The 133,429-nt window shown below is 37.0% G+C and overlaps 4 protein-coding genes and 1 long non-coding RNA gene across 8 annotated transcripts; 2 read left to right on the top strand and 3 right to left on the bottom strand.

The window, feature by feature from the left end:
* Positions 1–50,359: 50,359 nt before the first annotated feature.
* Positions 50,360–54,166, top strand: LOC308697320 (four and a half LIM domains protein 3-like; the record flags this gene model as incomplete). The annotated part of the gene is made up of 3 exons (XM_081376503.1): positions 50,360–50,365; positions 52,004–52,190; positions 53,902–54,166. The coding sequence occupies 3 exons, from the start codon at positions 50,360–50,362 to the stop codon at positions 54,048–54,050; spliced, it is 342 nt and encodes a 113-aa protein (XP_081232629.1). The 3' UTR covers positions 54,051–54,166.
* A 2,233-nt stretch (positions 54,167–56,399) lies between these two features.
* Positions 56,400–64,418, bottom strand: LOC308697441 (E3 ubiquitin-protein ligase TRIM39-like). Of its 3 annotated transcripts, none has more exons than XM_081376675.1 (8): positions 64,271–64,418; positions 63,466–63,552; positions 61,309–61,880; positions 61,102–61,197; positions 60,565–60,798; positions 60,335–60,473; positions 59,602–59,637; positions 56,400–59,452 (listed from the first exon to the last, which is right to left on the bottom strand). In XM_081376675.1, the coding sequence occupies exons 2-8, from the start codon at positions 63,530–63,532 to the stop codon at positions 58,905–58,907; spliced, it is 1,692 nt and encodes a 563-aa protein (XP_081232801.1). In that variant the 5' UTR covers positions 63,533–63,552; positions 64,271–64,418; the 3' UTR covers positions 56,400–58,904. The 3 variants fall into 3 exon arrangements, with proteins under 3 accessions (XP_081232801.1, XP_081232800.1, XP_081232802.1); XM_081376674.1 differs by having other exon boundaries at positions 63,466–63,544; positions 64,271–64,409; XM_081376676.1 differs by lacking the exon at positions 63,466–63,552 and having other exon boundaries at positions 64,271–64,402.
* Positions 64,419–68,121: 3,703 nt separating this feature from the next.
* Positions 68,122–73,350, top strand: LOC308697319 (four and a half LIM domains protein 3-like; the record flags this gene model as incomplete). The annotated part of the gene is made up of 4 exons (XM_081376502.1): positions 68,122–68,199; positions 69,764–69,847; positions 70,629–70,815; positions 72,410–73,350. The coding sequence occupies 4 exons, from the start codon at positions 68,122–68,124 to the stop codon at positions 72,556–72,558; spliced, it is 498 nt and encodes a 165-aa protein (XP_081232628.1). The 3' UTR covers positions 72,559–73,350.
* A 2,966-nt stretch (positions 73,351–76,316) lies between these two features.
* LOC308697447 lies at positions 76,317–78,067 on the bottom strand. The gene is made up of 5 exons (XR_014030942.1): positions 77,968–78,067; positions 77,396–77,457; positions 77,083–77,156; positions 76,714–76,762; positions 76,317–76,430 (listed from the first exon to the last, which is right to left on the bottom strand). It is a non-coding gene; the product is annotated as an uncharacterized lncRNA (long non-coding RNA).
* A 4,174-nt stretch (positions 78,068–82,241) lies between these two features.
* LOC308697438 (E3 ubiquitin-protein ligase TRIM39-like) lies at positions 82,242–122,408 on the bottom strand. 2 transcript variants are annotated; one of them, XM_081376669.1, is made up of 8 exons: positions 122,272–122,408; positions 121,471–121,549; positions 119,425–120,014; positions 119,209–119,304; positions 118,664–118,897; positions 118,434–118,572; positions 83,246–83,281; positions 82,242–83,096 (listed from the first exon to the last, which is right to left on the bottom strand). In XM_081376669.1, the coding sequence occupies exons 2-8, from the start codon at positions 121,535–121,537 to the stop codon at positions 82,549–82,551; spliced, it is 1,710 nt and encodes a 569-aa protein (XP_081232795.1). In that variant the 5' UTR covers positions 121,538–121,549; positions 122,272–122,408; the 3' UTR covers positions 82,242–82,548. The 2 variants fall into 2 exon arrangements, with proteins under 2 accessions (XP_081232795.1, XP_081232794.1); XM_081376668.1 differs by lacking the exons at positions 82,242–83,096; positions 83,246–83,281 and adding exons at positions 116,712–117,421; positions 117,577–117,603.
* Positions 122,409–133,429: the final 11,021 nt, after the last annotated feature.

The raw sequence follows: 133,429 nt of genomic DNA, 5'->3' as shown, positions 1-133,429 counted from the left end.
TGTCCTCCGGTGTCTGAAAAGTGTCGGGCTTCGATCAGGGACACAGCCAGAGCCAGGGAATCCTCACGCCTCACCGTCTGAGCCCTCAGCCAAGATGGCCGCCGCCTCGCCGCCAGAGCCCTCAGCTAAGAAGGCCATCGCCTCACCGTCTGAGCCCTCAGCCAAGATGGCCTCCGCCTTGCCGCCAGAGCCCTCAGCTAAGAAGGCCATCGCCTCACCGTCTGAGCCCTCAGCCAAGATGGCCGCCGCCTCACCGCCTGAGCCCTCAGCCAAGATGGCCGCCGCCTCGCCGCCTGAGCCCTCAGCCAAGAAGGCCATCACCTCACCGTCTGAGCCCTCAGCCAAGATGGCCGCCGCCTCGCCGCCTGAGCCCTCAGCCAAGAAGGCCATCACCTCACCGTCTGAGCCCTCAGCCAAGATGGCCGCCGCCTCACCGCCTGAGCCCTCAGCCAAGATGGCCGCCGCCTCGCCGCCTGAGCCCTCAGCCAAGAAGGCCATCACCTCACCGTCTGAGCCCTCAGCCAAGATGGCCGCCGCCTCGCCGTCTGAACCCTAAGCCAAGAAGGCCACCGCCTCACCATCTGAGCCCTCAGCCAAGATGGCTGCGGCCACGCCCAGTCCAGAGTTTCATCCCTCCGAGACCACCCGTCTAGAGTCTCGTCCCGCCGAGACCGCCCTTCCTGGATCTAGTCTAACCGAGACCGCCCTTCCAGAGGCCAGTCCTGCCAAGCCTGAGAATCTTCACGTCATGCCTGGCCAGCCTGATCTTCACGTCGTGCCCGCCGAGCCAGAGACGCTTCACGTCAGTCCGGTTGAGTCTGAATCTTCTGTCCCCGAGCCTGAATCTGAATTCCCACCCAGCCTCCCTCTCCCACCTCCTCCCATCTGCCTCCTCTCAACCCTTCTTCCACCACTGCCAGTCAGCCCTTCTGCTCCTCTAACAACCTTCGGGGAGGTGGAGTCGCTGTGGGTCTCCCACTCCATCTATGCTAAAAGTGGTACCGCCAGACCCGGAGTTCGGCTGAATGGATTCAAAAACGATAAAACTCAACTGTTTAACTCTGGGGGAGTTGTAAAATTAGCCTACTTCCAAAAAAGTGGAGTATCCCTTTAAATTACAATAGCTTATGATCAGTGATTTGTCATCACCGCAACAAACTGTCATTACCAGAACTGCAGTGTCATCACCATCACCATACATATTTTTGCCAATAAATTATGTATAAATTACAAAAACATCCTAAAATGATATATTTCTGACAATGTTGGACAGTCTAAATGATCACTGTATTAAAAAGTTTTGATATATGGCATTCACTTAAAATAAGCTTATATTCCAAGCCAGGGTAGATTGATGAATCAGAAATTTAGATACTTAAATGACTATAATTCATCTTACAAGTAAAAATCAACAATCCCATTAAGTTCAAGATAAAATAGATTGTTATGTGAAAGCACAAAATGTTTTAAAAGCACTGATTTATCATTTAAGTTTTATTTTTTACATATATTCGATGATGTGATGGTAATGACACATTTACTTGACATAGTTAAGAAAATGGCAAAAAATCATAAATTCCCTTATCTTATGGTCTCAACCAACCTCATAACGTCGCTCCTGACTTAAGGACTGATAATTTGATGTATACCAATTAGTCAAATTTGGAATTTTAATTTTCAAAATTGCAGCAACCCAATTTGGCCCTTAATCTGAGAAATGCCCATTTATTTGTGTTGAACTATGTTGTATAGCTGTGTTTTCATGTGTTCGTAGTCAAAACTCAAAAATGAGTTTCTATTTAATTATTAAAAATTGCCATTATTTTATATGAAAAAGTTTTTTAATTGTATTTTATTTAGAAAATATTTTAGTTTGTTTTGTATATTTTTTTTATTAGATCAGATAACATTTTAAGCTGTCATATGTTATGTTACAATGTGCCCCACACATGTTACAGTGTACCCCACCTATGGGGCATGTTGTCACATTTCACTTCCATTCTTTCGGGGTATATCAAGAAAAAAGTCTATACTGTATTAATAAAACAAAAACACATAATTATACTAGACATGTGGGAAATTAATGTGGGAAAAAATAAATACTCTGAACCATAAGTAGATTTACACAAACTGAGAAAGTCAAAAAGCGTTAGGTTGTGCCCCGCTCTCCCCTATTTGTGACAAAATGACAAAAACGCCAATCTTTGTATCACAACCAATCAAATGGCATATTTAAATACAATTCTGATACCATTTCAGTGCAGTAAACTATGGAGTTAGAATCATGCCAAAACCTCACACACACACAAAACGTGTTTTACTCACACCCAACGATTCACAAACAAACTCAGTGTGGTTTGCAAATATAAAACATCACTCACAAACTAATGCATTTTGTTCTGCAAATAAAAAACATACCTATCAAACAAATACAGTATGTTTTACATATACAAAGAAACGTATTTCTTCAATGACAAAAATATCCTCCAAGTACAAACTCAAATCTTTCAAGTACAAAAAAAAAAAATCCTTCAAGTAAAAAAAAAAACCTTCAAGTACAAAACAAAATCCTTCAAGTACAAAACAAAATTCTACAAGTACAAAACAAAATTCTACAAGTACGAAAAACTGTCACGTGACTTTTGGCACTAATTTTCTGCCTTGCTGATCCACACACAAATGCCTTCAGATCCACACGCATGCTAGTAAACGGTCATGTAATTCGCACTCCACAACAGCAGGTGGCGCTGTTACCGACTTGCTTTAGCGCCGCCACGGACATGGAAAGAGAAGAGAAGAAGAAACGCTAGCGTGGGGGACGTATTGAACATGATAGCTGTGTTCCAACGTGAAGGCTGCATATGGCGAGTGAATAATGCCACGGATAACTTACCGAAGTCTACAGTCGTGTACTTTTACGTGACAGAAGGGGTACGCCGCACCACAGACGGGTGAAACCAACGCGTGACTCCAACGTCGCATCACAGCACAGCACGTCGCACCACTATGGAACGCCGTTGGGGACAATACTTATTATATGCAACGCGTGAAATTTGGACGCATTAACACGCACAGTTTGTACGCGTAAATACGAAGTATATGTTCGGGTGTCGCGTCAGACCGCACAACAGCCAATAGCGTTGCTCTATTTAGGATTTCATTTGCATTTGTGATGCGATGGCACGTTGCTGTATACATACATAAACATCAGACGACATTTCATTTGTTCGTGAATGAGATCGTAATTTTACGTTGGCATGTACATAGGCAAGCGTAAAACTTTAGAGTCAATGATGCATTTATACGTTGGTTGTGATGTCAGTGCTGTGTCATGCTGTGGCATCTCATCCCGTTTGTACTCATGCAGGTTTTTTGTCTCCGGTAACGTGGAAAAGTGGATTGCTGATGGAGTTTTCGGTTCCTTGCCACTGTTGCCTTTGGCTTGCTCAGTTGGGGATATTTTGGGAATATTTAATTTAATTTTATCAATCAATAAATTTACACTAGAAACAAACCTTGTTGTGTTATTTTGGTTTATGCTGTGAAGCTGCTTTGATGCAATCTGTATTGTGAAAAGCGCTATATAAAAATACTTGACTTGACTTGATGGCTCTTAGAATTTTTTTATTAAACTGTCAAAGAACTTTTACAGACTGCGTTCAGTTGGCATCCTCTTATAACAGGCTATATAACATATGTTAACATATACAACATACAACACTGGATACGGCCATAGCCAGGGTTTAATAATTAGTGAGGTCCACGGTGGGGTGTCAATAATTATACATAATAGAGCCAATAAATGCCATAAATCATTCAACTTTAATAAATACAATGAATAATAAAGTTAGCAAAGGCTAATACTAAATACTGTGGCTATTGTTTTTTCAAAATGACTGGAGTAATCTCCGAGTGGGCCAGCATCAATCTGGTATGAGAGACTCTGGAATGCTCCTTGAAGTCGGGATGTCAGTTTGACTGGAAATAATTAATACACATATACTGTATGTATACTGTATATGTCAGATAAAAATCTAATAACAATATATTGTAACAATCACAAATTTAACAATTATATTATAACAATAAGGCAAATACAAAAGCAGAAAACAAAGCACCAGTAGCCTATGACAATTTACAAATCTTTATTCAACATTTAAACACAGACACAATCATATGACACATAAACATTACAGAATCACTACAGCAGGCGGACCACGTAAACTGTGGGGCAGCCAGTCCAAGTCCAAGTGTAAATAGCAACAGTTGTGGATTCAGTAGACATTTAGATGCTATTTACTTATAAATAGTGACAGATAACGTTACTATTTGCTCATCAGTATTGTTGTGCATTAAACATCCTGCAATATAACTGACAGTAGATCATTAGATTTATAAAACAATATTAAAATCATGGCAACTTATTGAGATATTAAAGACCTAGAGCTACCCCGAACCTTACCCTAAATGTAACTTTTATGAATTAAAATGAATTTTAATTCAAATCATTTTTATTGAAAACAAATGCGTTTAATAACTGTAAAGTTATATATAAAAAAAGCACTGTCAGTGGGAATAGAACCCCGGTCTCCCTTTACACGTTACGCCACAACCGCTGACTAAAGAGGTGACTTTTTCCACATATAGGGTAGACTGGCCTAGTGTAATTAGTTCTGCCAACAAGTAGGCTATTTGCAGTGGTCCAAATAGACACCTCGAATGTATTAACCAGAAGGGAAATATGGTCGTTTACTTTACCTACAGGACAAATTCCTTTAACGTTACAAAATAATATAATGTTAATTCATGCAGTCATTGAATGTATTTAATCATTGACTCTAAATTATCACCAGTTTAACTAAAACAGAAAAAATTGTATGTGGGTGGGAGACATGACATGCAATTCTACCCGTCCATGATGTCATAACCTATTAAAAATGGGTATTTGTTAAAAATATATATCTTCATGTTGTTCCTCTGACAAGATATTATTACAGCATACCATAGCTGTAGTAGGTGTATAAAGACCTCTACTTCAAAATTTTATCTAAACATCAAAATTGTCATGTGGTGTGACTGTCCGAGATATGTGTGACCTTACTAATATGACAATATATATCAGCAAAGTATAAATAATTGATAGATTTACAGTTTAAGTAACAGAATTAGGCCATTTCAACAGACACAGAAAGTGTTGATGTCTGTGTATGATTTTAAAGCAAGTTCTGGACAAATACATTTTGTCCGTAAAATAGGCGTCAAATGGTGTGACACTGCAATCTATATTTTTAACGGGCAATAATTTGGACATCATTATGATGAAGAGGTCCACACTCAACCAGGAAGTTGCAGTGCCATCTCTGGAGTGGTTTGCAAGGTCAAGAGTTGAGTTCTGGCTTTTTAATTTTTAATTAAAAAGCTCTGTATCTGATATGCTCACTAGTGGTCAATGTTTTGTGTCTTATGGTGTGACATTATTTACATAAAAATTAAACACTTTTATACAAATTTAACTTATTAATTCTTAAAAATCATTCCTGCCATGTGGCAAATTACATGCTAAGTATAAGCTAGCTGTTTTTAGTTAACCAAGAGATTAGCTTAACTGAACAAAACGTCAGATGGTGTGACACTGTATCATACGGTGTGAGTGTTTTTCTAAGTCACACCATATGATATATTTGTCACACAATATTACATACACCTTTTTTAATGATAAATAAATAACTATTCAAAACATATTCAATAATAATAGTGAATGTTTAATAGTGAACATTAAATTACCTATACAATTAATGTATTTCTTTTAAATTTTATACTTAATTTAATGTTCTTGAAGTGAGATGGTGTTTGATTTACTCATTTTTATGAGTTTATTATAATTTTAAAAGTTTTAAAACAATGTTAGTATGTTTTTTTGATTAATGTTAACTGAATTGAATTAATTGAATGATGAATGCAAATAAAAAACAGGTTTTTTACATTGACAAATCGTGGAGTGTTGCAGTTCATCATATAGTGTGACACTATATAATTTGGTGTGACATTCAGAATTGTGCCAGTAAAAATACTTTCTTAATCATAAATCATAAAAAAGTCAACGGAACACAAGAGAAATAGTATCAGCAAGATTCACAAGCATTTTCATAGATTTATAACCGGGTTTAACATAATTAATCTAAAATATCTGGAAAGGCTGAGGAGAGATTACTTACTTTGCATGATGATTTAGAAAAACAATACAAAATCTAATTAATCTGCACAAAAGAAATGTTAAATCTTAAGATAGTAATGAAAAAAATGTATGTTGAAGTTAGTTACTTAGGGAGAGTATATCCCATTTTCATTTTATATAGAATAACGTTTATGTCACACCATATGACAATTTTAGGCACGAATGCAACAAATTGGTGAATAAATCCAATTTCAAATACAAAATCTAAAAGACCACATATATTGTGGGAAATGCAAGAGTCAGTACAACACAACTCAATATTTTTTATGCCTAATATTTGAAGTAAAAAATAAAAACTTTTTTCAGGCGTCTCCCACCCATGTCGCACATCAAATAAGACTCAGAAATATTACACGTTCAAAAATGTCATGTTTACACGACGAAAACGTTCGTCTAGAAACACGTAACAAAAAAATACACGGCCATAAATGTTGCGTTAAGGCGATACAAACGATCGTGTCTTTAAATAACATGACAAAAAACTTCGCGTTTAGACGTACAAAACGTTCGCGTTTACACGGACCAAAAAGACGCGTACAAACTGTGCGTGTTAATGCGTCCAAATTTCACGCGTTGCATATAATAGGTATTGTCCCCAACGGCGTTCCATACACCACTGACGCGTGACTCCAACGTCTCACCACAGCACGTCGCATCACAGACGAGTGACACCAACGTCTCACCACAGCATGACTCCAACGTCGCATCACAATAAAATAATATCTATTTTCCCCCCCTAGCTTTTCTTATCTTTCCTTTGTTATCTTTCTAATCAATCATTCTTTTCTTGTATTCTGATGACATTGAAAATATCATTGATACAAATTTTGTATTGTATACAAAGTTGTGTATGTCATTAATGTCATCTCTGAATGGTTTACGAACATAGTTTTTTTTTTTTTTTTTTTTTATAATTCACTCACTTTCTACTGGATATGAGGGCTATGCAAATTATACACCATCAAAGTCACAACTTTTTGCACAATTATTAACAACAACTTTAAAGTTGAACAGATAAATTCGTTAATTGTAATCTATAAACATAATATTCTGGAATGTGTCAGTCTGAGTTTTTACTTTTGAAGGTGGTAATAATTTTAATTTACACAGTTGACCATAATGGGCGAATACACAAAATGAAACTATTCACGATATTGCTTACAGGAGAAGGTGACAAGAAAGTATTTTAATAGCCTATTATTTTCAAGAAATCAACAATGAAAAAATATAAGACAGGGAAATAGTCGTTTAGTCACAAAATGCAAAACAATGTAGGTTCATGGTCAAATGTTCAAGACTAGGGCTGTCAGTGTCGACTATTTATTTAGGCTATATATTTTTTGGTCATAAAGATAGATCTGAAGTGAACAATAGCCTTTAGTATGACTTAAATACATAATTACAAATGAGGCAATATAATTGGTTCAAATAAAGTAGGGTATTAAAAGTAATTAATTATTTTATTTTATTTAACAACACTATTAAAATACATGAAGAAATATATAAACAATGAACATATGTATATTATGTACAAATGCCAACAGAGGGCGCAAGAGGATAACTGACGATAATTGTTACACTTTACATCAAGAGCAGTACTACGGTGACGCATAGCTGCTGCCACATACATATTATTGTTTCCCCTCAATTATGTTGTAATAACGAGATCTTATGTCGTTTTAACGTCATCTTTTCTCGTAATAACGTGATCTTATGTCGTTAAAACGACATATTTTTCTCGTAATAATGAGATGTCACGACATCTTTTTTTTTTTTGCCTTTATAATCCACATAAAATTGACAGCCTATCCTTTTTCACACTTCTACGTTCAAAAAGCTTATGCAAATAGTAACAGCCCCCAATCAGGCAAAATGAATCAATGAGGCCCTTTTTAAAAATATATTTTATATAGGCCTATAAGTTTTTTTTATATAATATATTAATTATATATAGCCTAGCCTAAGATTTATTTTTGTTAATAGGCTATATCTTCATTACCTAGAGATAATTAAACAAAAAGTAGTCAAAACACATCTAACAGAACATAGGCTAAGTTGTTTATTTTTTACAACATTGTGTTCTTATTTTGTTTAATTAACGAAATGTCAATCTTCATCTTTATAACAGAAGATACAATACAAAAATCTTCAAGATACAGCCATATACAATCTTCACATAACGGATTGTCACCTTATAAACAGTCCTTTGTGTGGTGGAATAAGCAATGCTATATAGAAATGTTACTGGTATAATTTAAACTTTATTTTATTATTTTATTTGTTCATGAACTAATTATGCTAACTCAACTAATTTAATGTAAAGAGCTTGATAAAATTACTAATTAAATAATGTCAAATATTAAATGTAGGCTATTGATTAGAGTTGCCATAGACTAAAGGATTTTTCTAGACTAGTAGTAATTTATTTAAGCAATTAGGACTAATCACACCACGTTTATATTCAATCCTGGGTGTATATATGGCTATTCCGCGCTCAAGCGCATAAAACTTGCTGCAAAGCACCGGCAAAAGTAGGCTAATGAATGCGCCTTTCATACGGACAGGATCACATAATCAGATGGTAGCCTACCGTATTTGCTTTCGATTGGATTTTTTTTCGTTGGTGGACATTTTTATTTTATTTATAAACTTTATATAGATAGTTATATTTCTCATGTCTGTGAGGCTAACTGTTTTTCGGTTCATTTTTAGATGCGCTCCAATTCACAGAGATCAAGAAAGCGCGTTCGTTTTCTTTTCTTTTACAAAAGCACAACGTTTTCTTGTTGTTGAGAGTTTACACAAATAAAGTTGCGACTGATGTATTATTCTTTTCTGTATGACCAGAAATGGAGTATTTAAGTTGTTTCCACTGTTGATAGGAAAATGCGAGTGATGGCACCGGCGCGTCCATGTGTGCCATGCAGTGCGCGCTCCACACTCCGCACAAACACTCGGATATGCGCTTAATAATAGCGAACATTTATCTAGGTTAACGTTAGAGCGAGCGGCCATGCCAGACTGATAAGTCCTTCATGTTTAACAAATCAAATTCTGTTGCATTTTATTGCGCCAGTTTGAAAAGGGCGGCTGAAACACTCTACAGATAAACGCCCAATGCTGTTTTTTTTTCTTTAAACAAATTCGTTTAGTCTTTAAAATAAATATTGTTTGTGGGCTAATTAATGCCACAATAATTTGTTTATTTTATTGGCTACTTTTATTTTTCATTTTTGTTTTGCATTGAATACCATTTAAAGGATTTGCTGTGCACCGCAATGCCATCCTCCCATAGAAAGAAACGTTAAGAGCCACCTTTATTTTCTTTATAATAAAGGGTTTCTATCGGAAAACGCTTAACGTGTAATTAAATGCATTGCGTTCATATTCTGGGCTCATCTGCTTTTCTGTAGGATAGTATGGTTTATTAATAAGGTGTGTACAGCATTTGATCTTTATCACTGAAGTAGCCTATTAAGCCACATTAAGCTTTTTCTTTATGCTTAGCCTAATATGCAATTAAACCTATTTTTTACAGTCTATGAATTAAACACAATGTTCGTATTCTGGGCTCATCTGCTATTAATAAGGTGTGTACAGAATTTGATCTTTTAACATGAATGTCCGTTGGGGGCTGCTATTTCTTCAGCTTTTTGAACGTATGATAAAGACATGATTGGCTATCAATTTTATGTGGATAAAGGCATATTTTGTACATGACTACACACGTCCTTATAAGGCCAAGAAATGTGTCGTTTTAATGAAATAAGATCTCGTTATTACGAGAAAAATATGTCGTTAAAACGACATAAGATCTCGTTATTATGACATAATTGAGTGGAAAAAATTATATGTATGTGGCAGCAATGCGTCACCGTAGTTTTTCATAAACTTCGATTTAAGAATAAAGAATTTTCCAAGCAAAATGATTAAGTCGACTATATATTGTACAGAGAAATTTGAGTCAGAAAAGTAAAAGAAGATATCAAAATTAGATAAATGTAGGCTATGTTTGAGCCAAGTTGTTGAAACATTGTTGTTGCCATTAATGAAACATTGTAGGCTATATCATTCCACAGAGAAGAGCTATGTGAGCAATTATAGAATAAATGGTCTAACGTTTCCGTTTCCATAAAGCAAAAGCTGCATTTTTCGTCTACGGTAGGCTATAAATTTAGAGATAATCTTGTTACAGGGGTAATAAATTATATTTCTTTTAATTTGTTTGTAATTAAAAATGTATGTGGGTTACTCCATGCTCTATTCCAATTAATATTTTCATACAAGGGGGACCATTTGTAGGCTCTCTGGAGGCAGGGATAGATTTTGCAAATAAAAGATTTTTATTACTTTGTTGTTAACTTTTCTGTCTAGAAAAGATAGACCATTTATTGAAACACTGCTGTAGAAAGACCAACAAGTTAGAGCCTGTTTATGGAATATTCGCTTCTTTTTTTTATTAAATCCAAGCAATTGGGTGATGACAAATTTAAAATTAAGAGGCTTTAATATTAAACAAAAATTCACTTTAAAGAAAAGCTTCCTACAAAACAAAACAAAAATCATGTCTCCCGATATAGCCTATTGCAAATCCAATCTTACTCATGCTATTCACTTTTCGTTATCAACATCGGAAAAATAACATTAGATTGGGACGACGTGTGTATCAGGCGTCTTATTAGGCGACGTACTGAGGGACGACGTGTGTATCAGGCGTCTTATTAGGCGACGTACTGAGGGACGACGTGTGTATCAGGCGTCTTATTAGGCGACGTACTGAGGGACGACGTGTGTATCAGGCGTCTTATTAGGCGACGTGCCTGGTTCAGACGTTATGATTTTTTATACATTTCTCACGTACGCCGTCGCCACGTCGCCGTAAGGTATACGTTACTACTGTGACGCCGCCGTGACGTCGCCGCCGGTCTGTCGTCTGACGTCTCTATCAATCCCATTCAAAAATAGACACGGACTGACGGCGACGGAAGGGTAGACTGCTCCTTCGCCTTCTTCAGGGTAGACTTAGAAAAGGCATTATCCGCTCGCCATAGGCTGCATTCTTCGAAGGACTGAAGACTTCAAGGATGCAGCCTATGCGTCCTTCGAAGGACGCACCATGTAGACTTCGTAGGATTTCCTAATTGCGCAACCAGGTGTTTCTGATCACCGCTCCAGGTGCCAAGCAGCGGTGCGAGAGGACAGCTGTGAACCTGATAATTCATTTGATAGCCCAATTGAGTAAACAGCTATGGAGCCAGAATTGGCTTTTGTATTTTTTATGTTTTATATTTTACTGGAGGACAGGATGTTTCAGCCCCGGCGCTGCCAGGTCATGTATTTTCGGTTTAGCCCGGTTTGAATATAAAACCCAACTGAATATAAAAAAGTCCAGTATTTCTCGCGCTCGTCACCGGCAGCTGTCACAGTTGCCAGGAGACAAGAACAATCCTCCGTAGGCTAGACCGGTCCGAGCGCGTCAGATGCGCCCTTTGTATAGGACGCTGTTGTTAGCAACAATTTGTTAATATTGTGACAATAGACCTACATTTTGTTTCTTTAATTTTCGGAACTGCATATTTCGTTAAGTATTCACGTACAAATGTGAAGTAACCTACTGAAGTACTTTTTTCCCCACACATGATTTTAAATTAAACTAAACAATAATGTAACAACCTTGAAAATATTCAGAAGTAAAATGCAGTAGTAGCATAATATAAATACAAAACTATAATAAAAACCCTGACAAGGAGTTTTTTCCCCTGCAGAAAACACCTCTAGTTTTACTCTTGATACCTTAAGTACATTAGCAAGATAATTTTGCTTAACTAAGGTTTTAGTAGGTTTCCCCCAATGCAGTATTAGTAGTTATTAAAAGTACTTTTTTCAGAAATATACTCTTTGAAAAAAGAAAAGAAAAAAAACCTCAGTGACATGGGAGCCGTCGATAGACAACTTAGTGGATAGTGGAAATATGCACTCAAACACTCTGGAGACCATCCCAGATGATGTCCCACCAGCAGAGGCCTTACCAGGGGCAGCCCATCCCGGTCCAGCAGCTCCAGTGTCTCCCTGCTCAGCTCAATAGAAGTCTACATCATTTTTTTCTTATTTTATGTTTTATATTTTATCTTATTTTATTTTATGTTGTTCATAGTTGGAAAAAGTACTTTAATGTAGCGTGTGGAACAAATGATTTTCATTTACCAATTGTATTTGAAAAAAAAAGTATAGAAGAATTTGTTTCATGTAGAAATTATTACTGTCATTACAAAAATAAACAATGACCAGAACAATTCATTCTCTTTTATTTACACATTTAAAGTTGCATAAAAACACAGAATTTTTCTTTCCTTTTAAAAAATAAAAGTGAAAAAAGTTAAACAAGAATAAAAAATATATATTTTTCAATCATTCTCTCAAGAAGAGAAAACAGCCTGTCCATCCTCTCCCTACTCTCCAGTGCTCTCCTCGCCTCTGCCTCCCTTTGTAGTTGCCCTCTGTCTCGCTGCCTTCATGCTGCTGGTGCTGCTGCCTCACCGTGGGCACCCACTGCTGAATTCGGCCCTGGTGTGTCCTCAGGGATTGAGGCAATGAGGACAGGGGTTGGTGCAATGCCTCTGTCCCAACACCTCATCCATGAGGACAAACCAGGGCCAAGTTTCAGCAGTGGGTTTTCCCACTCACACCCTCTCCTGTCCCAGGACACGTGCAATCCTAAGAGCAGAGCAAATGAACCATGGCTTGTTAACAACAACAGCACAATACATTTCAGCAAAGACGTGTATTAACTTTCTTACTTTGTTTTTTTTTTTTTCCTGAATTGCTCTAAAAAAGCAAAAAGGGTACTTAACACAGGGGTGCAATCTTAAGTGCATTGTTAACACTGCAAAATATGACATCAAGACATGCAAAATACTTATGAAATCATATTTCTAAATACTCAAATTTGGTTAAAACCACATAGCCTAGATTTCATGACAGCACTACAAAAACACATAAAAGTGAAACCCCATTCCCTTATCAACTACTTTTCCTATTGTTGTGGGCTTTATAGGGTGAAAAAAAAAAATGTTATTTGAATACTATGAATTTGCAGTTTGTAATTAACTAGCTAAACTACATGATCCAAAGTACTTAACTACTGAAAAAGCTACAGAGATTTAAATGCACTGCAGTATAACGACAACCAACTACTGTAAACTGTAGATTAACTGGTAATTGAACTATATGCATCATAAACAAATAAAATGGCCAGACATATTTTTTACCAGTCTTTCTATTGTTATCATCATCTCATAACTTCGCCACTTCACATTAACTTGGAAAGGTAATAAAAAAAAAAACTTCCTAAAGTGTCACAATAAATGGGAAAAACGAGTCCAAAAAGACGTATAATAGGTAGATCTGGCAACACGGAGGTTTCACCCGCGCCCTCACTCACAACACGCTCTCAAGCCCCGTTCACTGTTCTAACGTTACCTTCTCGCAGCGACATGAATTGCAAACACTCATATGAAAGTGAAAGTGAAAGTGACACGTGACGGCCAAGTATGGTAACCCATACTTGGAATTTGACCTCTGCATTTAACCCATCCAAGTTAATGCACACACATTAGGAGCAGAGTAGTGAGTAGTTAACACACACACACACTGCAAACGTGGATACACACCCAGAGCAGCGGGCAGCCTTTGTGTGGCGCCCGGGGAGCGATTAGGGGTTAGGTGCCTTGCTCAAGGGCACCTCAGTCATTTCCCACCAGTTCTGGAATCGAACCAGCAACCGAAATTTGCTTGAAATTTTTTGAATATACATTTTTTTACCGAGGTCCGGACCTCGGTGACCTCATAGCTGGCTACGGCCATTCACCCTACCCACGACAGACATTTCATGAGTTTGATATTTACTAACTAAATATACTAACATTTCTAACATTTGACTTTTCACCAGCAACGACTGCAAACTCACCTGTTGGCCGCTCATCTTGTTCAAAATATGTCCCCCACGCTAGCGTTTCTTCTTCTCTTCTCTTTCCATGTCCGTGGCGGCGCTAAAGCAAGTCGGTAACAGCGCCACCTGCTGTTGTGGAGTGCGAATTACATGACCGTTTACTAGCATGCGTGTGGATCTGAAGGCATTTTTTTTACTTGAAGGATTTTTGTTGTACTTGAAAGATTTGAGTTTGTACTTGGAGGATATTTTTGTCATTGAAGAAATACGTTTCTTTGTATATGTAAAACATACTGTATTTGTTTGATAGGTATGTTTTTTATTTGCAGAACAAAATGCATTAGTTTGTGAGTGATGTTTTATATTTGCAAACCACACTGAGTTTGTTTGTGAATCGTTGGGTGTGAGTAAAACACGTTTTGTGTGTGTGTGAGGTTTTGGCATGATTCTAACTCCATAGTATGCAACTAAAATAGTTAAGTATTTGACATGCTTAAACCTGGTTCTGTTCAACTTAACGTTATTCCAGTTCGACATAAACCAGATCACTTCCATTAGAAACCTGTTCAGCACAATCTCTCTTATATTTCTATCTCTTACCTGTGAGGATCAGATGTGTCCACAAGACTCTTTGAACGGATCAATAAATATTCTGTAGTTTAAAGAGGTTGACCGTTTCAGGCGTCCATATTGTTGTTGATCAAGTTAGTTTCACTTTCTCTGAATCTCTCTCTGAACTACAGTGACGTCAGAGCTCCGAGTTCCCCAGAGTTGGGCGGGTCGACACATTAAGGCCGCCCACACCCGATTTTATTGGATTATAGACCCTTTTACAGTTGGTAAACATGGTGACGTATTTGTGTGGGCGGGGCTTAGCTGGAGGCAGAAAGATTCTTCTGGCCGCTTCACTAACGTTAGTTTGCAAGTTTTGTTAGCTTGTTTTTTAACAATGACTGGAGAAAATCCGATTTTGTCTTAATGTGCAAGGTCACTCACTGTCCAGGACCGCGATTGTTATTTGCAAAAGTTAATTTTAACCGACGGAACCAGATGACCGTACACGCTCAGTCAATGGACGAACTGACAGGTATGGAAGGCCAAAAGGGCCAAAACGTGTGAAACTGTCGTGTAAACACGTAATTACGTGTTAACACGTAAATTGCGTGTTAACACATAAATTATTAGACATTAGCACCACCTACTGGTTTGGTGCTCTTGCTCAAACACACAGAACCTAATTAGATTAAGGTTGTAAAAAGACGTTTTTAATGTGAACATACATGTTGAACAATGTCTTTTCAGAATATAGGATACAACTACATATAATAATTATTTTAAATGGGCCTATTTAGACAGTTAAGTTAACTATAACTAATCAAGCCCTGAAAGGCATGACCATTTTCATAATCACAATAGAAATTGTGTAAGGATAATTACACATTTCTCCAAACAGTATTTTCATGTACACTTATACCATATTTCTAAAGCATCTTTTTATAATTTAACCTCTATGCATTTGTTAGAGAGCCCCTTCTGATAACACCATTAAGCCTTATGAATCTGAGATAGTGCATTGTTTTGCTGTGTTTTTCGAAGTTAATATATATATATAACAAAGTTATTTATATTACAACACACACACTACACTTTATGCATTGTATTACATTACACACACAAACACATATATATTACAAAGTTATTTATATTACAACACGCACACTACACTTTACAAATTATACTACATTACACACACCACACACGTGATTTGCGTGCTGGCACATTGGAAACCATGGAACTTTACTGGCTGGTATGGCTATCTTGCACAAGCACAAATAACAAACAAATCCTGTAAATTTGCGCAACTGCATAATCAAGGTCAGTGAGAGAGATTGTTTCTGCTTCTGTATCAAGTCTTCATGTCAGGTCCAGCCGGAGGACTTTGTCCACATCACAGACAATAGGCCTAATCTCTGCAGGCAAAGGGAAAATCCAGATCCAGCCTTGACAACATTCTCCACACCTCCGAGAGAGAGAGAGAGAGAGAGAGAGAGAGAGAGAGCCCGCCCGGCGCGCGCACTCTCACCCTCACCGCACTGTCGACCACAGAAGACCAATTTATTATTATTTTTCTATAGTAAAACTGTTAGCCTATATTCGTAAGGGTCTGTCTGTCATCTATCTATCTTTACTTATTTATTGTGTTATTCAGTTTATAATGACGTTTATAATAACTGCATCCAATTTCTAATTTTTGTCATTTTGTCATTTGATTAGTTGTGCCAGTTGTGCTCATATTTTTATTTTAAGGACTTAAATTATTTTTTTACATAATTGATATCGATTATTTAATTATATGCTACCAAATGTCATCTCTGGGGGGAAAAAAAAGAGAGAAATGGGTTAGGCTACGGACATTCACTTAGCCAACTCTCTGTTAATAGACATGGGGGGATAATTCGAAGTCGAAGATAAATAATTCATAACTCTGAAACAACATCAAATCGTATTGATTCCAAATGCAACGGTATTTTGATTGCATATAATGGCAGACTGTCGCGCTAATCGCGAAGCAACTCATGACAAACTTAAATAAAGTAAAAAAATAACTATTTTCAACGTATACAACCCACCGTAATATGTTTAACAGTGTTTATTAAAACCGAAAGTAGCTATGTTTTGTGCTGTTTGTTTTCACGTCTCTGTATTTACTATACGATGCGCATCACGGGCGTGCACCAAACTGAAGATGCCAGGTGACGTAGGCTCAACGTATCCATTAGGTAAGAGCTCGTTCACAATCTCATGAATAAATACAATACAATGAAGGTGTGCATCATCACATTAATAGTCATGAGAATGATTACAAACAGTTACGACAGGCAGTGTCAACGTGACACAACACCTTTATTTCATTTGAATTATTCATGATAGAGTGACGCAAGCACAACGCTGAGCATACCTCATCAGCCATCATAAGCCAACGACACTGACGGAAGGGTATAACTTGCAGGAAACTGAATAGATAGATCACGAGTGTAATCTCCAAATCTATCCAAACATTGGCGAGAATATAGCATAATCTCTTGTTCTGTGTAGTAATATTAGGCTACAATTTATTTTAATAATTGTTGGTCTTATATTCACAGATTTCACATTTGAATATCCATTGTAAAATGTCATTTTATGGCAGGAATTCTGTCTCATTTCAATTATTAATAATTCAAGCCACTCTTGTCTTAGATTATTATTATGACATACGCATGTGTGTATAATATAAATAATATAAATAAGGGGGGGGGGGGTGTAATGTAGTATAATTTGTAAAGTGTAGTGTGCGTGTTGTAATATAAATAACTTTGTAAAATATATGTGTTTGTGTGTGTAATGTAATATAATGTGCAAAGTGTAGTGTGTGTGTTGTAATATAAATAACTTTGTTATATATATATATATATATATATATTAACTTCGAAAAACACAGCAAAACAATGCACTATCTCAGATTCATAAGGCTTAATGGTGTTATCAGAAGGGGCTCTCTAACAAATGCATAGAGGTTTCAAAAAGATGCTTTAGAAATATGGTATAAGTGTACATGAAAATACTGTTTGGAGAAATGTGTAATTATCCTTACACAATTTCTATTGTGATTGTGAAAATGGTCATGCCTTTCAGGGCTTGATTAGTTATAGTTAACTTAACTGTCTAAATAGGCCCATTTAAAATAATTATTATATGTAGTTGTATCCTATATTCTGAAAAGACATTGTTCAACATGTATTTTCACATTAAAAACGTCTTTTTACAACCTTAATCTAATTAGGTTCTGTGTGTTTGAGCAAGAGCACCAAACCAGTAGGTGGTGCTAATGTCTAATAATTTACATGTTAACACGCAATTTACGTGTTAACACGTCATTTACGCGTAATTTGCGTGTTAACACGTAATTACGTGTTTACACGACAGTTTCACACGTTTTGGCCCTTTTGGCCTTCCATAGACAGGATTAACGTTAACGCTACCTCCGGTTGAGTGGCCTGACTTCTACACCTACCCGATAGAGAAACCGAGGGTAAAGAGAAACTGAGGACATATATATATATATATTTAGATGCCTATAATATAACTATGTGCTGAACGGTCATGTAAAGACTTGTGTGGGACGATCCGCAGTTCTGCCTAGCCAGCGCCAAGACGACAATGTAAAGAGTGACATATTACTGTGCAATTTTAAAGATGTGGATATTTTCTAGAAATAAAAATTAGATACAGATACAGCATACTCATTTTTCATCGATTCTTGCACCCAACAACACAACAAGATGACATTTAATAATAAAAATAATAATTTAAGCTCCTTATTATGTAGCCGAATCTGTGCTGGTTTGTATTGGCCGCCTCCAGTTTTCCGTTTGTTTTGCCTCCAGCTAGCGCCGTGACGTAACTGTGACGTCGGCGCAAATACAGCAATCTTATTGGCGTAAGGCACGTAGGCTTGAGGCACGAGCATGCGCATTCCTTTATGTACGAATTTATGAATTATCTTCTATGCTGTTTAGCCGTAGGCTAGCGTACTACAGAAATGAAACGATTTCAGTAACGATCAATTGGATAATGTTTTGATGAATTTACATGAATCAAGTTAGATTAAATTACTATCAAAATGTATTCGTAAAGCGCTCATTTCACATCGTTTCAAAGCAGCTTTACAAAAAGTCAAATTGTAAGCTTTAATATTGAGCAGTTTTAGGGTTGCCAACTTATGGAAAGGAAAAGGGGACAATCGTGGTTCTTTATAGGAAAATAAGGGACGGAATAAGGGACACTCAAAATATTTGTACTGTACCACACAGTGCATGTCATTTCAGAATTTGCAGGTAAATATCTGTACAAAAGATGTATAAAAGGTTCACAGACAAACACATTTGGGTAATTTCATGGAAAAAGCAACCACATTTCAGAAACTTTCCCAGCTCAAATTTTTTATTTTGTTAAAAAAAAATATTTCGAAGAAAGACAAACATAAGAAGAAGAAAGCCAAAATATTTCACAAATATTTCATATTTCACAAAAGCCACAATTTTCACCTGAGATTTGGAGTCAGATTACAGGGGGGTTAAAATGACTTAAGAACCTCATCATTATTTTACTTTTACACAGAGATTGTTAGGTCTATTTAGCTAAATCGGTTGACTTTAGCCATCTTTGTTTCATTATAGCTATGCCAACGGTGACATTTTTAAAATGGGAAAAAAAACACTACTTTTTGTTTTTTGCCCGAAATGTGCATGCCTGCAATTCATTTTAAAAATATCTTAATATCCTTTTAGATTCTAATTCTTAACAAACTTTTATTTTGGTTTCTTACTTTTTAAGGCCGAATATGGTTCATTTTAAGTCCCAATTTATAGGGATGTTAATGTGGTTCCATTAGTAAATTAGTACACATTTTCAATGGTCGCACATTTTCTGAAGAACAAATAACGTTGAAACTAGAAATGTATCTTGTTCTTTTTTTCTATCACAATTGAACATTACTGAGTGCCATAAATAGTATATTTCCATAGTTTGTGTGCCTGTAACTCTAAAAGTAACAAAGATATCTTAATATCCTTCTCTCATTCTTAATAAAATTTTCTTTTGTAATCTTCATTTTAGAGGCCCTGATGTATTGTTCAATCCCATAGATATAATGTGGCTCCATGTTCAAATTGTTGAATTTTTCCCCATTTTCAATATATAGCTACACCAACGGATGATTTTACTGTATCATCAACCTCTATTCAAAACGATAAACATAAAAGTTTTTTTTTTTTGTCAGGAAGATAGACCTCCATAGATGGCATAAAATTAAGCACAATAACTGAACGTCTTTGAAATTATGAAATTACAGAAAAAGAAAAGAAAAAAAACTAGGCCTAAATGTTTTTTCAACCATGTAGGCTATAAATAAATGAAAAGAGCATACTTTCCAGATAAAGAGAACTTAGATGATTAGTTTGGGCTGCTTTTGGTGCTTGAGATTGTATTGGTTATTTTGGGTTTCAATAACAAGGTCCAACCAAGTAGAATATGGTACAAGTTTACTTTAATGTAAAATGTTTTTCTCTATTTAACATTAAATTACAATAGTGAAATATTTTTGATTACATCTTCCATCTGGTAGTGGAAAGAAAACATCCAAAATACACTTTTAATTGTAGACTACTTTATTTACATCTCTAGATTTCAATTACAATACATATCTTTAAAGTTTGCTTTTTTAAAATGAGTTTTTTCTCCAGTTCAGCATCACTTACACCATATTTTATTTATATCTATATTCTGAAGGTTTTTACTGAGAGGTTTGTTCATATATCACATGCCTAATATTATAAAATTTATTCCTAAAAACATTGTGAAAACTTATTTGTTGACAGTATTTGCTGATTTATGGAGTGATAAAAAGAGAAATCCTAAATCCCCTCTCTAAACCTTTAATTCTAATGTGTCAACAAAATGAAACAAGAATTTTGCACCTGACTTCATCCAATATTCAGATTGTTGTTTTGGAGTTTATGCAAATGAGTGAATAGCTAATTAGATAATGCCTCATTTACATATTTATTTAAACATAATTTTCTGAAAACGTACAAAAATGTTAATGTATTCCATCAACACAGGAAGGAAAGTGATATTTATTATAGTTAATTTTTTACCCTATTTATGTGTCTTGCCTTCAAAATTGTTCACTGAAAAGAGAGAGGTTATAGTGCAGCATATGTCACTTTGAGTGATTTATGACCCTTAAGCCCCGCCCCCTTTTTGACGTGGGAATTTTCCCACGCTTGCCCCGCCCCTTTTCCAGCAGGGGATTTTTTCCCACGCTTACTCCGCCCCTTTTGACCGGTGGCTTTTTTTCCCACGCTTGCTCCTCCCGTATGGGCGTGAACAGAACCAGGGAAATATTATAAAATAAATTATATATTAAATTATATATTTAATATATAAAACGTTGTATAAAGTTAAAATACACATATCTTTAGTGTTCTCACACTTTTGTAAAACACATTAGTTGCACATTAAAAACTTTAAAATGTCAATGAAAAACATCTAAAACAACATTTTATGTTAAAACATAAACCGTGGGAAATTTTCCCTCGATCCACATTAAAACATCTAAAACAACATGTATTAAAATTATACCGAGCAAATAGTTCTATTTTCTAATACATTTGAAGAAAAGTTGTACATTCACAATTACAAGAAAAAGCTGTACTTTCACAATTGCATTGTGTTTAAAGGTGTATAAAACATTGTTTAAAGTTTAAATGATATTTTCTTAAAGATATCAAAATGTGTTAGTATTAAAACATCTAAAAAAACATTTTAAAGATGTTAAAAGTTTAAATTATATTTTCGTAAAGATATCAAAATGTGTTAGTATTAAAACATCTAAAACAACATTTTAAAGATGTTAAAACATTAATGAAAAAAGTTTAAATTATATTTTCTTAAAGATATCAAAATGTGTTAGTATTAAAACATCTAAAACAACATTTTATGTTAAAACATAAACCGTGGGAAATTTTCCCACGATCCACATTAAAACATCTAAAACAACATGTATTCAAATTATACCGAGCAAATAGATCTATTTTCTAATACATTTGAAGAAAAGTTGTACATTCACAATTACATAGTGTTTAAAGGTGTATAAAACATTGTTTAAAGTTTAAATTATATTTTCTTAAAGATATCTAAATGTGTTAGTATTAAAACATCTAAAACAACATTTTATGTTAAAACATAAATGTTAAAACATTGAAAATCAATGTTCAGTCATTTACAGAAGAGTATAACGAGTTAAGAGAGTTTTTCATTACAAAAAGATCATTTTTAAAAATGTTGAACCATAATCATTTAACTTTCACACATTATTTATAAAACGTTACATTTTACATAAAGTATGTTTAAAAGTGTATATTTTCTTAAAGATATAAAAAATGCGTTAGCATTAAAACGCCTAAAACAACATTTTAAAGATGTTAAAACATTAATGAAAAAGTTTAAATTATATTTTCTTAAAGATATCAAAATGTGATAGTATTAAAACATCTAAAACAACATTTTATGTTAAAACATAAATGTTAAAACACTGAAAAAGCAATATTCACCTCCGGACCGTGGGAATTTCCCATGGTCCCCTTCCCTACAAACATCCCCACCCCTCCCCACTTCTGTATTGTTTAACAGATAACATTATGACAATGTATATTAAAACTTTTTTTAAGAAATGTACAATAAAGACATAATCAGAGATGAGATCAGTGTTTTTTTTTTATTTATTAAAAGAAGACAGATGTCATTTCATTTCATTCATGTGTCCATCACTTTTAAAACATTAATGAAATAAGTTAAAATTGCATTTTTCTCTAAAAGAGTTATTAAAAATGAGTTAGCGTTATTTTAAGATGTTAAAAATCAATAATTTACAGAAAAGTAAATGTATCCATCTGCACAGTATTTGTAAAACTGTTACATAAAACACAAACTAGTTTAAAAACATTGTTAAAAAGCCTTACGTTTCACATACCATTTGTTGAAAGAGAGCCAAAAGGTATATCCAAAGGTATATTCCACATCAAATGTATATCCAAAGGTATATTCCACATCAAATGTATATCCGAAATGTATATCCAAAAGGTATATCCAAGACCAAAGGTTTATCCAACAACAAGGATATATTCATGATCAGAGGTATATCCAAATATATATCCAAAAGGTATATCCAAGACCAAAGGTTTTATCCAACATTAAGGGTATATCCGGATCCATAGGTTTATAGATTTTATTTCCAAAAGTTGCAAAGTCTCGTGAGGAGCTCAATGAAACACGTCCACATGGTTGCATCCCAAAAGTTAGACTGACCTCTGTGACATCTGCCCTGTAGCCACAGGTAGACCACTCCCACCCTAGACCCCTCCCACCCCTAGATACCTCCCACCCCTAGACCCCTCCCACACCATGACCCCTCCTACATCAAGATCCCTCCCAAGCCAACTATGTATTGGTACCAGATCAGTGAGTTGTTTTTAATTAAAGAAGAGTTTTGTTTTCCACATTAATTTAAAACTCTTTAAAAACAATATATGTATGAAGTTAAAATGCAATGGTTCAGTATTCGTACATTTTACGACGTTATCTGAAAAAAGTTAGAATGTGGCCCTTCACATTCAGATTTAGAAAACCGTTCAAAACAACATCAACAAAAAATAATGTGCAATCATTTTAAAACAAGTTCCATATGATACATCACTCATCGTAGGTAGACACATGAATGAGTATAGATCATGTGTAAACCCGAGTCTCAGACCCCCCCTAACACTAAATAACATTTATAAAAAATAATAGTTGTTTAAAGTTTAAAGTTAATTCATGTTTTAGTTAAGTTATATTCACTAACTTACTGATTTATTCACTCTTTGATAAGATAATCCACCTCACCCAATGGAGAAATCGATCATTGTTTGAGAATGCGTTTTGATGTAAAAAATAATGAATCTGTTCAAAACTATCTGCTTTTAACTTTAAAACCGTGAAACATAAGCGGTAGGCAAACATTTTCCACACACACATGTAACACTTTCACATACAACTTTAATAATAAAATAACTTTAACTTGTAAAATGACACAGACCTTTAAAATACAGTGGTGTATAGGCTAGTATTTAAAACTCCAGGCCTATCAGAAAAATGTAAACAAGCTAGAATGTCTTTTTACGTATACAGATTTTAAAACACGTAAAAAAAATTTTTTTTAAAAAAAGGTCACCGTTAAATAATTTAAAACAAGTTATAGGGTAGAATGAATTTCACAAATGAGTTTTAAAGATACCGGAAAAAGAAATGGTAAATTATATTTTTAAACAATGTTTCAAACGTGAGCATTTAACATATCGAACAACATCAGTTAAAAAATACGTAAAACGAATAGTTTTTAAGCAAAGCTTTTTAACATTACAATTCACTATAAACTTTTGTTTAGTTCTTAGCTAAAATATATCCTTCACTATCCACAAAGCATCCATGCGCACGGAAAGCATAACATGAATGTGAAATCCGGTCTGTGAAGCCAAGTCTACGTTGGTAAAAAATACTTAATCAAAACAATGTTTTAAATTTTGTACGTTTTATTTAATATAGTTATTAATTCAGTATTAGATCTTTTTACTTATGTCTCATTGGAGGCCTCCGGATGACACAGATGTGACGTGACATCACAGTGTTTTCATTAAAGAAGACATATGTGCATTAATTACACTCATTACATATTAAACGTTAAAACAACAGTGAAATAAGTTAAAATTGCATTTTCTCTAAAAGAGTTATTAAAAAATTAGTTAGTGTTATTTTAAGATGTTAAAACATTAAAAATACAACATTCAGTCATATACAGAAAAGTAAAAACAACTTAAGAGAGTTTTTTTTTTCATTTACAAAAAAAAAAAAAGATCTAACGTCCATACAGTATTTGTTAAACTTTTACATAAAACACAAACTAGTTTAAAAAGCCTTAAGTTTTTACATAACCAATTGTTAAAGACTCAGAGTTTAAAAGATATAAAAGTGTTTCCTTGTGCTGGAGCAGAGTAAAAGAATGTCCACTCTCTCCAGAGATTTGCCAGGACTGACACTCTGTGAGGGCTGCACAGAGACCCACGCAAACCCCGCCCCTACCACCTCCCACAACAGGTGGCCCGTGGGAAAACCCAACAGCCCCTTTTCACCTCCCAAACAGAAAACACGACTGGTCACTTCAGAGTCCAAGTTGGAAATGACTACTGAAAGACGGGGCAGTGGGTCAAACAGACTCCGCCCCCTAACACACCCCTCTCAAAGCTGAGAGGCCAACAAAAAAAACTCTCAGTTAGGTTATTTATTTTTCTCATATAGTTATTTCTTTTTTTTTTATTCTCTATTTTTACAGACCTAAAATCATGATGCTTCAAAGTATGGATTGGAAGTAAATTACCAAAGACACAAACGACTTCAAACATTTATACAGTAGTGTGTTGCAAAAGCAGAATTCTTCTTTAAATAAAGATTCGCCTTTATTCATGCTTTAATTTCTTTAAAACAGTCTGATGACATGCAATATTTCTGTGGTTAATTGATTAGTAATGTTGCGAGAGGTTTCCTCATACGAGTAAAAACGCTTTAGATGTGTTTGTGACAAAACATTGTACTCACTTAGACCTATTGAAAAACATTAATACAACTCTTGCTTTACAAAAACTGGTATTACACTAAAACAAGACACAAAATTGTATATTTCATTTACCCCTACAGTTTTTTCTCAGTTAGGCATATAGTTATTTCTTTTTTTTTATAAAATTTTCTAAAATCATGATGCTTCAAAGTATGGATTGGAAGTAAATTACCAAAGACACAAACGACTTCAAACATTTATACAGTAGTGTGTTGCAAAAGCAGAACTCGATCTACTATATGCGTTGGGATAATCCAGACATAGCTTTACTAAAAGAAAATATTATGGAAGTCATTTTCAAACTGTGAGTAGGCTATGCTTCAACATGTAATTATATCATATTTTATATATTAATATCATGGTTCCATGTTGTTTTAATGTTTGTTTGTTTGTTTGTTATTAACTAATACCTTTTTTAACTAACACTTCAACATCCTGCACAAATTAAAGAAACGTATGAGCTAAGGATGACTCTGACCCCCAAATAAACAGGCAATGGAGTGTTCACAATCTACAATATACAGTTAGATATTCTCCTACTTCGTATGTGTGTAAATAGTTGTGCTAAATTCTTTGGGTGTATTTTTTACACATCAACATATTTGTCACACCGTAGCGATGCATCACGGTCTTGTAAAGCCGGACTAACTTTAAAACATCATCTGTGTCACTAAACAACATAAGCTAATGAATTACAGTTGATACGTGGTATTTTTACGTGAAAGGAGGGAAAGGAATATTTAACATATAAAAATAAAAATATTTTAACCTATCGTCAATTTCAATTGTTAGATAAATCATCTAACAATCAACAGTTATATGTGAAACAATTAGAGTTGGTGTAAATTTGCACATCCAAAAACTGTTGTTACTTGGATGATAAATATCTTCACTTTATAATAGGAAAGTATGGACAGCGCCTTTGACCAATCCTCTACATATGGGGCACTTGCGCAGAGAAGGTGCACATTCTTTGCACACAACTAGGTGACCACAGGGGATGAAGACAATGTTCACTTCCTTATCCATGCAAACTTTGCATGTGCGCTCCTCTTGAAGTCTTCTTAACTGTTCCTCCATAGGCAAGTCTGAAAGATCTTGACTCGGTGATGCAGCTTCATTTGTCTGGGCCATCAGTTCTCTCAGCAGGCAGATGTAACAGGTGTCTAAGAATTTAACAGTTAATTAATTAAATGAATTGCTGTTGGTGCAAATAGATTTATCAGAAGATTATAAAATTCGTAAAGGAGGTAGCGGGTTGTGATGAGAAACAACAGACAACACAAGTTAGATACGAACTGGTATGTAATTTGATTTACAGTGAAAATAATAAACAGAATTACAATATCAGGCAATAATACAAATCTCAAGCATGAAAATCTCCCCTTGAGAGTGCACTCTTCTTTTACCCCAAAAACATACACAGACAGGTGATTGAAATGACAAAAAGAAATAAAATAAAATGCAAATAATGGAGTGGTTTCTTTCTTTCTAGTAAAAACGTGTTTTTTCTCAACACGTCACAATTATCAATGGTTTAATCAAGCAAGGATCTCAATAATCAAATTTGGTTATGGGTAACCATACACCATAAAGAGTGTTCAGTGCTCTTCAAAAAAAACACGGATCAGTTTCCTATCAGTCCCTGTATTTGTCAGTCAAAATCGACAGGGAACTTAATAGTCTCTAAATAGTAGTTGTCTTGCTTAACAAGCAAGACTGGAGAATGAAAGAAAGGATATTGTCCTCTTCTTTATGAATCGTCCTTTCTCTGTAGCAGATTCGGGTGGCTCGCCATCAAACGTGAAATTTCAAGGGATGTCGCAGAAGATCACAATCCGTGGAACCAAGGAAAAAAATAGAAATACAGGGAAGAAGAAAAAACCTGGCCTGTTCACAGACCAGAGCACTCATTTAGTGATTTCAGAAATAATTTCACATCAAAGATCGAAACAATCAAAACAAACAATTAAACATACAAATATCATTTTTTCAAGAAATGATAAATTACACTAATTTACCTCTAGAACAATCGCATTTGATCTTTCTCACGCAGGCGCATGTGACCAATAATGGCGCCGGTGAACTGAAATGGAGGAATAACCACGCGGTTCACTATGACCACACTTATAGTAATTTAGAATGAAATGGTAAAATTAAACAATAGAACATAGCAATATTGTTTCCACAAGAACTTTTACTCCTATATTAATCATTTACCTCTATATTTATCGTCTTTTGCTTTCAACCAGGCGCGTCTCACAGGCACGCACGGTCAGCAATGGCGTCAGTGAACGAGGAACACCCACGCGGTTCACTATACCCACAGACGGTTGAAATGCGACATGAAAATGGAATTAAGCATTGTTTGATCGAACAAATTAATATTTTTTCATCGTGTTATTAAGTTTATACATGAACTTTTTCCATTTATATGGTTATGCTGACTCACCGGAGTAAAATGTGACTCAATAACATTCACTCAGCTTCTCCATACACTTCACGATATGAAATGAATCAAATTAACGGGTGTTTCTACTTTTCTCTTAACTATATAATGTTATCTTCGATCACGGAGATCAACTCACGTCTTCTCTCCTCTACATTCAGTTCTCTCTTTTCTCGTTACACAGGCGCGCGCGCGTACACACACACAGCGCGTGGTGACGGAGCATTTCATTGGTCAATAACAATTCAACTAATAATAATTTAAAACTTCAACAGTTTTACCTAAATCGCTTTTACACATCACTTTTAAACCTTTATTAAGGAAATTAGATGTTAATAAATTGTGAATAAATTACACTTGATCTCCTTTATTTAACCTGGGTTACATTCTCCCCTCCTGAATTCATGCAAGTCTCTTTGCATGTTCTACTCGGCTGACTGGTGACCACACCATGTAAACCATTAGGCAGCAAGGGAAGGACATTCAGATTTTCATCTCCACCAAGAGATTTAACAAAAGCCGAATTCAGACCTTGGAACAAAGATTGGACCACATATATTAATGGGTTTCCTGGCTGAAAATAAGTAAGTCGCTCTGGTTTCTCTCTCTGTCTGACTGAACGCCTCGGTATGGTGTCTATATCTTCTTCTAACTGTTGTTCTGCTCTTTCAGGAACATCTGAACTTTCGACAACACTGGTTACTTCAACTTCATCAACGGAATTACCCATTACAGCTTCAACTTGGCCCTTATCAGGTAAGTTACTTTGCTCAAGGGCACCGGGAACATTAAGAGGTAAGTGTTCACCAGGTTTATCGATCGGTAAGGCTTCAATAAGTAAATTATCACTCTGGTCGCCCTGCAGGATTATGCCGGTGGGGGAAGTTTGTTCAGCCGAGTTATCAGCAAAATCAGCATTTAATGTCTCTCCTTCCGTACCGATATCATGAACTGTAGAGAAACGTACTGTCTCTGTCTTTGGAGTATGACTGTACTCGCAATACGAATTTCCTTCTTCGGAATCAGAAAGAGAAGTGTCATCAGTTAACGGAACCTTAGTATTCTGTCGCGTTCGAGGCCTTGAGATGGATTTGTTTAGAGTGGATGGTTCAACTTCGGTAGATGGTAAAAACCCACATGGGAGCAACAGGTCTCTGTGAAGAGTACGCAGAGGACCGTCCTTTCTCTCTGGACGAACAGTGTAAACTGGCAATTCAGCTGCCTGACTCACCACAACATACACCTCAGACTCCCACTTGTCTGCTAACTTGTGCTTCCCGCGTAACCTAACGTTCCTCACCAAAACTCTGTCACCAATCTCCAAAGAGCAATGAGTTATGGATTTGTCAAACCTAGCTTTGTTTCTGTCTGCACTTTTTGACATACCATGTGACGCAAGTAGATAACTCTCCTTCAGATTGGATTTCAGATGCTTAACGTACTCGGAATGAGACTGCCACGGACCATCTTGATACGGCAACCCAAAAGCAAGGTCAACGGGTAACCTGGGTTGACGTCCAAACATCAATTCATAGGGAGTGAACCCAGTGACCTCATGTTTCGTGCAGTTGTACGCATGAGCTAAGGGTTTTACGAAATCTCTCCAACGAACCTTGTCTTTTTCCTCTAAGGTACCCAACATACTGAGCAGTGTCCTATTAAAACGTTCGACAGGATTTCCCCTGGGATGATAAGGGGTTGTCCGGGTTTTCTTAACCCCTGCCATTTCACAGAGCTCTTTGATGGTGCTTGATTCAAAATCTCGGCCCTGGTCGCTATGAAGACGCTCGGGGAACCCATAGTGCACAACAAAATTTTCCCAAAGACATTTCGCTACCGTTCTTGCCTTTTGGTTGGGTGTGGGGACTGCCACAGCATATTTGGTAAAGAAGTCAGTGATTACCAAGATGTCTCTCGTATTACTTTTGTCTGGCTCTAATGAGAGAAAATCCATACAGACCAACTCTAAAGGTCTTGTGGCCTGGATATTAACTAACGGTGCAGCTTTTTGAGGCAATGATTTCCTCCTCACACAACGACCGCATGTCCTGATCTTTTGTTCTATCTCCGCAGCCATCTTCGGCCAGTAGAACCGAGACCTTACCAAATCTAGAGTTCTCTCCACCCCCATATGACCCATACTGTCATGCAAACTGGTCAATACAGAGGGCCTCAGTTTCTCAGGTAACACGAGTTGGTAAGTAACTAATTCCTCTACCTGCCGTTTCCGATAAAGCACACCGTTTTTTAACTCAAGACGGTTCCACTCTCTTAGAAAGAAAGGAAGATCTGGGAGTTCCCTCCTGACTGTTGGTGGAGGCTTTTCTCCCGACTCTAGGCAAGATACTACTTCCCGAATGACTGGATCTGCCCTTTGCTCATCACCGAGGTTCCCTGACAGGTAAGATACAACAGGTAACCCCTCAAAATCACCTTCTTGTTCATAACTAACAGGTACAGCATCAGGGTAAAGTGCAAGAGATTCAACAAGCGCAGCACCACACCCAACGTCCGTTGGCTGTCTGACCAGATGCTTCTCACATATAGCCTGAACTACGTCGCTTGCGGTGTCACAAGAATCTGCAGCTTCCATGAGATGATTCTGCATAAACTGTTGAATTCGTTCATACTCTTTTTGAGATACAGGATTTTCGGGCAACTGTTCCTGTGGTCGCCTTGATAAACCATCAGCATCTGCATTTAGCTTGCCTGCTCTGTACTGTAACTTAAAAGAAAAAGTGGAAAGGGCAGCAAGCCACCGGTAGCTAGTCGCATCTAGTCTCGCCGTGGTTAGAACATAAGTTAGAGGGTTGCTGTCGGTAATGACGGTGAATTGGCTACCATACAGATAGTCTCTAAACTTTTCAGTTACTGCCCATTTAAGGGCAAGAAACTCAAGCTTGTGCGCCGGGTAATTGGACTCACTGCGGGACAACCCTCTACTTGCATATGCAATGACTCGCATCCTCCCTTCCTGTTCCTGATACAGGGCTGCTCCTAAACCCTTGGTGCTGGCATCTGTATGTAGGAAGTAGGTAAGTTTAGGGTTAGCAAAACCCAACACAGGCGCAGTAGTTAATTTGTCGATAACAGACCGAAACGCTTCCTCACAAAGCGGCGTCCAACGGTTCCCGAACGACTCTTTAGGGTTATGGTATGGACCCTTACTCTCACTCCTTTTGCCACTTTTCCTAGTCGGCGGATACCCTACAGTCAAGTCGGTGAGTGGTTTCACAACCCTAGAATAATCTTTAATAAATCGGCGGTAATACCCCGAAAAGCCCAAAAACGACCTTAACTCTTTAAGATTTGTGGGACTCGGCCAGGTTTTTAAGGTTTGTACTTTCTCTGGATCGGTCTCTACTCCACACTCTGACACTATGTGCCCTAAATAACGTACAGACGTCTGAAAAAACTTGCACTTTTCAGGGGCGAGTTTTAGCCCATACTCTCTGAGCCGAGAAAGAACTTTTAACAGCCGTCTTTCATGCTCTTCCAACGTTTCCGAAAATATGATCAGATCGTCCAGGAAGACAAGTACTTCCCTGAGATTGATATCCTCCATACACTTCTCCATCAATCTCTGAAAAGTACTTGGGGCGTTAGTGACCCCCTGAGGCATTCGGTTAAATTCCCAAAACCCCAGGGGACAGACAAAGGCAGTTTTAGGTTTGTCTACTTCTTCCACCTCTATCTGGTAATACCCAGATTTCAGATCGAGTACAGAAAACCATTTTGACCCAGTTAAGGCGGAAAACGTCTCCTCGAGATTGGGTAATGCATAGGCGTCTTTCACGGTCTGGAGATTTAACTTCCTGTAGTCTATGCACAACCGTACATCTCCGTTTTTCTTTCGCACCACTACAATAGGCGAAGAAAAAGGGGATTCAGACTCACGAATAACGTTGCTTGCGAGAAGATCGCGCAGATGTCTGCGGACGGCTTCCAGATCTTGCGGATGGATCGGTCGGGCCCTATGTTTAAAGGGAGTTTCATCGTGCAGATGTATACGATGTTTCACCTTTTGCGTATTCCCAAAATCTAAATCGTGTTGGCTGAAAACATCAGGCATTTCTTTGAGTTTTGCTGAAATGCGGTCCCGCCATTCTTGTGGCAATGGGGACTCCCCGAAATTTAACGCAAAATTGGACTAGGTAAATGCTCACTAATAGGCGAAACACTCGGCTGGGGGAGCACGGACTCCACTGCATGCAGCTCTGCTATTATGCATCTTGGGGGAATGGCTATGTCATGCTCGGTTTCGTTTTTTAGTACCACAGGTAACCAGACAGACTGACTAGAAGGAGTAAGTAAGCAACGCTTCACCAACACACCACCAGGTAAGGAGGAATCAGACGGGTGTTCTACCACTACACACTTATCTATCCCACCGGGTACCACAAGAGAGCCTTTCACCACGACAGTTTGACCAGCGGACATGACCTCCGGTATGTTGCCTCTTAATCTCACCTGATTTAGAACGCCACTCGTGTTCTGCTTTCGCCTCGTCTCAAGAGTTTTCAAAACCACTCTATACCCAAATAGAGATGGCTGGTGCTTCGGGGATACTGCCACTAACTGCTGCTCATAGAGGATGTCGAGAGTGTTTGTACCTATTAAGATCAAAGGCTGAGTGTGAGACTTTACATCTGGAACGACTAAAGCTACCGTGGCCACTTCAATAGTCGCACCCAAAAACTCCTCAGGGAAAGTGATGTCTACCTTTACGTAACCTTCGTACGGAACGGAAAAACCATTGGCGCCTTCTACTTCCAAAATATCGTCAAGAGGGTTAATCGGGTGCTCTGAGAGGTGTCGTTCATAAAAAGACTTAGGCACAGTTGTGACCTGCGATCCAGTGTCGAGTAGACAATGACATTTCTTACCAGCTATGCTGACTTCGGCGACACATCTAGCTCCGACTAAGCCCTTAGGTAGGTTTGCGCTCCGCGTTCTAGGAGTTTGGCATTTCTTGAAGACACGATTTACAATGGGACCACTCGATTTAAGCTCAGTTCCTGTATGTCCCGCGACAGGAACTGCCTCTAGTTTAAATCTGAGCTAGTAGAGGGATTCTGTGACTCCCACTGTAACTGTTTCTCCCTTAACAGCCTACGTTTAGTAGCGACAAGCTCGGGGTTTGGCTCAGAACTACAGGACGATGCAATGTGGCCATCCTCACCACATGTGAAACAGTACCACGGCCTAGGTCTATCAGTTGGCTTCTTATTGACCGGAACTACACTCGCAGCAGCCCCTGACTTCCTTTGGTCAGGTGGTGCAGGCCTTTTGACTACCTCTCGCGACGGAGTTCTCTTTGGATGTTTTGGTCGGACTGCAAGATTAGCTAACTGACTCTGCAACTTGACAATCTGCTTCTTTAACTCGCGCGTTTCAGTTTCAAGAGGACTCACTCTAGGAGCTTCATCTTGCTCTAACTCAGCAGAAATCCACGCTTTCTGAGAGTGCATAAACGCTCTCTGCTTAGAAGACCCAAGGTGTTGCTTCATTCGAGTTGCTTTCGCAGTATGTCTATCCTCCTCTGTACGAAGCATAAGGAGAAGCTGTGCAAAGGAAGGAGGATTGTTTCGCTTTTGCTCTAGTCGTAGTTCGGCAATTAAGTCATTATCCCAGCAGCCCCTGCAAAACTGCTTTAGGAGATGCCTATCTGCCTCTGCTGGGACAATACCATCTCTTTTGACAGTTGCACTTAAAGCTGATTGTAACCTGTACAGATAAGTAGATGGCCTTTCACCCGCATCCTGCAACGTGTTCATGAATTTGGCTAACAATTCGTCCCCGTCCTCCACAGCCCCGAAAGCGGAGTCCAACAACTGGAGGTAAGCGGAAGGAGGAGATTCGGGATTCAGATGCTTTATAACATCTGCCGCAGGCGGCAAAAGACTGTCTAGTATTCGCCTAGACGCATGCAAATCGGACAAAGAGGGATCTTTCAAAATGAATTCGACACTAGAACGCCAAATGTCGTAATCTACCTCGTTTCCAGGCCTGGGGCATTTTCCTGAAAACACTCTGAGCCTGGGCTGCACCTGCCCTTGAGCAACCACTTCACTGCTCCGCACAACATGCTCAACTACTAGTCTTTGGACCTCAGGCGGGTTGAGAAATTTGGACGACGTGCGAAGGGTCGGCTCAATCAAATTGATAGGAGTAGGTTGGGACGGTACGTCATCTATCTGACTCGGCGGATTACGAATTGGGTTGAAATTCCCATCCGGAGATGCCCAATACGGTTTCTCACAGGTATTGTCACCAGTACTACCAGAAACAGCAGGCTCTGGTGGGAGGTCAGCACTCATTTGCGACAGCATTTCACTCAGTATAGACTCGAAGTTGTTTCCGCTCAGTTCTGCTATTTCTTTTAATCTGTCCAGGTAGGATTTTGTTATGCTACTACCCAGTTGCTGTGTAAACACACTGGCTAACGCTCTCACGTCGCACTTAACACCGGGTTCTCTTGACAGCTGGTGAGTATACGGCAATTTTGGTTCAAGTGTTTGCAACGCTTGATTACTGTTGTACTCAACAATCACGTTTTGGTAGAACTCGGATTCTTTGTCGTCGATCCGCACGGTTTTGGCAAACGACCCACACTGTAAAAAAAAACTGTAAATTTACAGGAAACGGTCTGTATTTTTTAACAGAATTTTGTCGTTTTGTCATTATACAGTGAATACCTGTTATTTTACAGATATTTGTTGTAATTTAAAGGTCCACTATTAAATTTACAGGTAATTGCTTTTATTTTGGTTTTACATTAATTTTACGTTTTTGAAAGGAAATTCTCTGTAATTTTATAGGGTTATGTGTAATTTTACATAAAAAATTAAGTAATATTTTACAGATTATTTCTGTGGAATTAGAAAACAAAGAAAATAAGGTATAACTGCAGAAATCAGCAGTCACTAAACATGTTTTCCTTAAAGATTATTAAGCATGTGGGGGTTAAAGTGAGTTTTAAGATTTGTACACACATTAGGCAAGCCTATTTAATTATTTATAGTCTTTTAATTTTGTCTTGCAAATAGATGTTCATTTTGATCATCATTTGTAGGCTATTTGCCCGAAAATTTCATTTAGGCCTATATTTTATGTCTTTTATGAATCGTTTTTCCAAATCTGCGTGGCTTTGTGTGCGTTTGTATGTATGTGTGTGTGTGTGTGTGTGTGTGTGTGCCCGCGCGCGCGCGCAGATTCAAATTATCCGCCATTACGTTTCGTTGCTGCTAGTCCCGCCCACAACAGTTAGCTACAGATCTGTCTCTGTCGTCGATCTGTGTCAAGGGCAAGCGGGAGATTTGAAGTTTCAGTCTACGCTCGTGAAGTAGTCGTGGATTGTGATCACAGTGGTTCAAAGCTATAATCGTATTCGACAGAAGCAGCCAGCCGTGAGCAGGAGCGCTGAACACATATTAGTTGTTTGTAGTCTGTCAGTCAGTCCAGAAATAATGCGCCCTTTTTCAGTGAGCCTGGTTCGTCGTCACAGCGGACCTCATCCCGACCGATCAACGGCTGAGGTAAGAGTCTCATACTACATGTGTGTACGATATTTTATATTACATTTGTGTTAAGTGGTTAGACAGTTTCCATGCTAACGGGTCAGGGTATATTCTGGCAAACCGTTTGCCAATCACGTCTAGCAATCGGCAAAGCAAACTGTGGCACACGCCATTTACCAACAAGCGATGGGTAATTCGCAAAGCACAATGTTATTTTCTGTTTCCCCAGCACGATACCATAGAACGGCATAAAGTAAGCGGTTTTAGAAGTAAGAGGCGGGGCACCAGTTAAAAAATTTCAAAGTTAAAGTTCACGCAAACAGGTATTAATAGACAAGGTTTAGTCAAATATTGATTGTTTATAGCTGAATTAGTAGAACGCAATTATATTTGGAACATAGATAGAATATAGCCTAGGGGAGCGCGGGGCACAACCTAACGCGGGGCTAGTTGTAACACGCTTGTTTTAAATACTTCCGCACATGCTTGAATGACGAAACTTTGTGTATTTTTTTTTTTTTTTTTGAAAGATATCCATAGACATTTATTAAACCATAGCAAAAGTAAATTTCTTACTTAAATTAATTTTTCATCTCTATTTTTTTGTGTTTATTTAAAATAAGACAAATCTGATATTATTTTAATCTCTAAAATGTTATTTAACAGTTGAGATAGTTCTTTAATGCTTCGCTAACTAGCAGAAGACACTAGCAGGGTTTAAATCCCAGTTGTGCAGGCGAGGGCATGTTGTAACACTGCGTTACAATGTGCCCCTATTAGAAATATGCTATTATATTCTATACTTTTATTAATTTTATTGAGAAAACTGAGAAAAGGGTGAATACTGACTGAGAGTCAATGTTCAGAAATTACTAATTATTTGTTTTGAACTATGTATAGCTGTGTTTTCATGTGTTCGTAGTCAAAACTCAAAAATGAGTTTATATTTAATTATTAAAAAATGCCATTATTTTATATGAAAACGTTTTTTAATTGTATTTTATTTATAAAATATTTTAGTTTGTTTTGTATATTTTTTTTATTAGATCAGATAACATTTTAAGCTGTCATATGGTCATGTTACAATGTGCCCCACACATGTTACAATGTACCCCACCTATGGGGCATGTTGTCACATTTCACTTCCATTCTTTCGGGGTATATCAAGAAAAAAGTATATACTGTATTAATAAAACAAAACCACATAATTGTACTAGACATGTGGTAAATTAATATGGGGGAAAAAAATACCATAAGTAGATTTACACAAACTGAGAAAGTCAAAAATCGTTACTTTGTGCCCCGCTCTCCCCTATAATCCAATAAAGAATCCAACGATATAAGATATTGGCATGAGCAACCCCATTCTTATGTAATATCTTAATAAAATATCGAATTTAATATCTAAGTTCACACCTCCATTTTGTAATATAATTGTAAAGTCCGTTAACACAGATTTTAGCCTAATAGTGGTTCTCAAACTGGTGGCCATTCTGTAAAGCTTCCAGATGGTACAGGGTAGCCTAGCCACACTTAAGACGTTTTATGAACTATAGAAATTTTCAGAAATTCAGTGTAGCCAATCATCAGAGAAATAAGACTTCCAACCAACATAATTTATTAAATCATTGCATAACGCATTCTAGGCTATTATTTCATGTATGTATGGTAAGTTTTAGGCTAAATGGTTTTGTGTCATTCATTTTCTGTGGAAAAAAAATCATCTAAAGCTTAATCGTTTAATAGATGCGCGGAACATATTAAACGTCACCCGAATCGGCTGCTTCTAATTAATAATGCACCGCCACCCACCCGCAACATAATTTTCTCTGATTTATAGATATCCGCACCCGATCGCCACATTACAATTATTTTAAGGCCGGTTTCATACAGCACGCCTGAGTGGCGCGTCGGAAGAGCGTTTGCTGCGCGTGCGTGCCCATTGTGCTTTCACACCGGCTGCAAACAAACGCTTGGTGACGGCACCGATGATTTTAAAACCTGACACATAGGCCCTACGACTGTGACATAAAAAATCCAATTATTTATTTATCTACCCCCGCATTGTGTGTTCATGTTTTAATCTGCGTGTAATGTATATAAAAATGGTTTCAAATATTAACACTTACATATAGCTAGCTGCATAACCATAAAAAACACAGCTGTAAATCTGTGCAATTAGCCTATAATATAATAAAATAATACAATACCCAGCAGAGAAGTGATAACATGTAGGCCTATTGCTTAAATACGCTCTTGAGCACGTTTAGCCTATAGGCTACATAATAATATTTGCTAAAGATCGACATAATATCTGTTTTAGTAAAAAAAAAATATATATTTATTTATTTATTTATTTTCACATTTTAGCACTGCGCGGTTTTTATTCCCGTTGTACGCACAAAACCCAATGGCCATGCAGGGCTTGTGTTCTATTTGGGGGGTGGTAATATCATCCTACTATGATATTAGACTACATAGCCCATAATAAAATGAATTTTCAAACCTGAACCAAACATATTTTTATTCAAAGATCAACAGTCTGTCATTAATATTTAGTCTGCCACAAAAAAACAATATTTAAATCATGAACTCAAATGTCATTGTGATCAAAAAAAAAAAAAAAAAGACTGTTGTAACAGTTGTAAATCAGACATTTCAGGCTATAAGTCTAACGCTAATAAGCCTTATGCCAAAATTATTATTATGACGAAATTGTCGGTCATTAAATAGCCTAAGAAAACGAAATAATTGTGTAGATGATTTGCTTTGTGTAACCCAACATCAGACATTAGGCCGAAGTTTTTTTTTTGCACACAGTGCCGCGACCAATCAATCACTCCTTTACTGGCTGCCTGCACATTCACTGTACTTGCGGCTGCGGCAACTCGCGCTCGCTTATCAATGCATTTTAATTCGCGCCTACGGTATCTTTGTTGAACTTCAAAAAAAGAAAAAGAAAAAGATGCTGCAGCCAATAAGCAGCCGGCAGGGGCTGGCTGCAGGACGACTCAACATCCACGGACAGTTTTTAATGTTTTATCAGACAATATAAGAATTTGCTTTAGTATAATTTTCGGGACAATTAGGGCCGGATTCGGGATTCGGGACAACAGCTTAGATTTCGGGACTGTCCCGAATTTTTCGGGACGTCTGGTCACCCTAAACTTGATTCGTAAGTTAATCAAAACATTATCCAATTGATTGTTACTGAAATCGTTATCACTTAATATTTCTGTAGTACGGCCAAACAGCGTCATAGATCATTCATAAACTCGTACCAGACGTGTAGCCTACATGCGTAGGATTGCTGTAGGCTGTAAACCAATAAAATCGGTTGTGTATAATTGTATATAGCCTAATTCAGCCTAATTTATAACTAATTCAGCTATAAACAATCAATATTTGACTAAACCTGGTCTATTAATAGGCTACCAGTTTGCGTGAACTTTAAGTCTTTTAAAGCAGCAGAGTCATACAGCTTTAACTTTGAAATTTTTTAACTGGTGCCCCGCCTCTTACTTCTCAAACCTCTTACTTTATGCCGTTCTATGGTATCGTGCTGGGGAAACAGAAAATATCATTGTCCTTTGCGAATTACCCATCGCTTGTTGGTAAATGGCGTGTGCCACAGTTTGCTTTGCCGATTGCCAGACGTGATTGGCAAACGGTTTGCCAGAATATACCCTGACCCTAACGTTAGCATTCTTAAATGATGTTCAGTTATAACTGGGTCAGGGCAAAACACTGAAAATGCAGCATGCGTTTTTAATTATCGATCTGTGTTAAGAAAGATCAGTTGAACCCAACCCACATCTCTACTTATTAACTTAAAGACCTAAAACAATCTTTAGTAGACTTGTTATTCATATTAAAGTCCATAATTGTGTATAAAATCTTCGTTATGATAGTCAGTAACATTAAATCAATAAATGGCGGGATATTTTGAAACACTGTCTGGAAGCTGAAAACTTTTCTCTTAAAAAAATACTTTATTTTATTATAATAAAATTGTAGTAAACACGTTTTTAGCTGATTTTTTACCATTGTAATAGCCACAGTTTTACTAAAAATAGGCCTTCCGTGTTTCTTTTGTTTATTTCGTAATAGTTAACATGACTAACTTTATTAAGACCGTTAAGAAATCAAAATACTGTAACTTAAGGTACTTGTTGATGATACAGGAAAGCCTAGAACAGGAATACTAGAATATGAATACAACATGATGAACCCCTAGGACCTAGGTGTGCAGCTAGGTCACAGTAAATCATATTCATTTAACTTTACTTTCTATAAATGTAACTTAGCTAAAATCACATGGCAGCTCAAAATATTACTGTTAGCCTTTCCAGCTCAGCTTCAAGATCATAGTCATTTGAGTTTTTGCATTGTCCCAATGGAACATATTCTGACATGTGTAAATCTAATACTGAGTTTTAAAATAACTTGTGTGTGTGTGTGTGTGTGTGTGTGTGTGTGTGTGTGTGTGTGTGTGTGTGTGTGTGTGTGTGTGTGTGTGATTTCAGGTCACGTGGAAAGCAGATGATCATGGCAAACAAGGTATGGGAAGAATTCATTAAAACATAAAAATCATAACGGTTCTGATTCCATATGTTCATAACAGTCTTCTGATTCCATATGATTGCACTAAAAGTATGCACAAGGTTTGGATTTGCTACAGCAAGATTACGATTGTGTTAGATTCCACCCATCTTTCTTTATTTTTTTATTATTTTTTTAACTACCCACTAAGCAAAATTATGTCCGAAAGACTTCTTTTCAATGTCTTTGTTACAAAAATCAGACGTTGAAATGCCGTCCACTGAGGAGCCAGAATGAAAGTTATGACGTCTTTTTTTGACGTGTTCTGCACGTCCGATATAGACGTTCATCGAACCTTCGTACAAGGTTAAAACTAGTTCAGATGTGGCCATTGTGGACATATTTCAACATCATTTATGGTCTCATTTAGACATAATTACTTTGACTATTGCTGTCAGATGATCTTAGTGAGAATTAACAGAGGTTTAGATGTTGATATTAGTTTAATTTGAAGTGTCACCATTGTGGCGATCCGTGTTTGCTTTAGTTGGGCTCTTGGTCCCCGTTCCTTTTATTTGAGCTTTTCTTTGGCTGCTGTAACAGTGTGTTTGTGTAACACAATTGTTGTGGCAGGGAAAGCCTAGAAAAAGTATGAGGTGTTATCAGTTCAATGTTGATGATGACATAATTATCACAAAATGAGCCTTTAATATTGTGTTTAAAGTTTTGTGTTTATATTTGCCGTTAATAACCACCAACCTTTTGGAACTGCATTATTGGTGAAGGTGTATTTATTTGAAGGTGTGTAAAAAGCATGTGCACATTATGTTTTGAGCAAGAGTATCATACAGTCACACACAGACATCAAGATTTTGGATATGAATCACAACAACGGTGACAACCAAAAAAAGCTTGGGAATTAAGGATGAGTTTTGTACTATGAAAGCTACCCATCATGCATTGCAGCATGAAGCTTTTTTTTTAATTGTCACCATTGTTGGAAATCATATGCACAATCTTGATGTCTGTGTGTGACTGTATGATACTCTTGCTCAAAACATCATGTGCACATGCTTTTTACACACCTTCAAATAAATACACCTTCACCAATAATGCAGTTCCACAAGGTTGTTGGTTATTAATGGCAAATATAAACACAAAACTTTAAACACAATATTAAAGGCCCATTTTTGTGATAATTATGTCATCATCAACATTGAACTGATAACACCTCAAACTTTTTCTAGGCTTTCTCTGCCACAACAATTGTGTTACACAAACACACTGTTACAGCAGCCAAAGAAAAGTTAAAGTAAAAGGAACGGGGACCAAGAGCCCAACTAAAGCAAACACGGATCGCCACAATGGTGACACTTCAAATTAAACGAATATCAACATCTAAACCTCTGTTAATTCTCACTAAGATCATCTGACAGCAATAGTCAAAGTAATTATGTCTAAATGAGACCATAAATGATGTTGAAATATGTCCACAATGGCCACATTTTAACTAGTTTTAACCTTGTACGAAGGTTCGATGAACGTCTATATCGGACGTGCAGAACACGTCAAAAAAAGACTTCATAACTTTCATTCTGGCTCCTCAGTGGACGGCATTTCAACCTTTGATTTTTGTAACAAAGACATTGAAAAGACGTCTTTCGGACATCATTTTGCTTAGTGGGGCTCTGTCATTTAGAAACATGACTTTTCCTATCACTACTATCTTAATGACACATATCTTTTAATCCAGCTAGATGATCTGACGGTTGCTGCTCGCATCTCAGCCTACCTGATGGAAAATTCTTGCTGGATGAATGACCTTCACCTTTAAATCAGCCTTGCCAAGACAGAACTGCTTATGGTTCAGCTTTCAGCCAAAACATACTTGCTGTGATCCTGCTGATTTGCCTTATCATTAGGAGGATCAGGCCCTTCCTATCGGAGCTACACAACTCTCTTGTTCTATCCAGACTGGGCTATTGTAATGCCCTCCTGGCAGCTCTTCCAGTGTCAGTCAAACCTCTGCAACTGATCCAGATGCTGCAGCAAGAGTTGTCTTTAAAGGTAGCCCTATGCCTAAACTCACTACTTCAGATCTGTGTGTCTCCAGAAGCATGTGCTCTGCAAGTGAATGGCGCCTTGTGGTGCCATCATCCCAAAGAGACACAAAACCACTTTCACTGACATTTACCTGGACTGTTTCCTGGTGGTGGAATGACCGGCGCAACGCAACACATTTTCAAGAAACTGCTAAAGATCCATCTTTTTCATAAACACTTCACCCAATAATACTTAATCTTTGTTACAAAAAAAAAAAAAAAACCACCTTTCTATGTGTACTGTACTAGACTAACTGGGACTTGTCACTGCACTTGTTGCTTTTTATTATCTTTAATTATTATCTTAATTGGTTAGTCACTTTGGATAAAATGTAATTGTAAATGTTAAAATAAGTTATACTGTAAAGGTATACGGTAATTGCTTTTTATTGTGGATATTTTTACATGTTCTAAATTATATACTAAGCTTCTATTTCCTATCAATCACTTATCTTGATGTTTAGTGTTTGTTCAATTACTAATACTTTAAATATGCAGGTAATTTGTACTCATACATTTAGTTAATTTAAAAGAAATTGACTGTACATTTGCTATTATTAAGAACGTAATTAGAGATGTTGTGAAATTGGATCTGTACAAATAAAAAATAAAACTGTAAATTTACAAACATTTGTATTTGAATTTATGTACTTGTGTGCATTTTTTATACATAATTTCATTGTTATTTTACACATAAAAACTATATTAAAAGAAAATTACTGTAGATAGACAGCATTATTATATAAAATAATTTTATAAAACCTTAAATTTACAGTATTTAATTGTTTTAAAGGTGTATATGACTTTTTAAAACATTAAAAATCCCAGTAATTACATAAGATTTAATGTAATATTAAAGATATAATCTGTTATTTAATTATGGAAAATTACTGTATTTTAACGTGATTGTTTTTTGCCGTTATTTTACGGTAATTTTCTGGCGCCCCAGCTGCCGGAATAATACCGTTTTTTTACAGGTTTTTTTTTTACAGTGCATGTTGTTTCAGAGCATCAAACAATTCGTCATCGCTCTCAGTGTCGGTTAAACCACTGACTATTACGGCGTTTGGGATAATAATCCCTTCAGCTTCAATAATCTCCATTATCGGTGCTTGTTTGAGAGCAAAAGAAAAGAACCTAAAATATTCCTGTTTAATGTGCAGCTGTTAGTTCTCAGCAACAGCGCCACCTCCTGGCTGGCTCGCCAAAGTTTATGTAACAGGTGTCTAAGAATTTAACAGTTAATTAATTAAATGAATTGCTGTTGGTGCAAATAGATTTATCAGAAGATTATAAAATTCGTAAAGGAGGTAGCGGGTTGTGATGAGAAACAACAGACAACACAAGTTAGATACGAACTGGTATGTAATTTGATTTACAGTGAAAATAATAAACAGAATTACAATATCAGGCAATAATACAAATCTCAAGCATGAAAATCTCCCCTTGAGAGTGCACTCTTCTTTTACCCCAAAAACATACACAGACAGGTGATTGAAATGACAAAAAGAAATAAAATAAAATGCAAATAATGGAGTGGTTTCTTTCTTTCTAGTAAAAACGTGTTTTTTCTCAACACGTCACAATTATCAATGGTTTAATCAAGCAAGGATCTCAATAATCAAATTTGGTTATGGGTAACCATACACCATAAAGAGTGTTCAGTGCTCTTCAAAAAAAACACGGATCAGTTTCCTATCAGTCCCTGTATTTGTCAGTCAAAGGTTACACAGACATCATTCTTCTTGATCCAGTTGCGGAAGACCTCTGCTGCCACATTTCCTTTCGACAGGACTAACTCAATGAGCTGCCCTGTCTGCTGCTTGACTGTAGTGCAGTTACGAATAATGCCATACTCTTTCTGTGAGATGATGTTCTCCTCTAGAAGATGGTCCATTAAGCTCTGCACGCTTTTTAGCTGCTGTGACATGACATGATGATGTTTCTTAAGAAAAGTAAAACCATCTGATGCCATTTCCTCAGCAAGAAGCTCTCGCTCCTCCTCTCTCTTCTCATCTTCTGCACTTAGTAAATCAGACACCAACTCTTGAACGGTTTTGTAATTTTCTCCACTTGCGAGAATTTTGCTTTGAACGGTTTGCTTCACCAGGCCACACTCAAATCCCATCTCTAAAGCAGACTTCACCACAGGATTATCTGGATTCAGGATTATTATATTCTCTGATTACAGTAAAATTCTGTAAATTAAATTACAGAAACACTACTGTAAAAAATACAGTAATTGGCTGGCAACCCTGCTGCCAGTATTTTACTGTAAAATTTACAGGTAATTTTTAACAGCACTGTAAATGATTTCTGTTGTTTTCACAGCATTATACTGTTTTTCTCAACAGTTTATTGCTGTATAACCTATGTACAGTATATTACTGTAGATTTAGTTGCTTTCACAGTATTATTTTGTATTTTCAACAGTTATGTACTGTGCACTCAGTTGACAGTATGTTACTGTAGATTTTCAATGCATTTTGGGAAATTATTAGTTACTGTAAATCTAAATACAGCAGTGCAAATTGACCGCGAAAAACACCACACACAATTCCACAGGACTACTAACATTATCCTTACAAAAAACATTTCCAGGACTGGGTACTACAGTCTAACAGTCTTAATTTCTGTCAGTGGGGGTGCAGGAGAGCGCGTTTACTTTGAAAGAGTTTTTCTGTTGTGACTCAGTGCATCGTCACGTCTTTTCTGCCGACCTGGAACTTCGTCATATGGTAAGTAATAAATCTTAATATGTGTATGTGTTCGAACTTCTAGCTAATAACTTTAAAGTTTTTTAGAGAATAGCTGACCACGATTTCGATGTTTAATTTATTCTCAACATTTTACTATAAGCTGTCTACAGTATGATAGGCTACTCTATGTTTCAATGTAGTTTGGGACATGTTAACCTACTGTAAATTTAAATAGAGTAGTATGAAATGACCGCGAAAAATAACCACAAGCTGCCATTTTATGAAGAAATCTTTAGTTCCCTGAGTAGCCTAACTTTGAGAGCGCAGGCCTTTGCATCGCGTCGCTGTGTCTGTCGGCGAAGTTTTCGCCATAAATATCTGGTTAGTGATGAATCTTTATTATTATTTTTTTTATGCAAACTAAATAGTAGCAGGTTAACGTTTAGTTTAGAAGAAGAACTGCCCGCGGCTTATGTTCTACGCCTCGTTTAAGTCAGAAGCGTATTTCCTTCTTGTTGATAGCTAGCCTACTTGATTAATAAATGTGATTTTATTAACATAAATTGCATATGTAGCCTCTTATAAGGTCAGAATGATCTAATAATTTTGTTATTTACCATTTTAAGTCGGTGGAAGTGCCCGCGCGTTCATTATTTTATATCATACGGTTTATATCAAATCGATCAATATATCCTGAAATCGGATACCCAAGGTTAGGATTCGGATTCTTGTTATAAAATTAAATTTTCGATTCCTCTTATTGATTTATTCGCGCTTATTTTCGTCTAAATCAGAATTTTCTTTTACACGCCTGTGAGGACCTGACCTGGCGATCTGCCAGGACCTTGTGCAGTTGACTCAGTCAGTGTTCATTCATACACTTTTGTTACAAATTGATTTCTATTAGTAACACACTAACACCAATGGGTTTTTATTTTGCACAAGTAATGGTTTAGAGCTTATCCCCTATTGTGATGTGACTTATTACAGATTATGCTATATTGTGATCACTCTTGATTCAGTAAAATATTTTTTATTTTTTTGTAGGTTTCTTGTCAGGATAAATCCTGAAAATTCGAAATGCACATCACAGTTCCAGGTGAGCAGAAAGAGTGGGAAGGTTGTTCGGAGGAAGACCATGGCCTTGAATCCACACGTTGCATCTTACATCAGGGACTTTGCAGAATATGATTGGCAAAATCATTAAGGTAAGAGTAATATTAGGGATGTGCAGTGGAGTCCATATCTGTAGAAATGATTTGTGTCTGAATCTGTATTTAGAAAAAATCCAAAAAGGGTGGAAATGACTTAAACCATACATTTTTCAAATTGATAGTCTGTTTTAAAATGTAATTATGTTCCCTTTACAGTTTCCATTTAACAAATATGCCTTGTATAAGTCAAAGAATTCATATTTTTATATTATAATTGTAACATCTCTTTAAATAAGTTTTAATTAAAATATGAAATGGTAAAAATAGGGTTGAGTGATATGGTAAAAAATCATCTTGATAAAATGTTTCATATCAGTCAGTGTTGATAATTATCACAATCAATGTCAAATATTTATTTCTTTTAAGTTTTAAATGTTCTCAAACATACATTAAATAATGAAGACAACAGGTAAAGTTGTCCTGAAATGTATATGTATATTCATATAATGAAATGTAATAGGGGTGGGAATCTTTTTGATTCTACGATTCGATTCAAATCTATTCTTGGGGTCACGATTTGATTCAAAAGAGGCAGTACTTTTGAAATTGGGAATTCTCTTTTGAATCAAATTTCAATTTGATATATGGTATGCATAGAATAGAATTAAAATATATGATCAAATCTAAAATCAAATCTATGCATATCTTAATGAAATTTGATTCAAAATCGAGAATCGAACAGCAGAGAAATGAACAGCAGCTACTGTTAGTCCTAATCAAGTGGGAGTTATTTAGTTTAAATTAGACACACCTCATATCTGCGTTAATTTAATCTAACCCGCTGCCGCTCAGCGTTCACATTAGCCTCTCACGGCGTGAGCTCACGCACGTCTTTTTCATCATTAAAATGAGTAAGAATCAAATCGACAGACATGACTATGAAAGGAACTGACTATAGTAAGCATCGTAAGCCTAAATTGATCGTAGAGACCATTGGTGGTAATTGTTCTATAATCAATTTAAGGTTACAATACTTTGGGGAAACGCAGCCCTGATCAGTGACCGATTGTTTGGAGTCAGAGATATAGAATATGGGCCATTGCCTTCTCAATATTTATTACTTTAGCTTCTGATACAGGACATGTTCATTCTCTTTTACAGAGTATTTGTTCGTTACCACAGAAAACCGCTTGCGTATCCATGTTGAACGTGTTTCTTGTATGTAAAAACTAAAGTAGCCTACCTAAGCTATTTTCTGTGAATGTGCGAGACTTCCGGTTCATTACCCACTATATGGAAATAACGAGATGAATAACAAAGTGCTGTAAATGATAAAAATATTTGTGCTATACTGTTGACAATTATGACAAATTCAATACATCAAAATATCAAGAAGCATAACAAGCTTTTTTGTACTGCTAGAAATAACTGTAAGCAGATGACACCGGAAGCCAGACACATTTCATTTACAAATGGCCATGCCCACTGTAAAAATAAGGTGGATACCATAGACAAAAAAAAATCTCCTAAAAAGGTGTTGATAATGTGAGTTAGTTTTTTTTGATTATTAATTGTATGTTTTGCCTCTGATTGATTTGTGCTTATCATTCCTTGCAGGATTATCAGAAGTGTTGTCGCTCTTCTTCCACTTGACACCATCACTACCCTCCTCACCTGGCCTTCATCCTCACCTGTCTTGCTTTCTTTCTAAGTTTCTTTTTTACCTGTTCAGGATCATTTTTGCATGAATTGAAATACATGAATTGTTCACTGATTTTAATTATTAATTATATATTGTTCATTAGTCTTATTTTAAAGCAGATTTTTATTGTTGTGTTATATTACATTATTATTACTAATGTATTGTTTAAAAATACACAATAAACCTTGTTGTGCAGTTAAAGCTTCAATTGTTCTTTTTTCTATTTCCCATTAACAGTTAAAATAATATTCCTATATTAAAATAATATTCCTATAATAAAATATTAAAATAATAATAGCACTATAAAAGTCATAAAATAACATTTCATAACTGTATAATAGTATACAGTATTATTACAAATCAACGGTGTAATACTGTGTTTTAACATGGTAAAAAAATACAGTAAAATAATGTATTTAATTTTACAGAATGCTTAACAGTACTGTATTTAGTGTTACAGTAATATTACTGTTGAATGAAATACAGCAACTACTGGATAATTGTTGCCAGTAAGTTACTGTTGATTTGACAATAAATTTTTTACAGTGAGTGTAAAATGGAGTATACAATATATTTTCCTGATTTTTGAGTATTAATGACTGGCAGCTGAATTTTAAATGTAAATTATTTATCAACTACATAAGCTTTAAACAATTGTTTTTAAATACATAAAGTGTTGTATAATGCACAACTTAATTCCCCTATTACTTCACAAAACAAAAAAAATAATTCAACATACTTATCTTGAAAAACAGGTAAAAATGTATAACTTTAAAATCTGCATGAAAAAAAAGTCATAAACAGTGTATTTTGTATTATTTTGATTTCATTTTTATTTACAAAATTGTATTTATTTACAAAATTGTGAAATTAAATATTTTTAAATTTACTTGAAACAAATTAGCCGTCATGGCCCTTTACACAAAGAAGAAATATGCAAACAACATACATTTAAAACCACAAGTTGACCAACATGATCATAATAATAAAACAAAAAGAGACGGGTGAATTTTCACCACTTCATTACCAGACAAACATGTCCAAACAACAAGGCCCCAAGTCAGTCCAACAAACTTCTGGTCAAAAATGGAGAACAATTCAGCTCCAGAATGCTGTTCCATCACAGGATGCAAAGAGTGGCTAGAAACATTGAAAAGAAAAAAGAGGACAATATATATTAGATATATTACAAAACATAATGATACAGTCAAAGACAGATACAGGGATGACAGATACAGTTAAGCCCCTTTCACACAGAGATTCCGGAAAAGTGACCCGGGATTTGATCCAGGTTCATTTGATTTGGTTCATTTACACTGCCAGTGATTTTCCGGAATCAGAGAGTGCATTCACACACAACACGTAAAGACACGTGACATCGATGTGACTTGTAATGTCTCAGCAGCGTCTTAAGTTTGCTTATGAGCTGCGATCTCTCTCTCTCTCTCAAGAAACCACGCTTGTGCATTTTTTTCTCTGATTCAATCATAAACTTGCGCATTACGTACCGTTTCACAGCTGGCGAACAATCCCGGCTTCAGCGTCTTCACTACAACACGGCATTATTACGGCTTTTGTTCACATAGCGCACGTTCCGGGACTGAACACGGCAATGTTACTAGGTCCCCAACCCGGCATCGATCCCGGCATCAGTCCCAGGTCGTGTTTGCGTTCACACAGAAGGCATTCTGGCAATTTCCCGGGAACATCGCACTGTGTGAAAAGGGCTTTAGAGACAGATAGAGAATATTAAAAGGTTACAATTAAAGGGAAAATAGATCTGTGTGTGTGTGTACTACTTACATTTCAGAAATTCCACTGTTAATCCATCACTTTGCTGGGCAGAGTGGCAACATGTGGGTTCACTGCAACCTGTTTCTTCTGTACCATTTGCCCTGTTGTTTTAGATGGCAATTTTTCTCTTGATTTCTTTGTTCCTCTTTCCGGATTAATACATACAAAGCGCCTAAAGGGTCAGGAAACAGACAATATGTAATTAAGATTGGTTTTAAGTTTTTGAGGCTTGTAATCATGTTTTTGAAATTGGACCATAGAGCAGTGTTTCTCAACTCCAGTCATGAGGACCTCCCAGGAAGGAAGTTTTATATGTCCACTAATTAAAACACCTGATTTAACTCATTAGCTTGCTAAATTGATAAAGATGGAGACATCTAAATCATTCGCCCTAAAAATTCTCTCTTCTCGAGTTGAGAAACATTGTGTTAAAGGGATAGTTCGGCCAAAATTGATATTAAACCCATGATTTACTCACCCTCAAGCCGTTCAAGATGCATATGTCAATAATTTTTCAGACTAACACATTTTCAGTTATTTTAGAAAATGTCTTAGATCTTTCAGTGGTTATAATGTCAAGTTATGGGATCCACCTCCTTCAAGTCCCAAAAATGTGCATGCATCCTTCACAAAAGTAACCCATCCGGCTCCAGGGGGATAAACGAAGGCCTTCTGAGGGTAATCCGTGCGGTTTTGTCGTAAAAATATACATATTTAAAACTTTATAAATGAAAATAACTGGCTTGAAGGAGTGGACCCCATAACTTCACATTATAACCACTGAAAGATCTAAGACATTTTCTAAAATAACTGAAAATGTGTTCGTCTGAAAAATGATTGACATATGCATCTCGAACGGCTTGAGGGTGAGTAAATCATGGGTTTAATATAATTTTTGGCCGAACTATCCCTTTAAAGGCCTCAACAGAAAAGGCAAGTTCTGATATTGAATAAATGTGTAAAATGCAGGTACTGAGGTTGTTAAGAATTCAATCATTACCTTTGAATGAACTCCAAGGTACTGCCTCCTCCTGATTGAATATGTAATATGCTGTGAACAGTATGGGAAGGCCAGACAGGAAGCTGGGCTGAAAGCCCTCCTCACACACACAACTTGGCCTTCCAGTGCCCACTTGTGTGTGTCTCCTAAAACAATACAACATGTGACAATAGTTATTTTAACTATACCATTTTTATTTTTCGTTTTTTTACATTTAAACTATAATTTAGTATTCAGAATGCAGGAACTCTGTCTTTTAAATAAAGTTAAAAACGGCATTACAAACAAACAATAAGCAAATTTCACACACAGAGTAGGCTACAGCTAAAAAACACATTTCGTACTGAAATGTAAGCCAACTATGGATTTTTACACCGGCATATTAAACGTGCAACAAACCTGGTAACTTATTACAGCATCATTTATAATTTATATGACACGCATCCTCCGTGAGTCTGACGCAAGGCTTTAGCAACGGCGTTTTCATTTCGGCGCCCATTTTAACAGATGACTTGATTTTGATTTGATTTACACCATAACATAATCACGACGAAGTGTGCTAATCAACACGAAGCTCGTGTGAATACCGACAGTTGTCATTAAAGCATGTAATTCTTAACACAGGAGCCCATAGATTTTCTGCCCATAGCCGCTGTAGCGCCGGGGTGAGATGTGTAAAATACTACCGCGTCCGCGCTGCTGAAGCCCGGCGCAAGTCTCCTTCGCGCCCCACGGTCGGAGGATGTGTGATCCGGGGTTACCAATATGAACCGCGAATATAACATTACCTTCATAGTCTACGAGTTACCAAACATTGAAAATAAGAAACTGAAATAATAAGTCACTTACCACAGAGTTGTGAAGCACTCCTCTTGCGCTACCCGAAAGTCGACGACACGACCGTTGAAGATCACAAATGCCTCAGAAGATTTGAAATTTACAGCAATATTCTGTATTTTGAATTAAACCGCCTAGCGACCCCAGAATGCATTGCAGTTTACAGCAATATGCTGTATTATTAGAAAACAGCCAGCTGCTGTAAAATAATGCTGTAATTTTTACAGCAATTCATTACAGTGTATGTTTTAACATAAAATGTTGTTTTAGATGTTTTTCATTGACATTTTAAAGTTTTTAATGTGCAACTAATGTGTTTTACAAAAGTGTGAGAACACTAAAGATATGTGTATTTTAACTTTATACAACGTTTTATATATTAAATATATAATTTAATATATTATTTATTTTATAATATTTCCCTGGTTCTGTTCACGCCCATACGGGAGGAGCAAGCGTGGGAAAAAAAGCCACCGGTCAAAAGGGGCGGAGCAAGCGTGGGAAAAAATCCCCTGCTGGAAAAGGGGCGGGGCAAGCGTGGGAAAATTCCCACGTCAAAAGGGGGCGGGGCTTAAGGGTCATAAATCACTCAAAGTGACATATGCTGCACTATAACCTCTCTCTCAAGTTTCTTTGGCAAAGTTTTTTTCCCTTTGGAAACTTTATTTTTAAGAGTATAAACTACACATATCTGAAGATCAATCTAAATACTGAGTATTTTTTACTTTTATTTCATTGAATGACAGTGTGTTTGGTCTCGTCTCTTCCAGATCTTGGTTCAGGGTGGCGTTACGTACAGAGACGAGCCCTGGCATAAAGAATGTTTCTTGTGTTCGGGTTGTAAAGTCCAGCTGGCCGGACAGCCTTTCACAACGCAGGGTGAAGATCCGTTCTGTGTGAAGTGCTTCAGTAACCTGTACGCCCAAAAATGTGCCGCCTGCGACAAACCCATCACAGGTCAGTGTGTGTTAATGTGTCCTTATAACAAGAGCGCTCTTCATTAGCAGTTCCTTCAGCTGAGAACAGAAACACTGTCAGAAACAAGAGACAGTTGTCACATAAACAGGGTCGTGTGTTTGGAGGCTGTTGAGTGTGTTTGAATAAACTTCTGCTTGTTCATCGGGGACTCGAGAGTCTCTCATCCACCGGGTCATGACCTATGAGAATATAATATCTGACTCAAATATCAGTATCAAATATCTCACTGTTTATATGTTTTAACCCTATAAAGCCTAGTGTATCATATTTGATATGCACATTTCTAAAACATTATCAAAACTTTGCTGAAAACTTGTATACAATATTCTACATGCCATCTATTGTATGAATGATAGTTTATACATTTTAGTAAGTAAAAGGCCTTAAAGTGTAAATTTAACTAAAACGTCCCCCTTCAGGTCATGGTTCACGTGTCTTTTTGCTGTGAAATCTTGATTTTTTTTAAGTAAATGTAAGAATAACTTTTATATTGTTATTAATATTTCAAAATGAACACTTATTGGACTGAAACAACTTTTATTTGTTACATGTATTTGTTCATCTCTCAGTCATAATTGTTTTACATTATACGTTTTGCCTCCCACAATAAAAACTACGGAGATTTGATCATAAAACTAAGCATTTAAATATCATCTAACTAAGACATTATTGGGAGATATTGAGTGACAACTGATTTTTACATGCATTTCATGCAGTCCGCTATACTGTTATAAAGATCTCAATGATTTACAAACAATCAGAATTTCATCAATTTATGGGGCATATAAATATCAGCAACAACAAATTGCATGTTTTTTCTCAGTTTGGACCTTTGAATAAAATTGAGGTGTTTTTTTTTTCCTCCAACTATGAGCTTCATATTCTCACTAATCATACTATTAGCCATAAAATTGTGTCGAATATGACATTCAACAAAAAAAGCACATATCCAAAAAAATAAAGATTTTAAATTATAAAAAATCATCCATTTAAAAAATGTATACATAGATTTATTTTGATTTTCTCATCCTCATGTCGGTCCAAACCCCAATGACTTCTTCTATGGAAAACAAAAGAAGATATTACTCAGAAAGTCCATGCTGCTCTTTTCCATTGAATGAAAGTGAATGGAGACTGGAGCTGTCGAGCTCTAAAAGTGACACATAAAAAAATTACAAAAGTAGTCAAGCAAAACATGACTTAAACATACAACATACAAGTTGCATAAACCATGTTGGGTTTTTCTGTCATTTAAATAAAGCTCAACAGCCCCAGTCTCCATTCACTTTCATTATGTCTAGAAGAACTTCTTTTGTTGCACAGAAGTAAGCAATATAAGTTTGGAACAACATTGAGTAAAATCATGTTTAGCAGAACAACACTGTAAAAAAATCCATAAAAAAACAGAAAAGTTCTGTTTTACAGTTAAGTTTACAGACTTTTCTATTAACCATAAATCACACAATGCAATGCAGAATTCAAAATACGGGTAAAACGCCTGTGAAACATCAATACGGAAAATTCCTTCATTTACACATTGTTCCATATTTTTACAGACTTTTCTTAGAGTGTGTCTTTATCAATGTTTATAAACAATTTAAATAATGTTCATATGAAATGATGATAATGTGGTTATAGAGATTTTAGAAACGGCTGCTCAAAATGAAACTCCTCTCAATGTTTTTGTCAGGTTTTGGAGAAGGGAAGTACGTGTCGTTTGAGGATCGTCAGTGGCATCAGTCGTGTTTTAAGTGTTCTGAGTGTTCGGTGTCTCTGGTCGGCGCTGGATTCTTCCCCGACGGGACAAAGATTCTCTGCAAAAACTGCAATGCCAAATAATTCAAAACTGCTTCTGTAGATGTGCTGAAGAACAGAGCGCTGTGTGATAGACACACATTTATGAAACATTTGACATCATTTATACATGTATGATACATGAAAGTTTATGTGTTACATTCTCCCAAATCTGTATGTTAAGAAATATCTCAACTAGAACGACACATTTGATTGGATAAATGCATTTTATAGTTTAAATGATAAACTCAAATCATTTGAACTCAATGTGTGTTTCATGCCAAAGTGACTCAAAATGATTTTATTGTTCTCATCATTGCTGTACTTTTGCATAGTTTTGATTTTACGTTTGAGTAATTTTCCATGTGTTTGCATTAACATCAGGCCTTTAAATTCCCTCAACATCAACATTCCTCAATGAAACTTACATCTGAACAAAACACACACTGAGTGTAAATATGTGAGGTGTGTGTTCAGCGAGACAGGATTGAATCATGTAATGATGCATTAGAATGTGGACAGAAAATGTTGTTTGTATTAAACAGTGAATTTTACAGTGTACTATTATAATGCACATGAATTAGTGTTTTATCCATTCATTTTAATAATTTTCACATGAAATATTCACATATTAATGATTTAACAGGTGGCTTCCTATTTGTGTTGCTTTCAAAAGAATACTTTAACTTTGTTTTTAAATGTTTGATGTATTTTTACATATGAATGGATTCAGTAAAACTGATCCTGCTGTTGTTTCCTTTCGTAAAATATTTGTTACATACATAAAACAACAACTTTCAAATATAATTTCAGGTTAAGTCAAATTATGTTTTCACTTTAAAAACAAATAAAAGATAAGATATCTGATAAGATATTATGTCTTGTTTTTTGGGGATATAAATCAAAATTAAGTGTTTTGTTGTTTAAAAAAAGCAACATTATCTACCAGTGGAGTAAGAACAATAATCTGAATTCAGACAGAAACAAGATTATTTTTCATACCCCATTGGCAGATAATGTTAGCCTGACTACGTCAGACTTCCTACTTCCGCTAATTTAATTTCGCTCCTGTAGTCAGTCTGAGATAGCAGCGTATCTTTCAGTTTTCCACCGGCCTGAAAACAGCCGGGCCAATCAACGAACAGAGGGCGGGCTGAGAGCCGTGACGTAGACGCTGATTGTACCGTGGTGGATGCGTACTTGCGTAGATTTACTTCACATAATCTGCAAAAGTCGTTCACAGCCATGTTCACTCCGGTATTTCGCTCGATGGTTTAGTTTTTGCATCATACATGTGTTTACAGTGGAAGTTAGATGCGGCTGAGCATGCGCATAACACACGCCATAACCAAACGTTATGTGATTGGCTTACGGGTAACCAATGATTTTAAACTTCAGACAAGCGCCCCCCCGCGAGAGAGAAAACACTTCTCTATTATGCTATTCCAGACTCTCTCTACGAAGCAAAGTGAAGTAGCAGAGTCTGGTATTACCAGGCTAAGATAATATTGCTTGTTTTAAGAATTACTACAGGTTTCTCACTGCAGACTTTGTGGAAAAGATGGACTGATGGAGACACTGAGTTCCCTAAAAGTTAAGGTCTGTGATATTGAGGTTTAATGCTGATAATGCAGCTTATTGGTTTGATATCTTTATCAATGATGATCATATAAATTTAAAGTACAAATAGACCTACTTTACATAAAAAGGTCCAGAACAAAAATATGAGGATTAAAAACATCACAAAGCAGAAATAATCTTTCCAAATCTTTATATCTGTAACTATTGTTTTACAGTTTTTTACAATCGCTATGACAATTTTTTCAATACTTTTAACAAGTTTCCTAAACTCTTAACGCACCAACACACCTAAAACACACAATTGGCAAAACGGTTAATTTCATGTTTAAAATCACACATTGTAAACTAAACTCCAAAACTAATTTTCAAAATACAATAATACACTAACACAATACACTATGTCTACCAAAACACTGCAAACATGTTTCAAAATCAAATAATTATTCATAACACTAACACATGTTCTCTTCCAACAGGAACATTTAGTCAATCATAACACAATGACAAAAAAAACACAGCTGAAATTACAGAAACTGCATTATTTTATATGTGTCAGGTCTGCCCTTATACAATAGACAGTATATTGTATTGATCATAGATTGTGTTTTGCACTGCAGTTTTTTTTTGTTTTGTTTTTGAAGTCTCTCTACATTTTTGTTTTGTTTGTAATGTAAATGCATGCATTTTGTTGTTGTTGTTGTTTTTGTTTTTTGCAGCAGAAATTCAATACAACAAAATAAATGACCCTTCTTAGAGTAGCTTTATAGAATGTATGGTTTATGAAAAAAAGAAGACAGAGACAGAATTGCTGCAGTAACGGCTTTATTTGCAACAGGACATTTCTGCAATATAACAAAAAAAATAGGCAATATAGCTGCCATTTACAGTATTACGTGAAAATACAAATATACAAACAGAAAAGGCCATCTTCTAATCTGCCCGGTCTTCTACATTTGTCCACGTTCACATCCACATCACACCTGATATCTTCCCTGGCAAGGCATCTTGGGAAGAATCTTTTACAGTAACATGCCTTATCCTGGTAGTGTTCAGCTGTGATGTCTTGGTATACAGCATCTTTTGCATACAGGAGGGACATTTGGTCCTGTGGACTATGGTCAAAAACCTTTCATCTCCAGGATGAGAAAACTCCTCAATGGGGTTGAGGAAAGGGAAGTAAGGGGCAAGGAAAATGGACATCATCCTCTGATGGGCGTCACCTGTGACTGCACGGGAATGGTGGAATGCCACATTGTCCCATATTTGCATAACTTCAATCAGCTGTTTCTCACTAGCAATGGAATAATGTGAAAATACAAAATATACGAACAGAAAAAGCACCAGAAGAATAAGAAAAAAAAAAAAAAAAAAGTCATCTTCTAATTATTTGCATAATTCAATCAGCTGTTTCTCAGTAAGAATAGAATAAAATACAGGGGATATATTTGTGTTTCAGTTCACAATATAAGCAGCTGTTTACCTTGACTTCAGCCTGTAAGGTTAGGTTTAGAACATGGTGTTATCTGTTCTGACATACAGTGTTAAAGCATTGGTAAATTTGGCAGTAAAAATCCATTGTTTTGGTCTTGTTTGAGCTTGTGTGTAAAAGAAGTTCAAGCATTTCAAATTTGTGTTAATTGTATGCATTTTGTGTTAAAGCAACAAGAAATGTGTTAATAGTATAGCTTACACAGACGGATGTAGTGCTAACTGTGTTAAGAGTTTTGGAAAATTGTTAAAAGTATTGAAAAATCTGTCATAACAATCGTAAAAAACTGTAAGAAATTCTCATGACTCTTCTGTTAGATGCAGTTGACTCTGTTTATGGAAATATGAAAATTGTGTCTTTGTCCCAGGAGAGACTCCGGGTCCCATTAAAGCCGTTCTCTGGGGTCTTTGGTTTCATCTTGTGTCCTAAACCTCAGTGGACAGAACATTTGTCCTGCCGTCTCTGTTAAAACCATCAGAACTAAACAATCACTCGATCCATCATGTGTTAAATACTGCAACACACACTCAATACACAAACAGAGCATTAAAATGTGGATCCAATATATTCATCCATTAATGAGTGGTGCAGGCATCATTATTAATCATTATCAGGACTAAAGATGCACAATCAAAATATTTTACCAGACATAGCACTCACAAAGAACAATTTTTCACCAAGTAAACTAGAAACAATTCACTAAACAAATTAAATTGAACATTTTTAAATAACATGATATTTCCAGGTTTTCCATGACTGTGTGAACCTCATTGTTTGTGTCTGTATTTTCTGATTTGAAACTATATAGCGCCACCTAGTGAACATTACCTACAGTAATGCTGTAGCACAGAGACCTCAGAGAATCTTAAAGGGATAGTTCACACAAAAAATGAAAATTCATAATTTACTCGCTCCAAACCGGTATGAGTTTCTTTACTGGTTTACTTTAAAGAGATCAAGTTTTCTACTCTTTCTCTCAGGACAGAATATGTGACTAGCTTTCTATAATTTTATATTTTCACTATCTGTAAAAAATCAGATGCTCAATTTGCATACAGATCAAAATACATGAAACATAAATAGCTATATATCTATAATAGAATCTTTAATAGAATAATCTCTACTTTGTCCTGAAAGAAGGAAAATGTTTTTTTTTATAAGGTTTCATTTTATAAGATACTCTTTTATAAGGTTTTATATTTGTATCTCTACTTCATATCAGCGCCATCAGATATCATCAGCGCCATTCTTCTCCCATGATATATTACCATGATCATACACTCTAAAAAATGTTGTTTGGGTCAAATATGGAGAAACCCAACCATTGGTTTCATTTTTTTAATTGAACTTTTAACCCAAAGGTCGGGTTTGTCCATATTTGAAATAACCCAGCATTTTTTAGAGTCATGGTGTTTTTAGGTATACTTTGAAGACCCATTAGTGTTGTGTATGAATATGGTAATCATACAGTTCTATGATATATATTGAGGTATTAACATCTGATTTACCACAGTATTATCACAGATCATTTTGTAATTGAAATGGTATCATTTTTTCATAGTTTAGTTTATTTTGATGTAAAAAAAAAAAAAAAAGGCACTTTCACTTTGTCAGGTTGAGATGGGAGAAAACAATGGCATGAATAATTATGAAAAGATGAAAATAAAATTGTTAAACGATCATTATATTTTTAATTATAATTTGCAATTATAGCTATAAATTATTGATTTTAATAATGAAAAACAAATGATGAAAAAATAGCAAAACATGTTTAGATTTTTCATTATATAAATAATTTTCACTGTGTATTTCATATTATGGCTGTAAATTCATTTATTGTGTTTGACAGGAGTGATGATCAGTGGAGTTGAGTTTTTACCTCCATCATTAAGGCACGGGCTAAACAATGGATAGAGTTTCCCAGTGAAAGACTGATCAGTGAAAGAGTAGAGATGAGAGCTGGACTCCACATCATAAAAGGAGACCAGACCCTCCTCATAATCCACAAACACACCGACCCGCTGCGGCTTCACTCTCACACACAGAGAGACACGAGGATCAGCACAGGCTTTATATTCATTCCCATTCCTCAACCACACAGTCCAGTGTCCATTACTGGGACTCAGTGTGATCTTTCCCTTCCTGTTAATGGATTCTCTGGCCACTCCTAAATCCCATTCAGTCTTTCCCTTCACCTGCACCTCAAAATAAAATCTCCCTGAGGAGAATCCCTCCTTTCCCAGGACACATCCACATGTATCAAATCTCTCTGGTTTGTCTGGGAGTTTCTGTATAATGTCTCCACATCTCACTTGTTTTCCATCATCAGACAGAATGAGATATGGACTAGCTGTATCAGGATCCAGAGTCACATCCACTGAGAAAACAGAGAATATAAATCACAACTTATGGATATTCAGTGATGATGTGTGTAATATGTAATCAGTGTTTAATCATACTGTGGGTCAGTGATGAAGCTGTGAGTATCTGAATGTAATCTAGTGTAGTGCAGACAGCACACTGTACCTGCATACTGCTGTCTCCTCTTCAGTTCTGTAGAGACTAATGACAATAAAACACCATCAGATCTTTGACATGTTTATGTGTGAATTATAGACAAGATTTAAGGTTATATTTAAAGAATTGTGTACAACATCATGTTTTATCTGATCAATGTCTCTCTGCTGATATTTAGAGAATCAATATGTTATTTTTGTGTCTAATATTATTAATCTCAATTTTTCATCATACTGTATGTTTGGAGTGCAAACAAGCACAAAAAAAAGGGATTTAAGAAGAAAAACGTACGAGTATAAAGTATAAGCTTTAGGCCTGATATAATAAAGAATAAAAATGTAGCTCTTAAACCCATAATGCCTATTAATTAGATTTTCTTAGAAATGTTTAAAAATCATGATTAAATCATTTGATCTGATGTGCATTAAAAAATTGTTGACACATAGATAATAAATAATTAATGTTAGATGTTTTTCATCTAAAAGTGTTCACAGATTTACTAAAGCCTCAAGGTTCTGGTTACAGTGATGAAGCTTCTAGTACAAGATGAATTTACTGCATGTTTTCTGAAATTAGAGATGAATATGACCTGCTCTCTTCAAGAAGAACTGTGATGATAATGAGACACAAACACATGATCACACACTTCTCTTATTTCAGCTTTAACAGACTCATTCTTCATTACTGATATTAAAAGATGATAAATATATGTATCTGTACAGTGTATTTGATATTGCTGTACCAGTTAGCGTGAGTTTCTCCTGTAGAGAGTCCTGCAGTTTAGTCAGAGCTCTCCTCAGAGTCTCCAGACTCTCATCAGTCTTCACACTGATCTCAGACCAGTTCCTGGTGTTTCTACAGCTGCACAGGGATGAGTAAATCTACAGCAGGAGAGAGGAGAAATCCTTCAGCATGGGGAGTGTTATGGTGTCATATACTGCATTATCATTGATCAGAGAGATGTTGACTGACCTGTAGGAGGTGGAGGTGATCTTCAGTGTGTGAGAGCTGCTCCAGCTCAGTGTTTCTCATCTTTAGCTCAGTGATCTCCTGCTCCAGCTCTTCAATGAGCTCTTCCTCCTGTTTCTCTGCTGCTTTCTGCTGCTCCTCCATCATCTCCAGCAGTTCAGTCTGACATCTCTCAATGGAGCGGATGAGATCAGTGAAGAGCTCCACACGGGCTGCTTTCTCCTTCTCTGTGTTTCTCTGCTCAACCAGGACAATCAATTAATAATTAGCAGTGTTTGTTAAGAGAAGAATCAGTGTTATTATTTCTCATACTTCAGTGTTTTTAGGCGGTTTTCAAAATCCCTCATTCTGCACCATTTGCACTGAATGATTCCTCAAATCATGTGTGTTGTTGAGGAGAGATGTGTTATTACTTTACTAAGTGATCAGAAAATCACAGACGTGTCGATATTCAGACCAGCAGAGCGAACAGGAGTGTGAAATTGCTTTTATACAATAATAGATATTAAAATTAATTAAATTAAATTAATTTAAACTCACTTTTCTGACTTCTGCTGAGTGTTTGACGTCTTGAATCTTCTTGATTCTGTCCTGGATCTTCTGCTGTGTGTCTTTCTGTGTCTTCATCAGTTGAGTCTATAGACAGAGAACAACACACAATATGTTTTATAATTGATTCATTTCTATTAAAGAACATGTTTCCTCATGATAAGAGCCATTTAAAATCAGTTTGTCAGTAACTTTTACCTTCTTCTCTTCACTCTCCTCTTCTAAAGAAACAGTGTTGTGGTTCTGGTGGTCTTTCAAAGCACACATCGGACACACACATGTCTGATCATCTCTACAGAACAGCTCCAGAGGTCTCTCATGTTTCTGACATATATAGTCCTCCAGATTACTCACAGGATTGATCAGTTTGTGTTTCTTTAAACCTGCCACTCTCAAATGAGGCTCCAGGTGAGTTTCACAGTAAGAGCTCTGACACACCAGACACGACTTCAGGGCTTTCAGCTTTCTTTCCCCACAGACGTCACACAGAACTTCAGCTTTTTTCAGAACTTCAGCTTTTTTCTCAGGACTTTTCTTTTTACAGTGATCTACGATCTCTCGGAGTGTGGTGTTAATCTTGAGATCAGGTCTGTGCTTGAATGTTTCTTTACAATATGGACAGTTGCAGGTCTGGCTGTTGTCCCAGCACTTATTCAGACAGGTCTTGCAGAAGTTGTGTCCACATGGAGTGCTGACTGGATCAGTGAACACGTCCAGACATATAGAGCACTGAAGCTCCTCAGTCAGTGGACCGCTGGAGGAAGACATCGCTGGAGAGAGAAATGATGAAGATAAATCATCTGCACTTCTAGTCTAAAGTTTGGAGACACTTGAAACACTGAATTCAAGTTTCTCATGATCTTAAAGACATTTTGTTTGAAGGACTGCTGTGTAAATTATTGAAATTATGATGATGACTATGGTGATGATTTTATTATACTGATGAGTTAGAGCAGATAGAGAAGGAAAAAAGTTTTAAAAGAATCTCATGATTCCCCTCATGAAGTTGGTTGAATGTAAAGAGCAACTTTGACGAAATCAAATTTCTCAAATATATATGAGATCATGTACAGTCAGCTGGTCATTACTGCAAAATGAACTCAGACAAGCTGATCAGAACCCTAATGTGAAGTAGTACTGTACATTCCTTCAGTTTTAGGCCCTCTTCTCTTTTCTCTTTATTTGCTCCCGCTTGGTTCAATCATCAGGAAGCATGGCATGTCATTCCACTGTTACGCGGACGATAGCCAGATTCATGAGCCTCTTAAAAGAATGACACTGTTAGACCACTACTCGAGTGTCTTGAAAATATAAAGGCCTGGATGACTCTTACATTTTTACGTTTCAATGGACAAAAGACAGAAGTGATGGTTTTTGGTGGCACCCAAGAGACCTCTCCTGTTGATTTGGGTGGCTTGGCCCAGGACTCCAAGCCAACCATCACTAATCTAGGGGTTAAAACTGATTCTGACCTTAAGCTCGACAGTCAGATCAGGGCAGTCGTTAAATCAAGCTTTTTTCAGTTGAGGCAGCTGGCCAAAATAAAGCCATTTTTTCTGAGGCAACATTTTGAGACATTAATCCACGCCTTTGTTACCACTCGGCTAGATTACTGTAATGCACTGTATGTGGGGGTTAGTGGGTCTTCTGTAGCCCGTCTCCACATGGTACAAAACACTGCAGTGCATCTTTTAACTGAACACATAAACACGAGCACATTTTGCCCATGTTAGCCTCACTTCACTGGCTGCCTGTACATTTTAGGATCCAATTTAAAATTATTTTATTTGCTTTTAAATCTCTAAACGGTCTTGACCCATCCTACATTTGGGAGCTGCTACACCCTTACACCCCCACTCGTTCTCTCAGGTCAGCTGATCAACTGCTCCTGAATGTGCCCAAAACAACACGTAAGCTCAGACGGGACTGTGCTTTTGCTGTGCAGCTCCTAAACTGAGGAATGATCAGCCTCTGTCCATTAGACAAGCCTCTTCACTCTCTGGTTTTAAATCACTTCTTAAACCAACCTTTTCTCCTTTGACACCTGACAGTCACATTTTGTTTATTTTATTTTTTACTGTTTTTTTGGTATGTTTATTTTTTCATATGTTTTTTTGTCTGTTGATTTGTTTTATCTGTATAACATTCTTTACATAAAGTATGTATTTTATGTTTTTTTGTTTATTTTTTCTGTGCAGCACTTTGGTCCATTTCGGTTGTTTTAATGTGCTTTATTAATAAAGGTTGATGTGATTTGATTTGATTCCTGAACTGTACATTTTTAATATAAATATCACCACATGAGAATAAAGTCATTCTTGAGCTAATTCATTTTTCTCTGGGTTATTGACTTACATGGACGTTTATCCTCATAACTCCGTCTCCTGGTTTTTTTTGTTCTTGTTGGTGAAGATTCTGCCATTGTTCTTTCCCTCTAGGACACTAAAAACATATTGTATTTTACAATATAAATTATGACCAATAGACTGAAAAGACCGATCTAATCCCATTTGCTTCTTGAAATATGTATTTGGTCACTCAGGTTTAAATAAAATCTCACCTCAAAAGTCAGATTTGGGGTTACTTCATATTATCTCATGACCACTTAATAAAAATGTATGTTAAAGTGTTAAAATCTCATTGATAGTGAGCGAAACAATCACTCCACATTCAGTGAATGAGTCAGTCTCACTGAACAATCTGAACTATGGTCTGATTAGATCACAAACAGCAAGTGCAAAGTAGGTCATATACTTACAAATATATATCTCCACAAAATAAACAGCCATATTGTGTGATCAAGTTTGTATGACTAAGTGTAATTTTAATCTAGTTTATTATAAAAGTGATTTTCATCTGCAGTTTAGCAGGTTTGTGTTCAGTGAATCTGCAGGTCATTTACTTCCTGTTTCTTTAGTCTTTCTGCCATGTGACAAAATGACAGAAACGCCAAACTTTGCTTTACAACCAATCAAATGACACACTTTTAATACAATTCTGATACCATTTCAGTGCAGTAAACAACTAAAGTAGTTGAGTATTATATATGCTTAAACCTGGTTCTGTTCAACTTATTCCAGTTTGACATAAACCTACTAAACCAGAACACTTCCATTAGAAACCTGCTCAGCACAATCTCTCTTATATTTCTATCTCTTACCTGTGAGGATCAGATGTGTCCACAAGACTCTTTGAACGGATCAATAAATATTCTGTAGTTTAAAGAGGTTGATCGTTTCAGGCGTCCATATTGTTGTTGATCAAGTTAGTTTCACTTTCTCTGAATCTCTCTGAACTACAGTGATGTCAGAGCTCCTCCTGTATTCACACACTTACATTTGTCCCTGTATTCAGTGAATCATGACTGATGTTTCTATCAGATTAATCTCAGCGTCTTTGTCAAGATGATTCCTCTATTCTTTTATTGGGAGAAAATAGTTTGACTAATTTATGTTGTTCATAAACAAAGTCTTCTTTACAGACAAAGTCAATGCACTCAAATATATCTTTGTCTAACATCTTCTTATAATATGTTTAAAATATTTTAAAAAGAAATTCCTTGTATGACTCTGTATTATGTTAATGCCTTTCTTCAAATTGATTCAATATTATTTGTTCTGTATTTTATCTAAATGAACTGGAGTGCATTACCAGACAATATAAGCAAGAGTTCTGGGTGTCCTGCTCGCTGACTCTGTGCTTGCACTGCGATATACAAGGACTGGTTTAACTTCAAACTACTTTATTGGAATAAATGTTTTATAATAGACTATATAATGCACAAAAATTAACAATTATTAACTATTACAGAGGAATGATTAAAATAATAAATATATAAGGTGTCATTCATGTTTACAGTAAGTTTGTAATTTACACAGTGAAAAGCAACAAAATGTGAAAATAAACTTTAAATAAAATACCACACAGATATTACACAATATATACTCTGAAATTCCTTATAAGTTTTCCTTAGATCAGGCATAGTTAAAACTATAGATGTGCGCTGTAGGGGAGAGCGGGGCACAAAGTAACGCTTTTGACTTTCTCAGTTTGTGTAAATCTACTTAGGGTTCAGAGTATTTATTTTTCCCCACATTAATTTCACACGTCTAGTACAATTATATGGTTTTGTTTTAATAATACAGTATATACTTTTTTCTTGATATACCCCGAAAGAATGGAAGTGAAATGTGACAACATGCCCCATAGGTGGGGTACATTGTAACATGACCATATGACAGATTAAATGCTATCTGATCTAATCAAACAAATATACAAGACAAACTAAAATATTTTCTCAATAAAATACAATTATTTACTTTTTCATATAAAATAATGGCATTTTTTAATAATTAAAAATAAACTAATTTTTGAGTTTGACTACGAACACAGGAAAACACAGCTATACAACATAGTTCAAGACATATTTATAATTAGTCATTTCTGAACATTGACTCTCAGTCTTTATTAATCTTTTTCTCATGTTTTCTCAATGTTTGTAATAGTATCTATCTAGTGTGTTATCAAAAGCTGTGATGAAGTTATGAAACTGTCATGAGGATTTGTGCTAGAAGAGTTTGCTGGCAATACAGTAAATGTTTTCACTGTGCATTATGACTGTATACTGTAGTTGACCTTTACAGATGAAGGGTGAGTTACAGTAATGTAGCAGTCTCTACCATGGTAATCAGTTTACAGTATCACATAATGTACTATATTTTATGCCACCCGTCTCCCTTCTTCTGATGCATCTCTGATCAATCTGATGTTATACAGTCATTGCCTGTTTTCTCTCCTTTACTCTATCCTGCTTTGTTCACAAATTGCAAATCTATTTGTATTAAATATACTCACTACAAAAAACTTTCTGGATTTTGACATTTTCACCAAACATCACTTACAGTAGTAAGATTTATAATATGTTTTCCTACAGTATATGTCCCCACAAGGACAAGGATTTTGTATATTGCCATCTTTGTAGAGACATTTTGTCCCCATAATGTAGAGTTTACCAGGACACACACACACACACACACACACACACACACACACACACACACACACACACACATGCATATGCTTATGTTTCATTTATACTGTATACTCTAACATGCAAAAGTTCGGGGTCAGTAATCTTTTTTTTTTTTAAAGAAAGAAATTGATACTTTTATGCAGCAAAGATACATCAAATTGATCAAAAGTGACAGTAAATACATTTATAATATTACAAAACATTTCTATTTCAAATAAATGCTGTTATTTGAAACTTTCTATTCATCAAAGAATCCAGAATAAAATGATCACAGTTTCCACATGGGCCTAAATATGAAGCAGCACAACTGTTTTCAACATTGATAATAATCAGAAATGTTTATTGAGCAGCAAATCTTAAATATATATACATGCATGTGTGTGTATTTATATATACAAAACAAATATACACAGTACACACATATATTATGTAAACAAACTTTTATTTTGGATGCGATTAGTCAGTTGCTCAGCACTAATATATATATAGAAATAATTTCTTTCTATAGATTTGAATTGCAGAAAATTGTATTCTGTTGCTGTGAACATCTCAATCATCACAAGCCTCTTGCATGTAATTGATTGTACCAGATTGTATAGATTACAATCATAATACAACACAACAAATACGAAACCTTTCCAATGTAATCCGACATAAAATGAAGTTTGTGTGTTTCTCACTCTGCCCGCTAAAGCAGAAACCGAGTTAATGAGTTTTGATTGGGCGTCAGGGTGCGGCAGTAGAGATGTGACAGTGTGATTACAGACACACTCAGCTGAGAGAGAAAACCCTGCGGCCACGCTCACACACGCTCACACACACACACACACACACACACACGCCTCCAGGCCTGGTGCCAACACTTGGGCGTTACATTACCCATAATTACACTCCGCCGCCCACCTCTGTCTCTCTGGAGCTTTTCAGAGAGAAATAAGAGATGGTGAAAGTTCCAGAAGGATAAAATTACAAACTGAAAGTGGCAGCTCTCTCCTCCCTCGCTCATTTGAAACAGACCCGCCGTCTCAGTCCCTCACCGCTCATTTTCACACCCATTCTCAGTCTTTATACAGAGATCAGGTGAGCCAGTTTGGCGTTTTCCCACCAAACCTGTACGTTACATCGGCAACTTGTGCATTTCCAGATTCCAGATGCATTTTATTGAAATACCTGCCGTTGTGGAATTTTCAGCCCACAGCTTTTGCACGCCTCAGAAACAAAACACCCACTCGAGAGGCTTTAGTAGATCCAGGGCAGGTCAGGTTCAAATGTGAGAATGTAGTTGTGTAGCAGACAGACTGTAGCGTGACATCACACATGTAGTTAGTCTCTGCATTACAAAGACTAATTACTTATCAGACATATCAGCCACCCTCAACACAATACAACGCTTGAGCAAGAACAGCTGAGGCTGTTTCTCAGAAGAACACCAGCGCAGACATGCAGGTAGAAGCACATTCACAGACTGTGCAATGATGTAACGAGATAAAAATGATAAAAACTATGAGATCATATTTAGCTCTTAAATAAAACAACACAAGAAATCAAAGTGACAGTTTTGTGGTTCACTTTATTTCTGCTATCTTTGAGGTGAATCTAGTTTCCCACTATTATTTTAGTATTATTTGTATACTCTATTTATTAACATTTTAAATTGGCTTGTATTTTTATATTTTATATATTTTTTACTTTTTATTTTGTTTTTTAAGTTTCAGTAATTTTGTAATGTGCTTTTGGTTCATCTTGTTTTTTTAATGATCATTTTACATATTTAATCTGAAATATTTGTCCAAAATACATGTTCAAAATAGCCTATAATTTTTTGCAGTGTAAAATGAGAAAGTACCTCCTGCTTAGACGGGAAAAAAATATGGAAGAGCTCCTGCTCCCATTAGTAGTTGCATTGTCTTTACATGAAGTTAAAATGGTTTTGTCATGTTGCTTTGCTCAATGAAGTGTTGTACAGTTAGTTTGAACAGATGTGGATCTCTCAGGCTCTAAGCGGCTGGAGTACGGAGGCTGCTCGTGGCACGAGGAATGTTTTGTTTGTTGCGGCTGTGAGAAGCCCATCGGCGGACACTTGCAGTAACGTGCGGTGAAATCTTGTCATGGGTAGGCTGTGACCTATCAATGTGGCATATATGTTCATATATTCATTCAGCAACCCAAGTTCAATATCAGGCATCATCACATCGCTGCCTGCATACAGCAAAGTCAGTCATATGTGAGGCTAATGCCCAATCAAATCTAATAATCAAATTAATGGACACATCTATCTTATGACTTATACAACAAACAAATGTTTTGTGCGGGACACAGTAAGAGAGGGAGGCGGCGCGGTGTCAGCGAACCGACAACCAGCTTAGTCACTCCTTCAAAATGCGCAAACGCGCACAGACAGCCACACACACACACACACACACACACACACACACTATTGGTCTGGTGACGGCGCACCAGGATTTGAATAGGCTACAGTCAGAAAACATTGTGTCAGCAGTACAGCTTTAAAGTACAAAAACAGCTTATTCTCTCCTACAAACTGCGCTACGCGCACACACCGACACGCAGTTGTCATGGTGAAACATACAATCATTTGGTAACTTATCTCTGAAAAGCCCTGAATGTGCTCTGTACAGGACATGTAATGTCTCAGAAAAATCGCTAAAACATAATGTCCTCTACAGAGGACAAAACACTATAGTAGGTAGTCAGGAGTTTTACATATAAATTGTCTCTGGTTTTACTAATCACAACTAGGTAAGCAAGATGATACGCACCTTTGTACGAACAACAGTGTTTTCACAACTCGGCGGTTTGTAGGCTTCCAAGTCATGAACCCAGCCATTTGTGAACTGAACGTGGGCTTCCATAGATTTATAATTACGAAACTGAGCCTCGGAATAAGCACTCACACCACAGACTAAATAAACAAAAATATCTGGAAATGTCAGAGGAGGTAAATCGTCGGGGTCTCGAGTATATTCTCTTGCAGGCACCTCATACGGATCCATATTTCCGATCAATGACATCTTTTCCATGTACCGTTTTCTTGCGTCAGGTAGAAGTTTGTCTCTGTATAGTACATTTCGTTCTTTTAATCGACTTTTCAACATTGTTTCGTGTAGTAAGTGATTGTTTTAAATCTCGCCCGATGTGGCCTCACAAAATGGCGGCGCACTCTTGTTTACGTCCCAGAATGCACTGCGCAGTGACGTCGGTTGCCAAGCCCGAGAGCGAGTGGGTCACGTGACATGAAGCAAGCTCGGTCTCTGCCTCAATGTTGATCATTCAAGACAGCATGAGAACTGACTGCGCATGCGCAAACCTACGTAAACTACGTTCTATGGACCGAAGAGGCACTACTAACCTCTGCCTCAATGGCTTTGAATTTCCTGCATGAAACAATGGTTTTAGGAGCAAACAATGGCAAAATTAGTATATTATGTGTGTATTCCTGAACATTTTTGTTACAAAAATTTATATTTGGAATAAAATAAATGCAATTAATAATGTGGTGAATTAATAAAGTTCTTGGAATTAATAAATGTAATGTCAACATTTCCTTTGGTGAGGCACTGCCTACCCTGCCTACCCTGACTGCACGTCCCTGGCGGACAGTCGTTCATCCCAGATAAGGACGAGTTTTACTGTGTGTCCTGTTACGAGGGACGATTCGCCCCACGCTGCGCCCACTGCAAACAGGTGAGAGGAAAACTAGCACTCTTAAAAATAAAGGATGATGATTCCATGAAGAACCTTTAACATCCATGAAACCTTTCCACTGGACAAAAGGTTCTTTAAGGTGGAAAAAGCCAATTAAAATATTCTTCACATAAAGAATTTTTTTTTTTACTTTTAAGGAAAAAACAACGTTTTTTCATGCACTGCTCAATTTTGAGATTTTTCATAACGTGTTGTTTCAGACTAGTGGAAAGAAAACATCCAGAATACACTTTTAAGTGTTTACTTTATGGTACTTTATCTATTTGCATCTCTAGATTTCAATTACAGTTCATTTCTTTAAAGGTTGCTTTCTTAAAATTAGTTTTTTCTCCAGTTCAGTATCACTTACATACCAAACATTACAGTTCTAATATGTCAACAAAATGAAACACAAGTGAGTGCATAGTTAATTAGAAAATGCCTAATTTGCATATTTAAACATAATATTTCCAAAAACTTACAAAAATGTTTGAAATTCTTAATGTATTCAGTCAACACAGGAAGTATGGTGATATTTATTATTGTTAAAATTTTACCGTATTTATGTGTCTTGCCTTCAAAATTGTTCACTGAAATGTTCTTTGGCAAAGTTTATTTTTTTCACTGTGAAACCCCCCTTTGGAACCTTTACTTTTAAGAGTGTAAACTACACACATCTGAAGATTAATCTAAAACTGAGTATTTTGTGCTTTTATTTCATTGCTAACCTCGTTAAGTTGTACGCAGTGAATGACACTGTGTTTGGTCTCGTCTCTTCCAGATCTTGGTTCAGGGTGGCGTTACGTACAGAGACGAGCCCTGGCATAAAGAATGTTTCTTGTGTTCGGGTTGTAAAGTCCAGCTGGCCGGACAGCCTTTCACAACGCAGGGTGAAGATCCGTTCTGTGTGAAGTGCTTCAGTAACCTGTACGCCCAAACATGTGCCGCCTGCGCCAAACCCATCACAGGTCAGTGTGTGTTAATGTGTCCTTATAACAAGAGCGCTCTTCATTAGCAGTTCCTTCAGCTGAGAACAGAAACACTGTCAGAAACAAGAGACAGTTGTCACATAAACAGGGTCGTGTGTTTGGAGGCTGTTGAGTGTGTTTGAATAAACTTCTGCTTGTTCATCGGGACTCAAGAGTCTCTCATCCACCGGGTCATGACCTATGAGAATATAATATCTAACTCAAATATCAATATCAAATATCTCACTGTTTATTATGTTTTTACCCTATAAAGCCTAGTGTATCATATTTGATATGCACATTTCTAAAACATTATCAAAACTTTGCTGAAAACTTGTACACACTCTTCTACATGCCATCTATTGTATGAGTGATAGTTTATACATTTTTAGCAAGTAAAAGGCCTTTTAGTGTAAATTTAACTATAACATCCCCCTTCAGGTCATGGTTCACGTGTCTTTTTGCTGTGAAATCTTGATTTTTTTAAGTAAATCTAAGATTAACGTTTATATTGTTATTAATATTTAAAGATGAACACTTATTGGACTGAAGCAACTTTTATTTGTCACATTTATTTGTTCATCTCTCAGTCATCATTGTATTTCATTATACGTTTTGCCTTCCACAATAAAAACTACAGAGATTTGATCATATAACCAAGCATTTAAATATCATCTAACTGAGACATTATTGGGATATATAGAGTGACGACTGATTTTTACATGCATTTCATGAAGTACGCTCTACTGTTATATAGATCTCAATTATTTACATTACAAACAATTAGAATTTCATCAATTTATGGGGCATATAAATATCAGCAACAACAAATTGCATGTTTTTTCTCAGTTTAGACCTTTGAATAAAATTGAGGTGTTTTTTCCCCTCCAATTATGAGCTTCATATTCTCACTAATCATACTATTAGCCATAAAATTGTGTCGAATATGACATTCAACAAAAAAAGCACATATCAAAAAAAAAAAAAAAAGATTTTAAAATATAAAAAATGTGTGTATATATATAATACATAGATTTATTTTGATTTTCTCATCCTCATCTCGGTCCAAACCCCAATGACTTCTTCTATGGAAAACAAAAAAAGATTTTACGCAGAAAGTCCATGCTGCTCTTTTCCATTTAATGAAAGTGAATGGAGACTGGGGCTGTCAAGCTCTAAAAGTGACACATAGAAAAAATTACAAAAGTAGTCAAGGAAAACATGACTTAAACATACAACATACAAGTTGCATAAACCATGTTGTTTTTTTTGTCATTTAAAAAAAGCTGTAAAAAAAATCCATTAAAAACAGAAAAGTTCTGTTTACAGGTAAGTTTACAGACTTTTCTATTAACCATAAATCACACAATGCAATGCAGAATTCAAAATACGGGTAAAACACCTGTGAAACATCAATACGGAATATTCCTTCATTAACACATTGTGTCATATTTTTACAGACTTTTCTTAGAGTGCGTCCTTATCAATGTTTATAAACAATTTAAATAATGTTCATATGAAATGATGATAATGTGGTTATAGAGATTTTAGAAACGGCTGCTCAAAATGAAACTCCTCTCAATGTTTTTGTCAGGTTTTGGAGAAGGGAAGTACGTGTCGTTTGAGGATCGTCAGTGGCATCAGTCGTGTTTTAAGTGTTCTGAGTGTTCGGTGTCTCTGGTCGGCGCTGGATTCTTCCCCGACGGGACAAAGATTCTCTGCAAAAACTGCAATGCCAAATAATTCAAAACTGCTTCTGTAGATGTGCTGAAGAACAGAGCGCTGTGTGATAGAAACACATTTATGAAACGTTTGACATCATTTATACATGTAAAGTTTTGGTGTTACATTCTCCCAAATCTCTATGTTAAAAATCTCTAAACTAGAACGACACATTTGATTGGGTAAATGCATTTTATAGTTTAAATGATAAACTCAAATAATTTGAACTCAACGTGTGTTTCATGTCAAAGTGACTCAGTTTCCTGAGATTTTATTGTTCTCATCATTGCTGAACTTTTGCATAGTTTTGATTTTACGTTTGAGTAATTTTCCATGTGTTTGCATTAACATCAGGCCTTTAAATTCCCTCCAACATCAACATTCCTCAATGAAACTTACATTTGAACAAAACACACACTGAGTGTAAATATGTGAGGTGTGTGTTCAGCGAGACAGGATTGAATCATGTAATGATCATTAGAATCTGGACAGAAAATGTTGTTTGTATTAAACAGTGAATTTTACACTGCACTATTTTAATGCACATGCATTGGTGTTTTATCCATTCATTTTTAATAATTCTCATATGAAATATTCACATATTAATAATGATTTAACAGGTGGCTTCTTATTTGTGTTGCTTTCAAAAGAATACTTTAACTTTGTTTTTAAATGTTTGATGTATTTTTACATATGAATGGCTTCAGTAAAACTGATCCTGCTGTCGTTTCCTTTCATAAAATATTTATTACATACATAAAACAACAACTTTCAAATATCATTTGAGGTTTAGTCAAATTATGTTTTCACTTTAAAAACCAATAAAAGATAAGATATCTGATAAGGTTTTTTTTTTTTTTTTTTTTTTTGCTTGTTTTAAGAATTACTACAGGTTCTCACTGCAGACTTTCCACACACATCCAGTGGAAAAGATGGACTGATGGAGACACTGAGTTCTTTAAAAGTTAAGGTCTGATACAAAGGTTTAATGCTGATAATTGGTTTGACATTTTATTAATGACGATCATACATTTTAAGTCCAAATAGACCTACTTTACATAAAAAGGTCCAGAAACAAAAAATATGAGGATTAAAAACATCACAAAGCAGAAATGATCTTTCCAAACCCCTTTATAAACATAATCTGCAGCCATTGGTTTAAGAAATTCTCATGACTCGTCCGTTAGATGCTGTCGACTCTGTTTATGGAAATATGAAAATTGTGTCTTTGTCCCAGGAGAGACTCCGGGTCCCATTAAAGCCGTTCTCTGGGGTCTTTGGTTTCATCTTGTGTCCTAAACCTCAGTGGACAGAACATTTGTCCTGCCGTCTCTGTTAAAACCATCAGAACTAAACAATCACTCGATCCATCCCCAGACAGCAAACTGACTACGAAACGCATCCGCCGCGGAGGTACAGTGAACTCCGGAACGGATCCAGAAAGCGGATCCGAAACTGCGTCCACTTGCACACCGCGCCGGATCCGCCGCGGTGGCGGCTCGCGGATCCGGTCTGACACCGCTGCGGTCCCTTTGCGTATCCGTACATAAATGGGTACATCCGCCCCGGCTTCGCTTTGGATCCGCGAATGAGCCGCATATCCGCTCCGGGTCCGTTTTGGACCCAGTCATATGCCCGGCCCGGGTCCGTTTTGGACCCGTTCATAAAATTCCGTCTACAATGCCACTTTTTCCCCACACTTGATTATCTGGCCAAAACTATAGCTACAGATATATTTAAAATCTAATGGTGGACGAACATTAGATAGACTGGACTGCTCTATAAAAGCTTGAATAGTTATTAATGTATGTGCCTTTGAATAAAACATGAATCATTAAACATTAATAATTTTTAGCCAACTAACAATAACAAAATAGGTTATTACAGACTATAAATGTATTTACTAATTTTTTAAATAGTTTTATTCATGTATACATTGAATAGACATTACAGAAAAAAATGAAATCAACCATGAATTGTACCAAGAACATCATTTTATTTAGTGAAAAACATTACACTAAAATGATAAAGTATTTTTTTTCACTACTGTTGGGTCAAGGTTTGCTGACAGGGGCTCCGGCTCCTTGAGCTTCCCCTATCTGATGCCAGGTTGAACCACCGGATTACATGTTTTGTAATGTCGTCATCGGTGGCGGCACAGGAGACATGGCTCTTTCTCACAGCACCTGTAATACATAAGCAGATTTTCATTACATGTCATGAAATCACATTGAAGCTACCAGGTTGTTGTTTTTTAGAGGATAGACATAATTCCTTTTTTAACTTAAAATAATGTCAAGTCGTAACAGGGTGAAAGGCACTTCAGCCTCCGCTTTGCGGTCCTTTATCTGCTATAACCACGCTATGTAAGATTGCCAGATCGGGTCGCGTTTCTGTAGTTCTAATGAGACATAAGAAAACTACAGACTTTAATAGACTCCCTAAAGAATTTGGCACAAACACAAACAGAAGTTCAACTAAAATGACTAAGTGATTATAATTTTAACCATTATACAGCGTGACAAAAAAAAAAAAGTTTTCCTTGAATAAAACTTGAATGCCCATAAGTTTAGTTGACTAAAAAAAGAACTAAACAAAAACAGGATAAGGTTGACTAAATATGATAAAAGTTAAATAGTAAATTTGACACAGGACTAAGCATGCATAAAAATAAAAAAGCTGACAAAATATACTCTATTTGAGTCTTGTATCTAATGAGGTATTGCTCACCAGAGCAGGCAATACTGTCTGATCCACATCTTCCCCCCCGCCAGGTAGGTCTGTAGACCCTGCTTGCAGAAGGGGTTTGCTCTTCTGCTGGTCTCTGTGAACAGTGAGGTGGAGAAATGGGTGGAGGTGGAGCAGCTGTGCCGCTACTTAGGATAAAAGGTGGTGGTGCAAAAACAGGAGCTGATGGTTGTGTTAAAAGTTTGCCTCTTTTTATGAGCATCTTCCTCCTCGCTCTCATCAGAGTCTCCCAAGAAATGACTATAAATTAGGGTGGAAAAAAACAAGCAGTTAACATCTTATTAATTACTCTTATTAATAATAATAATAAATGTAAAGCCTTCCTGTAGTTCAAACAGTAGAGTGTTGGCGCTTGCAATGCTAAGGTCATGGGTTCAATTCCCAGGGGAAGCAAGAACTGATAAGAATGTAAATGTGTACCTTAAAATGCAATGTAAGTTGCTTTGGATAAAAACGTCTGCCAAATGCATAAATGTAAATGTAATTACATAAACATTTTCACTGGCCTAAGAACTTAAATTGTAAATCAATGTAATTGGTTGAGAATGGTTTCTCTGAGAAACCATTTATCTATATTTCAGCTGGCTTTACGTGTGGTGGTTGTCGGGTTCATCATATCCTAAACACTAAATTATGTTTTTGAGAAAATATAGAGGCCAAAAAGTTAATGTAAAATATAAAGGATAATATACGTATACTAACATCGGCTTTGGCCTTCTTTTTGGCCGAATCTCCTCCTCTTCCTCTTCAGACTGTAGATCTGATGTGTTGCAATTTAGAGCTTTCTTCAAGAGTTGTTGTGCCACAAAGTAGTCATCTATAAAATAAATAGCCTACATGTTAAACTTCAGTAGACCTTCAAATTAATAGAGTAGAACTATAGACAACAGAACAATATGAGAATGTAATTAAAAGGATTTTCTTCCCATATAACATATTGGCAAAATACTTTGATATTTGCTTACAAAAGCCATTTAGATTATTTAAAAAGAAAATAGCATACCACATGACTCTGGCATCATATTTTTTCCAGTCAGGTCCAGGTTCCTTAGAATTTTTCACTGCCCCGTTCACTCTCTCATCATTTTTGTAGTTTGGCCAATAGGTAACTCCATCACTGTACCAATTTTGTGGCACCAAACATCCTTAAACGAGAAGGAAGTAACAAACAGCACCAGATAAATTTAACTTCCTGTTTCAAGAACAGGTCAGTATGTCTACCTTGGGTTATTTCACCAAGTGTATGGTGTAATTGCATATGGGTCACTTTTAAATTAAAAAAGCTGGTCCAAAAATATAAAAGAAATTCAGATATGGTCAACAAATCAGAATTGGGCATCAAGACCTGCAGTATAAATGTGGCCTTACTGAACTCAATTGAATCAACAATGAACTGTCAACTTACAGTGAAGTTGCTGAAGAACTTACTGTCTTAAGGTGGAGCTGGAGACAGGTACAGTTTTTCTATTCATTTTATCTAAAAGAAACGTAACAGAAACACAAAATACACATTTCAACTAGTGAGTTGTGGAAAATAACCAAAATTTTGAGTGTTTTCAAAAATAATTATACAGCAGGGCTCGACAATAAGGACTGCCTGATGGCCCGGGGCCAGCGTGAAAGACACTTGGGCCAGTTGCAGGAACTTTCACCTGCCCCATTGGGCCAGTGCTGCATCTTCAAGTTGATAATTTGCAATTTTTTAAGCCTTGACAATTGAAATGCTGTAGTGTGGACCAGTGTCAGTATTTGACAACATATCTGGCTAAATCAAGTTAGAACAGTATTAAATCTTACTTTACTCTGATGTCAGGAAAAGATGAAACTCCAAAATAAGACTGGTGGCACTTGAACAAACTGTGAACTGTAAGCTGCAACAGAACACACACACACACACACACACACACACACACACACACAATCTTAATATGATATGAAATAATTATCTGAAACAACATTACATGGGGAGGTGGTGGAGAATATATTTGTCATGATGTAAACAAAAATGGACTCAAACTAACCAAACCAGTACAGTATTAAATGCTGTAGTGTGGACCAGTGTCAGTATTTGACAACAAATCCAGTTGGAACAGTATTAAATCTTACTTACTCTGATGTCAGGAAAAGATGAAACTCCAAAATAAGACTGGTGGCACTTGAACAAACTGTAAGCTGCAACAGAACACACACACACACACACACACACACACACACACACACACACACACAGTATCATATAATATTAATTATTTTTTTGAAACAACATTACATGGGGAGGTGGAACTGTCAAAATGTAAACAAAAATGGACATGTTATACCAGAAATTCAGTGAAAAACGTAAGTTGGGTAACGTTAGGCCTAACATGATAATATTGCCTGACATTTTAACGTTACTGGAGGGGAGAAAATACGCGATCAGGGTGTGATAAAAATCCGGACAGCTAACGTTAATTAAATCACCTAACCTCCCAGACAGAAAGAATATACCATCCAAATAGCTTTTTACTCAAAGTTATTAATTATCAAATACATTTTTACTCAAATCTACGCTAATGACAATTTGCTAACTTCGTTTGCCACAATCATTTCAGAAATAAAATCATCGGTATGTTGAACGGTATGAACGGTAATGTTTTACAGCTAAGTAACTGTACAAATAAAGCATATTTGAACCATTCTTACCGTGTTCCGTGCTTGTCGACCTGCCGGTTAGCTTTTCCACAGAGCGGAGAATGATTCTGTGACGATGGCGACAGTTGAAATTAGGCGCGTTTGGTCAGCGGGTCCGCCCAGCGTCTGTAGCGAGTCCGCGAGGTGACAGTGCGTTAGGGGGCGGGGCACATGTTAAGGCGCGTCCGAAGTGCGGATCCGTATGTGATCCGTTCTGGGTCCGCCGATTAAAACCGCAGGCTGGGCCGATCCTGGAGGCGGGGCTGATCCTGTTAGCGCAGCGAAAACGAATCTGACAGTCAGGCGGATCTGGCGGCTTGAGGGCGGGTCCGCCACGGACTCCTTTGCTGTGTGGGTCATGTGTTAAATACTGCAACACACACTCAATACACAAACAGTGCATTAAAATGTGGATCCAATGCATTCGTCCATTATTGAATAGTGTAGGAATCATTATTAATCATCATCAGGACTAAAGATGCTCAATAAATTTTTTACCAGACATAGCACTCACAAAGAACCAATTTTCACCAAGTAAACTAAAAACAATTCACTAAACAAATTAAATTGAACATTTTTAAATAACATATCTGGTTCCAGGTTTTCCATGACTGTGTGAACCTCATTGTTTGTGTCTGTATTTTCTGATATGAAACTAAATAGCGCCACCTAGTGAACATTATCTACAGTAACGCTGTAGCACAGAGACCTCAGGTTATTTTAAAGGGATAGTTCACACAAAAGATGAAAATTCATAATTTACTCGCTCCTAACATGAGTTTATTTACTGTGACTGGTTTACTTTAAAGAGATAAAGTTTTCTACTCTTTTTCTCAGGACAGAATATGTGACTAGCTTTCTATAATTTAATATTTTCACTATCTACTGTTTAGGATATACCGCGGGGGAAATAAGTATTGAACACGTCATCATTTTTCTCAGTAAATATATTTCCAAAGTTGCTATTGACATGAAATTTTCACCAGATGTTGGTAACAACCCAAGTAAGCCATACGTACAAAGAAACAAACAAAAATAAGTTCAGAAATTAAGTTATGTGTAATAATGTGAAATGACACATTGAAAAAGTATTGAACACATGAAGAAAGGGAGGCGCAAAAAGGCATGGAAAGCCAAGACAACTGCTGAAAACTTACAGTAATTAAAAAGCAATCCAGCCCCCTGTCAGTGGAAATTAATAACAGCTGGTTCAGTCCCAACGGATGGCCTACAAAAAGGTCTCATTGACAAGGTGTCACACAAGACACATCTCATGATGGGTAAAAGCAAAGATCTGTCTCAAGACCTTCACAAACCTAATTGTTGCAAAACATAATGATGGTATTGGTTATAGGCACCATTCTAAGCTTCTGAATGGTCCAGTGAGCACTTTTGGGGCCATAATACGGAAGTGGAAAGACAATAATTTCACCATAAATTTGCCTCGACCAGTGCTCCTCGCAAGATTTCTGATAGAGGAGTGAAAAGAATAATCAGAAGAGTTGTCCAAGAGCCAACACCAAGTTGTATGGTGTTTTTAGGGTAATGTGCACTGCCATTTCTCCTCCAAATATGGTGTGTACTTATGGCATCCAAACAGTTCAATTTTGCTCTCATGTGACCACACTATATTCTCCCAGTATTTCACTGGCTTTTCCAAATGTTGTGCAGCAAACTTTAAATGAGCTTCAACATGCTTTTTTTTCAGTAATGGAGTCTTGCGTGGTGAGCGTGCATACAGGCCATGGCGGTGGAGTGCATTACTCACTGTTTTCTTTGAGACAACAGTACCTGCTATCTGCAGGTCTTTTTGAAGCTCTCCACAAGTGATCCTTGGCTCTTGGACAACTCTTCTGATTATTCTTTTCACTCCTCTATCAGAAATCTTGCGAGGAGCACTGGTCGAGGCAAATTTATGGTGAAATTATTGTCTTTCCACTTCTGTATTATGGCCCCAACAGTGCTCACTGGACCATTCAGAAGCTTAGAATGGCGCCTATAACCAATGCCATCATTATGTGTTGCAACAATTAGGTTTGCGAAGGTCTTGAGACAGATCTTTGCTTTTACCCATCATGAGATATGTCTTGTGTGACACCTTGGCAATGAGACCTTTTTGTAGGCCATCATTTGGGACTGAACCAGCTGTTATTAATTTCCACTGACAGGGGGCTGGATTGCTTTTTAATTACTGTAAGTTTTCAGCAGCTGTCTTTCTTCATGTGTTCAATACTTTTTCCCTGTGTCATTTCACATTATTACACATAACTTAATTTCTGAACTTATTTTTGTTTGTTTCTTTGTATGTATGGCTTACTTGGGTTGTTACCAACATCTGGTGAAAATTTCATGTCAATAGCACCTTTGGAAATATATTTACTGAGAAAAATGATGACGTGTTCAATACTTATTTCCCCCGCTGTATATATATATATATATATATACACTCACCTAAAGGATTATTAGGAACACCATACTAATACTGTGTTTGACCCCCTTTCGCCTTCAGAACTGCCTTAATTCTACGTGGCATTGATTCAACAAGGTGCTGAAAGCATTCTTTAGAAATGTTGGCCCATATTGATAGGATAGCATCTTGCAGTTGATGGAGATTTGTGGGATGCACATCCAGGGCACGAAGCTCCCATTCCACCACATCCCAAAAATGCTCTATTGGGTTGAGATCTGGTGACTGTGGGGGCCATTTTAGTACACTGAACTCATTGTCATGTTCAAGAAACCAATTTGAAATGATTCAAGCTTTGTGATTATCCTGCTTGCATTATCCTGCTGGAAGTAGCCATCAGAGGATGGGTACATGGTGGTCATAAAGGGATGGACATGGTCAGAAACAATGCTCAGGTAGGCCGTGGCATTTAAACGATGCCCAATTGGCACTAAGGGGCCTAAAGTGTGCCAAGAAAACATCCCCCACACCATTACACCACCACCACCAGCCTGCACAGTGGTAACAAGGCATGATGGATCCATGTTCTCATTCTGTTTACGCCAAATTCTGACTCTACCATCTGAATGTCTCAACAGAAATCGAGACTCATCAGACCAGGCAACACTTTTCCAGTCTTCAACTGTCCAATTTTGGTGAGCTCGTGCAAATTGTAGCCTCTTTTTCCTATTTGTAGTGGAGATGAGTGGTACCCGGTGGGGTCTCCTGCTGTTGTAGCCCATCCGCCTCAAGGTTGTGCGTGTTGTGGCTTCACAAATGCTTTGCTGCATACCTCGGTTGTAACGAGTGGTTATTTCAGTCAAAGTTGCTCTTCTATCAGCTTGAATCAGTCGGCCCATTCTCCTCTGACCTCTAGCATCAACAAGGCATTTTCGCCCACAGGAATGCCGCATACTGGATGTTTTTCCCTTTTCACACCATTCTTTGTAAACCCTACAAATGGTTGTGCGTGAAAATCCCAGTAACTGAGCAGATTGTGAAATTCTCAGACCGGCCCGTCTGGCACCAACAACCATGCCACGCTCAAAATTGTGCGCTTTCCCATTCTGACATTCAGTTTGGAGTTCAGGAGATTGTCTTGACCAGGACCACACCCCTAAATGCATTGAAGCAACTGCCATGTGATTGGTTGATTAGATAATTGCATTAATGAGAAATTGAACAGGTGTTCCTAATAATCCTTTAGGTGAGTGTATATATATATAAGCGTCTTTAATAGAATAATCTCTACTTTGTCCTGAAAGAAGGACATGTTTCATTTTATAAGGTTTTATATTTGTATCTCTACTTCATATCAGTACCATCAGATATTTTAAAGGTCCTATATTTCATTTAAAAATGTACTCAACTGTATCACTAAAAAAAATGAACATTTAAATTAATCTGATGTGTGTTTCCAATGGTCTATTTTCTATTCTCATTGTTCTTCTTCTTCTTCTTCTTCTTCTTCTTCTTCTTCTTCTTCTTCTTCTTCTTCTTCTTCTTCTTCTTCTTCTTCTTCTTCTTCTTCTTCTTCTTCTCCTCCCATGATATATTACCATGATCATACACTCTAAAACATCTTTTTTGGGTCAAATATGGACAAACCCAACCATTGGTTTCATTTTTTTATTGAATGTTTAACCCAACGGTTGGGTTTGTCCATATTTGAAACAACCCAGCATTTTTTTAGAGTCATGGTGTTTTTAGGTATACTTTGAAGATCTATAGTGTTGTGTATGAATATGGTAACTATACAGTTCTATGATATATATTGAGGAATTAATATCTGATTTACCACAGTAATATCACAGATAATTTTGTAATTGAAATGGTAGAAACAGCTTTGATATCATTTATCATGTTATCATAGTTTATTTTGATGTAAAAAAAGAAAAAACACTGACCACTTTCACTTTTTCACTTTGTCAGGTCGAGATGGGAGAAAACAATGGTATGAATAATTATGAAAAGATGAAAATAAAATTGTTAAACAAGCATTATATTTTTACATTATAATTTGCAATTATAGCTAGACTAATAGATTTTAACAATGAAAAACAAATGATGAAAAAATAGCAAAACATGTTTAGATTTTTAATTATATAAATAATTTTCATTGTGTATTTCATATTAGGGCTGTAAATTCATTTATTGTGTTTGACAGGTGTGATGATCAGTGGAGTTGAGTTTTTACCTCCATAGTTTAATGATGGGCTAAAAAATGGATAGAGTTTCCCAGTGAAAGACTGATCAGTGAAAGAGTAGAGATGAGAGCTGGACTCCACATCATAAAAGGAGACCAGACCCTCCTCATAATCCACAAACACACCGACCCGCTGCGGCTTCACTCTCACACACAGAGAGACACGAGGATCATCACAGGCTTCATATTCATTCCCATTCCTCAGACCCACAGTCCACTGTCCATCACTGGGAGTCAGTGTGATCTGTCCCTTCCTGTTAATGGATTCTCTGGCCACTCCTAAATCCCATTCAGTCTTTCCCTTCACCTGCACCTCAAAATAAAATCTCCCTGAGGAGAATCCCTCCTTTCCCAGGACACATGCACATCTATCAAATCTCTCTGGTTTGTCTGGGAGTTTCTGTATAATGTCTCCACATCTCACTTGTTTTCCATCATCAGACAGGATGAGATATGGATTAGCTGTATCAGGATCCAGAGTCACATCCACTGAGAAAACAGAGAATATGAATCATAACTTACAGATATTTAGTGATGATGTTTGTATTTAATAATCAGTGTTTAATCATACTGTGGGTCAGTGATGAAGCTGTGAGTATCTGAATGTAATCTAGTGTAGTGCATACAGCACACTGTACCTGCATACTGCTGTATCCTCTTCAGTTCTGTAGAGACTCTCTTCAGTTCTGTAGAAACACATAAAACATCATCAGATCTTTGACATGTTTATGTGTGTGAATTATAGACAAGATTTAAGGTTATATTTAAAGAATTGTGAACAACATCATGTTTTATCTGATCAATGTTTCTCTGCTGATATTTAGAGAATCCCTGAACTCCTATTGTGTTTGAGCTCGAAATATTCCTCCTTTTTAGAACATCTTTGGGAATGTTTTGTGAACATTTTACGAAATTTTTACTTTAGATATTTTTATACCTAATTACTGATATTAAAAGATGATAAATATATATATATAACTTTATTGCAGACACAGGTCCATATAACACAACATACAGCATAAAAAAGGAGATACAAAAATACATAAAAATTCCATAATAGCCTATAGAATATACAGGCTATTACACCAGTGTCGTCTAAGCCTCGAAGAGTATCTATAACAGCTTTTCAGAGGATTGACAAGGGCTTCAATTATATGGTTCACTGAATTGTCCAATCGACACATAAAACCAAACATCAGTTGCCTTAAGAGTGCCTCACAGGTTGGCACTCTATTAGCCACAAACAAATGACTGGCACTATGCCACCTAGGGACACGGAGCAGCAACCTCATTGCATCATTGTATGCTACCTTTAGCCGCTGCATACTCGTTTTCTTATAGTTAGACCACAATTGAGCAGTATATAGCGGTGTGATATAGGTTCTAAACAGAGAACACTTCACAGAGTCAGAACACATATAAAACTTCCTTATGAGCATATTGGCTTGAGCATAAATTTTACAGCGCTGACGGTATAGGTCTTTGTCATCTGTCCAGTCATTAGATATAACATGACCTAAGTATTTAACTACCTCACACACAGCAAGAGGGCTGTCTGACAAATAAAAAGTCGGAAAAGTTGATTTATTGTCCTCATTACTTCTAACTACCATTATGTGGCTTTTCTTAGTGTTATATTTAATATCATAATCTAAGCCATATTGCGAGCAGACTTTCAGCATCTGCTGCAGCCCAGCGCTGTATGGACAGAGCAGGACAAGATCGTCTGCATACATTAGATGATTAACAACAGTGTTGCCCACAAGACAGCCAGTTTTTAACCTATTTAACTGGTCTGACAGATCATCCATATAAACATTAAATAAAATAGGAGACATAATTCCTCCTTGTCTCACTCCATTACTGACATGAAACGGAGCAGATACAACATTATCCCATTTAACCTGAAACGTTTGATGGGCATACCAAAACACTAAAATTCTCACTAAAAATATAGGAGCACCTCTATCAAGCAATTTTACAAACAGTCGTTCATGATTGATTCTATCAAATGCCTTTGACGCATCAATAAAACATAAAAACATGGACGACTTCAGGCTGTTATACCTGGACACAATCTCTTTAAGAGCATAGATACACAAATCGGTTCCATGCTTTCTTTTAAACCCAAACTGATTGTCAGTAGTAAGAACATACATTTCTAACTTTGTTAGCAGTATTCTCTCCAGTACTTTAGACAAGATACTGGCTAATGCAATTGGTCGATAATTGTCAATACTGTTAAGCTTACCAGCCTTGTCTTTAAGCACAGGTAGTAACAAAACAGACATAATAGCGTTAGGCAGGACACCATGAACCAAACAACCATTAAAACACATGGAAAGCAAAGGACAGAGCTTATGGCTGGCATATTTTAGATGTTCAGCATTAATGTAGTCCATACCACAGGCTTTATTGTTCTCCAACATGTTAATGGCATCATAGATATCTGCTACCCTAACCATCATATCTGCTGAGAAATCAGTATGTTCATGATTGATTCTAACTGAGTTACTTTTGACACAATTAAATAGGTCACAGTAATGCTCACGCCAGAGCTCAGCTATTTTTTCTGGGCTACTAATACCTTCAATAACAGCCCGTAAGGAAATTGTACTGTTATTCATAATTTTGACCTCTTGCCAAAAATCAGTAGGGTTGTTTTTCTGTAACTTTCTGGCTAGTGAGTCTGCTCTCATTGTATTTTCATTTTTCTTAATAAAACGTAGTGCATACTTAACTCTAGCATTTGTCATTTTTTTTCTATCTAACAATTCCCCATGTCTAGGTCTTCCTGCCTCTGACCAAAGTCTAAAGGCCTCTCTTGCCTCAGCATACTGCTCAGCCACAAACTCATTCCACCCAGGTCTAATGTTAAAGGAGAACTCCGGTCAATTTTAACATTGAGCTCATTTTTTTGTACATTTGGAGTGCTGTCAATACAGAGAACAACGACAAAAATCGGTGTTGCCTACACCGAGTTATTCTATTTTTAAAATTTGCACCCTGTTGTCTTCAATGGGGCAAGTACTAAACCTGCTTTTAGCCTCTTAACATCCTTGATGTGTCATTACAAGTGCACAGAAAATGTGAGTGATTCCTTCTGAGTGAACACGAGTGAGTCTGACTGCAGTAGATGTGAAAGAAATGTATAAAAATGATGTTATTTAAGCCAGCGCAAATACCTGTTTACATCCTGTTTTTCGGGCGAAGTCCAAAGTAGTCGATTGCAGAGTTCACACGCATAGGTTTAATACCTATGATCATGCGCGTGAACTCGGCAATCGACTACTTTGGACTTCAACCAAAAAACAGGATGTAAACAAAGGTATTTGCACTGGCTTAAATAACATAATTTTTATACTTATCTTTCACATCTACTGCAGTCAGACTCACTCGTGTTCACTCTGAAGGAATCACTCACATTTTCTGTGCACTTGTAATGACACATCAAGGATGTTAAGAGGCTAAAAGCAGGTTTAGTACTTGCCCCATTGAAGTCAACAGGGTGCAAATTTTAAAAATAGAATAACTCGGTGTAGGCAACACCGATTTTTGTCGTTGTTCTCTGTACTGACAGCACTCCAAATGTACAATAAAATGAGCTCAATGTTAAAATTGACCGGAGTTCTCCTTTAAGCACCTTACATTTTCTTTTACAGAATGGTTCACTGGAAACATTAAGACATTTCACAATACCATCATACATGGCACAGAGTTTTTCAACATGTAGCACATCCTTACAATTAATGTCTGAGCACATTAGGGCATCATAAGGCAGAGGAATATTATTTAGAAAACTTTCAGTTCGCAATGAGTATTCAGCCACCTCCTCTTTACTCAGCTTTGACCAGTCCAGTTTACTTGAAGCAGCATTATTATTCCTGGACAGCAGGGGGAGTTTTTCAACATCTAACAAAGCAGCAATAGGTACAGTGCCCTCCACAATTATTGAACCCCCTGGTAAATATGATCAAAATTGGCTGTAAAAAATAAATCTGCATCGATTATCCTTGTGATCTTTCATTCAAAAAATGTGCAAAAATCTAACCTTTCATTGAAGTAAAAGAATTGAAAGTGGGGGGAAAATCACATTATGAAATAAATGTTTTTCTCCAAAACACGTTGGCCACAATTATTGAAACCCTTTTATTAAATACTGTTTGCAATCTCCTTTTGCCAAGATAACAGCTCTGAGTCTTCTCCTATAATGCCTGATGAGTTTGGAGAATAACTGACAAGAGATCAGAGACCATTCCTCCATACAGAATCTCTCCAGATCCTTCAGATTCCCAGATCCATGTTGGTGCTTCTCCTCTTCAGTTCAGCCCACTCATCAGGTCAGGGGACTGAGACGGTCATGGCAGAAGCTTCATTTTGTGCTCCACAACAAATTTTTGTTTTGATTTTGATGTTTGTTTTGGATCGTTGTCCTGATGGAAGATCCAACCACGGCCCATTATAAGATTTCTAGCAGAAGGCGTCAGGTTTTGATTTTTTATCTGTTGATATTTGATAGAATCCACAATGCCATGTATCTGAACAAGAAGTCCAGGACCTCCAGCAGAAAAATATGCCCACAACATTAAAGATCCAATGGTATATTAAATTGTACACATGGGGTACTTTTTATCCTTGTGTTCACCAAACCCATCTAGTGTGTTTGCTGCCAAAAAGCTCTGTTTTAGTCTCATCTGACCACAGAACCCTGTGCCGTTTGAAGATCCAGTCGTGTCTGACAATTAAATTTGCTGGAATTTGTTTTTGGATGAGCGAGGAGTTTTTTTTTTTAAACCCTCCCAAACAACATGTGGGGATGTAGGGGTTGTTTGATAATTTTTTTTTTAGGGTTTCTGACCCTAAGACTCAACTAATCTCTGCAATTCTCCATCTGTGATCCTTGAAGAGTCTTTGGCCACTCAAACTATCCTCCTCACCGTGCATTAAGACAGTATAGACACACGTCCTTTTCCTGGCAGATTCATAACATCTTTAGTTGGTTATAACTTCTTAATTATTGCCCTGATGGTCAAAATGGGGATTTTCAATTCTTTAGCTATTGTCTTACAGCCACTTTCTATTTTGTGATGCTCAACAATCTTTTGCTACGCATCAGAACTGTATTCTGTGGTTTTACTCATTGTGATGGATGATTAAGGGGATTTGGCCTTTGTGTTTCCTCATATTTAAACTCCTGTGAAACACGAAGTCATAGCTGGACAGTTTCATGTTCCTAGTCACCCTGGTGTACTAAAAAAGGTAAATATTAATGGGAATATACTTCAGAGATATTTTACTCGTAAAAAATTCTAGGGGTTTCAATAATTGTGGCCAACATGTTTTGGAGAAAAACATTTATTTCATAATGTGATTTCCCCCCACTTTCAATTCTTTTACTTCAATGAAAGGTTAGAATTTTGCACATTTTTTGAATGAAAGATCACAAGGATAATCGATGCAGATTTATTTTTTACAGCCAATTTTGATCATATTTACCAGGGGGTTCAATAATTGTGGAGGGCACTGTATATGATCTGAGGTGGCAAGTTCATAGCAGATCTCCACATTTATCAGTGAGGCATGAGCATCAGCTGTGGTCACAATATGGTCTAACCAAGATGTTGTGTTCCACGCATCACTAACATAGGTAAAACTTGAGTCAGGCAACAAAGCAATACTCGATAGAATTAAGTTAGACTCATTACAGAACTGCTGTAAGTGTGTTGCAAATAAAGATTTGCTATCTGACATGTCAGCATTAAAATCACCCATAACATAGACACAAGATGAACTATTCTCCTCTATGAATGACTGAATAAACGCTAACCTGTTCAAAAATTCATCCTCATGCTCATATGATTCATACGGTGTATAAACATTTAAGACAATAAATTTCTTTTCATTAAAATTACACTCTAGCCCTATGGCCCAGTCAACCTTTAGGCGCACCACATTCACCATTGAGTCATATTTGATGTTCCACAATATTGCTACACCACCAGCTATCCTACCTCGAACCAGCTTTGTACTGAGGTCAGTAGTGGATTCTCCAGCCCCATGAAAGTTTATGTGTATAGTGTTCAGCTTATCTTGTTTCGCCAGCCAAGTTTCTTGCAAGCACAGAATGTCACACTCATCCAGCAATGTATCCACAACCAGACGTTTTGATATATCAGTAGCAGTATGACCTACTCGCAGCCCGCGGGTATTATATGAAACAACACGCATTTTACAATGTTTTGTCACTTCCAGCCGAGCAGCTGGCCTTCATCCCGTCCTCACCCACAACTACAGAAGGCACACTAGCATCATTAACATGCAACAGCCCCTCATCTCGAGAGCGGGGGGCATCCTCTGGCCCGGACAGACCTCCGTCTGCTCCCCTTGGGCGACGAGGCTCATAGTAGCGTCGGACAAAAGTCCCAGCGGGCCAAAGCTGCGGATCGTATAGCTCGACCACATCATTACATTCAGCGGAAATACAGAAGGAACCAAATCTGCTCTGTGACGCCTCTATTTTTCTGCATGTCACTTCCCGATTCAGCTTCATCTTTAAGTAGTCACTGAGAGTATCTGCACCAACACTGAGATCAAACTTTGTTGCAAATACCTTGACCATCTTTGTTTTAACAGCCAGTATATTACTAACCACACCAGTCCCAATTATGCCAGTTTTCTTTCTCACATACCTTGCTGGAGTTTTTACAGTGCGAGGTGTGGGGCTTCGATGAACAGGGTTCTCAGATCCCTGCTTCAGTCTGCGCCCATCCTTAACCACCATACTCCATGGGGGAGTCACAGACTGAACCGGTCTTCCGCCATCAGTCTCACCACGCGCCGCTGTCGAACATCCATCAGCCACAGAGGGAGGGCAGGAGACAGGACCAGGGCCCATTGGCCTCTCCAACACAGCCGAGGGAAGACCTGTCACGCTGGGCGCAAGACCCGGTTGTGTCTCCACGGCAGAGAGGCAGATAGCGTTCGGGTCACAGTGCCCAGTGCCCCTCCACAGCTGTCAGCCGGCCATCAAGTTTCTCAGAAACCTCCCGCAACATTTCACAGGCAGCTACTTGAGTTCCCATAGTTCTTTTTAGGTAATCAATGTCAGTATTAATTTGCTGCATTTTCCCAAGGAGCACAGACACGTCGATATGTTTAAAAGAGACGGGGGGTAGTTCATCCAGGAAATGCGATACAAATCTTGGGATCTCTTCACCGCATTCATTAAGCGCTTGCAGACACATTTTGACATTATTAACATCCTTCTTTTGTCCCCTATGGGAGATCCATCGTTTATGATGTGGAAGGAGCTCTGCCAAAACTGCCTTTGAGTTCTCAATCCGCTCAGAGCTGAAGCTGCTCGTTACAATCGTCACAATATCATCATGGCTTAGTGTTCGCATTTTAATCACAATAAAGTTCAACAACTCATCTTCGACTACAACTCTACCGTCTTCACGGTATATGTATCTGTGCGGTGTATTTGATATTGCTAGAACATCTTTGTGAATGTTTTGTAAAAAAAAAAATATATATATATTAAATTTGTATTTGAGATATTTTTATGCCTAATGTTATTCATCTCAGTTTTGGAGTGGATTAGTGTTGTGGTTATTCACTAAAGACAACACTATAAAAAATAATCTTTAAGAAAATGAAAATGAAAGCCCAGCACTGCAAAGCTGTTTGAACTTCAGGTCAGAAATTATCTGTTATTAAAAAGAACAAATTTGCATCTTAAATTCATGATGTCTATCGATTAGATTTTCTTCTGCTAAACTGATTTTATCTGACACATAATCACAACATTTAGATGGAACAGCTGAAAAGACCAACAGAAAATGGCAGACAAATGAATGTTTCTTCTCTTATTTCAGTTTTCCCTTACGAAAAAGAAGTATACTTCAAGTTCATTTTATGAAGTATACTTAAGTAATGTTCAAGTATATTTTTTAAATATACATTATGTAGTAAGTATACTAATGTCAATATGTACTAGTAGTAAACTTGTAAGTGTACTATTTCAATACTGCTTGGGACTAAATTGGCCCACTTTTAGTATATAAAAGTATATGTTTAAGTGTACTATAAGTGTAACAGTAGTAAACTTTAAGTGGACAACTAGTTCATAATTAAGTTTCTCATTTGTACTGCAAGTGAACTTATGGGTATACTAGTAGTTCACTATTGTAGCACATTTTTAGTTTATGTAAGTACACTTTGAAGTATACTTTCACTAAACTACTAGTTTAGTAGTTTTATACGTTTTCTTTAAGTGAACTTAACATTATACTTATAGTTTACTATTTATATATTATTTTTGCACTTGCAGTAGGCATAGTCTATACCACTATGTTCAAATTTTATTGTTTATACTTGAAAAATACCTTTAACTGTACTTTAATTTTAAAAACATTTATTAGCTTCTTGTATCCTTTTTTATCAACACTTGAACGTTGGTAAGTTTCATAAAGAAGGGCAACATTTTAAACAAAAAGGTTGAGAAAATCTAATTTTTGTCAAAGACAAATTCATCCTTGATCAGTAGATCGAGTCCAACACCCCCGAAACTTCACAGTCGTTTTCTGTTCATAGGTTACGCTTCATTTCATTTGGTAATATTAAGCAGTTTTGATTTACACGCTGTTTAATGTTTGATGATCACGTTATTTTACATTTGAGTGAGCAATCTTCTATCACTTGTTTCAGCTTCTTCTTGTCCTGTATTTTGATCCGGAGATTCTGTAGTCGAAGATGTGTCATAGCGCCCCCTAACGTATACCAGTGAAAACATGGATAGCTGGAAAATTCAGACAATGGCGGGGAAAGAGTAAAGTAGAATTAAAGTAAATTCCTTTACACTACCAGTGGACTAGCCTAAACAAAAATTCAGATACACAGAATTAGAAACATAGCTGTTTTATATCAATATTTTAATCAATATTTTCAAACAATGTAAGTTTCATAAGACTGTATATGAAAAACTATGTAAAAAAAAAAAGTATATTTAATAGGCTACTCAAAAGAGTTAACACAACTACAAGCCAAGTATACTTTGAATACTTAATTTTACTTTTAAATATATCTCGATCAAAAAATGTTGTACAAGTACAGGCCAAATATACTTGGACTTTTCTCTCAGTATAAGTCAAGTACACTTAAGTGTAATTTAAGTATATTTCTGAGAAGTACATAAAGTATATTTTTAAGAATTATATAAAATGTAGACTGAAAGTATGCTTTCTTCTTTTTAGTTGAAAAGAAGTATACTAATAGAAAACTTGAATAAACTTTAAATTATTATTATCACTGTATACAAGATCAGGTTCAGTTCCATGCTCATTTTATTTACTCTATAAGCTATTCCATCCGAAAGCTTGTTACTATATAAACATGAACATGTTAGTTTACAAGACAGTGTGTAATATGTTTTTAAAAAAGGATTTAATAAGCTACTCAATCAAAATAGAAAACACAATACAAGCCAACTGAGAAGTACATAAAGTATATTAAAGTATATATTTCTGAGAAGTACATAAAGTATATTTCTGAGAAGTACATAAAAAGTAGACTGAAAGTACAGGTTTAGAAAACAATTGCGCCACTAACCAGGAAAAAATAGTTTAAAGTCAGTGGCGCGTTGCGCATGTTATTCATATGCTATTTTAAGGGTGCATGCTTGGCCATAATCAATGTAGAGTGTGCACAACGTGCATACAAGCTACTTCAGACCAACCCATTTTAGATTTGTGCCTGGCGCAAGAGTCATTTATCCCACCGGGAAAATAGCAACAGCGCCAAGACCCGCCCACAAAGTTACTTGCGCTTTGCACAATGTCGTAAATACCAGTGGGGAGCTCGGGATTTTCTTTAAGCCCCGATCTGTACGAGTTGGGGGCGTGTCAGTGATTAACATGGCGGAATACACAATACGTAAAGGTATTTAGCAGTGATATTGTCAGGCTTTTCTATTTACAGAGCAGTTAGCTAATCACCAACACAGAATATGATAGTATTATAATATAACAATGCAACATATAACGATGAGCTGGCAGTGGCTTCATAAATTAATTAAAAACATAAGAATACAAAGTACACCTGATGCACATTTCTTTGTTCTTCATTTTCTAGAACAAGATTTTAAGAATCTTACTGTATTTTTGTGTAATTAATTAAGAGAAAGTACTCCGCCATCTTGCTCCGACGAAAGTGACTTGAACGCACATGCCGTTATAAGCACGACTTCCCACCTCGTACGTACGAACTTCCCAGGAGGACTTGAACGCACCATGACGCTTGCGTTTCAGATCGTTAAAGTCCACATGAAATCAAAATTGACCATATTTACTTTGTTTGCCTAAATTGATCGTTTTGTGGTGAACAATTCATCCATGCAAGTCAATCCACACAAACATTTTTTTTGGCTTCGTAATCTTTAATCAAAATCTGAAAATGCCCCTCCCCTCTGCATTGGAGGACCTTCTCCGATGACGTAGGTTTGAAGAATTGGTTTGGGAAACGCTTAACCACTCCCCTCAAACCGTTAGTCTGTTATGAGCGAGAGATAGAGAGGAGGAGCGCTACAGTAAAACCCTGCCCTCTGTTCAATATTCCCTTTCACTGGGAAATACGTCACAACACTGGAGAAAAGTCGTTTGCATCTTCCGGTTCACGCGGACTTTAAAATAGGGCCCAAACTCTGTAAGAGCCATTATGCTCTATTTAAATGTCTGTTGTAGTTCCACTGGAGAACACTGGGTGGAGTATGGGTTTAGGGTATATAGGTAATCAGAGAGCAAGAGACGTTAGGTGTAATGGGGAAGCAAACAATTTTTGACCGTGTCAGGATCCTCTAAGGACATGCTAACTGGTGATTGCAATATGTTTGAGCATCAGAACTGAGACAAATAAAGAAGATGAATGCAGTACTGGATTGGAAGTGTATTTGTTTGGAACCACGCATCAGATAGCCCTACAAACACCTCTAAAGGTCCTTTCACACTGGACACGATTTTGATGCACGAATAATTCACGCGATGGTTTTATTTTTTGATCAGCTGTTTGTGTAACGAGTGCTTCCACACCGAACACGAATGTGCTGCGGTGAAAAAACGACTTTTATTTTTTTCGCTTCGATGTCGATTTTTTTTTTACTTTTGCGGCGACAGAAAGGCTTCAGCCAATCACATACTACAAGGACAGCGATTTGAAAGGCAATGCGTGGCGTAGCATTGCCAACCAACTCGGTTATCACGACTGTGAGTATGTTGTGTGATAGTTTAGTCGTTGTATAGTCCTGTGCTGTGTAGGCTAGCAGGCTAAACTACATTTGGGATAGAAAGCTAAAACTATTATCGTCAAAGATAGAGACAGTCTGAGACCGTGTTTACTTTGAACATGTAACAAAATGTAGTGAGACTATTTAGGGCTGCTTTTAGTATCTATACATTCTTTGTGTGATATCTACAGTTTCTAGTTGAATGATCTTAACTTGTTACTTCGTGTGTTACATGTAATGTGTAGTGACATTACAAAACGCACTGTTTAGTTGAAGACGCAAAAAACTGTGGAAAAACCTCATGGACACCTATGAGAGGAAAAGGAGAGAGGAAAAGGAAACTAAAAGTGGACATTAGCATAAGTTACTCCCCTTCAGACTCTCTGTCCTTTAAGATTGGGTGCACCCAAAACCTTCTTTTCTGTCTTTTAAAGAAAATGAAAAACTCATCTTCACTGGATGATGATGATGATGAAGTGTCCATGTTTTCTCAGCTGTCGGTTGCGAAAGTTTTGGAATGTTGAAGCTCTGAACGTCACAGACGTCGCAAATTCGCGTCGCGGCTGATGTGAATGGTTTTGACGCGAACTATTCGCACGCGAACTATTCGCTTTTCCGTTACGCTTTTTCGTTACGCATCCGGTGTGAAAGGGCCTTAAGTGACAAGATGGTCACTTGTTGCTACATTTTGTCAAAAATTGCTTCTTTGTGGATTACGGAATCCTTACTGGATTCCGCTGTGGATTTGGATATGATTGGACGTATGAATCAAGGACCAGTCGCGACGAAGCGAGCGAATGAATTCAAGTTATGTGTAGTGCTACCTATGAATGACTCTTGTGTGCACACCTTTAAAGTTCCCGTTTTTCCTGTGTTTTTGAAGCTTTGATTGTGTTTACAGTGTGCAATATATCGTGTTCATGTTTCGTGTGTAAAAAAACACAGTATTTTTCACACAATTTACTTATCTGTACACCGCTGTTTTCACTGTCCTAAAAACAGGCTGATGACTTCCTTGTTCTATGAAGTCCCTCCTTCAGAAATACGTAACGAGTTCTGATTGTGCCAGTGGTTCCTGTGTTGTGATTCGACAGCAGCTTAGCGCACGTTGCCCGGAAAGGTCACGCCTCTTACCATAACGTGGAGATGCATGCGCTCAGTGTTATTGTAAACATGTCTTTAATATTACCTTATCAATTTGAGCCGGAATCAGACCCGGAGAACATAGATGAAGAGGATCGATTAGAACCTGTTCAAGCACGACTTTTGCAGGATGTTTCACAATGGTAAGCTGTTTATTTAGTAGTTGTCATACTTTTACGTTTGGCTGTTACCTTGAATTGGTTAAATTGTAATGTTAAATGTTACAAACTGTTATGAAAGCTTGTGGTATATGGTTTTGTCCGTCTGTCGAATTAACGATGGTGTTTAACGAATTTTTAAAATAAGTGCATTGTTTATTCCTACCTTTGTTACACGTGAGTACGAGTTTTGATTAGTAATATATGTTTTATAGGTGTACATGTGGTAACTGTGACAAAATGCCAACGGAGGTTGAAAACATCTGCTGCAAAGAAATACAAAAAGTACTGTAACACCTCCTAATCAGTGCTTGAAGTGGGGGAAAAAAGGTGCCGGTACTCTCTTGCATTGGCAAGTAATCATGACATTTGAGATTTCTACAGTGAAAAACAAAACTTGGAGATATTGCCGGTACAACAACAATGTATTGATATTTATTAACAACATAAATGTATTTAAACAAGTCGTGTGTGTGTGTGTGTGTGTGTGTGTGTGTGTGTGTGCGTGCGTGTGTGCGTGTGTGTGTGTTTGTGTGTGTGAAAACGGAACTACTCCAAGTCTGCAAGTCCAAAAATACATTTATGGTAAGATTACTACATTTTATTTAATTAAATGCATTTATAGTGAGATTATTATATTTTAATGTCATATTCTGTGTTAATTTTGACCATGAACCATGCGCTGTCACTTTAATTCAGTGCGTGCAGCACAGCAGAAATAGACTCGGTGCAGAAATGATTGGAACGCATTGCCGGGCCGCATCCGCGTGCAGTGTGAAAGCTCTAACCTGTTAATATGGGTGCGGAAAAAAATAAGCACCGCATACGCATTGCAAACGGAGTATATGTGAAATGGGCGTGACACTGATGCTTTTTTTGTCAGTGGTAGAGTATCGGCTACATGCGAGAAGTAGCGGTACGCAAGAAAAAGTGCAGGTACGCTTTGGAGTAAAATGCAGAAGTGCCGGTACGTACCGCCCCACTTCGGGCACTGCTCCTAATTAAATCATTTTTAAGTACAGCGTCCCTGGGAAGGCCAAACAAAAGTGATTTGACTCCGGGATGAAAATAACAGCGTCTCGACGACATGGCGACAAACACACTCTACAAACGCAACTCTTCCTCTTCTCCGTGGGAGCGCAACAAGACCACGCCCCCTTTTTTTTCCGTATTCCTGTGGGCAGAGGTTAGTCAAAAAACTGTTCTATTGACGTCATTAAAGCAGGAAGTAGAGGGATGTAGTCCAAACCGGCCGTTCGCTGTAGGCTTTGAAAGGGGACTTCTGTTAAATAAAATATCTCGCTTGGCATTGAACTTTGAGCTTTATAATTTTACAGGTATTATTTATGCTCTAACAGCAACATTACACACTAACTAAAGTTTGAAAAATGGGATCACGAAGAACAGAACCTTTAATAGCATAAATCCAATGCATTGGTTGCTTAAGTTAAATGAATTTAAGGTAAATGAATTTAACACTCTGTGAAAATGAGTGTGAGTAATTGTGGTAAAGATTTTATGGCTGCTGGTAAACCAACAGAGACTAATGTGCCGGTTGAGAAAGTTGAAATGGAGTCTGTGAAAGAAAAACGGTGCATCAAACTTACTCCAAGGGCATTACTGGAAAAATTGGAAACATTGCAGAAAACAAGAAAGACTAAATTAAACAAAGCAAACAACTTGATGGTTATCATAAGAGATTTTATGTCTAACCGAGAGTATGAAAAGGAAGTGCAATGTTCTTTTGAGAAATTCATAAAACTGTGTGATGAAGCAAAAGAAATGCATAATTCTATGATGGTTATTTAGCCCAACTAAAAAAAGGAAAAACAACAAACATGGTTCAATGGAAAGATGTTAATTTACAATGGGTTTAAGGATGATGTTCAAAAATGGTTGAGTACTGAAAGTCAAGTTTCATGTTCTGGTGTTGATGACAATGCTTGTCAAGATGACATTGAACCAAATGATAGCGTTTCAAACATTTCCTCACGAGTGTCAAGTAAACCATCCAGTAGGAAAAGTTCTACCAGAAAGACTCGGGAGAATAAATACTGTGACAGTTATCCATTTATTAACAACCCAGCAAGCAATAAAGTTCTTTGGCGTAGGCCCCGTCCGTAGCTCGCAATCTGAGGGTCCGGACTCTGCATATCCTGCCTGAAGATCAAGGCAGGGGTGCAGCCGACCCCCTGAGAGGTATGGAAGGGACCATCCTGGTGGTGGTGGGGAGGATGGAGGGAATGATTCGACTTGGAGGTGGTGGGGAGGATGGTGGTGAATTGGAGCGTCAGCATCTGCGAACTCAAACATGAGTAAGTACCGATCTTTTATACCACGAGTGTTAGAATGTGATTGGATAGATGAAAGGTAAAGTGACGTAACAATTAAGTCTTCCCGGCAGAACTTTATGCTAAAGCTTTCATTTCTAGCAGTGTGCGTACTGGGAGATCTTCTGCTTCTTCAGCACGAATTATAGCAGAGGCAGAAAAGGCTGCATTAATTGCATGTGCAACTGCTTTAAAGGAGAATCGTGCCTTGGAGGTACAACAGGAACAACTGAGGCAAAGACAAGAGCAAATGGATATTGATGCAGAAATCGCTGCTGCTACTGCTAAAATTGCGGTTTTAAACAATTCTGACGGCCAGCATCCTAAAACCCTTTCTGATGGTATGAATGCATATTATGATAAAGGATCTACAATGAGTGGCAAAGAAGTTACTCTTAACCCTCATGTTGAGGAATATAGGCCAAAGAATTGTTCCCAGCAAGCAAGCTCAAGGAATGTGATTCAGCAAACTCACAGTGCACTGCAATCTGATCTTCATTCTGTGTCACAAATGCAAACATCAAATGTAATGCAGAACAGCAATGGAACATCAACTTCAAACATCTGCAGTATTATGCAAAAACAAAATGAGATTACTGCTCTTCTTGTATAACAACAACAATCCAGCACACTGCCTCAAAGAGATATTCATGTGTTTGATGGTAATCCTTTGCAATATAGAACTTTCATCAGAGCATTTGAACATGGAATAGAGGACAAAACCAACAATAATCGAGATAATTTGTACTTTCTGGAACAATACACACAAGGTCAACCTAACAAACTTGTGCGCAGTTGTCAGCACATGGATGCACAAAGAGGATATGTGCAAGCTAAAGCATTGTTAAAGGAACATTTTGGCAATGAGTTCAAAATAGCTGCTGCATATATAGAGAAAGTACTTGGATGGTCTTCAGTAAAATCAGAGGATGTAAGTTCACTGCAGAGTTATGCTCTCTTTTTGCGTGGATGCTGTAATGGAGGAGCTGGAGATGCCAAGCAATTTGAAAACAGTCATCATGAAGCTGCCTTACAAATTAAGGGAAAATTGGAGAACTGTTGCTTGTGAGCTATTGGAAAGGCACAATCGAAGGGCACAGTTCAGAGATATTGTAACATTTGTTGAACGTCAAGTCAAAATGTCATCTGATCCACTTTTTGGTGATATCCAGGGTACTCAAACTGTACAACAGAAACCTCAACCTAGGAATAAAATTAGAAGCAGCTTTGCAACAACGGTTGTTACTAACAGCAAATCAATTCAGTGTTGTGTGTCTGATTTCAAAACAATATCCCAAGTTGTATGTTTGTGCTGCAAACGTGATCACTTTTTGGAGCAGTGTACACAAATGCAAAACAAGATGCACAAGGAAAAACTGAACTTTCTAAAGGAGAAAGGTATTTTTTTTTTTGGCTGTCTTTATGTTGGACACATGAGCAGAGATTCTGAAAAGCGCTTGACTTGCACAGTATGTGGCCAAATGCATCCCAGCATTCTGCATATTCAACAAAAGGAGAGAATGTGCACTCAAGGACTGCCTATCACTAAGTTGTCTATCACTAAGTAGTGCGCTTGTTGCCCTTCAAGCATGTGGTCAAACGAGCCACTGATGGAGAATGTGCATTATCAATTGTACCAGTTCAAGTCAAATCCGGTAAAGGACAAAAGGTAATTCAAACATATGCATTCCTGGATCGTGGTAGTTCTTCCACATTTTGTTCAGAACACTTAATGCACCATTTGAAATTGAAAAAGGAAAGAAAACTAATATTCTTTTGAAAACAATGGGAATCAAAGGTCTGTTAGTAGTTCTGGGAGTGCAGTAAACAACTAAAACAGTTGAGTATTATATGCTTAAACCTGGTTCTGTTCAACTTATTCCAGTTCGACATAAACCTACTAAACCATTAGAAACCTGTTCAGCACAATATCTCTTATATTTCTATCTCTTACCTGTGAGGATCAGATGTGTCCACAAGACTCTTTGAACGGATCAATAAATATTCTGTAGTTTAAAGAGGTTGATAATTTCAGGCGTCCATATTGTTATTGATCAAGGTTCACTTTCTCTGAATCTCTCTCTGAACTAGTGATGTCAGAGCTCCTCCTGTATTCACACATTTATATTTGTCCCTGTATTCGGTGTGTTTGGTTCATGTGTGTCTGTTTGTATTGGGACTGCTGTTTCTATGAAGAAGAAGAGATTTCAGCAGACTTACAAAAGCTTGATTGTTTGGCAACATTGGTTAAGAGTTTCAGGACAAATGCAGCTCAACTTAGACAGTCATCAATGGAGAAAGTATGGCACGTCAGTGACATTATTAATAACAGGGCATCCCATAATGTATGAGAAGACAAAGAGAAAACTGGTCAGGGAGATTCTCAAGACGCCTACAGCAACATGAAGAGTTGCAGCTCTTTCTGACAAGTACTGGTTTCTCCCTACATGTGACATCTATCTCCTGTATTCTCTGTCTGGGCTACGGGGCAAAGACACACACCTTTCCTGATTAAAAAAAACACCCAAGCCCAGTTAAACTATGCAAAAACATAGGAAACATAGGGAAATGTGTTATGGTCTGATGAGACAAAGATTGAACTTTTTCGCCAAATTTTTAAAGGGTATGTTTGGCACAAAAACAACACAGCTCAACATTATAAGAACAGCAGACCCTCGGTGAAGCATTGAGATGCAGCATTGAGCTTTGAGACTGCTTTTCTTCAGCTGGAACTGAGGATTTAGTGAAGGAGGGAATCATGAGTAGCTCCAAGTACCAGTCGATTTTAACACAGCTGAAAATAAAGAGAACTTTCAACTTTCAGCATGACAATGATCCAAAACCCACATCTAAATCAACAAAGAATGACTTCAGCAAAAGAGATGAATCTTTTGTAATGGCCCAGCCAGAGCCCAGACCTGTGTAACGACTGAGACCAAATCAGACACAAAACACAAAACCAAACAGGGCAAGAAGGTCTTCTCGTTACCATGGCCACGATCAGATAAGTTGCTTTTATGGGTGTAAAAGAATGCGACCACAGGCTCAAAGAGAGAGAGACAATGGGAAGACAGAAACAATCTTTAATACAGACTTTGCTGCATTAATCATAGATTATCTATAAATGAACATGCATCCCAGAAACTGTGTGAACGAGTGACTGTCTTGTGTACTATTATGTATATACCATGGTATGTATTTTATTATACAACCAACGGTCAATGTCTAATTAATCCTCATTTAATGACTCACACTTTGATGTACATCACCTTCTCTTAGAATGCAGTGTGGGTTTGTTATATCTATCTGAGCATTAATGAACAGAAAAGAGGGAAGGCAGATGTCTGACCACATTTGAGATAGCGTCATAAATCCTCCCCACAGAGGAAACTCCCCTCAGAAATTCCCGCTTTCTTATTGGTTTAGCCAGCCTGCAAGGTGTGCCTTTTGTAAAGCTTTAAAAGGCCGTTCTGTTAGCCCTGCCTTCCTCTTAGCTTCTTAGCTGCTGGCCCCCCCTCCCACAAGGGCCCAAGCAGATCTGAGCCCCGTCTGCCATGCTTTCATACTTCCAAAGGGAATCAGACTGCCTGGTCTTCAATCCAATCAACTCCTGGCCTTCTTGGCACTTCAGGATGCCGTGCCGTCCAGCGTGCCCTCAACAGGCCAGGGCAGCAGGCTCCGACTCACCACATGTGCTCAAAACCACCATGCAAGTTCATCATATCTTCTCCACCCAGCAGAGAAGAAAACGACTGCAACATGTACAGTGACTTTTGACACTCACGGACCCATCAACAAACTCAATTTTCAACCACTTCAAGAATTGTATCCATTGCACCGACTATGCAAGTATCAATTTAATGAGGTGCTCTGAAAATAATAAGCTGATGGTTCCTTTCATAGTTAAATAGATCTTTTCCATAATTCTATTTCCTGCTTCCGGTTCCACATCACTCACCCTTTTACCTATGCATGTATGTATGTATGTATGAATGTATGTATGTATGTATGTATGTATGTTTGTTTAGTGTTAGTTATGTTTGTGAGTTAGTTAATAAAACTTGTGCACAATATGGATTTGGTTTCTGATTCTCTGCTTGCAACAAAGTCACTTTTACGATCTTGATCTTGTTACATGCTCTAAGTGCAGTACATGCTAAGAAATAATTATTTTTCAGTGACCATGAAAGATACACTTTTCTTAGAATAAATGAATAATCAAAGAGTTCGTTGGAACTGATTAATTGATTGTGATATTAATTTAGCTTACCTCAAAGTTAATCTAATTAACTGACCCAAATATTAATAATTTATCATAATTGGTAATTATGGATTATAATTCATATTTCCCCTTTGAGCTAATATTGTTACACCTGAATCCTATTGAAACTCTTCAGGTCGACCAGGTCACAGATGGCCATGTACAAGAGATGACCTAGCAATTTAATAGACCTTAAATGTTCGCAAAGAAGAGTGGGAAAATATTCCTAAGTCAAGATGTGCCAAGTTGATAGACTCCTGTCCAAACAGACTGAGTAATAAAATCAGAGATTGCTTCAACTAAGTATTAGTTCGGGGGAGCTAACTTTTTTTTTGTTGTTGTTCTTTTTTAGTTATTAATTGTTTTCTCTAAAATATGTCACTGTGGTTTTCAGTAACATTGCATATAGGTTGTAACTTTTACATTAAATGTGCAAAAGGGTATTTTTGAATCATTTTTTACATGACAAAAACCAACCAGTTGGTTTAACACTTTTTTTTTTATTTGTTTTGTTGTTTTTGTTTTTTAATATCCACTGTTTAGTCTATAGAGACTGTAAAAGGTTTAGACAAGAAGCAGTTACTCTTTTGAACCTGTGGAAGGAAATGACGTCATCAACGCGAGAAGCGTGCTGGTAAAACATTGCTTGGATCATCCAGCAAAACCTAACAAATAGTATGATTCTTCTGGTGCATTTGATCAGCGGTTTGCCTCTGCTGTGTGACTAAAGGTGTATGCAACCCTACGACATTATATTAGACGGAGACTCTTGTAACAAGTTTGTATATTCAGCCCAGCACGGCTTGGCTTCCTACGTTCGGCGTGACTCGGAGAGACGCCAAACAAACATCTCAGGATGCCTCGGGGTAAAAGTGGAGCTCCTTCTGCGGGGGAAATGCAACAACCTGCGCAAATTGCTGCCATTGAGGACACAGTAAGCAAACAGATTGATGTACTTTTCCAGGATTATGACTTTATTCGTAAAATTAGTCAATTATTGGTTGATTCCTTGATTGAACCTATTAAACAAGCTATTACTGCCTCTATCGCCGAATCTGTAAAAGACTCACTGAAATATGAATTGCAAGACACGGTTGACAAAGTAATCGATCTACAAAATAAATACAATGAAATTGAGGACATCTTGGATGAGCAAGAACAGTACTCCAGGCGAAACTGTCTTGTCCTCTATGGTGTCCCGGAGAATGACCGTGAAAATGCAAGTAATGTGATTATGAACATTATGAAATCCAATCTTAATATTGATGTGAAGCCTGGAGACATCGACAGGTGTCACCGTTTGGGATCCAGATTTGGGAGGGAAAGACCAAGAGGGATCATAGTCAAGTTTTCTAATTACAATATTAGAGACTAGGTCTACAGGACGAAAAAACGACTAAAGGGATCAACACCAAAGATGTACATCATGGAGAGCTTAACTGCGAAGCGGGCCAAACTACTGGACGATCTGGGGAAAAAGTATAAGGACAAACTTGCAGCCAACTGGACTCAGGATGGACTTACTGACCAAATCAGATCAGAGGCACGTCTTAAATAAGCTGTCTGATGTCAAAAAATTGCGTCTATAATCCTGGACTGTGTAACGACTAGTTGACTATAAACTATGTGAGTAAATATATATCTTTGTACTGACTTGTTGGCTCTGATCCAGCAAAAGTCATAGTTGAGTTTCTTTTTTTTCTTTTTTTTTTTTGGGTGGGAGGGGGTGGGGGGTGGGGGGTTTGGAAGTTTGTGGAAGTTAGTGGGTTTGGGTTAACTGAATATAGACTAAACATTGTAGATTGATAAATCAATTTCATTTAGTGATAAAAGGGTAAACTTGTTATTTACCATCGAGAGATGGATTTCATAGGTTCTATATGGGGTTTAAAATGTTCTAAAACTTACACTATGGGATTTCAATCATTTTTTAATATAGATATTATATGGGGTTTGATTAATTAATTACCTTTAGGAATCATGAAGTGCTTGACCAATATTGCTTTGAAAAACTCAGATGTAAATGTGTTTTGCCTGAAAATTTAGTAGAGTTTGATAAACTTCCTTTTTCTTTATTACATCTTAACACGAGAAGCCTAATAAAGCATCATACTGACTTACTATCTCTTTTAGCTAGTATAGATCATACGTTTAATATTATCGGATGTAGTGAAACCTGGATAAATGAGCGGTCATATCTGAACACACTCAACATGGACGGCTATGTGCTGTATAATAAAAATAGAACAAGCAGACCGGGCGGGGGCGTGTGCTTATATGCCAACATACAGCAGAGTGTAACTGTTCGGGATGACCTACTTTTGGATGATGGGTTATCAGATTCCTTATTTATTGAAATACATAATGGAAATATGAAAAGTATAATTGTTGGAATAGTCTATCGACCTCCTGACTCTGACTTAAATTGTTTCTTGACCAAACTGGATGAAATATTAAGTAGCATCAATTACATGAATAAACATTGTTTTATTCTTGGCGATTTTAACATCAACTTAGCTAAAGATGACGGTGCGAAAAATGATTAAATTGTTTGTATTCTTCAAATTTTTTTCCAACTATAAGCTCATATACAAGCTTTGTTTGTTTTTTACATAACCATGATCATAATACCATGGTATTTTAAGGTACCTTTTGAAGGATTCAAATTTAAGAATATGTTTTCAGATATGCTTCCTTACATAACATCACAGTGAAGAATACTGATTTTAGCTTTTAAGGTTAGGTTATAATGGTATCAACAGCTCCTACCAGCCCTGTTTTCTCTATTGTGTTTTAAATGAGTCTTTAATGGCTCTAGCCAGTAGCTCCAAGATGCACCCTTTGTCTTAAATGGCTCTGGGATGGCCCGTGGAACCAGAGTTTCCTGGCCAGTATCAGCATTTGAATAGGTATGCTGATTAAATTGATACTGGTAAACACGCTGGGGTCTGGGGCAGGTTACCTTAACCTGTATACTCATTTACATGCTTTGTTTGAATTTGTCTCCACCCCCAAAAGTCCCTCCTCCTAAAATGCCTATAAGATAACATGTAAAGTTAACTATGGAGGCAAAAACTCGGGCCTGGGAGGAGTTCGGTGAGGCCATGGAGAAGGACTATCGGTCGGCCTCGAAGAGATTCTGGCAAACCGTCCGGCGCCTCAGGAGGGGGAAGCAGTGCCCTACCAATGCTGTTTACAGTGGAGGTGGGCAGCTGTTGACCTCGACTGGGGATATCACCGGACGGTGGAAGGAATACTTCGAGGATCTCCTCAATCACGCCGTCAATCCCGCCATCACGTCTTCCATTGAGGAAGCAGAGGCTGAGGGCTCGGAGGCGGACTCGTCCATCACCCAAGCTGAAGTCACCGAGGTAGTCAAGAAACTCCTCGGTGGCAAGGCACCGGGGGTGGATGAGATCCGCCCTGAGTACCTCAAGTCTCTGGATGTTGTGGGGCTGTCTTGGCTGACACGCCTCTGCAACATCGCGTGGCGGTCGGGGACAGTACCTTTGGACTGGCAGACCGGGGTGGCGGTCCCTCTTTTCAAGAAGGGGGATCGGAGGGTGTGCTCCAACTATAGGGGGATCACACTTCTCAGCCTCCCTGGGAAAGTCTATGCCAGGGTACTGGAGAGGAGAATCCGGCCGATAGTAGAACCTCGGATTCAGGAGGAACAGTGTGGTTTTCGTCCCGGTCGTGGAACACTGGATCAGCTCTATACCCTCTACAGGGTGCTGGAGGGTTCATGGGAGTTTGCCCAACCAATCCACATGTGTTTTGTGGATTTGGAGAAGGCATTCGACTGTGTCCCTCGCGGCGGCCTGTGGAGGGTGCTCCGGGAGTATGGGGTCCGGGGCCCTTTGCTAAGGGCTATCTGGTCCCTGTACGACCGGAGCAGGAGCTTGGTTCGGATTGCCAGCAGTAAGTCAGACTTGTTCCCGGTGCGTGTTGGACTCCGGCAGGGCTGCCCTTTGTCACCGGTTCTGTTCATAATTTTTATGGACAGAATTTCTAGGCGCAGCCAGGGGCCGGAGGGGGTCAGGTTTGGGGACCACACGATTTCATCTCTGCTCTTTGCGGATGATGTGGTCGTGTTGGCCTCATCAAACCAGGACCTCCAGCATGCACTGGGACGGTTTGCAGCCGAGTGTGAAGCGGCCGGGATGAGAATCAGCACCTCCAAATCCGAGGCCATGGTCCTCAGTCGGAAAAGGGTGGCTTGCCCGCTTCAGGTTGGTGGAGAGTTCCTGCCTCAAGTGGAGGAGTTCAAGTATCTCGGGGTCTTGTTCACGAGTGAGGGAAGGATGGAACGGAGATTGACAGACGGATCGGTGCAGCTTCTGCAGTAATGCGGTCGCTGTACCGGTCTGTCGTGGTGAAGAAGGAGCTGAGCCGCAAGGCGAAGCTCTCGATTTACCGGTCAATCTACGTTCCTACTCTCACCTATGGTCATGAGCTTTGGGTCATGACCGAAAGGACAAGATCCCGGATACAAGCGGCCGAAATGAGCTTTCTCCGCAGGGTGGCTGGGCGCTCCCTTAGAGATAGGGTGAGAAGCTCGGTCACTCGGGAGGAGCTCAGAGTAGAGCCGCTGCTCCTCCACATCGAGAGGGGTCAGTTGAGGTGGCTCGGGCATCTTTTCCGGATGCCTCCTGGTCGCCTTCCTGGGAAGGCGTTCCGGGCATGTCCCACCGGGAGGAGACCCCGGGGAAGACCTAGGACACGCTGGAGAGACTATGTCTCCCGGCTGGCCTGGGAACGCCTCGGTGTCCCCCCGGAAGAGCTGGAGGAAGTGTCGAGGGAGAGGGAAGTCTGGGCATCCCTGCTTAGACTGCTGCCCCCGCGACCCGGCCCCGGATAAGCGGTAGAAAATGGATGGATGGATGGATGGATGTAAAGTTATGTTAGATCAGATCATGTTGGAAGTTTCTACAGCCGCGTACAGAGGAGTTTCTCAATAAAGAATAACTTCAGTTGAACGCGATCCCGACTGTCTCACTGGTCTCTGCTTTGAAGAAAGAAAAACTTTACAACAGATGGTGCCGTGACCCGGATGGAGAAGAAGGAAACTCAAAGAATTTTAAGCTCAAAGAACTGCATCTTGAAACTTCAAGCTCAAAGATCTCAACCAAGCTGACTGAGTTCCAGACTGAATCTTCTGAATCCAGATTGAAAACTTCAAGCTCCAAAAAGATCTCAAAGACTGAATTTTTTCCAGACGGAATCTTTCTCTACAAATGAAAGACTCGGTGAGTTTCACTCCATTAAAAGAACCAATGCAGACCAGTACAAATGTTTTACTCTGCTTCGTTCAGAGAAGTAGTTAACAAACAGCTGTAGAGTTTGGTTAACTAAAGATAAGCCTCTAAAAAGTTTTTCTTTTAGAGATGAAATTGATCCACTCTTGTTGGCAGGGAAGATTAACAGTTACATGTTAATATTGTGTGTATGCTCTTGCTAGAGAAGTTAGCATCAAGTGCTAATAGTTGGTATCCTTTGCTTTAGGCAGAGAAGAATTAGCTTTACATGCTAGTTATTTCTGTTGATCCTCTGTTCTTGTCAGCAGGGAAGTTAAGTGTGGTAATTTGGAAAGTTAACAATAGTTAAGCTGTGTTAACAAGATTGTACCCTCTGTTTGTAAGACAGTAGAGAGACGTTTTAGTGTTTTGTGATTGTTAAGTAACAAAGGAAGTCACAAAATGGTTAGAAGGAATGCTAGGCTGATACCCACGACAGAGAAAGGTGGATTAGCTAGCCCGTTGTGGACAGACAATGAGTTTAAGTCCTTGTTAGGAGAATGCATGGACTCAATCGTGACTGAGGAAGTCAGATTGAATTTAACAAAGAAATTTGGCATTGATACAGTCAAAGTTTGGTCAATTGAAGATTGTAAGAAGGTACTAGGAGCAAGTATTCGCAAGAACGATATGAAAGCCATTATCTGTTGTCACCGAGAATTTAGCTTATTCATTGCACAAGAACAAGATCAGTTTATTGCTAAGTTAAACGATCAGAACAAACAATTGCAGACTCACATGTCCTGTCTCAAGACAAAGGTGGGCCATAACCAAGCCTCAACCAAATGTGATTTAGAAGACCAACAGTCAGAGGAAAGCTATCCTGATTTACAGTCTTTTGATAGTATAGAGGACAATCTCAATACAGATGTAAATGCAGTTGAAGTGTGCGTAGCTAGACAAAAGCCTCAGGGAAAAGGTGTTGATACAGTTCCATTTGCAACCCCCATATTGCAGCCACAAGCAGTTAAAACATCTTTAGGTCCTAAAGATATTGAGAGAATTGCTGAAAATTTGCCATCAGTGCAAAGAAATTTTTCTGAGTTTAGCAGAGAGTTGTCCAAAAAGATGCGGCTCTATGATATGACTCTAGCTGAAGTCACTCAGCTAATATCACAGATCTTGACTGAGTCAGAATTCAATGATTTTGAAAGTGCTATAAACAATTCTGAACTGCAACAAGCCAGTAAAGATGAATTGAGAGAGGAAGTTCTGAAAGTGTTAAAGAGTATCTTAGGACCCAAAATCGATTGGTCGAGAGTTACTAGCTGTGTACAAGAGAAAGAAGAAACTGTGAGTGAATATACTGAGAGGTTCTGTCAGGTAGCGGTAACATACAGTGGAATAGTGGATGATTCCGAAAGTGTGTTAGCTGACAAAGGAGCTCTAATCCGAATTTGGGCAGATGGTCTTGTTGCTGAGTACAAAACAGCCTTGTCATTCCTAGATATTACGTGGGCTAAAAGAACTCTCAAAAGTAACCTAGAAAGTTTAGCTATTTGGGAAAGAGATTCTGAGGTCAAAGAGAGAGTAAGAATTGCAGCAGTTTCTGTTAAGATCAACTCAGAGAAGCCAAAGAAACGCAAAAGTCCTAGAGCAGCCAGTTGTTCTTACTGTGGCAAGCACGGACATTTTGGAAAAGAATGTCGAAAAAATAAAAATAACTTAAGACAAGTTAACAATGTTATGCAGCTTTTACTACACTGAAAAAAATGAGTCGTTGGATCAAAGTAAAAAAATTACTTCAACTTGTTACAAGTAATCGGTTTACTTTATCTCAAATTAAAAAAATTAATTTACTCAAATCACATTTCCATAGTCAACTTAAAGTAAAAATACTCTTTCAACCAAAGAGATTTGTTTAATTAGCATTAAATTAAAAATTATTATTTGGATTAACTTAATTTTTAAAACTTTTATATATTAAATATCAAAATAAACACAAAACAAAATTACAAACATGAAATATCACCAAATTTTTGTCTGAAAAAATAAGCCTTTTACACTCTGGAATCAAACATTTAACTGTTTATTTAGTGCAATCTTCCAACAAACTCACAGAAACCAGAATTTCCACTTGTTAAAACATGTGATGCATTTGATTTACAAAAGTCAATACTGAAACCGTTTTAGTGCATGACTTAATAAAAAAATAAAAAAATACATTCAATAATAAAACCGTCAACAATGTAATTTTGTACAACAACAAAAAAAACATCCATCAATAAATGTATACATCAATTCCATTTGCTATAGTAAAATTGTCACTTGACATTTCAGATTATCTTGCATTAAATTTAGGAATGTAACAGAAAACATTGAAAAGCCCTTAATATGGCATTGATAAATCATCCAATGTAACATCAATTCATTGAAAAAAAAAAAAAAAACATTGAAACAAATCAACATTGAAAGCTCCTTAAAAGACATGACATGCAGGAACATTTAAAGGGTTAGTTCACCAAATTAAAATATTTTCAATGAGATCTGAGAGCTGTCTCACTCCTTCATAGGTTGCTATGTAATTTCATTCTGCCGGCCAAGACAAGTTAGTAAAGACATTGTTAAAATGGTCCAAGTGACTACAGTGGATCAACCTTAAGTTTATCAAGCGACGAGAATACTTTTTGTGTACAAAAAACAAACAAAACTTTCAACTTTATTCAACTATTAATTTTCTTGAGTTTGGGTCTTGAGTGAGCTCACGAGAGCACCACGACACATGCGCGAGAACTGAGAAGATGACGCTCACGATCATTTGATGGGAAAGGCTGAAAGGTAAGCCATTCATTTAGCAGCATTGGCAAGGAACTTATACGTTTTCTCGTTGGTTTTTCACGATTCGGACATCCAGTAAATGCACACTTTAGAACCATTTTAAACACTACATCGAGACCCATCTGCAGCATCTTCTCAGTTCTTGCGCATGCGTTGTGTTGCTTTTGTGAACACGTCAAGAAGATGAACGAAAGTCTTACAGGGATGGAACAACTTGAGGGTGAGTAAATACTGACAGAATTTTCATTTTTGGATGAATTAACCCTTTAAAATCCATTTGCATCTTCGCTATGTCCATGACATTTTTTTGAAAGGCCTCAAAGGTATATTTAAGTACTTCAGGATACCTCAAGTTCTCAGTACGTGATTCCAAACATCATGGCACAAGCAGATGCAACTGAGGACAACTCATGTAAAACCTTAGTACCATCAATGACAATGCTGATGTCCAGGGGAGTGCTTAGACCATCACTTTCACAGAGCACAAAAACTGTCCAAGTTCTCTCTGTGCTTCATCTTTCTGGCCAATCTGAAAGACACACAAGAAAAAAAAAAAAAAAGGAAACAATTCTTACTCAGAGAGTTAATTCATAAATTCAACTGCTCTTCCCAAAAAGAGACCAATTACTTACCGTTATCTTCTGACTGGACTACAATGACTCCAAACTGTTGTCTTTCAACATCTGTATCTTAAAAAAGAGAAACACAGCAATCACCAACTTTCATAAAGAAAATTAAAATGCATGGATATGCTTTTGCACCTAAGAGCCAAAAATTGTGCAAGTTTAGATATTTATAAATAATACGTTAAATAAGCTGGTGTAATTTGAACGTTTATCAATAATTATTTTCAAAGTTGCAAAGATGTCATGTCATACAGATTTCATAAAATAATGTATTTTGTGTAACGTATTATGTAATAGGTCATTGCGTGCGTGTATGCATGTTTAAACTTTTATAACGTAATCGGAACCTACTGCAGTGTGTTAAAACTTCAACAACGTAATTGATCAATCAAGTATTTACCATATATTTATTCTTTTAAGGTTATACAGTAGTATGTATATATGAGGCTACTGTCACTTTAAGAATTAACACACATACCAACAAAGACAAACTCGATTTTTTGGCAAATGTTTAAGACACAACCAAATGTGTTAGGGTGAATACTTGACTAGGTAGACATTTTCAATTAAAATAAAATATCTATGACCATTCAAACGCCATATGACACTAAAAAGAACTCAATTCAGTGCTGTGCAATATATTGATAAAGTGTAAATTCTCTGATGTCCACTTTGAATTCAAACTTTGAATTATTTGATAAAACACGTTTGCATTAATCAGTTAACTGATCCTCATGTGATTATAAATGTATGATAGAAACAAACTTAACTTAATTTGTAAGATTACTCACCATATGTAATTGTGTGTCCACCATGAGGTTATCCTGCAGCAGAAGATGATGATGGTCGAGAAGAATTGTGTCCGTGCGTGGTCACTCACGTGGCTTAAACAGAATGCAAACTTGTCATTTGATTTGAAGCATAATCACACCAACTTAACTGTTGCTTGACTCATTTTAAAGTATTAACCACTATTGCTACTTTATTTTTTCTCATTCACCAATGTTTCTACATCAATCAAATGTCAGAAACTTATGCAATCCACTCAATGAACGAAATGCAGATACGCAATGTATAACGTTACAATCTACCGATAGTAACAATTATATACTATTTTAGGGTTTTTCCTGTATCAAAATGAGTTGAAGGTGGTAAAATCCTGCTTGGAAAAAAGGTATCTGAACTTGGGCTGTCACGATTATTAAATTTGGTAGACGAGGAGTTTTACCGCGACGCGCTGTTTGAATGCTGAATGGATCAAATGATTGACAGCTGCAACGGAGGGAAGACGAGTTAGCGCAAACTTTAATTTAACGATGTAAAATTTCTTCTGTCCCTCACAACAAGATATGAAATGGCTTTACACCACTTAAATCATTATATTATAATTTGTGAATGATTGAGTAACAATATTTCTGATTATTTATCGCGACAGGCCTAATCTAAGGCTGTCTGAGTTTTGAGGACAGCCGGATAGGGCACGCCATTTGACGGAGGCGGTCGCCTTGTAATTCTCAATGCAGGAAAAACCCAAATAAATAATGTAATTAAAAGTCCACAAATTATCTAACGTAACTAACGTTACTTAAAGGGACACTATGCAAGTCTGAGTGTTTTTTCTCTACGAGCTCCCCCTAGTGTCTGGTAGTATAATGCTTTTCAAACACTCTGTCGTAAAAACGAACTGTTGTCCCTCCCCCCTTGCCACGAGCAACCCAGCTGATCAGCTGTCAACCTAGCTGAGCAGAGGAACCGGCTATTTCAAAACCAGTTATGTCTACCGAGGCAAGTAAAGCAATACTTTCTTTCCAACTGATGGCGATTTATTTATTTATTGTGTTGTCATGCATACTAGTATTTTTACCGGGAACGAACGATATGAACGAGGCGAACTACTGCTTTCGTGTTTGTTTGTTTGTTTGTTTTTGGGAGAATGGGCATGAGCATAAAAAATATATATATATCGGAGGCCATAGGCGCCGATACCGTGGGTGCTCCGGGGCTCGAGCACCCACGGAAAATACCGAGCACCCACGTGTGCCAGACTGCCATTAAACATTGCAGTTGGTGCTATGTGAAGTGTTTCTCGGATGAAAACGCCTATTTAGTGACCCCGCTCTGTACGCAGAGACACGTTGCTCCCAGTCAGTATATCCTCTTGAAGAATTAACCGCAATGGTGAGTCAACAAAAATTTTGCTCAAACGGGTGCGGGTCGGACACGGGTCTAAACACGGGTTTAAAAAATCACGTACAAACGTAAACATATATGCACATTTTTAGGAACACATCTGCCTGTATTTCAAGTAAATAAAATAATTTAAAATCCACATCAGTTTATTTGTGCCCACGCCCTCTCAGGAGTCTCTATACTTTCACTTTTAAAAAGTCATCATAACCGCGCGCGCGATCTGCTTACAGTCATCGAGATGGATGCTGTCTGAGGAGTTGAAGAAGAGAATAGCTAGTGGAGATAGTAAAGTTGTCGACAAAACTGAAGAAAACAATGTTGGGAAAGGCTTTGCTGCATGCATTTTCGTGTTGGATAGCCACAAATGTGGAACTTCATCGCTGAGGAAGCACGCAGATAACTGTTACTGTAGTAACAAACCAAGCAGTTCTATCGAACAGTATTTGTCAAATTTAACACTGTTACATTTTGTAAATTTCACACGAAGCTGATCGCGGTTACGTGTCAGTTAACCTCCAATCCTGTCTGTATTTGTGAGAAGTGGCGCTGTCCTTGAAAGATTACTTTACGGCTGTATTATCAAGTAGGCTAAATAGGTGTGTGTGTGTTCGTGTCGGCCGCTGTCCATTTCCTGAGGTTCTGAAATGCAAAAATTTTTTGACTACTTTTTTTTTTTTTTTTTTTTTTAAAGGGCTTGCGCCCATGAGCACCCACGGAGGAAAACATAAATCGGCGCCTATGTCGGAGGCTAATATTTGTCTAAAGTTATATTAGCAAGGTCTATAAGTTCATCTGGTAGAATGATGGTTTACCTTTGCTTGTCTAAGAAAACATCAGAACGTTTTTTCTAGCTCGATCATGATATGTGCAACATTTTGCGCGTCTGATATTGCCTACTATCAGACGCGTTGACTTAGTGACATAAAATAAAAGTGTAAGTTACACAAATAAAACCGACAGAGGAACGGCCAAACAACTACAGAAATCAAACGTGTTTGCTATGACAATGCTAACATCAAAGTTATAGTATCTAGCGTACTAGTAAGCCCCTAACAGACAGCGATCATAATAAAAACCTTTACAGACAATAGCAAACATCCTGAGGTCGCAATTACTTGAAATTTAAATATTAAACACAGTTTATTCCAAAGATACTTAACTTACAAGTGCAACAGCAGGATCAGCATCCGTTTTGCAGGCTTTCTGTTTCTCTCAGTTCTCACCATTCTGAAAAAGCCGGTCCGATATATTTACTCGAGTCTGACTTCTTGCTCGGTCAGTCTCCCGTTTCCTCTTTCGTTGGTCCTCCGACAAAGATTTCCTAGCTTTCTGCTTCTTTTTTACAGGCTCAGCCATAACTCAATCTATCGTTGCCCTTTGCTTATAGCTAGCACGCCGGTGCTTGAATAGGGGCGTGTAATAGGGGCGTGTACGTGTGCAGTGCCGTCAAGCAATTCGTTACATCGCGAGACCTGATATCACGCGATACTTCCTGACACCGACCCGCGTCCCAAAGTTGCAAGTGAGTTTTTTCCGCTCTCGGGCACCAGGGGGGTGCGAAACCACCACCATTCAACCCGAAATAAGTAATATAACCATTCCACTGACTCCGAAGCTGTTCAGTTAAGGTTAAAAAGTTACCTAGAGCACCTTTAAGTATCTATTATGTTACTAGGCCTAACAGTTATAGCTAACATTAACTGTAGCCTACACTTGAAATATCAGATGACTCTGACCAAAATAAAACAGATATTCAACCAAACACATGCATGAATGCATTGAATTCTACTTTAATATTATACAAATGTATATCAACGGCGATAAAACTTAAATAAAACTTATTTTTAGGATTACTCACCAATACTGTGGATCCGCAACAGTCTTCATACAGCAAAACAAGATGGCGGCCGAACAGAAAATTCTCGACCCAAGCTTGATGACGTCAGTAGTCACGTGGTTTGTCGTGGACGTAAAATTGTAATTTGATTTAAAGCAATTATTTTAAATTACACCCAAACAAATTGTTTTACTTCAAGACAAATAAACTCAATTACATTAGACCAACGACAAGCCAGAAAAGTGAATGTATTGAGTCAGATCAAGTATAAAAAGTTCTTTAAACTAATGACAAGCCATATGCACTTTTTAGAGTGTACATTTGTTTGCTACTTTGAAGCAACCACTCCCTTCGTCATTGGACTCGTGGGTAAGCTTTTTGAGGTGTTAAACATTTGGGCTGTGATTGCTTTATCTCCCCAGTAACTTACAACAAAGATGAAAGACTTATTTTTGTTTAATAAAACAAAAGGAAAGTGACTGTCTCAGCCTTTGTTTGAGGGACATTCAGTATACTCACAGCCTTAAATGTTATCACAGAAACATTACAATCAGACACCATCCTCTGTTATGATGTTTATTAGAACTGATGTTTCACTAGAGAATGGAAATGTGCCAATTTTCTCACACACTGTACAGTGTGCACACAACAGGGGCAGAATAGGACACACAGACCAGGGCGGAGCCAATGGAAGAACCGATGTGCAACAGGCCTCGGGGGTCAGCCATGTGGTGAAGATTTCCTCATCCCCCCTCTTATCCCCACCTCACTGGTCTATAGTTGTCAAATAAATTAAGAAATAGGGAAAGAATGAAACGACAACAGTAGACTCTGAAAACGATAGAACCATAGTGTTTAAACTGCTACAACTGTAGTGTTTTGAAGAAATACTGCTCTGTTTTGTTTTCTTTCTTCCTCTGTGCAGATAAACACTTGAGGGCTGTTCCAAAAAAAATCCATATGCAACGAAGTCTCATCTGCATATGAAGCCACAACCTCAAGAAGACTACTACACCCACTGCTGAACGAGCCAATCACAAAAAGAAAAAAAAAAAAAAAAAAACACAACGCAGAGATACAAAACCTTCAGTCATCCATCGATATGATCAAGACTACAAGCCTGCACCATTATCTGAGTGCTGCACCTGGTTAATATGACTGAAGATAACTTTTCATGGTTCGGAAACCTGTTAGCATCAGGTGTGTCAACCAACAAATGTCTCACGTCCAGCACAAGGAAATAACAGTTTTCAACCAGAAAAGACTATTACTCGTAAGGACTTCACGGACCCTAGTTGCATGTTATGTTTCTGTGTCAGCATGCAATTACAGATGAACAACACAGAGCAAGTTATATGTGCCTGTAACTTACACCAGTTACAAGAATGAACTTTATGTGTCTAAATTTGTATTTTTGTGAGAGTTTTTAAGAACTCTCAAAGAGGGGACTGAAGGATTCAAATTTAAGAATATGTTTTCAGATATGCTTCCTTACATAACATCACAGTGAAGAATAATGATTTTAGCTTTTAAGGTTAGGTTATAATGGTATCAACAGCTCCCCTGTTTTCTCTATTGTGTTTTAAATGAGTCTTTAATGGCTCTAGCCAGTAGCTCCAAGATGCACCCTTTGTCTTAAATGGCTCTGGGATGGCCCGTGGAACCAGAGTTTCCTGGCCAGTATCAGCATTTGAATAGGTATGCTGATTAAATTGATACTGGTAAACACGCTGGGGTCTGGGGCAGGTTACCTTAACCTGTATACTCATTTACATGCTTTGTTTGAATTTGTCTCCACCCCCAAAAGTCCCTCCTCCTAAAATGCCTATAAGATAACATGTAAAGTTATGTTAGATCAGATCATGTTGGAAGTTTCTACAGCCGCGTACAGAGGAGTTTCTCAATAAAGAATAACTTCAGTTGAACGCGATCCCGACTGTCTCACTGGTCTCTGCTTTGAAGAAAGAAAAACTTTACAACACTTTAAATACCATGTACATGCAATGATATATGAATATGGTAATCATACAGTTCTATCATATCAAGGTATTACCATCTGATATACCACAGTAATATCACATAACTTTTTGTTTTGAGATGGTAGAAACAGCCTTGATACAATAATTGATTAGGTTACTATAATTTGGTTTTAAGATTTTGCAGGCAGTTTCACTAAAATATAACATGAAATTATGAAACAAATATTCATGAAAAAAATCCTTTACTGATTAAGCATTATATTTTACATTACAATATGTAATTTTGATTTTTAAAAGATTAAAAAAAAATAAAAAATAGCAGCACATAATGTTTTCGGATTTAGTTATAAAGATTATTATTTTCATCTATATCATATTGGGGTGTAAATTAATTTATTATAATTGACAGGAGTGATGATCAGTGGAGTTGAGTTTTTACCTCCATCATTAAAGCATGGGCTAAAATATGGATAGAGTTTCCCAGTGAAAGACTGATCAGTGAAAGAGTAGAGATGAGAGCTGGACTCCACATCATAAAAGGAGACCAGACCCTCCTCATAATCCACAAACACACCGACCCGCTGCGGCTTCACTCTCACACACAGAGAGACACGAGGATCAGCACAGGCTTTATATTCATTCCCATTCCTCAACCACACAGTCCAGTGTCCATTACTGGGTCTCAGTGTGATCTGTCCCTTCCTGTTAATGGATTCTCTGGCCACTCCTAAAGTCCAGTCAGTCTTTCCCTTCACCTGCACCTCAAAATAAAATCTCCCTGAGGAGAATCCCTCCTTTCCCAGGACATTTACACATTTATCAAATCTCTCTGGTTTGTCTGGGAGTTTCTGTATAATGTCTCCACTTCTCACTTGTTTTCCATCGTCAGACAGAATGAGATATGGATGAGCTGTATCAGGATCCAGAGTCACATCCACTGAGAAAACAGAGAATATGAATCATAAATTCACAATACAGATATTTAGTGATGATGTGTGTAATATGTAATCAGTGTTTAATCATACTGTGGGTCAGTGATGAAGCTGTGAGTATCTGAATGTAATCTAGTGTAGTGCAGACAGCACACTGTACCTGCATACTGCTGTATCCACTTCAGTTCTGTAGAGACACATGACAATAAAACATCATCAGATCTTTGACATGTTTATGTGTGGAATTATAGACAAGATTTAAGATTATATTTAAAGAATTGTGTACAACATCATGTTGTATCTGATCAATGTTTCTCTGCTGATATTTAGAGAATCCCTGAACTCCTATTGTGTTTGAGCTCGAAATATTCCTCCTTTTTAGAACATCTTTGGGAATGTTTTGTGAAACATTTTATGACATTTTTGTTTTAGATATTTTTATGTCTAATGTTATTCATCTCAGTTTTGGAGTGTATTAGTGTTGTGGTTATTCAGCAAAGACAACACTATAAAAAATAATCTTTAAGAAAGTGAAAATGAAAGCCCAGCACTGCGAAAGCTGTTTGAACTACAGGTCAGAAATATTCCTCTAAAAAAGAACAAATTTGCATCTTAAATTCATGATGTCTATCGATTTGATTTTCTTCTGCTAAACTGATTTTATCTGACACATAATCACAACATTTAGATGAAACCGCTGAAAAGACCAACAGAAAATGGCAGTAAATTAATGTTTCTTTCTGTAGTTTCTCATCTAAAAGTGTTCACAGATTTATTAAAGCCTCAAGGTTCTGGTTACAGTGATGAAGCTTCTAGTACAAGATGAATTTACTGCATGTTTTCTGAAATTAGAGATGAATATGACCTGCTCTCTTCAAGAAGAACTGTGATGATAATGAGACACAAACACATGATCACACACTTCTCTTATTTCAGCTTTAACAGACTCATTCTTCATTACTGATATAAAAGATGATAAATATATGTATCTGTACGGTGTATTTGATATTGCTGTACCAGTTTGCGTGAGTTTCTCCTGTAGAGAGTCCTGCAGTTTAGTCAGAGCTCTCCTCAGAGTCTCCAGACTCTCATCAGTCTTCACACTGATCTCAGACCAGTTCCTGGTGTTTCTAGAGCTGCACAGGGATGAGTAAATCTACAGCAGGAGAGAGGAGAAATCCTTCAGCATGGGGAGTGTTATGGTGTCATATACTGCATTATCATTGATCAGAGAGATGTTGACTGACCTGTAGGAGGTGGAGGTGATCTTCAGTGTGTGAGAGCTGCTCTAGCTCAGTGTTTCTCATCTTTAGCTCAGTGATCTCCTGCTCCAGCTCTTCAATGAGCTCTTCCTCCTGTTTCTCTGCTGCTTTCTGCTGCTCCTCCATCATCTCCAGCAGTTCAGTCTGACATCTCTCGATGGAGCGGATGAGATCAGTGAAGAGCTCCACACGGGCTGCTTTCTCCCTCTCTGTGTTTCTCTGATCAACCAGGACAATCAACACATTATTAGTGGTGTTTGTTAAGAGAAGAATCAGTGTTATTATTTCTCATACTTCAGTGTTTTTAGGCGGTTTTCAAAATCCCTCATTCTGCACCATTTGCACTGAATGATTCCTCATATCATGTGTCTTGTTGAGGAGAGATGTGTTATTACTTTACTAAGTGATCAGCAAAATCACAGACGTGTCGATATTCAGACCGACTGTGACTGTGAAATTGCTTTTATACAGCAATTCAATAAACAACAAAAGATATTAAAATTAATTTAATTAAATTATTTTAAACTCACTTTTCTGACTTCTGCCGAGTGTTTGACGTCTTGAATCTTCTTGATTCTGTCCTGGATCTTCTGCTGTGTGTCTCTCTGTGTCTTCATCAGTTGAGTCTATAGACAGAGAACAACACACAATATGTTTTCATAATTGATTCATTTATATTAAAAAACATGTGATTCCTCATGATATGATAAGAGCCATTTAAAATCAGATTTGTCAGTAACTTTTACCTTCTTCTCTTCAATCTCCTCTTCTAAAGAAACAGTGTTGTGGTTCTTGTGATCTCCTTCAGTGCAGAATAGACACACGATAGTCTGATCATCTCTACAGAACAGCTCCAGAGGTCTCTCATGTTTCTGACATATATAGTCCTCCAGATTACTCACAGGATTGATCAGTTTGTGTTTCTTTAAACCTGCCACTCTCAAATGAGGCTCCAGGTGAGTTTCACAGTAAGAGCTCTGACACACCAGACACGACTTCAGGGCTTTCAGCTTTCTTTCCCCACAGACGTCACACAGAACTTCAGCTTTTTTCAGAACTTCAGCTTTTTTCAGAACTTCAGCTTTTTTCTCAGGACTTTTCTTTTTATAGTGATCTACAACTTCTCGGAGTGTGGTGTTAATCTTGAGATCAGGTCTGTGCTTGAATGTTTCTTTACAATATGGACAGTTGCAGGTCCGGCTGTTGTCCCAGCACTTATTCAGACAGGTCTTGCAGAAGTTGTGTCCACATGGAGTGCTGACTGGATCAGTGAACACGTCCAGACATATAGAGCACTGAAGCTCCTCAGTCAGTGGACCGCTGGAGGAAGACATCGCTGGAGAGAGAAATAAGATATTGCACTACTAGTCTAATGTTTGGAGACACTTGAAACGCTGAATTAAAGTTAGCAGATAGAGAAGGAAAAAGTTTAAAAAGAATCTCATGATTCCCCTCATGAAGTTGGTTGAATGTAAAGAGCAACTTTGACGAAATCAAATATGATTTTTCAAATATATATGAGATCATGTACAGTCAGCTGGTCATTACTGCAAAATGAACCCAGACAAGCTGATCAGAACCCTAATGTGAAGTAGTACTGTACATTCCTTCAGTTTTAGGCCCTCTTCTCTTTTCTCTTTATTTGCTCCCGCTTGGTTCAATCATCAGGAAGCATGGCATGTCATTCCACTGTTACGCGGACGATAGCCAGATTCATGAGCCTCTTAAAAGAATGACACTGTTAGACCACTACTCGAGTGTCTTGAAGATAAAAAGGCCTGGATGACTCTTAACTTTTAAGTTTCAATGATCAAAAGACAGAAGTGATGGTTTTTGGTGGCACCGATGGGACCCCTCCTGTTGATTTGGGTGCCTTGTCCCAACCATCACTAATCTAGGGGTTAAAACTGATTCTGACCTTAAGCTCGACAGTCAGATCAGGGCAGTCGATAAATCAAGCTTTTTTCATTTGAGGCAGCTGGCCAAAATAAAGCCATATCATCTAAGGAAACATTTTGAGACAGTAATCCACGCCTTTGTGTCCACTCGGATAGATTACTGTAATACACTGTATTTGGGGGTTAGTGGGTCTTCTGTAGCCCGTCTCCAGATGGTACAAAACACTGCAGTGCGTCTTTTAACTGAACACGTAAACACGAGCACATTTTGCCCATGTTAGCCTCACTTCACTGGCTGCTTGTACATTTTAGGATCCAATTTAAAATTATTTTATTTGCCTTTAAATCTCTAAACGGTCTTGCCCAACCCTACATTTGGGAGCTGCTACACCCTTACACCCCCACTCGTTCTCTCAGGTCAGCTGATCAACTGCTCCTGAATGTGCCCAAAACAACACGTAAGCTCAGACGGGCCGTGCTTTTGCTGTGCAGCTCCTAAACTGAGGAATGATCAGCCTCTGTCCATTAGACAAGCCTCTTCACTCTCTGGTTTTAAATCACTTCTTAAAACCAACCTTTTCTCCTTTGACACCTGACGGTCACATTTTGTCTATTTTATTTTTTACTGTTTTTTTGGTATGTTTATTTTTTCATATGTTTTTTGTCTGTTGATTTGTTTTATCTGCATTATATGCTTTACATAGAGTATGTATTTTATGTTTTTTTGTTTATTTTTTCTGTGCAGCACTTTGGTCCACTTCAGTTGTTTTAAAGTGCTTTATGAATAAAGGTTGATGTGATTTGATTTGATTCCTGAACTGTACATTTTTAATATAAATATCACCATAAAGTCATTCTTGAGCTAATTCATTTTTCTCTGAGTTATTGACTTACATGGACGTGTATCCTCAATACTCCGTCTCCTGGTTTTTCTTGTTCTTGTTGGTGAAGATTCTGCCATTGTTCTTTCCCTCTTGGACATTAAAAAACATATTGTATTTTACAATATAAATTATGACCAATAGACTGAAAAGACCAATCTAATCACATTTGCTCCTTGAAATATGTATTTGTATTTGGTCACTCAGGTTTAAATAAAATCTTACCTCAAAAGTCAGATTTGGGGTTACTTCATATTATCTCATGACCACTTAATAAATATGTATGTTAAAGTGTTAAAATCTCACTGATAGTGAGCGAAACAATCACTCCACATTCAGTGAATGAGTCAATCTCACTGAACAATCTGAACTATGGTCTGATTAGATCACAAACAGCAAGTGCAAAGTAGGTCATATACTTACAAATATATATCTCCACAAAATAAACAGCCATATTGTGTGATCAAGTTTGTATGACTAAGTGTAATTTTAATCTTGTTTATTATAAAAGTGATTTTCATCTTCAGTTTAGCAGGTTTGTGTTCAGTGAATCTGCAGGTCATTTACTTCCTGTTTCTTTAGTCTTTCTGTCCTGTGACAAAATGACAGAAACGCCAAACTTTGCTTTACAACCAATCAAATGACACACTTTTAATACAATTCTGATACCATTTCAGTGCAGTAAACAACTAAAGTAGTTGAGTATTATATATGATTAAACCTGGTTCTGTTTAACTTATTCCAGTTTGACATAAACCTACTAAACCATTAGAAACCTGTTCAGCACAATCTCTCTTATATTTCTATCTCTTACCTGTGAGGATCAGATGTGTCCACAAGACAATTTGAACGGATCAATAAATATTCTGTAGTTTAAAGAGGTTGATCGTCTCAGGCGTCCATATTGTTGTTGATCAAGTTAGTTTCACTTTCTCTGAATCTCTCTGAACTACAGTGATGTCAGAGCTCCTCCTGTGTTCACACACTTACATTTGTCCCTGTATTCAGTGAATCATGACTGATGTTTCTATCAGATTAATCTCAGCGTCTTTATCAAGATGATTCCTCTATTCTTCTATTGGGGGAAAATAGTTTAACTAATTAATGTTGTTCATAAATAAAGTCTTCTTTACAGACAAAGTCAATAGCACTCAAACATATCTTTGTCTAACATCTTCCTATAATATGTTTAAAATATTTAAAAAAGAAATTCCATGTATGACTCTGTATTATGTTAATGCCTTTCTTCAAATTGATTCAATATTGTTTGTTCTGTTTTTTCTAAATGAACTGGAGTGCATTACCAGACAATATAAGCAAGAGTTCTGGGTGTCCTGCTCGCTGACTCTGTGCTTGCACTGCAATATACAAGGACTGGTTTAACTTCAAACTACTTCATTGGAATAAATGTTTTATAATAGACTATATAATGCACAAAAATAAACAATTATTAACTATTACAGAGGAATGATTAAAATAATAAATATATAAGGTGTCATTCATGTTTACAGTAAGTTTGTAATTTACACAGTGAAAAGCAACAAAATATGAAAATAAACTTTAAATAAAATACCCCACAGATATTACACAACATATACTCTGAAATTCCTTATAAGTTTTCCTCAGTAGGATATTTTCCTGTAGGAGAGAGCGGGCACAAAGTAACGCTTTTGACTTTCTCAGTTTGTGTAAATCTACTTAGGGTTCAGAGTATTTATTTTTTCCCCACATTAATTTCACACATGTCTAGTACAATTATATAGTTTTGTTTTAATAATACAGTATATACTTTTTTTTTGATATACCCCGAAAGAATGGAAGTGAAATGTGACAACATGCCCCATAGGTGGGGTACATTGTAACATGACCATATGACAGATTAAATGCTATCTGATCTAATCAAACAAATATACAAGACAAACTAAAATATTTTCTAAACAAAATACAATTCTTTACTTTTTCATATAAAATAATGGCATTTTTTAATAATTAAAAATAAACTCATTTTTGAGTTTGATTACAAACACAGGAAAACACAGCTATACAACATAGTTCAAGACATATTTATAATTAGTAATTTCTGAACATTGACTCTCAGTCTTTATTAATCTTTTTCTCATGTTTTCTCAATGTTTGTAATAGTATCTAGTGTGTTATCAAAAGCTGTGATAAAGTTATGAAACTGTCATGAGGATTTGTGCTAGAAGAGTTTGCTGCAATACAGTAAATGTTTTCACTGTGCATTATGACTGTATACAGTAGTTGACCTTTACAGATGAAGGGTGAGTTACAGTAATGTAGCAGTCTCTACCATGGTAATCAGTTTACAGTATCACATAATGCACTATATTTGATGCCACCCGTCTCCCTTCTTCTGATGCATCTCTGATCAATCTGATGTTATACAGTCATTGCCTGTTTTCTCTCCTTTACTCTATCCTGCTTTGTTCACAAATTGCAAATCTATTTGTATTAAATATACTCATTACAAAAAAGTTTCAGGATTTTGACATTTTCACCAAACATCACTTCAGTAGTATGATTTATAAGATGTTTTCCTACAGTATACGGTATGTCCCCACAAGGACAAGGATTTTGTATATTGCCATCTTTGTAGAGACATTTTGTCCCCATAATGTAGAGTTTACCAGGACACACACACACACACACACACACACACACACACACACACACACACACACACACACACACACACACACACACACACACACACACACACACACACACACACACACGCACACACACACACACACACACATTTTGAACATAGTGGTTATTATCTAAGAAAAACCACTTAAAATGTAAAAAATAATTCATTACATTTGGTTATCTGTATCACAGATTGCAAACAAAGTTCAAACTATATCTATAGAATCTGTATCTATAGAAATCTATAGGAAATGATTCATTGATTAATCACTAAGATCAGTTGGATTAAATAATAGACAAATGTATTAAACTGAACAAGAAGAGATGCAAATCAAAAGTTTGATAGTAATGGCGGCTACTGTGAATGAATCATTTATAGATGAAACAGTTATTTTGTGTTGTGAAAATGATACTTTGTGATTTTGAGTATTGAACTACACAATTGGAAACATGATGAAATGTTTGAAAAAAGTGCACTTTTGATGATCTGTTGTAATATTAGCACTAAGAGTTGAAGAGTTGAAAATGTACACCTAACTTGTGAAAATAGTACCAAAGTGAATAAAAAAAACTGTAAAACTTGCATCTCTTAACATAATTTATGCAATTACAATTATAACTGACTTCCTTTTATTTGGTAATAATTGTGTCTTTGTTCTGATTGAATTTGTTGACTAAATTTAAGAATCTGACATAAGAGGACACCGATATGACAATGAATTTAAAAACACTGTTCATCTCTTGCTTTATTATTAGAGTTTTGATCTTCTCAACCGATAGAGTACATCCTGCATTATATTGTATTATAATGACTATTTAATATTAGCCTACCACTAAACTTTGACTATAGGGATGTTGCATATTAATTGTTCTAGGAAACTCAAAGCATATTTAAATGTTTGTGTAATTTGTGCTATACTCCATAATGATGTTTGTTGCGTAAGTAGAGCCCGCAGCCCCCCAAGTCCTGCCCTGTCCAGGCTAATGGCACTATGCAATAATTATACAATTTTTATGAGCTATTTTTTCCATTATAATTATTTTTTAAATATTTGTTTTATTATTATTTTCAATAAATGCAACATTTCTCATTACAGTCTTTTACGATTGCTATGACAGATTTTTCAATACTTTTAACAATTTTCCAAAACTCTTAACACAGTTAGCACTATCCGTCTGTGTAAGCTATACTATTAACACAGTTCTTGTTGCTTTAACACAAAATGCATACAATTAACACAAATTTAAAATGCTTGAACTTCTTTTACACACAAGCTCAAACAAGACCAAAACAATGGATTTTTACTGCCAAATTTACCAATGCTTTAACACTATATGTCAGAACAGATAACACCATGTTCTAAACCTAACCTTACAGGATAAAGTCAAGGTAAACAGCTGCTTATATTGTGAACTGAAACACAAATATATCCCCTGTATTTTATTCTATTCTTACTGAGAAACAGCTGATTGAATTATGCAAATAGAAGATGACTCTTTTTTTTAAAAATGTTTTTTTAATTCTTCTGGTGCTTTTTCTGTTCGTATATTTTGTATTTTCACATTATTCCATTGCTAGTGAGAAACAGCTGATTGAAGTTATGCAAATATGGGACAATGTGGCATTCCACCATTCCCGTCACAGCCAGGTTTGACGCCCATCAGAGGATGATGTCCATTTTCCTTGCCCCTTACTTCCCTTTCCTCAACCCCATTGAGGAGTTTTCTCAGCCTGGAGATGAAAGGTTTTTGAACATAGTCCACAGGACCAAATGTCCCTCCTGTATGCAAAAGATGCTGTATACCAAGACATCACAGCTGAACACTACCAGGATAAGGCATGCCAAAAGATTCTTCCCAAGATGCCTTGCCAGGGAAGATATCAGGTGTGATGTGGATGAGAGCGTGGACAAATGTAGAAGACCGTGCAGATTAGAAGATGGCTTTTTCTGTTTGTATATTTTGTATTTTCACATACAGTAATACTGTAAATGGCAGCTATATGCATATTTTTGTTATCTTGCAGAAATGTCCTGTTGCAAATAAAGCCGTTACTGCAGCAATTATGTCTCTGTCTTCTTTTTTCATAAACCATACATTCTATAAAGCTACTCTAAGAAGGGTCATTTATTTTGTTGTATTGAATTTCTGCTGCAAAAAAACAACAACAACAAAATGCATGCATTTACATTACAAACAAAACAAAAATGTAGAGAGACTTCAAAAAAAAAAAACTGCAGTGCAAAACACAATCTATGATCAATACAATATACTGTCTGTATAAGGGCAGACCTGACACATATAAAATAATGAAGTTTCTGTAATTTCAGCAGATGATAGTGTTTTTTTGTCATTGTGTCATGATTGACTAAATGTTCCTGTTGGATGAGAACATATGTTAGTGTTTTGAATAATTATTTGATTTTGAAACATGTTTGCAGTGTTTTGTTAGACATAGTGTATTGTGTTAGTGTATTACAGTTTTTTACAATTGCTATGACAGATTTTTCAATACTTTTAACAATTTTCCAAAACTCTTAACACAGTTAGCACTACATCCGCCTGTGTAAGCTATACTATTAACACAGTTCTTGTTGCTTTAACACAAAATGCATACAATTAACACACATTTAAAATGCTTGAACTTCTTTTACACACAAGCTCAAACAAGACCAAAACAATGGATTTTTACTGCCAAATTTACCAATGCTTTAACACTGTATGTCAGAACAGATAACACCATGTTCTAAACCTTACAGGATAAAGTCAAGGTAAACAGCTGCTTATATTGTGAAGTGAAACACAAATATATCCCCTGTATTTTATTCTATTCTTACTGAGAAACAGCTGATTGAATTATGCAAATAATTAGAAGATCTTTTTTTTTTTGGTGCTTTTTCTGTTCGTATATTTTGTATTTTCACATTATTCCATTGCTAGTGAGAAACAGCTGATTGAAGTTATGCAAATATGGGACAATGTGGCATTCCACCATTCCCGTCTAGTCACAGCCAGGTTTGACACCCATCAGAGGATGATGTCCATTTTCCTTGCCCCTTACTTCCCTTTCCTCAACCCCATTGAGGAGTTTTCTCAGCCTGGAGATGAACGCTTTTTGACCATAGTCCACAGGACCAAATGTCCCTCCTGTATGCAAAAGATGCTGCATACCAAGACATCACAGCTGAACACTGCCAGGGGTGGATAAGGCAAGCCAAAAGATTCTTCCCAAGATGCCTTGCCAGGGAAGATATCAGGTGTGATGTGGATGAGAACATGTGGACAAATGCAGAAGACCGTGCAGATTAGAAGATGGCCTTTTCTGTTTGTATGTTTTGTATTTTCACATACAGTAATACTGTAAATGGCAGCTATATTGCATATTTGTGTTATCTTGCAGAAATGTCCTGTTGCAAATAAAGCCGTTACTGCAGCAATTCTGTCTCTGTCTTCTTTTTTCATAAACCATACATTCTGTAAAGCTACTCTAAGAGGGGTCATTTACAGTATTTGGTTGTATTGAATTTCTGCTGCAAAAAAACAACAACAAAATGCATTTACATTACAAACAAAACAAAAATGTAGAGAGACTTCAAAAGAAACTGCAGTGCAAAACACAATCTATGATCAATACAATATCTATAGATATAATAGATATAATATAATATATCTATAGAATAATATGTCTGTTGTATAAGGGCAGACCTGACACATATAAAATAATGCAGTTTCTGTAATTCCATCTGATGTTAGTGTTTTTTATGACATTGTGCTATGATTGACTAAATGTTCCTGGTGTAAGAGAACATGTGTTAGTGTTTTGGTAGACATGGTGTGTTGTGTTAGTCTATTATTGTATTTTGAAAATTAGTTTTGCAGTTTAATTTATAATGTGTGATTTTGAGCATGAAATTAACCGTTTTGCCAATTGTGTGTTTTAGGTGTGTTGGTGCGTTAAGAGTTTAGGAAACTTGTTAAATGTATTGAAAAATCTGTCATAGCGATTGTAAAAAACTGTATTGTATTTTGAAAATGAGTTTTGGAGTTTAGTTTACAATGTGTGATTTTGAGCATGAAATTAACTGTTTTGCCAATTGTGTGTTTTAGGTGTGTTGGTGCGTTAAGAGTTTAGGAAACTTGTTAAATGTATTGAAAAAACTGTCATAGCAATTGTAAAAAACTGTAAGCAAAAAAAAAAACAAAAAAAAAAATCAAAATTTCAAAACGTAAAAGTTTTCGGTCATTTTTGACCGAAGAGGGCCGGTCTTTTTACAGACTTTTCTTAGAGTGTGTCCTTATCAATGTTTATAAACAATTTAAATGATGTTCATTTGAAATGATGATAATGTTGTTTTAGAGATTTTAGAAACGGCTGCTCAAAATGAAACTCCTCTCAATGTTTTTGTCAGGTTTTGGAGAAGGGAAGTACGTGTCGTTTGAGGATCGTCAGTGGCATCAGTCGTGTTGCATCCCAGACTTCAACATTTTATGATTCAAAATAGCTGAATAACTAACCTTTTGAGATTTCAGTATAGAGATAAAGGTTAGGATCATAATTTTCAGGAATATTACAGCACAATGAGTGTATATTAGCACTGTTTGTTTGTTTTTGGCATCTGATAGGGCTTTTGGACTTGGAAATAACGAACACAGGAAAACGCTATACAACATAGTTCAAGACATATTTATAATTAGTCATTTCTGAACATTGACTCTCAGTCTTTATTCATCTTTTTCTCATGTTTTATCAATGTTTGTAATAGTATCTATGTGTGTTATCAAAAGCTGTGATGAAGTTATGAAACTGTCATGAGGATTTGTGCTAGAAGAGTTTGCTGCAATACAGTAAATGTTTTCACTGTGCATTATGACTGTATACAGTAGTTGACCTTTACAGATGAAGGGTGAGTTACAGTAATGTAGCAGTCTCTACCATGGTAATCAGTTTACAGTATCACATAATGTACTATATTTGATGCCACCTGTCTCCCTTCTTCTGATGCATCTCTGATCAATCTGATGTTATACAGTCATTGCCTGTTTCCTCTCCTTTATCCTGCTACAAATTGCAAATCTATTTGTATTAAATATACTCATTACAAAAAACTTTCTGGATTTTGACATTTTCAACAAACATCACTTACAGTAGTATGATTTATAATATGTTTTCCTCATGTTTTCCTACAGTATATGTCCCCACAAGGACAAGGATTTCAGATATTGCCATCTTTGTAGAGACATTTTGTCCCCATAATGTAGAGTTTACCAGGACACACACACACACACACACACACACACATACACACACTTTGAACATAGTGGTTATAATCTGAGAAAAATCACTTATAATTCATTACATTTGGTTATCTGTATCAGAAATTGCAAACAAACAAACTATATCTATATAATCTGTATCTATAGAAATCTATAGGAAATGATTCATTGATTAATCATTAAGATCAGTTGGATTAAATACTGTAATAAAGCCAAGAGATGAACAGTGTTTTTACAGTTTTTTACAATCACTTTGCTACTTTTTTCAGAACCTTGATGTAATTTTTCAAAACTCTATAAACTCAAAACGATTATCACTTGTAACACAGGCTGTCTAATGTTCAAAACATTGCATTGTGCATTCACATCTTTAAAGAAATCTTGCACTTGCACAATCATTGGTTCAAAAAACAAATTTACTGAAATACCATTGAAACATAACTATAGATCACCCACACACAAGCAACCGATAGTTTGTGTCATTGTTCGTACAATCATTAAATATTGTAGAACAAAATAGGTGATACAGGTTTCATTATGGTACTACATTTACAGTAAATACATCTCTGTAAAAGTTCTTCAGTAGTAGAGAGAATACTACAGACACAGTGATCATTCAACAAAGTTTGTAATATATTGATGCAAAACACTAGTCAAGTCAAGTCAAGTCATCTTCATTTATATAGCGCTTTTAACAATGTAGATTGTTTCAAAGCAGCTTTACAGAGATAAGCGTATAATTTAAGGTAACAGAGATTGTTTCGGCTTTACAGCAGAGTTAAGTTATTTCCATCTAAAGTTAGTTTTGATTGATTTGCTTCCGTCGCAATGATCATTTGTTACAGTTTTTTACAATCGCTATGACAGATTTTTCAATACATTTAACAAGTTTCCTAAACTCTTAACGCACCAACACACCTAAAACACACAATTGGCAAAACGGTTAATTTCATGCTCAAAATCACACATTATAAACTAAACTGCAAAACTAATTTTCAAAATACAATAATAGACTAACACAACACACCATGTCTACCAAAACACTAACACATGTTCTCTTACACCAGGAACATTTAGTCAATCATAGCACAATGTCATAAAAAACACTAACATCAGATGGAATTACAGAAACTGCATTATTTTATATGTGTCAGGTCTGCCCTTATACAACAGACATATTATTCTATAGATATATTATATTATATCTATTATATCTATAGATATTGTATTGATCATAGATTGTGTTTTGCACTGCAGTTTCTTTTGAAGTCTCTCTACATTTTTGTTTTGTTTGTAATGTAAATGCATTTTGTTGTTGTTTTTTTGCAGCAGAAATTCAATACAACCAAATACTGTAAATGACCCCTCTTAGAGTAGCTTTACAGAATGTATGGTTTATGAAAAAAGAAGACAGAGACAGAATTGCTGCAGTAACGGCTTTATTTGCAACAGGACATTTCTGCAAGATAACACAAATATGCAATATAGCTGCCATTTACAGTATTACTGTATGTGAAAATACAAAACATACAAACAGAAAAGGCCATCTTCTAATCTGCACGGTCTTCTGCATTTGTCCACATGTTCTCATCCACATCACACCTGATATCTTCCCTGGCAAGGCATCTTGGGAAGAATCTTTTGGCTTGCCTTATCCACCCCTGGCAGTGTTCAGCTGTGATGTCTTGGTATGCAGCATCTTTTGCATACAGGAGGGACATTTGGTCCTGTGGACTATGGTCAAAAAGCGTTCATCTCCAGGCTGAGAAAACTCCTCAATGGGGTTGAGGAAAGGGAAGTAAGGGGCAAGGAAAATGGACATCATCCTCTGATGGGTGTCAAACCTGGCTGTGACTAGACGGGAATGGTGGAATGCCACATTGTCCCATATTTGCATAACTTCAATCAGCTGTTTCTCACTAGCAATGGAATAATGTGAAAATACAAAATATACGAACAGAAAAAGCACCAAAAAAAAAAAGATCTTCTAATTATTTGCATAATTCAATCAGCTGTTTCTCAGTAAGAATAGAATAAAATACAGGGGATATATTTGTGTTTCACTTCACAATATAAGCAGCTGTTTACCTTGACTTTATCCTGTAAGGTTTAGAACATAGTGTTATGTGTTCTGACATATAGTGTTAAAGCATTGGTAAATTTGGCAGTAAAAATCCATTGTTTTGGTCTTGTTTGAGCTTGTGTGTAAAAGAAGTTCAAGCATTTTAAATGTGTGTTAATTGTATGCATTTTGTGTTAAAGCAACAAGAACTGTGTTAATAGTATAGCTTACACAGACGGATAGTGCTAACTGTGTTAAGAGTTTTGGAAAATTGTTAAAAGTATTGAAAAATCTGTCATAGCAATTGTAAAAAACTGTATTAAATTAGGGGCCGCTAAGACGACACCATTCCCTCTACACAGACTTTAAACGCGAACCTGTGAGAAACACTGATGGCGTTCACATGCGCATTTAGAATGGGTTCTATAGTTATGTGCGTTTGAATATACGCAGGTTTGGAATTCCCTACAAGCCAAGCCTAAACAAAGTACTTGTCTTTCCCTATAAATTTTGATAAAGAATTTTATTTTATTTTGTTGCTTTGGGGTAGGAACGCGAAACGGATTTTCCCGACAACGCCTTATCTGTAGAGTGGTAGTGGGATCCTCCATAGGGAGAGACTAGTTGGCACTTCAGCACTGCGTTGTCATCGGGTCCAGGCGAAGGTCCTTCGTCAGATCTGGATACGGCCTGGATCCGGCAGGCTGCAGGAAAACCTCGGGATAAACACAGACACTAAAATTAGCGTAGATGCCATTCTTCTCATGATGTAACGAGTACATCAGGATTTTTGGGAAGTGTTCCCGGTTCCGGCTGACCTAATCTATGCAGCCTAACATTAAATTATAGAAGTCTATAATGTATTATGTGAAAGCTAGGTCAAAGAGATGTGTCTTTAATCTGGCTTTGAACTGACAGTACTACAGTACAATCACAAAAGGTTTATTTGAATCAAAGCAAAAATAATTAACTATGAAATAGAAAAGACTGTAAAACATCAAATGCAGTGTTCCTCAACTTGCTTGCTTGTACTGTAAGAAACAGAACAGGAGTGATTATCTATACAGTGCAGTACTGTCAATATACTGTAAATAGTCTGAAAAGGTGGTACAGTATTTGGGACCATAGACACAGTGTCTGATGAAGCATTATGATAAAATATTAGGCTACATCCATGGATATTGTAGTCTAATTGGTTCATGCTCCACGCTGTAAAAATGAATTTTTTGGTATAGTAATATATATTAAATTAACCTTCATAATTTTTACTTTATAAAATTAAAATTCAATGAGAACTAGAATTTTTTAAGTAAAATTTTAAATAATTCATGTAATAAATTAACTGGTTGGAAAGAGTAAATCTTATTATATATTTGCTTGTAATATTTAAACATTTTATAGTCACTTCACATAAACATAATTTAAGTAAATTTTAATCGAAAAGTATAGCGCGTTTGAATCCGCACATGCGTGTTTGGACAAGACAGTCTAACTGCCACTTTGGGTCAGACGGATTGGCGAGCTGCTGCGTGGCTGCTTTTTGTCGTGTTTGAGGTAGAGTTTGTCTTTCTGTTTTACATTTAATAAAACATGGGTCTGTGTGGATTTTGATTGATGATTCTTGTTTACTTGACTCAATAAACATTAATGCTCATCTTACATGACCTCATTACTGTAAGTTGTAAGTTAACGCGTCTGGGTTATCCATTGTACATTAACGTTATAACGCTTACGTTTCACTTCCTACATTAGTTAACTTATATTTAATCGGAAAAGTTTTCAATAGTTTTATAGATTCGGAAAGCACTGTTTTCCGTGTAAAATTTTCAAACTGATTGGATACCGCTACTGCTAAGTTAGCTTGCTAACATTAGGCCTTAAAATTAACGTTAACTGCTTTCCTGCTGAAGTAACGTTAACGTATACTGTTGCCTATGGAAAAGTTTTTTTTCTTATTGAATATTGC

The sequence above is a fragment of the Scardinius erythrophthalmus genome (genome assembly GCF_964197995.2).
Source record: "Scardinius erythrophthalmus genome assembly, chromosome: 10".
NCBI classification, from domain to species: Eukaryota; Metazoa; Chordata; class Actinopteri; order Cypriniformes; family Leuciscidae; genus Scardinius; species Scardinius erythrophthalmus.
The sequence above is the reverse complement of the archived record's forward strand: the minus strand, read 5'-3'. Positions and strand labels throughout refer to the sequence as shown.

What these genes read in the sequence shown, in the direction of transcription:
- LOC308697441 (XM_081376675.1), bottom strand. Translation starts at nt 63,532, where the DNA reads ATGGCAGAATCTTCACCAACAAGAACAAAAAAAACCAGGAGACGGAGT. An exon ending in AGGAGAGTGAAGAGAAGAAG is followed by an intron (nt 61,198 to 61,308) that starts GTAAAAGTTACT and finishes CTCTGTCTATAG; the next exon opens with ACTCAACTGATGAAGACACA. An exon ending in ATCACCTCCACCTCCTACAG is followed by an intron (nt 60,474 to 60,564) that starts GTCAGTCAACAT and finishes CTCCTGCTGTAG; the next exon opens with ATTTACTCATCCCTGTGCAG.
- LOC308697438 (XM_081376668.1), bottom strand. Translation starts at nt 121,537, where the DNA reads ATGGCAGAATCTTCACCAACAAGAACAAGAAAAACCAGGAGACGGAGT. An exon ending in AGGAGATTGAAGAGAAGAAG is followed by an intron (nt 119,305 to 119,424) that starts GTAAAAGTTACT and finishes CTCTGTCTATAG; the next exon opens with ACTCAACTGATGAAGACACA. An exon ending in GGAGAAACTCACGCAAACTG is followed by an intron (nt 117,604 to 118,433) that starts GTACAGCAATAT and finishes GTGTCTCTACAG; the next exon opens with AACTGAAGTGGATACAGCAG.